The 144,179-nt window shown below is 40.3% G+C and overlaps 5 protein-coding genes across 7 annotated transcripts; 2 read left to right on the forward strand and 3 right to left on the reverse strand.

The window, feature by feature from the left end:
• Positions 1–17,205: 17,205 nt before the first annotated feature.
• On the reverse strand, positions 17,206–17,889 carry LOC135705105 (uncharacterized). The gene has a single exon (XM_065226678.1). It carries the CDS (start codon positions 17,887–17,889, stop codon positions 17,206–17,208), a length of 684 nt encoding a protein of 227 aa, XP_065082750.1.
• A 5,894-nt stretch (positions 17,890–23,783) lies between these two features.
• On the reverse strand, positions 23,784–25,361 carry LOC135705106 (uncharacterized). Its single transcript, XM_065226679.1, has 2 exons — positions 25,191–25,361; positions 23,784–24,516 (listed from the first exon to the last, which is right to left on the reverse strand). The coding sequence occupies exons 1-2, from the start codon at positions 25,235–25,237 to the stop codon at positions 23,784–23,786; spliced, it is 780 nt and encodes a 259-aa protein (XP_065082751.1). The 5' UTR covers positions 25,238–25,361.
• Positions 25,362–31,786: 6,425 nt separating this feature from the next.
• Positions 31,787–32,742, reverse strand: Vps29 (vacuolar protein sorting 29). 2 transcript variants are annotated; one of them, XM_065226624.1, is made up of 2 exons: positions 32,595–32,742; positions 31,787–32,531 (listed from the first exon to the last, which is right to left on the reverse strand). In XM_065226624.1, exon 2 carries the CDS (start codon positions 32,428–32,430, stop codon positions 31,882–31,884), a length of 549 nt encoding a protein of 182 aa, XP_065082696.1. In that variant the 5' UTR covers positions 32,431–32,531; positions 32,595–32,742; the 3' UTR covers positions 31,787–31,881. The 2 variants fall into 2 exon arrangements, with proteins under 2 accessions (XP_065082696.1, XP_065082697.1); XM_065226625.1 differs by having other exon boundaries at positions 32,591–32,742.
• Positions 32,743–39,926: 7,184 nt separating this feature from the next.
• On the forward strand, positions 39,927–116,609 carry fmt (phosphatase 6 regulatory subunit 1-like protein fmt). Of its 2 annotated transcripts, none has more exons than XM_065226619.1 (15): positions 39,927–40,186; positions 40,450–40,865; positions 60,116–60,553; positions 83,031–83,110; positions 83,171–83,615; positions 83,679–83,826; positions 99,564–99,708; positions 99,773–99,914; positions 99,982–100,100; positions 100,174–100,339; positions 100,416–100,742; positions 100,816–100,907; positions 101,901–102,617; positions 102,682–103,128; positions 114,934–116,609. In XM_065226619.1, the coding sequence occupies exons 3-15, from the start codon at positions 60,497–60,499 to the stop codon at positions 115,262–115,264; spliced, it is 3,216 nt and encodes a 1,071-aa protein (XP_065082691.1). In that variant the 5' UTR covers positions 39,927–40,186; positions 40,450–40,865; positions 60,116–60,496; the 3' UTR covers positions 115,265–116,609. The 2 variants fall into 2 exon arrangements, with proteins under 2 accessions (XP_065082691.1, XP_065082690.1); XM_065226618.1 differs by having other exon boundaries at positions 39,962–40,008; positions 40,518–40,865; positions 101,898–102,617.
• Positions 116,610–143,353: 26,744 nt separating this feature from the next.
• Positions 143,354–143,803, forward strand: LOC135705107 (uncharacterized). Its single transcript, XM_065226680.1, has one exon. The coding sequence runs from the start codon at positions 143,354–143,356 to the stop codon at positions 143,801–143,803; it is 450 nt and encodes a 149-aa protein (XP_065082752.1).
• Positions 143,804–144,179: the final 376 nt, after the last annotated feature.

A 144,179-nucleotide genomic window follows, 5' to 3' on the forward strand; every position in this document is an offset into this window, starting at 1 on the left:
GCACCGTTCTGGTGAACGGATGGGCAAGCTTTTCGGAAAATGTTTGGTCTCAAATTTGCATCCTTTTGCTCAATAGAGGAACAAACTTTAATAATTATTTCTTGTGTAAAATTTGCAACATTCTGATGATTGGAGGGAAGCTGCTTTACTGAAAATTTATGCTGAAAAATCTGAAAATAGGAGCAAGCTTAATTTGGTGGAAAACCTGCAACATTCTGATGATATGAGAAGCTAGCTATATTGAAAATGTCTGGTGGAAAATGGAAAAAGGATATCGGTACCAATCAGAAGATTGGAGAACAATTTTTATTGAACATTAACGGTGGAAAATTTGCATCGTTCTGGTCAATTGAAATTTTCTGGTGTGAAATTTTCTGGGGTAAGTTATATTGAAAATTTCTGGTGCAAGATTTGCAACAATCTGCTGCATGGAGGCAATAGCTGAATTGAAAATTACTGTTGTATACATTGCACAATTCTGGTGAATGGAGGGCTTTATTGAACATTTCTGGTAGAAAAAACTACAACGTTTTGGTGAATGGACGGACAACTTAAACTTGACTTCCGAGAAGAACCTCAGCGGTATTGAACTCTGAAGACAAGTTCCAAAAGAAACGATTTCTGGGGATGATTCCATGAAAGTTCTGCGAATAATTTCTAGTGAATAATGCAGATAGTTCCAAGATAATTTCGAAAAGAAGACCGAGAGAATCAAATTTTGAATGAAATTCCAAAGGGATGTTGGGGAAAATTTCAAGGAAATTTTGAGGATAATTTCAAGCTCAAAAAGGAAGGAAATTCTTCTGAAAATTTAGGGGAATTTCAGTTCCAAGGTGTTCTGAGGAAAAAAAGTTCTAAAATATTCCGAGAAGAACCTCAATGATATTGAATTCCTAGGATTTCCTGGAATTCCAAAATATTTCTGGAGAGAATTTCTAGTACATCCTGCAGATAGTTCCAAGATAATTTCGAAAAGAATACCGAGAAAATCAAATTTTGAGTGAAATTTCCAAATTAAGCAAAATTTCAAGCGAATTCCGAGGAAAATTTCTAGCGCATTCAGTTCCAAGGTGTTCTGAGAAAAAATCATAAAGAGTTCTAAATATAATTCCAGAGTTCTAAATACAATTCCAGATCCTCAAGGATATTGAATTCTGAGGACAGTTCCAAAGAATTTCTGGGGAGTATTCCAAGAAAATTCTGCGAATAATTTCTAGTGAATCCTGTTAGAGTTCCAAGATAATTCCGAAAAAAATTCCGAGAAAATTAAATTTTGAGTGAAATTCCAAAGGGATTTTGAGGAAAATTTCAAGGGAGTACCGATAATTTCTAGCTCATTCCGGGAATAATTGCTGGATAATACTGGGGAAATTCTTCTGAAACTCTAAGGGAATTTCAGTTCCAAGGTGTTCAGAGTAAAAGTCAAGGAGAGTTCTAAAAATAATTCCAGAGGACTTCTGAGAAGAATTTCAAAAGAGCTCATAGAGTTAAAAAAAAAGCTTTTGGATTCGTTTGCCATTGAACCTTGGTCGATTGTTGTCTTACTAAAAAATCGTAGAAGAATCTTCTCTGAAAATGTCAATGAACAGCTTTGAGTGTGTTGGTTTATTTCCTTTTAATTCCGTTATAATTGCTTATCTTTTGACAGATACGCGTATTTCGTCTACTACTTGCAGACTTCATCAGTGCCAAGCACTTAATATCACTGATCAAGATTGGATTGATCTAGAGCAATATACTGTTTGTTCACTGCTATGTGCACTGTTTGAACCTTGTACTTGTCGACGCAGTGTGCATCCGAAAGAAGAATGCGATTCTTATTGGTCATTCATCTCGGTTTGTCGATGCTATCACCACCATCTGACGTGACTTCAGCTGAATTCAACCACCAAGGCAACAACATTGCAGCAAATGTATGATTTCGGATAAAGCCACTATCGCAACCATTTGACGAACCGATCATCATTAACATCGTCGATGGGATCAAATTGCCAATTTCCATTGGCTGTCTGAAAGCAGTTTGCATTGAAGAAGATGAACCACCACCGGAGCAACAAATAAGTAAAATTAGCTAAATTGAACAGTAGGGAAAAAGTGGGAGACGGACAGCACCATCTACGACGTACTTTGGAGTACTCCCCATCTCCAGATTAAATGCACCAAAGAAAAAAAATTGCCCCTCCTTAACAAGTTTCCTGTGCACGCTAGTGGTTTGTCCGTTAGGCCTTTTATCCATTTCGAGCATTCGTCAACTAGGGTTAACTACCCCATTTCCGACCTATTAAGCACAACCCGCACTTAGTCTTTCTTAATCTAGCGCAGTCTAGCACCAAACGGAATGTTATTATTACTGATGGCTTCCAAATTTATTTACCTTTCCGTACGTACCGTAAGATTTGATAAAGAGAAACCAATCGTTGAGATATTGTCAAAAGTCTAACACTGTTTCTTGACGCCTAACTCGGCCTACGAATTCTAAACTCGGCCTAACTTAGCTCTGAAATCATGGATTTATTTGAAGTTTCCTGCTCGATAGGCCCAAAATGGGCGATTAGGCCGAAGTAGTTCTCTACCCTAATCCCTTTTTTCCAATCGACTTTTTGTCCTTCCAAGTTTTCCAAAATAGGACGAAACTTAATTTGTAACTGTTGGAATCGTGTACTTATGAATGTGTACTTTTATGCGCGATAAATCGGAGGTTGAAGTTAATATTTTTAAGAGCATTCTTTTTGAAATGTAGACAACGATATGGTTAATTAAAGTGAAATGACCATAGACAACCGGACATATCCAGATAAGACCAAAGTGGTTCTGGGTACTTATAATAGTTACCATTGAACTAGGTTTTGAATTCTCATGTAATTTGAGGCGTCACATGATAGGTTTTGGTGGAAGTAAGAAACTGACCTCTTCTCAGGGTTTACCCGGAACATGTCCGGATTTGGCCAAAATGGTCTTGAGTACTCGCAAAATGGTCTTGAGTACGGATTTGAGGTGTCACATGATGGGTCAGAAACTGATCGCTTTCCCCAGGCTATCCGGAACATGTTCGACTGTGACCAATGTGGTCTTGGGCACTTGATATAACTACGCTGCAGGAAAGATTGTGTTTTTCTGTGGATAGCTGCGCGGACGCTGAGTAGATAGAAAGAAGATTGGTGATGATTTTAAAGATTTCCTGCAAAAATATGATGCGCGATGCAAGTAGATGGGAGAAATGCTAAAGCTACAGTGCATCTATATGTGGTTGACAGGGGTAGATGGAAATTTTTGGCTGGCAGCACTTATTATATTGCTTCACTAGTGTAACTTACCGATGCCACTGTCTCGCGACTAACTATGAAACTCGTAATTATGAAACTATGATATACTATAATGATAATTTTTATTTGTCAGAAGCAAGAATAGGTGGTAAAGTTTGTGTTTGACATATAAAATTTGACAATGTTGCTTTTAGAAGGTCACAACTAGCGATTTTACGATCGCTGATTACTCGCTCCACGCGTTGCTCATCGTTACAGCTAATCGCTATTGTGATGCTCTGAAAGCTAAATTGACAGATCTTATGTGTCATTCACAGACTTCATCTTCTCTTCTCGCATCTAAGATAGATAAGAACTATCATTAAAATATTGCATAGTTCCGAAAAAAACAAAATATTAGCTGTAATGAGCATTTGCTAGCTTGTTTATAGGACACATATCGATATTGATTGCGGGACCATCCATACACTGAACGAAAAGATCCACAATACTTCGAATGATTATTGCATTACTCGTGCCCCTTAACAATATGCTTTCGAATTTCCGATGATTGCCTTATGGTTGAATTCGAAATCAGCTGATGAGTATCCATATGATATCCAAATAAAGGATGATACTCATTAGTAAATTGGCTGGAAAACATACAGCGCTCAGAGGACAATTAGATGAATAATTCGATTGCTTACACACTTAGTTTTTTTCACGAAATGCTCAGTAATTAATTTTACAGAGATTTCAGCTAACATGACGTTGTTTGCTGAGATTGAGCAAAGCATTTTCCGAGACTCAACAACCAAACGTCACTTTGCTGTGATCTCAGTCAAACAGATTGCCGAGCACTCGGCTGTGCAAACCTCGGCAAAAAAATGTGTACATTCCCATATTGAATAGCCAAGAACATCCATTCCATCATAGATATAAACATCGTTTGTTGGTAGAGAAAACTTCATCCACCACGGTCTCCACGTTTAACTAATGTTCGTACCACCTCTGATAGCGATGAACGTTTTTCCTCGTTTGTCAGCTCAGATAAGCAAATGGCGTTCGATAGAATTATTTACATCATCGATTTGGATGATTTTCGTTATGGGGCTGAACCAATACCATATGTATTTCAATTTGGGATGACAATCATTCTACACAGAGCATTACGTATTTCAACTGAGGTCCGCGCGATTCTCGTATCAATTTTCATCCTGTATTCGAGAGGAGCAACATCTGATTACAAAACAACCGTCATGCGGATGCCTCTATCATTCGAAAAAGCGATTTTGATGATTCGATTTGAATGGTTTGAGGTTTCATTCAAACAGAGGATGATGTTTTGGTACAGTGTACATGCCCACACAATAGTACCAATCCATACCTGTGGAAGTGCTCATAGAACACCAAGTAAAGAGCTAGTGTGAGCCCCAGTGGAGACGTAATAAAGCAAAAAAAAAGAAGAAGAAGTTATCGAATGCATTTTTGTTAATTCCATAATGAAAAGTGACGGTTTGCAGCAAATTTACCATCCTTAATCATCACAAATAGTTTGCTTTTTCGTTATAGTCTCTTTAACACTCTATGGTCATTCGTGACTTGTTCGGGGATGAGATATGAACTCGTGACTTTTGCGTGACCACTACTTCGGAGCCGTCCCCAAAATACCAAGCTTACTTATGACTACTTAACAGAAGATTCGACATTTATCCTCAGAAAAAAAGAAACTCTTCAACGAAAGAACTAAACCGACGCGTAAGAACGAAATAACAAAGCATCTTCAAATACGAGAAGCAGAGGAGAAACACAGAACATAAATGTACAAAGCAAAACATTTTACGATTAAGTGCGAGCGCAGCAACTGCAGCAGCTAAACAAGCATGAACACATTAAAAGGAAAAAGAAGAAAAGAAAACAACTCTACTAGAAGTAAAGCAAATATATATATATTTAAAGAAATTGCCTTCTTGTCATGTGGAAACACAACCTCCATAAGTGAAATTTTTATAGTCGAAAACAAAACGAAACAAACAAAAAACAAACAACATTTTTAGGCAAAAAAAAATTAAACAAAATTTTACCCGTTCGTGGAAAATACAACGTTTGGCCTAGATTGTATTTTTCCCTAAGGCAAAGCAAAGGAAATCCTATTATGTTAGCAAATGTTGGAGACTTTTTCGGATTGTTCCGTTTTCCTATTATTTCTGTTGAACAAGACCAGTTTATGTCCCTGAAGAACTGACGGAAGAGAATTGTGTAACATCCAGCAAACTCAACTGACACTCAAATGTAAACAAACCATTTCGGCACTCAAACGGCAAACGTGTGAGACAGACGGAAAAAAAGGGCTAAGAGACACTTATATTTTTCGATCCCGGTAAACAGGTAACGTTTCGGAACATTACAAAAAACAACTTTCGGCGAAAATGTAACACAAATTCAGTTCAAAATAATCAGTTTAGGCAAAAGAAACCTTTTAGACTAGCGAAAAAAAAAGATAAAATCATTGTAAACGTTTCGGCCAATGTGTTCAAAAAAATGAAAAGCAAAATTTAAAGAATACAAAAAGAGAGTAAAAGAAAATATATTTAAATTAAATTAAAAGGAAACAAAAAAATTTTAGAGAAAAAGTGCCTTCCACCCCTTTTTATGAGAAGAAATTTAATATATAAATTACTTTTAAAAACCAAATCGAACAGAGACAAACAGAGATAGTGAAAACAAACAAGAGAACAAAAGAAACCAAGGAGACATGCATAAACTGTTTTATATCTTTAAAAGAAATTTTTAACTTTGGAATTTAAGACAAAATTTAAACGTTTCGGAAAGTCGTTGAAGTTTTCTGTTTAGGTTGAGATCGAGACGCGGAAAGCCAATCGCAGAAGGCGTTGCGTGTCACGTGGCTCGTCTCGTCCGTTGTTTACTTTTCTTTACGTTGGAGGAGAGGTTATTTTCCAAGATGAGAGGTTGTGTCATTTCAAAACAATTTTTTTTTTCTACGTGTGCACTGTGTAATCAAATGACAGGAAAGAGTTGCTATCAACATAAACATTGAATGCTTTCACACCACACTCACACACCCACAAACGATACAAGCGATGCGGAAACTTGTACATGCACCTGCTAATCTACTCTATAAACCAACAAACAAACAAACAAACAACAGCAAGTCGAAATAACCCAGAGCAGCAAGACGGAGGACTTGAAACAAGAAGCTTAACTTTCTCTACCACCTTTCATCAACAACAAACGAAATAAACAGAATATCAGCAAAACAAAAAAACAAAACCGTTATATCGATGTACTATAGCGTAAAATACGAAACCAAAACTGAAATATTTGAAAAAAGCAAATAATCACCACTCAAAAGCAGAAACTCAAAATAGTGACCGCAAACCAGAGCAGCCGTGATTCATAGTATTATACATTCTTCAAGAAGCATTATTTAATACTAACTAATTGGACGCGAATGATCACTATTTTAAAAGCTATTCAACTGAGACTACGATTATGTAAGATACAATTACATGGAAAAGAAAGAAAAGGAAAAGAAAAAGAGAGAGTAAAACGTACTACATCCTACCGCAGTTAGACATTTTTATTAACAATGAATGCAATTTTTGTATGTAAATCGGAAACGTCCCATTTCAATCAAACGGAACCGAGAGCAGTCCACCCACTTTCCTTTGATCTCAATTCTCTTCAGTTACACTCAAAATCCCAATCCCAAAAATAGTAACTCGGTTCCATTCCCAAAATAAACAGAAAATCAAATCCGATAGCAGTTGTACTCTCTTAGTAAACTATTGAAACAAAACAAAAAATCACAGTAGACCGAGAATTGAAATCCAAATAAACAAATACAACCACAGATGAAAGTCTACTAGCTAAACTCTTATGTGTATGTGTAAAGTGGAATAAAGATACTTAAAAAAAAGAAGCAACATGTGAACATATAATTGCGCGATCGAAATCATTGAAAACAAACATAAAATAGCTCAAACAAAGAAAACAAAGAAGAAGAAAAATCGCATTCATGCATTTATGACACCTTGTTTGACACAACTGACATGCGCTCTGTCAGTTGTGCTTTCGGTTTTCAGTTCGTCTAGAAAGAGCATTCCAAGGCAGGCAGCAGCAGCATCAAAGCAAGCATTGTTTTGTTACCATTGCAAACAAAATAATAAGAATCAATTCAATGCACAAACATAAACACAAATCATGTTTCATGCTTAGGCTATATATACATATTATTTGTCACTTTCCTGTACAGATGCTAAACTTAATGATAATGAAAGATCAACCCAAGATGCAATAGGTTTTTGTTAAAGTTCAATCTGTACAATATTTTTTTTTTAAATTAATCATACTTACCGAACCGTGTAATTTATTAACCTTTAAACATAACCAGTACATTTAAGTAAGCTAAATAGAAACCTTATTAGAAAAAAAAGGAAATACAAAGGATGAAAAAACAATAGATGCAAGCAGAACCACGTTAGTGTAAACTCTGTACAACTTTCCACGCTCAGATCTACTGTTTTTTTGTTTTAATTTATTACACTTACTGCTAACAAATGTTTTAGGAAACCAAGCGCATAAGCAACCGTACATAGATGAACGATGTTTATTTTCCTGTTTTTAGTTTTTAGGAACTGCCTATAGCTCATTTATTAGTTGAAGAGACAGCGCAGCACTAGTTTCATCTCCGGAATAATATAAAAAAAAAGAAGAACAGGAAGAAGTAAAACCAGATCGTTTTCTTTCATTTCATGGAAGAAACTGCATAGCAAAAGAAAGAAAACATAAACACACACTCCCACAAACCGGTAGTGAAGCAAAAAGCTACATTAAAGAAGATAAAAAAAACTAAAGATAACATGAGATAAGATTAACAGAATAAATGAAAGAAAGAAAACCGGAAGAAAAAAACCGTGGGAAGAAGAGAAACACAAACAATTTATCAAATAATCATTAGTTGGCTATTTGTCACAGTGTACCAATTTATTCGATATGGAATATAGTTTAAAATAATGCAGCGCCGGGTTGTATTTGATCGGTGTAGAAGAGATATCACATTCCTGAAAGTGTCCCGAGCGAATCGGACCTCTTCAAATTTTGGATGGGAGTTGAAGGGGTAGTAGCAACAATCAATACGAAACTAGCTTTTAAATTGGCTCACTACTTGACTAGCCTATTGGTCCCAAGCAAACGATTAACGTACCCTATTCTAGTTGAAATTCTATTACTACACTATGTTTGTATTGATTCGCTATGAAAGTTTGACAGATAACATCAGGGGTGTGTGGATTCATGCAGAACATGCAGGGGTGAGTGAAATAGCTTGGGACTGCTTGGGACCGTTGTTCTGGTACTGAGTGAGCCAAAAATAATAATGATTTTCTTCGGGACCCAGTGGTCTTAGAGTTACCTCTATGGTAGTAGTGTATACTGCACTGAAATCATGAAAGTAGATCGTTGGGACTAGTGTTCATCTTCAATGAACAAATTCTGGTGACCTCATGCAGTTTGTGTAATACCGGCGCCTGCCACGTCCGAATGCAGGTCAATTAAGAAGAAGGAAGAATATTGATGGCGTATTTACCTTACCAATCAGGCTAAGGCCTTGTTGCCCTCTGCTGTCTGAAACATATCGTCTCCACTCTACTCGATCCATGGCCACACTTCGCCAGCCTCGTAGTCTGCTAAGGGTCCGCAGGTGGCCTTCTACACGATCCACTTTACCCACTGCGCAGCCCTTCTTCTTGTTGTTCCTGTTGGATCGCTTCTGAGAACCACTGGGTCGTCGTGCGGCATTCTTACGACGTACCCAGCCCACCGTAGTCACCCAATTTTTGCAACGTGGACTATGGATGGTTCTCCCGTCAGCTGGTCAGTCTGAACTCGGGGTGCGAGGCTAACATTGTCTTCCCTTGAACCTCTTCCTTTCATGTATTTTGTCTTTGATGCGTTAACGGCAAGTCCAATCCGCCTAGCTGCAGCCTTCAGTCTGATGTACGGTTCCGCGCCATCGTCTCAAAGTTCCGTACTATGATGTCGATGTTATCGGCGAAGCCAAGAAGCTTAATGGACTTCCTGAAGATCGTGCTCCAGCTCTTCTGATCACACCTTCTAACGCGATGTTAAATAGCAGACACGAAAGTCCATTACCTTGAAGTAACCCCCGTCGAGATTCAAAGGGACTCGAGAGTGTCCCCGATACTCGAACAACGCACATCACTCGACCCTTCGTCGCCTTGACTAGTCGCGTCAGTTTATCCGGAAATCCGTACTTGTGCATAATCTGTGGATAATTGTACATAATTCACATGGTGAAAAGTGAAAATTGAACATTTTTTTGGTTTGATGGCTCGAGGATCTGTGCCTCATATCCGCCAGTGGCTGCAAAATTTGAACATGGTGACGCTTACGTCATTTTTTTATTTCAGGTGGATACACTGTAACTGGAAAATGCCCATTAATGAGTACAATTTCACCCATTTTGAAGAATAGTAGGTTAACCCATTTAATGGGTAAAAAAGTTACCCATTAATGAGTAACTAGTACCCATTAATGGGTAAACGATACTCATTAATGGGTAATGTTTTACTTATTTAACCTTTAACCTACTTTACTTCAAAATGAGTGAAATTCTACTCATTAATGGGTACTATAAAGTCAGAGTATTGCCTACGTTTTTGAACCTACAAAAAAACCAATTTAAAAAATTGCTTGCAAACTGTACTGTAAACGTTGCAATAATATGGTATGGTCGATGCGGGTCAGATGAAGAACGTCACATGAAACCTGTGGAGGGTTACAGAACTTCTTTAATGTCGATGCAGCCCTCACTTATTCCTTTTTAACCTTCCTAGTGCATACCTGAAACTTTGTAACCTTAAATTTCCTCCCTTTTCCTAACTTTCGGAAACGAACATTTTGCTGCCAAAGGAAGCTTCCAGCGACCTCTAGGAGTGGGCCTACAGAATGAAACTCGCTCCCAAAAATTCATTTTTGAACCAATTTTTCCAATTTGGCCATTTAGGATACCTGGCACCGGTTCCGATAGGGCACAAATGGAACACTTCCAAAACCTCATGTACTGGTATCGTCCGATGGCTCAAAATTATGATGTTTCAACCGAAGTTTCAACCAAAAGCAAATATACATCATGCCACGAACAAATTGGTGGATCTGGCCACATCCGGTACCCAGACCCGATTCCGGAAGGGCCCCAAATAGGACACATCCTAAACCTCATGTACTGGTATCGTCCGACAGCTCAAAATTTATGATTTTTCGTTCAGAAGTAAATAGACATCATGTCATGGAGCGACATGTTGATCTGGCCACATCCATAATGTCATGGCCATGGCATAATATCTACACGAGGATTTTGGAAGTGGCCTTTTTGAATCCCTATTGGAACCAGTTCCGGGTTTCTAGAAGTGGACAGATCTATATGTTGACCGATGGCATGATGTCTAATTACTTCAGGATGAAATATCATTAAATTTTAGCCGTCGGAAGGTACCAGTACATGAGGATTTGGAAGTTTCCTTTTTGGCTCTCCCGGAACCGGTTCTGGGTATCCAGATGTGTGTGTTCTTCTGGATGAAAAATGATCAATTTTGAGCCGTCAGACAATACCAGTACATGATGTTTAGGAAATGTCGTTTTTGAGCCCTACCGAAACTGGTTCCGGCTATCCGGATGTGGCCATGCTTTAGGAACGTTAAGCAAGCAATAAGTGCACCAAAGATACCAAAACTGTTCGACGGAAATGTGCACTTTTATCACACTTGTTAGATTATTTTAGCAGTCCAGTTTCAGTTGCAATTAGCAATGCAAGGACCCGTTTTTCGATCAGCCGCTTGTAGAAATCCTTCCTTTAAAATATTTACTGAGCCGAGATAATATTTTCAACATTCGGCCACCATTTTTTTCTGCAATGACAAGAAACAAACACTGAATTAAAAACTCATCAGTCAGTCCGCATCGTACTCTCTTGCCGTGCGGATCTATTTGCTTTTTGCTGAAGGAAGTGTTACTACTACCTAAAGCTACAACAAATTTAAACAACACTTTTCAGTGCTCAACCTGTAAAATTTCTACCTTGTTCAACTCTTATTCCTCTTCGATCCTTGTTTGGACCCTACCCGAGGTAATCCTTCTTGGATATCGATTTGGAAAATTCCTCTTCGATCCTTCAGATTCTTATAGTAATCTGCTTGGAAGTCGATTTGGATAAAAATTTACTGCCGCCATGGCGCCTAAACGCAAAAGAAAGGGGCAAGCTCTTGACCCCCCTTCTGATGAAATTAATTTGAGTAATCAATTTGATTTGCTCACGGATGATGAGAATGATCCATCATCCAAGAAAAATTCTAGTAAACTTTCCCGGTTTAATGCCAAGAAGGAAAAGATTCCCCCTATTGTGATAACCACTTCCGATTTCCATGCTCTTCGCATGGAACTTTTGAATTTCGTGAAAGTTAAGTTTTCACTACAAATTGGACGTCGGGGTGAATGCCGTGTATTGGCTGAAACCTTGGACGGATTTAAATGTCTTCTCAAGTATCTAACTGAGAAGAAGCACAATTTTTTTACTTACGACACCAAAACTGAACGTGTGTTCAAGGTTGTCATGAAAGGACTGCCCAGTGGTGAATCCCTGGATCAGATCAAAGATGAACTGGCAAAATTACTTGGAGTTGTGCCACTCCAAGTAATCAAAATGAAAATGAAATCCCGTCCTGGCGATTCGCGCAACGGGATTTCTAATGATTTTTATTTAGTTCACTTCAAGTCTAGTGAACTAAACAATCTTAAGGCCTTAGAAAAAGCTAGCCTTATGCTCCATGTCCGAGTGAAGTGGGAACACTTCAGGAAGACTGGAGGAAATTTCCAAAACCTCACTCAGTACCGTAAGTGCCAGGGATGGGGTCACGGAACTAAAAATTGCTACATGCCAGCTAAATGCATGAATTGTGGTGATTCCTCTCACGCAAAGGACGACTGTCCTGTGAAGGAAGATCCTAAGAAATTTAAATGTTCAAATTGTGGTGAAAACCACAAATCCAATTTTTGGGAATGTAAGACTCGCAAAGCGATCCTACAATCTCGTTCTAACCGACAGGTAAGAAACGCTCCACGTTTCCGACCAGGTACAAATTCCTCTGCTGTTAACAACGGTCAGCGAGGAACAAATTCTACATTCGTACCTGTAGGTACAAATATCACCCCTGCTTCAAATTTTTCATCTGTACCTACTCCCCTCGCTGCTAACAATGTTCAGCGAGTTAATGGAGCTACCTATGCTGCTATTGCAGCGGGTAGAAATCAAAATACTAACCAAAGTAATTCTAACGGAAATTTTGACAATTTTGACTTAGGAAGCATTACTGCCCCTAAAATGGAATTTTAACAGAAATCATTAATTGACATGATTTCTGATATGCTTAAATCTAACTCCATGTTTGATGCTATTCAAACTGGAGTAAAATTTGCAAACCATATTGTCATGACTTTAAAATTCAGTAATGGATTTTAAAGCATTAAATATTGTAAATTGGAATGCTCGATCTCTTAAAGATAATGAAGACGAGCTATTTAACTTTTTGAGAGTTCATAACGTGCATATTGCCGTTATAACTGAAACGTTCCTTAAACCTGCCCATAAGGTTAAGAAGGACGCAAATTACTTGATTTATAGAAATGATCGTCTTGATGGACCCTGTGGTGGCGTTGCCATCATTATTCATAGACGAATCAAACATAACATTCTTTCTTCATTTGAAACCAAAGTTTTTGAAACTTTGGGGGTTTCTGTTGAAACAAAATTTGGACAACTTACGTTTATAGCTGCCTATTTGCCATTCCAATGCGTAGGCCAGAAAAAGAATTTTCTCAAGGGTGACCTCCAGAAACTTACCCGTCATAGGTCTAAATTCTTCATTATTGGTGATTTTAATGCAAAACACCGCTCATGGAATAATGCTCAAAGCAATTCCAATGGTAATATTCTGTTTGATGATTGTTCTGCAGGTTATTACACTATTCAATATCCAAACAGCCCAACATGCTTTTCTTCTGCAAGAAATCCCTCCACTATTGATTTGATCTTAACTGATTCATGTCAGCCGATTGGTTACCCATGCTGACTTCGGTTCTGATCACCTTCCAGTAACTTTTGAAATATCCCAAGAAATAATTTGTAATCCCAACAGCTCTACTTTCAATTACCATAGAGCTGATTGGGAGCAGTATCGAACATTTATGGAATATAACTTCGATCCAAACATTCCGTTGCAAACCAAAGATGAAATTAATTATGCTCTTGAATCTCTGACTACTTCTATAGTTGCAGCAAGAGCTGCCTCAGTACCAAAATGCGAGGTTAAATTCGATTCAATTATAATAGACGACGATCTTCAGCTCTTGATCCGTCTTAAAAATGTCCGTAGGAGACAATATCAAAGAACACGCGATCCTGCCATGAATGTTATCTGGCGGGATTTACAAAAACAAATTAAAATGTGATTCTCTGCCCTGAGGAACAAAACTTTTGAAAATAATATTTCTAAATTAGACCCGAGTTCCAAACCCTTTTGGAAACTCACAAAAATTTTGAAAAAACTTCAAAAGCCTATTCCAGCGCTTAAAGAAGGTGGTAAAATTTTGATCACAAATTTGGAAAAAGCTCAGAAACTTGCTAAGCAATTCGAGAGTTCCCATAATTTCAGTTTGGGTCTTACTAGTCCTATTGAGAATCAGGTTGCTCGGGATTTTCTGAATATTTTCTCTCGGGAAAATATTTTTGATGATTCCTGGGGGACTGATTTGGACGAAGTAAGGTCTATAACTAAAAAGTTTCAAAATATGAAAGCTCCAGGTGATTATGCAATTTTCTATATCCTCATCAAAAAACTCCCAGAGAGTACCTTGTCTTTCTTGGTCAAAATGGAAGATTTCTCCCAACGCTTCCAAAACTCAACTTATAATATTTCCACACAAGCCTAGAGCTTCGTTTTTGAAACCTAGTAGTAGTCACATAGTCACTATGAACGGAGTTCCAATTTCCTGGTCAAACCAAGTGAAATATCTTGGATTAATACTTGACCAAAAATTAACTTTTAAAAATCACATTGAAGGCATTCAAGCTAAATGTAACAAATATATTAAATGTTTGTATCCTCTTATAAACAGGAAATCCAAACTTTGCCTGACGAATAAACTTCTAATATTTAAACAAGTTTTTAGACCGGCCATGCTTTACGCTGTGCCAATATGGTCTAGTTGTTGCACTACCAGGAAAAAAGCACTTCAAAGGATTCAGAACAAAATTCTGAAAATGATTTTGAAGTTGCCTCCCTGGTACAGTACTACCGAGGTACATAGAATTTCGAATGTTGTGACTTTAGAACAAATGTTTAACAAAATAATGAATAATTTCAGGCAAAAATCGTTGCAATCCTCAATTGCAACGATTAATTCCATTTATACTTAGATAAGATTTAGTTTTAGTTTTTTAGTTTTAAGATATCAATTGTTATACTGACATGCAGGTATAAAAAACCTGTTTAAAATACTTAATTGCCAAGACATGAACAATGTAAAAACACTTAGATATATATCATAATAATTAAGGCTGGTACGTTACTGCAGTAACTGGAGCACCTAGGTTAAAAATGAAATGTAATTTATTTTGAATTTGGAACAAATAAAGAGAAAAAAAAACTCATCAGTATCTTGACAGCGGGGAAATATATAGCGAAATATCGCCAATATTTTTAAACCCGTCTAATCTTCTCAATATATGAAATATATATTACAATGTCTTCCCCCTTGCTCACTACGTAGCGCTAGTATACACATGAAATTCTCGCATGTGGTTTGTATCGAGATCCTGACCAGATAGAAAGTTACTGTCTCCGACAAAGTTGTTCAGGAGGTCAAAGCCTATTGCTTGGTGTACAATAGTTGAGAATTTCCTAAGCGTCTTGCGCAAAGTTTTTCAGAAATTCAATTTGTTTTCACATCATTGCGCTTGTATACACGTGCAATTCTCGCATTAGATATATTTCGAGACCTGCTAAACTGTCATGGGCAAAGTTATTATTATTATTATTATTATTATTATTATTATTATTATTACTACTTTGATATCTTCATCCGACAATTTGTTGTCTTAATGAATAATTCTTAGCATCAACATCAATTCATTCTTCTTAGCCTTGAGCGAAATTGAACAGAGTTTTCATTGAAGTCAAACAAATTATAAACATCGTTGAAATTGCGCATGACTGCACGTACTGGCTCGTTACCGTCGTAGTCCTGTCGCCAGCGTGGTAAGCGGAGCTTTCGCGTTCTTCCTCCTTCGTTCCAGCGTTTCCAATCCCAGTAGTTGGCATCTATTCTCGTAGGGTGGCAGATTAACCGGGTCATTCCACGGTAAGTTGCGAAGAGCGTATCGCACAAATTTGCGCTGAACGGCCTCTATGCGAACGATCACGGTGATATGAAACGGATCCCATATAATACAGCCTGTCTCGAGAATTGGACGAACAAGACTAACATACAGCAATTTCAATGTGTAAGGATCTTGAAACTCCTTTGTCACCTTTCCAATGAAACCAAGCTGCTGTCGTGCCTTCGCAATAACATCTTCGTGTTGGTTCCTGAACGTGAGACTTGAGTCCAATGTAATTCCAAGATCACGCACTGTCTGCACGCGTGATAGGGTGGTTCCGTCGATGACATATTCATATTGAAGAAAATTTTTCTTGGGGTGGAAGCTAATGACGTGGCATTTAGGTACGCTGAGGGTCATATTGTTGGCACGACACCACAATGCAAACTTGTCCAGTGCCTCCTGGAGTCGCAGACAGTCGTCTTCGTTTTCAACGATCACATAGATTTTTGTATCATCAGCATAAATAAAGTAACATCCATTTTCCAGAAGCACAGTTGCGTCATTGATGTACAGCGAAAATAGCAACGGTCCCAAGTTACTTCCTTGAGGTACACCGGAGGTATTGCAGAACCAGTCAGAATACGGCACCAACAATTATCTTGCAATTTTCTGCACAAACACTGACCCAGGCATGCTCCATTTGATGCTCATTTACCGGGAAAACCGACGACGGGATGTTTTTTCTAACCGCGCTGAGGGCTCCACCGGACCGTTTCTTGTTGCTAGTAAGTGCAGTGCGGTCACCTCGGTATACCACGAAGTTGTCACCAAACAGTATCCGGGACGGAATAACATCGTCGAGCCAAGTACTACTCGGTCAGAACTACAACGTCGTATGGAGAAGTAGAGACGGCAGTCAAGAAATCCTCGATTTTGCTACGCAGCCCTCGAACGTTCTGGTCACAAACGAAGTGACAGACGACTTACTGGCGAAGAAATCCATTAAAATAATGTGGTTCACTGTAATAGAATTTTCTTGGAAGCTTGTGCCATCATCCACCAGATGGGTTAGTTTTTTTGTTTTGATTTGAACAAAGTTGATTTTGTGTACAATGATTCTTTGACAGTGTGCAAGCGTATTATTTTGTCATTTTTTTATGCATTTCAGTTTTGAGTAGAGTGAAAGAGATAGAACCAGAACATTCTAGTACATTCGGTTAAAATGCTAGTTCAATCTAGTAGTAGTGTTGCCATGTGGTACACTGAAAAATTGCAATAGCAGGTTAGTCACCAAAGTTTTTGAGCCGCTCCGTCTGTCACTTCGTTTGTGGTTCTGGTAGTAGAACGTCAGCCCGGAACCTCGCTGGGTGTGGCTATTCTGAAACACCATTCCTTTAGTTTTTTGTGAAAAAGAACAATACATTAACTTAACTGGACTGGGGGCCCGGTGGCCCCCATTCTCCCCCGGTGGTCGTACGTCATGTAAGGTGGTTATTGAATGGATGATGATTGCCGGTTTTTTGAATAATCCTCGAACTCTCGAAATCAAATTCCTTTTGGCCAGGTTTCGGGTAGCAATGCAGTGTCTTTGAAATCGAGCGGTAATCCAATTTTGAAGGAGATAAACGTTACCCTAGAGAGGTCCTTATCCTTGGGCACCAATTTCACCGCTTTCACAGTGTCGCTCATATTCAAACAGCCTTCCACCACTTTGTGGATATCCTCAACGGACACTTGAGGGTGAAACCCAGAGAGATGCAGCCAGAACAGCGATGTGGATTCCTCGGGTAGTAAACGTGGAGCAGTCAGACCGTCGATATTGATATCCGCAGCCCCTTGCTCGGCGAACGTTGCTTCCCCGGTTCGATGTTTCTGATGTTGTTGATTTCTTTGGTGACTGGCTGCATCTTCCACAATTCCGGCTTTCTCCAAGAACATTTCAATTTTGTTGTTGGTATCTTCCAGTTGACGATCAAGCTTTTGAAATCCAGACTTCGAGTTGTTGACACAAGCGGACACGGTGTCGGACAATGACTGGACGTTTCCATTCAGCTCGTGCATCTGCTGTTTGAGGTCATCGATAGCCGTGATACCATCATCGTTGGAACAAATTTCCTTCAGCGAGCGGTTGTTGACGGTAGTTTTACACTCACTGCATATCCAAATGGTGTGTGCCAGAATAGTGTCGTGGGTTTGCCTTGTCAGTCCACAGCAAGCGTAGTGATACATATGCTCACAAAAGCCTACACACTTCGCAAACTCAATGCCACGAATAGACTTCGAGCACTTTCCGCAGTTTTTCGCCATGATGATTTTGGCAGAGAGGCACAATTATAATTTGATGAATTAGCTGGACTAATATACACAATTTAGTTTAAACTTGAGTTTTTTGTGACACGACGGATAATGGATAGTAGAACAAAAACTTAATATACACTTAATACGGAGATTTACAAACGAAAAACTTAAAAAATATTCAGACGGTAAAAGTTAAAAACAACAGTCCAGCAGTGTTGCCAGAATTCATATGTTGTTGTCCAGTTGTCCAGGAGATCAAAACTTTTTCGTTGGTCTACAGTCCAGAATTTTCTCACTCTTCGCATATATAATATCTCGAGATCCTGAACAGCTAGAAATTTACTGTTTTTGGCAAAGCTGTTAAGGAGATAAAGATCTTTTGGTTGATGAAAAGTAGTTCAGAAATTTTTCAAAACTTGGCGGGCAATTCTCGCATATCAAATATCATAAAATAAAAATACAATTTACATCATCCTAAGTGGGATAAGACGAATATATTCTGGATTTCTTCTACTGGTGAAGAATTTCATGCAGATTTGTGGATACATAAATTGGGGTGAGTCGTTCCACTTGTATACCTCTGATAAATTAGTGGTAACACGTATCTCAGATGGAAAACATTATCTTAAAAGATCAATATCGCTGAAACTTCCACCAAATGAATGTTTAGAGTCTCCCTTTAATTTTAGACTAATTTCAAAATGTCTAGAACCAAAAAAAAATCCCTGTACGTAGTTAGAAAATTCTGAACTACTGTCCACCAGCGATAATACTATGATCTCTTGAACAACTTTGTCAGAGACAGTAACTTTCTATCTGGTCAGAATCTCGATATATTCCATGTTGTAATCAATTAAGTCAAATCCCATGTAGTATGGTCACAGTTTACGCGGGTTCCATTTACATTTTCCCTATTATCCGCATTTTTTAGGTGTTTACTGTAATCAAAGTTTAGCTTGTTTAGATCAAAACAAGTTTTTTGATAAATACTCGTTTGTTTCAGGTGGTTCGCTGTGAGATCATTATTCTCGCTACCACTTCGAAACTTTAAGTGCACAAATATCAGCTTCCACGGCACGTACTACAATGAAACTGTTACTCCACGTTTACTGCGCTGCAGCATACATGCAGTAGCAATTTCAGGTGAAATGGAACTTTAATTTCCGAGATTTGTGCAATTGAAAATTCGAGGTGGAAGTGCATTTATAGCCTACGTGGTGACCATTTGTGGACTCTACGAGGAATCACCTTCAGATCGATTGGTAACTCAGCAACAAAATGGCAATGGAAAACTCATGTGCGTTGTACAAAGTACAACCAACAATCAATACGAAACTAACGATTTTAAATTGGCTCACCACTTTAGTAGCCTATTGGTCCCAAGCAAACGATTAACGTACCCTATTCTAGTCGAAATTCTAGTACTACGCAATGTTTGTTTTGATTCGCTATGAAAGTTTGACAGATAAAATGAGGGGTTATTGGTTTTTCCTATGTTTCGAGGGGTGATTCTACAAGCTTGGGACCGAAGATAGTACCAGAGGTGAGCCAAAAAGTTGAGCACGTTTCTTCGGGACCTACTTGTCTTAGAGTTATCTCTATGGTACAACAGTGCGAGTAACGGAGGGTTAAGATTAATTACTATAAAATACAGAACAAATGCTCGGATAAGCTTCCGGTTGACCAAATTCGAAATGCTAGGCCTTTTGTTTAACGCCTACCATCAAATTTTCAGAGATCCAGTTTGCCTTACACTACTTTTCGCTTCCAACCGTTTTTGGGTCTACTTCAGGTTCCACTTAACGATGGCCCAATATTTTTCGATTGAGTGGAGCTCCTGCCCGTATTTTTTATTCAGAGGAGCAGAGTGACAGGCAAGTTTCTAGAATAAACTTCTAAACGAAGAGGTTAAATTACGTTGCATTATACTTCTCATAAAAAAAAAAAAAAAAAAACAAAACAAAAATACAATGATTTTCATTGTCATTGTAACCTTGATATTTACTATCAAAACATTGGACATTATTGTTGATTACCATAAAATCACAACTAAATTTATGGTTTACAATAGGCGTTGGTCATGGTCATGGTCATGGTATATGAGAAATTTACAGTAAAAAGGGGGGTTGTTAAGCATCTTAACAATAAAAATACTGATTTTTCTCGAACAAATTTGATCTCATCACAATAATGTTCATTGTTTGAGCATTGTATCGTTTAAAATCGATATTTATTTTATCTCCCGTACAAAAATTTAACAATAAATTTTACTGTACTCGAAATTCAACACCAAAAATCATTGTAATTTCGTTGTTTTATAATTATAATTATTTTATTCATTGACAGAATCTCGGTTTTAAACGAAAAAACTGCTTTTGAATTTCCAACTCTGCAACTAGACGATATAGCTCGATCATCTAGGCGTACTTAATGCGCCTGCATGCAGAGTATCCTTTCACATCATCTCTCGACCGTTGAAACTGGCTCAAAATTTAGTAGGATTTCACATTTTTGTAAAAAGTGCGGCTACTTAGAACTGACTAAACGTAAGCGTTATTAAAAAATATATAATAATAGCGTTCGTGCGTTTCATTTCAATAACCGAAAGGTAACGGGAGTACGTGTCGACAATAGTCAAAAATTCACCTGACCCAAATCCCGGAATGGAAAGGAAATCAATTTGAATTACCTCCCAAGGACCTTCGGGTAGATCACGGGATGAAAGTGGTAGTGGTGGGTTTTTCCGTGATAACATACAGCAAGTTTGACAGTCCTTAACAAACCTCTCAGTATCCGATGCCATCCCTGGCCACCAGAAGAACTCTCGCATAATTCTTTTCATCGCAACCTCACCGACATGTCCACCATGTGCCGAAGACAAAGCCTTTATGCGTAAAGAATTGGGTAGAACAATCTTATCATCCTTGCAAATTAAAAACCCAAGATGATGAAGATTCTTCTTTTGCGCTTCGTACTTACGTAGCTCACGAGGCCATCTATCGTACGCTAAGGCCTTGCGTAATTCTACCAGTACATCATCCACTTCAGCTTCGATCTCTCCAAGAGAAATCTCCATGTTTCCTGTATCCAGCGCAAACAGAATATGACCCTCGTCGCTGCTGTCGTCAAACGGCTGTGCTTCTTGAGAAGACTGTATTAGTCGCGATAAAACATCGGCAATGTTTTCGTCCCCTGGAACTCGCTCCATTGTAAAGTCAAATGGCTGGAGACGCAGAGCCCAAGCCTCTGCTCGCGAAACTGCCCGCTTACCGATTTGATGATTGCATCCGAATATGAACTGGTTTGCTTCGGCGTCCGTCCTGACAGTAAATGTTCGGCTAGTTAAGTAGAAGGCAAACCTTTCGACTCCCCAAACAACAGCCAAGGCCTCCCTGTGAGTTTGTGGATATCGTTGTTCAGTGGTCGTTAGCGCTTTTGAGGCACATGCAATGATTCTAGGAACATCTTTATTGTTGAATTGGACCAAGACAGCTCCAAGTCCGATTGCAGACGCATCGACGAACAATTCCGTTCTGTCCGCAATATTGAAGTACCCAAGCGTTCGGACCAGATTTAACGCTTCATCCTTAAATGACAAGAACTCGGCATCCTCATCATTTGTCCAGTAGAAATTTTCTGCGTTGGCAAGTGCTCGTAGCTTCTCGGTCCTAGTAGCCCGATGTGGAACAAACTTGTCTACAAACGTCACTAACCCTAAGAAACTCTTCACTTCTGAAATCGTTTCCGGCCGGCGAAAGTCTCGTATGGCACTCAATTTATCGTCTTCTATTTGCCAGCCATTTGAGGTGAGCGTAAACCCCAGGAACTTGACGGATTGGGTACGGAAAGTGCACTTGTCAGTATTGATCCGAACATTGTGCTGATGAAGACGATCTAACACAGCCCTCAGATTTTGATCATGTTCTTCCAGGGTTCTTCCGAAGATCAAAATGTCGTCCAAATAGTTCTTTGTTCCCTTACAACCTCCAAGAATTGTCCTCTGAAGGACTTCCTGGAATATGTCCGGTACGTTGCACAACCCGAAGGGCAACCTAACGTACCGGAACATACCAAACTCTGTGCAGAAGTTCGTCAGGTGACGACTGTTCTCATACAGCTCAATATGGAAAAACGCATTAGACAAATCTATAGACGAAAACCATTGGGCTCCATCCAAATCAGCCAGGATTTGCTCCAAAGAAGGCATGGTAAATGGTGACCTTTGAACGTACCTGTTGGGCCCTCTTAGATCGATCACCAGCCTTATATCATCCTTTCCTTTAGGGATTGCTAACATTGATGAGCAGAATGAAACATCCATGCCATCCGTTACCCGTTCAATTATGTTTGCTGAAAGGAGTTGATTAAGTCGTTGTTCAACGATGGGCTTGACAGCAATCGGGATATTCATAAAGATGTTTCGACATGGTGGTCTTGTTTTGTCGTAGCATATCTCCACGGGTGGGATATTAAATCTTGGAAAGATTTCATCCATCGAAACCGTTGCGATTTCATTAGAGTCATACCAGGATCGTGGTGGTAGCTCCTCGTGATTCAAGGCCACTTTCAGTCCTAGTAATAAAACTCTGTATCGTGTGGCAGTCACTCGACCTAGAAGGGAGCGGAATTCCTTAACGACGTAGAATTTTTCCAGTAGAATGGGGCGATCATCTGTGATATGCAGGAAAGCTTCAAACGTAGCAAGGACTGGTATCTCACCTGCTAAGGCATATGCTTTTAGTGGCCGATCGGTGCAGTGCTGCATATTGAACACACCCTTACGATACGTTTCATTGCTACATAGTAAGCTGAATCGCTGCTCGGTTAGTGTATTGACCTGCGCTCCGGAGTCAATAAGGAACTCACAAGGTAGTCCTGCAACTTTTGCTACTATTGAACCATCGTTTTCAGGTTTCAAAGGAACCGACATTGTTGCAATATTCAGCTGTTGGAAGGTTAATTCGATTACTACATAAATAATTTTAAATTGAACATCATTAACATTCTATACAATGAAACACTGAATCATAATTAATTCTGGTTGCGCATGTTACGGTCTATATTCATTTTTGAAATAAGATAACAACTTATTTATTTCAAATGTTATTATAAAGAAAAAAAATAATTCGACATTTCAAAGGGCGGAAAACAATTTTCAATGCATAAAAGAATGATAATCAATGATAAATTATACAGAGTTTACGTCACCTACATTGTTATCTGCAGATTGTACTTCTTTCTTCGTTCCGATATCCACATCGATCGCAGCAACCTTGCCAGGTACGACATTCGGTTTCTCGCTATCCGTCAAACGTCGATTTTCCATCTGCATAGCAGTGCGACAAGCTCTCTGTATATGCCCTTTGTGGCCGCAGCTCAAGCAAACCTTATCAATTGCGAAGCAGGAATCAGGCGTGTGGTAAACACTGTTGCATCTGAAGCACCGATATGGCCCAGCTTCTTGTTGATTCGCCAATTCTTTCCTTTCGTAGGGTAGCCGAGATCGCAATGTACCACGAGCTGCATATGGATAGCCAAATTTACCACGAGGTACCGAGCTTCGGAAGGATCCCCGTCGAGATGGACCGGCTCTGCCATATTCGGCACTAACAGCAGCCACCGTCGCTTGATAGGGTTTATCGTGTTTCGAATGATAGAATTCTTCGTTCATGTTCACTGCCACGATTTCACGGACTTTGTCTACGAGGTCCGTAAACGTGCCCTGGCGGCTTAGCATTTTCAGTGCCACGGTACGTACTTCTTTGTTTTTCGCATGTTCGGCGACGGTGCTTACAATCTCCTCAAATTCCTTTCCCTCAGTGAAATCACATAGACGAGCAGTAGCCCCAACTCATGATGAATGACAAATCCGTTTCTTCCGGTCGCTGGCCCATCACCGCAAGCTTCCGACGCTGAAGCATGATATCCGACGCTGAACCAAAATACGCCTTCAGCCGGAACAAGGCATTCGAAAATGGATACAATTCAGCATTCGGAGCCTCCACGGACGACTTGGTGTTCTTGTAGATTTCTAAAAGCATTGATCCTGCCTTCACCTTGAACAGAACGAACTGAGTAGCCTCGTCGTTTACTCCAGCCAACTTGAGGGAATCAGTAAGCAGGTCTTTCCAGGCTTCGAAATCACGTCTTCCTATCTGCTCCCCCTCCACCGATGCTTTACACTCCGGTACGCTGATTGAAGAAATTGACATCTGATTCATTGAAGACATGAACCGTGATAATTCGTTTCCTGATTCATTCCCCGGTCGACTCGCCTGTCGATGGGTGCTCGAGGGACCAACATTCCCGTTAAATTCGACGCTTTCCACATCTCCACTCTCGCTACGCGGTGTTTGCAAACTGAGACCAACATTACCATTGAATTCGACGCTTTCCACATCCCAACTCTCACGTCGCGGTGTTCTCAAGCTGGCCTGAAGCGACATGATGGTTTCGTGTGCTTTTCCAAGTTGTTCGGTTAGCTTGGCATTTGACGATTTCACTTCAGCCAACTCTTTTACGATTTCATCCAGCTTCGAGTTCTTCTTCTTGATTTTTCTGTAAATCGAAGAAATACAAACGTTAAAAATCGTTTCTCTATAGGTATTTGAAAAGCTTTCACGGAAAATGTCATTTCCTACGAGAACTAATCAGTCTGTAGGCTTAATTTCTACTAGACCTTAACATAGTTCCTTTAACTAAATGAATGCTGACGCTATTTTTTTTTTTTTTTTTTTTTTTTACTTTTACTCCTGTTACACATTGAGTCCTCTCGCTCAATAAACAATTATTATTTTGAGAGTCCTCTCGCTCCTTTTATTTCGTGAGTCCTAATCGCTTCTTTTTTTTGCATAAGAAGTCCTCTCGCTTCCTTTTGAGCATGGGTCCTCTCGCCCATCTTTTTTTTTTTTTTTTTTTATTATTTTTTGTGACATGGGTCCTCTCGCCCAAATCTTTTTCTCTTCCTTTTTTTTTTACTACCCCGCCCCATTTTTTTTTTAGTAAGACCTCAGTGAAGACCGCGATTAACACTAATTTAAAAATCAAAATTAAAGGGAAAGGAAACTGAATTGTTTACTGATATTTATCACACAAATTTGAATTTCATTACACTTACAAAATCATTCACTGCACCTCGAGTTTAATATTATCTGCCATTTTATATTTTCAACCCGAACTTTGTATAAATAAAATTTAACACGTTCCATTCGGTAATATTTTAATATACTCACCTTTCGGGAGCGTCCACTGCGCCATTGTCGTGACGCTTTCCGGCCATTTTTAAAATTGCTGTTTGCAGTGAACGTACGACTAATCGCGGTAACTATCGCCAACAGAATGACGAACTCCAATGTTCGTCGGATTATCGGATCACACGAGAGAACCAACATTTATCTGATCGATAGGTCCTCTCTTTCTCACCTTTCTTTCACGACCCGTTCCTTTCACGACCCGAATCGTAGAGTGTCATACGCTCTCGCTTTCGCTACCTTGCTTGAGAAGCTCTCTCGTGAACCAAGTCCACTACCGCTGATTGTCATGATCGGGTTTCCGCATTTCCCTCTCAACCAACAAGCGCTGACAAATCCCGAATACTCGTTGCTCGTATTAAGCAATAACCATACCCGAGCTCTTTTCCCGACCATTCCCCTTCAATTATACGATCGGTAGCTTTCTTCCGGTAAGGGATAGCGATTCTATACTGACTGACAGCATGAAAGCAGTGCGTTCTTTATAGAGCGGGTTGGTAATAGCATACACTGAGAAATATTATTACATTATTTTAAATAATTATTTCATCCCTGGGCTTTGGCAAAACCTTGAGGTAGTTTAACTAGGCTACCAGGTCCCAGGGCTGATCTGGATCTTTACCACATTGGAAAGATGCACACTAGTGTTGCCAGATCAGTGTTGATGCTTACCAAAAGTGCATTTGAACCCGCTTATAAAAGCATATTAACAGATTAATCATCACCGTACATTGTTTATTGCTCTGTTTTAATAATAAATGATTAAGCACAGCATTTGATATTTTAGTAGGAATGCTGGATTTAGTCGCAGTGGAAATCAATCCTTTATTGAATTGGATTTATTTCTATGGATATGCACGTTTGGAAAGCATCATCACAAAGATTCTGCACTCGGTCTACAGCTTGTGGGCGGGAAGCGTTGTGTTTGTTTTTGTTTTTTTTTTTTTAATCTATTTATAGAGTCAATTCTTAGAAATACGAAGCGAAAGACAAATCAAGCATTAAGCACAAGACCTTCAAGAAAACTAACAACACGAAGTCTGAAAATGGCAACGTTTTATTCAAAATGTCAAGTATTTCAAGAATATCGGGTGAGACCAATCGGACCGGGCGCTCTTTCGGTCATCTGGAAGGGTTGTGCACGAGGAGCGATTTTAATCCCCCCAGTTTTGAAGATATTCCGGAGCGAGGATCCATTATCTTGTGTCAGAGAGATGATGGAAGTGGCATATCCAGAAACACAATACAACAAGAGAAGGAAGTAGGATTGAAGGTAAACAAGGAGTTCATAGGAACGTTGAAACTGTAAGTATACTCCGATCTATTCTATTACTCTTGTATAAAACCTATTGTAAACCGGCTAGATCGTAGTCGTCGCCACCGGGACGCATAGTCATGTGAAGATTGCCAGATCCGTGACCACTCATGATAAAGCACACAACATTAAATACATTGCACGGGTTGGGTCGCACAGAGGGTTGATAAGATGTAAATTGCTTAGAAACACCCGCATGAACGATAACCATAAGGAGTGCCTAACAACCTATTCGGGTTATCATCCCAACAATATGTGATACGGTGGCACGATTTGTGGTATCGTTCAGGTATGGTGTTCCCCCACTTTTTATTAGGGTCGTTGACGCTCATTGCACGCTCTTTCGTACTCCGGCTGATTGAATGGATGACGGAGTTTGACGTCACACTCCTTCAGACGTTTAGGCGGCGGGAGGGCGAGAGAGATGGCTGTTCAGTACATGGAGATAATTTTACAAATGTATTTCTATTAGGTAACAGTTTAAAACTCACTAATAATCTCTTTCAATATCTTTTAATTTATTTTTATTGACGGTGTGATGTAATCGAGTTCATTTTTCAACGATACGATAATAACTTATTCGCTTTTCATACAAAACCTACCCAATCCTTTCCTTTTCACAATCCCTGAGCAGCTGGTTTACCATAAGTATACCTCGCAGAACTTTTTTAACCCCCATGGGTAAAGATGCTGTGTTGCTCACTCCTCTCCCCTTCCCTGGTGTATTATGGATGGTGTGAATATTCACATCGGTGACATGGCCCCTGACCCCCTTGTACATCATAAAATGAAATGAAAATGAAATTATTTTAAATAATTATTTCATTATTTTATTTTCATCGCCCAAATCTACTACAATCATCATAACATGTTATTGTTTATTGTTTATTGAAAAATTCAACTGACAATTACTGTCTAAATGAATAAAACTTAAACTAAATAGTTACGGTCAACGGTACGGAAAAGGCCAAGTAGCCGATGACGAAACACGTCAGCTGATACATTGAAGTCGAACATATAAAAAAAGTTGTTGAATTGCCGGCTGATTGCTCGAATTGGCTCGTGTTGTGTATAATTCCGGCTCCGTGGTTCCAAAAACAGAAAGTTGCGTTAACGAAGAGACCTCTCAGGGGCATACATATTTAGCTGTGACAGCAGTGTTGGGCAGTCAATGTCACCTGTAAGCAGCTTTCCAGCGAACATAGCTTGAGCGACCGTCCGTCTCACCTCTAATGGCTCGATTCCCAGGAGACGGCAACGCTCCTCGTACGGTGGCAAGTTCGTTGGGTCACGCCAGTTGAGGAAACGAAGAGCATATCTCACAAGCTTGCGTTGAACGGATTCAATTCTAGTGATCCAGCTAGCATGGAAAGGGCACCAAACAACTGAACTTGACTCCAATAAGGATCGCACAAGCGAGCAGTAAAGTGACCTGTGACATAGCGGGTCACGAAACTCGTCGGCAATTTTGAAAATAAAGCCCAATTGTCGATTAGCTCTGGAGATGATGTCATTGTAGTGGATTCTGAAAATGAGTCTGCAGTCCAAGGTAACGCCGAGATCCTTTATGTGCTCTACACGAGCAAGACAGCGTCCGTAGAGAACATAGTCAAACGTGATTGGTTCGATTTTTCGGTGATAGGAAATAATGTTACATTTTTCTATGCTTAGACTCATCAAATTTCTTGAGCACCAGTCAGCAAAAATACCTAACATATTCTGGAGATCCCAGCAGTCCAAAAGGCTTTTAATAATTTTGTAGATTTTCGTATCGTCTACATAGAAAACGCGGCATCCTGATGGTATCAGCAAGGCGACATCGTTTAAAAAGATCGAAAATAGTAGCGGTCCTAGGTTACTGCCTTGCGGGACTCCCGAGTTGTTTGAGAAAACATCCGATTCCGACGCGCCAATCTTGACATGTACATAGCGATTCACCAAGTAAGATCTGAACCAATCCACAGCAGTTGACGAGATGCCAAGTATCTCCAGCTTGGCTAGCAAGATATTATGGTCCACCGTGTCAAATGCAGCTTTTAGATCCATATACGCAGTATCGACTTGCCATCCTGAATCCATGCATCGCAGACAGTTAGAAGTAAACTGCACCAGGTTCGTGGACACGGAGCGCTTCGGGTAGAAACCGTGTTGTTCTGTATCGATATAATTTTTGCAGCGTGCGAACAGAGCACCATTTATGATAATCTCGAACAGTTTTGAGCAGGCACACAGGGAGGTGATTCCACGATAATTTATGACATTCCGTTTATCTCCTTTTTTGTGCACTGGGAACAGATAAGAAAGTTTCCAGCGGCAGGGGAACTCACATTGCTGTGCCGAGAGATTGAATAGCCTCGCAAGTGGAAGGCAGAGATTGGCTACACAACGTTTTAGAACTGATGACGGAATGCCGTCAGGTCCGGAGGCGAACGAGAGCTTCAGTTTGCGTGTTGCGACTATCACCATATCTTCTGAAATGCGCGGAATAACGAAACTAAACACATCACGTGGCATCCCAACAGCAGCATCCAGCACTTGTGTTGGCGAAGCGGAGAAATCGTTGAACACTTGCTTGAAATGACGAGCAAACAAGTCGCATTTTTCTCTTTCACTATTAGCCGAGTCATTCCCGAGAAACATGGAACAAGGCAACCCGGATTCCTTCCGTTTAGAGTTGACAAACGACCAAAAACTTTTCGGATTCGTGCGAAGGTTCGCTTCCGTGCGTCTCACGTGTCGATTATAGAGAAAACGATTGTAATTTCGATAACTACGACTCGCAAAATTGAACAGTCGTTTGTAGTACGGCGAGCGAGAGTTACAATACTTTCGGAGGGCGGCAGAGCGTTGACGTTTTAGCACGCGTAGGCATGGGTTAGACCATGCAGGCTTTAGCGGAGGTCGTCGAGCTGGGACAATGCGGAAAATAGCATCTTCCAGTGCAGCACTGAAAAAATCCACTGCATCATTCACGCTAGCGGCAGTTTCGATAAATTGCCAATCAATTTCCGCAAGCGCATTGTTCAATGCAACATAATCGGCCCGGCGAAAGTCCAAAGAGTAGCACTCAGATGACGGCGTAAAAAGAATCGGCGCAGGTAAACTAAATGACACGACGAGAGCGGGATGATCGGCATCTAGATCAATCAGTGGCTCGACCGGCAAGGAAACAGAAGTGCCCGGTAGTGCGGAATCATTTGCCAGGACAAGATCTAGCAAACGTCCATTTCGGTTCGGAAAAGTATTCACTTGTGTGAACCCGTAAAAGTTAAAAACCGTCCAAAAGAGCACAGCAAGCAACCGGCATATGCGAAATCAGTGGATCAATTAATGGTGTGCCACTGTCTGTAAAGCGCCACTGCAGACCAGCTTGATTGTAGTCACCAAATACGAAAGCGGGAGAGCAGGGACTTAATTGTGACGAAATTGACCCTAACGATTCCACATGCTCACGGATGATCGTGCAGTCGTTTTTGCGGTCGGGAGGCAGGTAGATTGCGCCTACACTAAGCTTGCTTTGTGGAAGTTCTACGACAATCCACAGCTGTTCCAGTTGACTGGAAATGGGTGACGTACTTACGTAGCTGGCTAGTCTAGTAGATACTGCAATCAGGACTCCGCCACCGCGCGATTTTTGACTGTTTAGGGCAGACCGGTCAGTTCTGAAGACGGAATAGAGTGACCCGAAAAGTTGCGATGAGTAAATTCGGTCGTCCAGCCACGTTTCCGTCAGCACAATCAAATCATATTCGGCCTCCGCAACAGCCAGGAAAAACGAGTCGATTTTAGTCCTCAGCCCACGCACGTTTTGGTAGTAGATCCGGAGACCATTCGTTATAAGCGGTTTTCGTGATGAAATGTTGTTGTATCTCGAAAACCGCTTATATTACGTTACAACTCTCTAGTCTGAATATGGCAATAAATTGTACGTTGATATGTAACTTTTAATTTCTAAGATTTTGATGCTGTATGTTTTACGCATAATCGTCCTTTGTTAGTTTTTTTTTCATGCTTCAGTTGATCCTACACGTGATATGTTACTGTTGATTTCTTCACTAACTCTGAATAAAGTACTAATTTTCTATAGATACATGTTTCATTATGCAACAAACGAGCGTAAGGAGCAGTACCGTGAAGTGCCATATAATTTAGTACAGCGCTTAACTTCGCTCATTTTGCTAACGTTTTGTAGTATATTGTGATACCGCTAATCTGAATTTATGTTTTTCCCATGCGCTAGTGAGAAATACCTTAACACATTCACCCCTATTCTGTATTTCGTTTCAAACGAAATTCTCATACAAAATTGAGAATGAGAATGAGAATGAGAATTTCGTTCGAAACGAAATACAGAATAGGGGTGATTTTTAGCTCAATTCAAAATATTTATCTGTATTACACATAGTGTTATTCCTTACAGTCACTTTAACTCTTGAGTCATTCGTGACTTGTCCAAGGATCAGATTTGAACTAGTGACTTTGGTGTGAGAGGTATGGACGCAAAACCACTGCGCCGGAACAGTCCCTTACTTTACACATTATGGCACATTGCGGTACCCTTAATGTGATTCCTTGTAGAGTCCACAAATGGCCGCCATGTAGGCTATTCATGCACTTCCACTTTGAATTTACAATTACACAAATCTCGGAAATCGATGCCCCATTTCACCTGAAATTGCTACTTCATGTATGCTGCAGTGCAGCAAACGTGTAGTAACAATTGGAATGTTGCACGTGCCGTAGAAGCTGATATTTGTGCACTTAAAGTTTCGAAGTGGTTCCGAGAATAAGGATGTCACAGCGATTCACCTTAATCCCAATCATGCTTGGCATACACAGTTTTTGTTACGAACTACTCATTTGCTAATAACTTTGCACACAGTTGACGAAACATAGTTATTTTTGAAGCAGTAGATAGAATAGAGCTTAAGCTTTTTATAGATACGTATAAAAAGTAGATTTTAATTCGAGTAATAAACTGTATTTGTTTTTGCGTTGTAAACATTAAATGAGAAATGCTCGCTGCACATCTTGGACTTTAAGTATAAAAAATCATTCGTGTTGATTCAAATGATAAAATTTACCTACTCTTTGCATATAGGTATATAGTAAACTATGATCCTAATCTATCAATTACTTTAAAGAAAAACAAATTTCAACAACTGAGCGAAAAGTTATTAACAAATGAGCAGTTAGTGTGCTAAACTGTGCATGCCAAGTATGACCCCAATAGGAAAAAAAGAAACCAAATTTGTCCAACAGCTTGTTGAATGAGATATAATGCATTTTTATTCCTCGCATATTAGTCAAACACAGTAACATAGTTCATTAATATTATATACACAATCATTATAGGCTTCAATTTTTCTTATACTCAATTCGCTCCACCTTAACATCATCCCCGACGAGCTGGTAGACGTACGTCACGACGGTCGTACTCTGGATGTCCATCAGCACAAACGACGGAATGACGGACGAATCCAATGCCGAGTAAGATCCCGTTGCCGAGCCGGGATTGATATAGAACTTGTTCTCATGCTCGTACGCCTCGAACTTGTGGGTATGACCCGAGATCAGTATGTCCACGTCTAACTGTCGCTGGATCAGTGCCAGCGCTTCTGGATCACCCCACGGTACGACCTGATGACCGTGAGTCAAGCCCACTCGGAACTGGCCGACCGTAACGACCTTTTGCTCCGGATAGTTCATATTCTCGTCGAAATCGCCCCGAACGATGTGGACATCATTGGCCAGAGTTTTCAGATAGTCGAACGATTCCTTGCTGCACAGATTTCCCGTACACAAGATGTGATGGATCCGCCCAGGAACTAGCAGTTTCTTAAATTTGGCCGGCAGACTGCTACACCGCTGCGGAATGTGAAGATCGCCTAGCACTAGCACCAACATGATTTATGACAGTGGGGTCGAGGTATTCCTCCTAAGGATGGACAGTGATAGGAGGCTAGTTATGGATGAAATCTTCGAACGGGATGTGACTCAGCTTCAATCTGCAATTTTCCAGAACAACAAATCAACTTATATCTACTATGAACGATATTCCACACACTTGCTACTAATGAACATTAATTGAAGCGATGTTTATTGGCTTTAACTGTTCGGTATCGCCACTAGTCACTAGAAATGATAATGTTTTCGTGATAACAGGATGAAAATATTACTCCTCCGCTTCGAATCTTTTTGCATGCATAGATCAAAAACCGATGATGATGATGATGGATGACGGATTGCCATCGGCAAGCTGTCAACGAATTTGCATGCCCAGTGAACTTTTGTCGGTGTTTGAAATGTAAAATTATCTTGGTTTATGTCTCGGATTTCTCCAATAGTTTCTCATAGATGGCGTAGTGTATATATTGTACAGTAACCTACCGGTAATCCGACATTATCTATGCCGGTATATAGACCACAGAATTGAAACTTAATTTCGCTTTTTCTCAAAAATTTATCCAGTTTTCCACGCTTTCCGCATATACGCGAACCATTACTTGACCTTACCGAAAATGGGTAAAAATTGTTTATAATCCATGCTAAACTTTAACTGAAATGGTTATGGAACTTAACATGAACGTTTGTTTAATAACGTTTTAATCATATGTATAATGGTTCTTTGGGAGTGAACCTAGCAAATAATGAGAAGAACCATTACCATTCAAAATAGTTGTTTTCTCCAAGCCGTATCTCACGAACACTACACTATAATATAATTGTACACACACTAGCGTACACTCCCTAATAAAAATAACCAGAAAAGAGAACTTAACGACGTGTTTGGGGTATCATCCAAACCATTTGTGGGATAGTATACGCACCCAGCATACAGTTCGTTTATGGTATTATTTGTTAATTAGGACTGTCATGTACACGGTTAGCATCAAAAATCCATTTATGAATAAAAGTTAACTAAAGTGGCACTACTCATTAATGAAAAATACATTATACCAATTCAGTAGGAACTGTTATTAATTGTTAACATAATTTACTTGAGAATTTACTCCTTAATTAGTACACCCACTCCTATTAAAAATGAGTTAAATTTTACTCATAAATGGGTATTGGATTCTTACCGTGCATGCGTAGGGTTTGTTTTAGTTTTGTGATTTATTTTTATTTTCAAATGACAGTTCTAACAGCAAACAAAAAAGTAGAAGGGTCTGTGCCTAAAGGACGAACGGAAGCTTGACGTAGGACCACTAGTGGACTGAACAAATATGTTGATCATTTAGTTCTTAACTCTTTCCGTTTTTGAATTGGTGGCCCTGAAAAGGGCCGGTTGTTTTTCAAATTGTGACCACATCAGTGCAATAGTTAATGCCGACCGAATGACGGCGGCCTAATCATGCTGCCACCCTGATGGGCCAAATTATTTTTTTTCATTATCGGCAGCTTCTCAAAACTCTTATCGATAGTTATCGGTATGCCGTCTGAAGAAGGCTTTCCCGATACTTGAAATCTTTGTGAGCGGGGCGGGGGGACTGTCCTTCAGTTCTTCTGCTTTAAACGTGTCGAAATCAATATTTCTAATTCTGCCTACAAGGAAAACAACACATAGTTACTGAATATTTTTCAAGATTGCTAAAAATCTGTGATTCTCGGTAGGAAAAGTGAAAAATCAGAAGTTTTTAACCTTTCGTCTGTGAATCGGTAGGCATCACAAAAATCGGTAGGACTACCTCGAGGACTACTGATAAATCGGTACACGAAACGAAAATCAATTATTTTATTCATGTGTTTCACTTATACATTTTTGCCAAAGCATCAGCCTTATATATTCCATAAGACAAACCACATAGGTCCTACAAGAATGCATAAAAGGTATGTGTGACCACTTATACATTTCATTTGAAACATGAGCTTCATTAACTTTTTGCAAGGCGTCTGCTTATTAGTTGACTTATACATTTTATGAATAATCAGCAATAGAAATTTGCCAAAAGGTATAAGGAGATTTCTATCCGTGTAGGTCTGACCACCCTGCTGCCTATTGCGGGAAGTCTTTCCTCCGGTCAATGTGGGTGTTTTCGTCGTCGTCGTTGTCTTCGTATTGGTACACACTAAGATAATTTTACCGAAATCTGTGAAATTTTTCCCAAATCTCAACAGCTGAACGTTCGGTAAACAGTTCGGTGATTTTGCCCAGATTTTCTGTGATTTTTCACATATATTCGTTGAAAAATTAAAGGAAAACTGTGAAAAATCACCGAACTGTTTACCGAACTTCAGCTGTTGAGATTTCGGTAAAATTTCACATATTTCGGTAAAATTATCTTAGTGTGTGCGATGCGTGCTGTTCCACTCGGACGTCGTATCCGACGCTTATCCGTTCGTTGCTCAATGACGAAGAAAACGAAATGCCAAACGTTTTTATTACCACTGCTTTTCTCCTCCCTTCCATCATTGCTGAAATTGGGAGCGGTTAACCGAGCACTGAGCTCGCTCATGTGAGAAAGGGGAATGTGTCGTGCCAACCAAACTTTCTTGCCAAAAATGTTTTTTTTTTAATAAAAATAGACCGCTTTAATTTCAGATTGTCACACTTTTCGTTTGACAGCTGTACAACTCATTTTGAAAGTTTCAGCTTTTAATAGTAGGGAGCGGATAACTTTTGAATTGACAGTTAGCTCTCTTTTGTTTTGAATGCTAATTACTTTCTTCCAAAAAGAACCAATGCAAACTTTTAATTGTACCAATGGTTTTTTTTTTAATTAATGATAATTCTTTGTGTGTAGTCAAGTAGTGAGCCAATTTAAAATCGTTAGTTTCGTATTGATTGTTGGTTTTACTCCCTCCGAAATTTTGCTTGAAGCCAAAGTTGTTGGTTTTTTGGCTCGATTGTCTGCCAATCTAAGACAGCTGATGCAAACAGTGAGAATTATGCTCCGTCCGCATAGGTGTTTGATTTGTTGCGTGGCAAAATAATTGTGATAAATGTTCAACAAGCGCGTACATGTACATGGATACGAATTTTGTTCATTTAAAACAAAAATATAAATGTTTATACCCTAAACATATCAATTATTCAAAGTAAATTGAAAGCATGTTTAAAACTGAAATATTTATGTTTGAATTAAATTCACAAGCATGTTTATTTCAACAATATAGGATTTGGGTAAACGACGAGGCTCGGTAGCTCAGTGGTTACCGTTCCTGCTTACTGAGCAGAAGGTCGGGAGTTCAATCCCAGGCCCGTCCCCTTCCTTGCAATTTTTCACTTTGCCTTATTCTATACCCACTAGATTTTAATGAAAACAAATTCTTCTTTAACACCGATCGCATCACTTACCACAGTGTGGGCAAAGATGAATACTAAGATGAAACCGTCGGAGGAAAAACTTTCTATTTTAGTGTCCTCTTTCACGGTCCCTTTCATCCAATGAATACCCCCCGTTTTCAAGGTAATTTTGTGGTTTTGCTGCCCCCTCGGTAGAGATGAAATTTTGCGCTCATTTTTATCAAAACAAACACACCAAAATCAGAGATGTCCCATTTTTTAATTCTTCGATTAACAACTAATCGATTATTTTTTGTTCGCTGTGCTGCCATTTTTCCACCAATGAGAGTGCAGCACATGTTTGAAACGATCGGTGATGATTCTCTGGAGATGTTAATGCTTATATCAGCATGATATAACCGATTGCAAATATTTTACTTTTCGGTTCGTTAATCGATTAATCAATTATTCGAATGAAAATCGACCATCACTAGATGAATGTGAAACGTCTTTTCAAATATAAGCACCGTACATAAATAATGATACAATTTGAAAGGGACCGGGGCTAATCACAAAATACATCCCCACGGTAACTGAAATAAACACGAGTGTTCACCGGTTGGTGTGGGTCCTGATCTAAAAATAGAAATTGGATGAGTGCGCGCGCGCGTGTGTGTGTGTGTGTGTGTGTGTGTGTGTGTGTGTGTGTGTGTGTGTGTGTGTGTGTGTGTGTGTGTGTGTGTGTGTGTGTGTGTGTTGTGTATTATAATCGCTCTACCAAAAACGATCCCTGCGTGTGCGTGTGCAACCTTTTCACATCCAACATCCCAGTGATTTCTCGCCGCCGGCATCTCGGACCAGAACCCCAATACCATCAGATCACTATTAATCGCACCCGAAAAAGAGCAGGAATGTAGATGCCCTGCCCGAAGATCTTGTTGTTTTTCATTTCATTGCAATAAGTTTTATTTTTCTTTGCCCTGCACTCAACTACTTAAATAATTTAAAATTATGTATGTTTATTTTGAACATGAGAAGCATGTTTAAAATAAACATATTTATTTTTGTTCGCCTAGCTTTCAAACCAAACAAAAACAAATACGTTTATTTTTAACACGAATATTTTTAAAATAAACGTAATATTATTTTTATTTAAACATTGATTTCACATGGCTTCAAACATGGAATACGTTTGAAATCCATCTACACGATACGAAAATCAATTATTTAATTCATGTGTTTCACTTATACATTTTTGCCAAAGCATCAGCCTTATACATTCCATAAGACAAATCACATAGGTCCTATTAGAATGCATAAAAAGTATGTGTGACCGCTTATACATTTCATTTGACACATGATCTTTATTAACTTTTTGCAAGGCATCTGCTTATTAGTTGACTTATACATTTTATGAATAATCAGCAATGGAAATTTGCCAAAAGGTATAAGGAGATTTCTATCCGTGTAATTTATTTTTGTGGCCAGAACAAACTGAGTTTACGTTTAAATTTACCTCAAATATTTTTGTTTCGACGATAGTTTTTTCTGTGTGTAGTAATTAAATATTTATTTTATTAATTTTTAAATTAGGCAAGCTAATCATGAAAAATTCATGTTTCATTAATGATTATTAATATAAGATTTTTTAACGCGTACGTGTGGTTAATGCACATATAAACATAGCATAAAAACTGTAGGCTACAGTGCTGACACCACAAATCTACGTTACGGTCGGCCAGCAGATGGAAATGATGTGAAAATGATAATGACGTTTTGCTAGCTGTCAAATCGTATGGAATATTTTTTAGTACATCATCACTTTTGTGGTTTTGGATTTCAAACCTAGGAGTCGCATGCACTGGTGCAGTTTCACGTAGATTCATCAATTGGTTTTACTTTGTCCTCGACTTTGTCTGTGTTTTTCCAATAGAGTTAATATACTGAAGAGGAAGAATAGCGCTGGTGTTCCCTTTGTTTCAATGTTGAATAATACCGAGTACAGAACTGTCAAACTGCACAGTTTTTTTCTCGCTTGTACACTAATAAAATTCCACACATTTTTATTGACGAATTTCCATGTGAAATTCCACATGATTTTCATGTGACCACACATAAACAGAATCCACCCACAAGCACACATGAAATTTATGAGTCAAATGAATAGTATGTGTGGTTACCAGGGCGTCACAATATCAGCTTCAATCGACCAAATCGATGCGACGAAGAGACTGCTGGCTTTCTTTTTCTGTTAAAGTCGAACAGCTTCGCAGCATTCTAGAACCTCAGTCGTCGTGCACAAATAAAAATGTTCAATCGCTTGTCTCTCTTTCTCCCGTCGCTCCATTGGTCTTCCTTTCAAGCTTCGGTGAAACGGATGAGTAAAAGAGCGCTCGACTTTGATAGTTTTCTCTTTCATGAAACACATCAACAGAGGTTTCATGACGTATATGACGGAAAATTAAATAACACATTTAAAGCATTTCTCACGTGACAACACGTGAAGATTACACGTAATATTTTAAATTTATCTTCCATCCATATATTTATCTAAAAAAAATGATCAAAAATGGGACATAACGCATTTTAAACAAATTGAAAGATCGGTGATAAAGTGTTCGTGAAAGGGGATTGAAAGCCATAATGAGGTTCGTTTAACCAGAAAATCGACGTTAGTTACATTGAAAGCGATGAGCAAAGCAACGGCGAGAAGTTCCACAGCCAGCGTTTCCTTCTAAGCGTGCTTCTTTTTCACTATCATTTCTGATAGTCTAACTAGGCGTTAAAGAAATGAAGCGTCGAACACGTATGTATGAGAGAAAAAACACACGAGTTCATTTTAGAGCTTCGAAAATGTAGAGCCCTGGTGGTTACACATGGCTTTTATGTGTACACTTATTAAGTATTTAATTTCATGTGTGGGACACATAAAAACAATCTTTAAAATTTTATCAGTGTAAGGAAAAGATGTTTCGACAGCGACGGCAGCGCTATTCTTCCTCTATAGTTTATTGGCGTCTTGCAGTGAAACTTTTCCAAGTTTTCGCCACCTACATTTCGATGTGAGAATTACTAGAAGGAGGATAGTTTCCAAATTTTCCAAGTAAAACAGACGGTTTTTTGGGCAAATCGGTCCATAAAGAAAAACTAATAATTTCCCATGGAAAATTTTGCTTGAATCGTGTAAGAAAACGTGTTTGAAAACTATTTGTTATTATTTCGGTATGGATCGGAGAGGTTTTCATGGAAAATTATGCATAACAAGTTTGCACCCACAGGAAGGGGTTACCTCCTGCGCAGCTGCATTTTTCAGAAAATGGTAAATATGTGCGATTTTCACTAAGATGAAAGTGGAAATTAAGTGAATCTACTTAGGAAAGGTTGTATCATGCTGGTGGTAATGGAGAATTGGTTGTATAGGATGCCAATATTCAATAAATGTTCATTTTGGCCTTTTTTAAGCAAACATATTGATACTCACAATTTTCGACGGAAAACGCACGGAACTTGTTTTACTCAACACGCACCATGCTATAAAATGGTGCTAGATGGTCTTCAAAGTGATAACAAGATGACAAATCATCTTTATTTTGAGTAATTGAGCAATTTACTTCTTTTTGCCATCATATTTACGATGCAGCATTGATGGAGCCGTGAAATGAAATGAATATATCTTATGAAAGTTCAACTGGAAAAGTCAAAGATGCACATCAGTCTGATCGTAAAAACGTTTTCTTCTTCAATTTGAATGTTATATTGGAAGGATTTCACGCAGGCTTGATGAAAATTATGATTTAATGCTAATTTTCATGAATTTTATATGCAGTCTGTCAACATTATCATCATCATGCAGTGGCGACATCTGCGTTGAGCTTGTGCGGCAATCTTCCAATTAGCTCTATTGTTTTTCCCCATAATACGACTGCACTGTATTTAAAGTATTAATATATAAAAATTCCGCTAGATGTCACCCCGAAACAGGAGGATAAGCAGTTGTCAGTTTTGACAGCACATGTCACACACACCAACGCGAATCCCGCGTGTGTTGCGACGAGAGACTGTTGAAAGAAAGGCCATAAACGGACGATTGTGTTTGTGAGCGCGGAGGTCTTCGGACGGGCCTTGTGTCAGTTTTGCAGTCAGTCTGTCAGCTTTTAGCTCGCCATCATCATTCGTATTCGATAGTAGCTAAGCGAAAGTACAAGAGTCAAAAATATTAAAGACACACACGAAGGAACCACGACGACGGAGGAGCGGTGAGTGTGAAAACCTGAATCGTTTTGAGTGTTGCTAATATCCAAAGGTTTGCGGAACATCGCCATCGGTTTCGAGTTCGGAGTTTTCTTCCCCCGGAGAAGGAAGACCAAAGGGCCAGAACCAACTCGTGTTCCTTGATTCGCTGTTGCTCGCTCGCTGGCTGATCGATTTTGCGGTGTATGTGCTTGTGCGGGAAGAAAGAAGTCTAGGCTCGGTCGGTCGGACGGAAGGACGGACAGAGGAAGTGGTGTTTCAGTGAAAAAGTTTTTCGGATTTCGGGGCTGAAAATGTGCGTAATCTCGAACGAAAATCCGTGAGATCCGTGAAACACACTGATTACGACGAGCTGCCGCTTCTGCTGCTGGGTGTGAGAGTGAAACATTCTGTGATTACAAAGAATAAAAATTGCTAAAAAAAAAATTTCTCGCTCGCCAGATTAGTTGTAGATAGAGTCGCTTTTTTTCTAGCTCTGCAGCTTAGCTTAGCTGCTCGTACAAAAAAAAAACAGGGAAAAGAGTTTTGCATGTCGGGTGTCGTAGAAGAGTCATCACTTTGACGACGACGACGACGATCGAAAACGCCTTCTCGGGGGAAAAAGTTTGTGGGAGTTTCCGGGAACCGTGCGAGTGCGAGTGTGTCGCGTGCGTGTGTGAAAGGGATTCAGCGCTGGAGGACGAAGGAAGAAGGCTCCGAAGGGAGAAAGTACCTACATAGCCTGTTCTTCTTGGCCTGGGAGTTTCATCAGTGTTCAGTTGCAACAACGGAGAAGTAGAAGAAGGAAAGCCGAGCGGAGTTTGTTCGTACAGTAAAAGAATTAAGTTTTCCTTTTTTAGTGCTTATCTGTGATCCTTTAAAGGTAAGTTGGAGTGGTTATTAGGTGATTTGTCTGTTCGCTTAAAAGCACCGAGAATGATGACGAATGAACTGTGCGAAAATTCAACACTCGCTCGTCAAGGCCCTTTGCAGTTCGCCAGTCATTCGGTCGGTCGGGTCGGAGTTTTCTTCTTTTGTGTTGGCTGTCGTTTGGGGGAACTGTGTGCGCATTTACTGTCAATGGTCATCCCGAGTTGGGTTGTTTTGTGTTGGCTTTTGTGTTCGTTGCTAAATAACAGAAAATTCCGGTTGTTTTTTTTTGGCTTAGTCAACTAGAAGAACGTTTGTTATCCTGATGATTGAGGGCGACTTAGTGGAATACCTGTATAAAGAAAGAGAGAAGGATTTGTAATTTCCATTTAATTCCACTACCTTATTTGCTTATCCTTGACAGATACGCGTCTTTCGTCTAATAAACGTCTAATATTCGACGTTTGCTATGTTGTTTTTGTTCAGATTCAGACTGTAACTCTCGACCAACAATAGAGAAAGGCCTATCAGCTTTCGTAAACAAAACTTTGTAAGTCCTTTTCTTGCAAACCGATGGCCGCCCACGCAAATCAATGGCATCATCGTGTAGGGGAAAGTTTCTTATGCTACTGGTTTGCGTGGGCGATCTACGTTTTGCGAGGAAAGGGTTTTCAAAGTGTTACATTTTCCATTCGATTAGACGATATCCGGATCGGTATACTCGTTTCAGTGCATCTTGCCTTAATCAAAGTGCTAATTGCGTTTTATAAAATCGACTCAGATCCAGCAACAGCGCACTTGTTTTCAAAACAAAAGGGTCTTGCGTAGTTCAAATAGACAGATAACATTGACAGCTTGTTGACAATGCTGATCACATCAAAAGTAAAATTCGTTCTTTCAAAAACCGAAATGCTTGAGAAATTTAATTCTTGAAGAATCTGTGAATGTTGCAAGGATTTTTCAAACAATGCCGATGGCTTTAAATGTAAATTATTCGAGAATTAAAACAGCATCCAAGCAATCTAACACCGGCATCTGATAGAGCAAACTTCCTTTATCGAATGGCATTGTTAGTTATTTTTTCCTTAATTTGTTATCCGTCGATCTTGTTTTCCGAGGCAGCTCCTACACCTGAACCCTACCTATCAACCCATCAACTCATGAACCGGAGACCAACGGCTTTATTTCCTTTGATCAGAGATGTTATGCCTCAGAGCATCCCGGCGGTGCCGACTGGGATTGAACTCAGGCCTGCTGGGGTGAGAGGTAATCACGCTATCACTACACCACAGGCGCCGCTGGCATTGTTAGTTTGCGTGGGTGCGTTTTGATTAACGAGAAATTTGCATTCAAAGCCGTTGTTTGGTTTCCGCCTATTTAATTCTTTGGTCTTGCATATAGGGGAAATGCAGGCATAGGGAAATTCAGCAATCGACTAAATTTTCAATAGCAACCAAAAATATCCATTAGTAACGTCCCAATAACGCGTTCATCTAGATAAAATTGGCTTATATTGGCTAGAATCTAATAAAATTTTGTTATTGAGTTGGCTGACAATTCACATGTACTCAAATAGAAGCAATTAAAACAGACTCCAGTAAAAGATTAACAATACAGGCAGGTACATCAAAGTTATGTAGGGTTCTGAAAGAGATCGGAGCTCCACCGTAGGAGGGGTAATCCCCCGTCCGGCAGAGATGTCCCGTCAGCCAAAAGAAAATTAAAAGGACCTAAATGTTCTTGTGTAGCCCAGCGTCCTTGAGGAAATAAATAACTGTCGCTAAAGTGGAAGGTTCGTCGTCCAGAATGTCCCTAATGCTGTTGGGAAGTGCGTATTGTTGCCGTAGATGTTGGTATTGCGGACACAGGCATAGGATGTGTTCCACCGATGCAGTGGTTCCGCAAATATAGCACATTCTGTGGAACTGCGTCCCACCAAAACTATGTGAGATCCTTGTATGGCCTGTCCTAAGACGAGAAATCACCTTCTGTGTAAAGGGGGCCAGCTGGTCCAGACCCTGTCAGGCTGTCGGCTTCGCTATTTCCTGGGAAACCGCAGTGCTCAGGGATCCAGGAAAACACAGTGTTCGGGGAGGTGTGGCCTCCACGATACCCTGTATCCAGGGGTGAGTCGGGGTCTCAGATGTAGGGGCTTGTATCACGCTGTACGAATCGGATAGCACCAGTATGGGCCGGTTCGAGGGTGTTGTAACGGCAACAAAGATGGCTGCAGCTTCGGCGGAGAAAACCGAACATTGTAGCGGTAGGGTGCTATTCATCGGTGCTGAAATTCCGGCTACTCCATTTCCGACCCCGGCTCGGGAAAGAGATCCGTCCGTGTGTGGATATGGGTTGGGTAGTCCGAGCCTAGAAGTTCGGCTACTGTTCTCCTCAGCGCTGCAGAGTTATCTCCAGCCTTGAATCTGCTCTTTATCCGAGGTATGCACCATCTTTTGTCTCCATACCAGTGGATCTTGGCCACTGGGGGGAACTCCGAATTGGCAGTCATGCGGAGGAGTCTGTTCCCCTCATCGAGGAGAAAGATCCTTTCATTTCCGGAGGTCATTGCTGTAAAGGCAGCGGCTTTGGTTGCAATTGCTGCGGTTATACGATGGCGAAAGGGCAGAATACCCGCTTCGATGCATGCGGCATCGGTGGCAGTTGACGGAAGAAGACCGGAGACAATCCGAACGTAGGTGTTGAAAGTTGGTCCTAGTATCTGCACGAGCTTTCCGGTGGCGATGCACGTCAACTCAAGACCGTACAGTAGGCGACTATCGTTGACGGCACTTGCAACCCGGAAACGAGTGTCGCGATTGTTAGAAGTTGATCCTACTGCGGCAGTTGTACTTGATCGCCTTGAAGTGCTGCTCAACGTTGAGGGACCCGTCAACAAGTACCCCCTGAATACGAACCCTCTTCTTCAGTGGTATGGGCTGGCTTTGAACTTTGATAGGTGGCTGACACGGTGCCGGGATGAACACACGTGGCACCTGACGCTTTTGGTGGCCGACAGCTGGAAACCTACCGCGCTGGCCCACCTGGCTACAGTGGAGACTGCTGCTTGATCCTGTTACATGCTGCTGTTAGGCCGGTAGTTACGATAAGTACATCGTCAGCATACACGAGAATGTAAACATTTATCGGCAGTCCTGCGAAAACTCCGTTCATGGCCACAAGGAAAAGGTAAACGGCAATAACTGAACTTTGTGGGACGCCCGTCTCTTCTCTGGAAAGCTGGGACCTCGTGTTGCCAACTGCGACTCTGAAAGAACGATCGGTCAGGAGATTTTTGATGAAGTGGACCATGGGTCCACACAGCCCCCAGTTGACAAGCTGCTCTAAGACGAGGAGCGTCCACGTCCTGTTGAAGGCCTTCGATATATCCAGCGAGACGATCTCGGTGTGGAGACCGCTATCGTTGGCACTCTTGAGGACCTCCCCTAATGTTGCGAAATAAATTGACGTTCCGTACTCTTGACCGAAGGCGTGTTGTCGATGTTATAGCAGGTTTTCGGCTTCAAGGAAATGCCTTAGTCTACTGTTGACCATTCGCTCAAGACCTTGGCCATACAGCATGTCAAGGCTATTGGCCGGAACTTGCTAACTTTACGGGTTGTTTATTTGGCTTTTGGGATGGGAATGTCTAAGCTCTCCTTCCACGACGCTGGATACGAGTTAGTGAGCCAGAGCTTGTTGAAAAGCTCCAGCATCCGTTGATGGCCTGGCGTTGGTAACCTCTTGAGTAGAGGGTACCCGATTTCATCGGGACCCGCCGACTTTCCTTTTTTCTATAAAATGCATCGAACGCCTTATTCAATTTGAAATTGTTATTTTCAGGGTGGCCACAGAACCGGGAGAATCGGGAAAAGCCAGGAATTTGAAATGGACCGGAAAACCGGGAATTCCGAAACAAAACCGGGAAAAATCAAATTATATATTTTATTTTAATTTAATTGCATATGCACAAGTTCACACTCTTTCTCAGTCCAACTTGCTCAATATAATTCGAAAATGCTAATCAGTCCCACCGTGATGTTGACTGGCGATGGCAGCTTTTATTCTCTTACACCGATTCCGTTTTCGAGGTGTACCTAACACTAAGCGCCAACAATTGCGAGCTATTGACAGCTCAGCATCATTCGTTTATAAACAAACATGCACCAAACAGCTACACCCTGAAAAATTTGGGCGTACGGTAGTACAGATCTGCTGTTACTCCAGAACAAAAACGAACGACATTAAGCGGCTTAAAGCTTTTTTTTTCGACGGCGATCAAGCGTCTGAAAAAGATTCAGCAAAGTTGGACGATCGGGTTCGTTCGACATTCTCTTTTAAAAGCTTTTTCGTTCACCTCACGTTCGGCTCTTCGCATGTATTGGTATGTTCTGAAACGTACCGACCCGACGACGAGCTATCAACCTTCGTCAATGAAAAAGCTTCGTGTTTTTTTCATTCATTTCGCGAGCATTGGCCTGTTCAAAACCGCATTTGCATTGAAAAAAGTGAGACGCGTTTTCCATCTGTGTTTATAAGTGTAAAACTATCAAATAAGAGTAGTGAAATTTGAGAAAGTTGGAGCAAATAACCATGACTACAAAATATTCGACGAGGTATGAGAAGGATTATCCATGGAGCGCGCCGGATCCCAAAGTACCGACTGCTGCTCGATGCACCTGGTGCAATAAATCATTCAAAATTGATACGATGGGAAGGGTGGTCTTTGGGAGTCATGAAAAAAGCAAAGGCCATCAGCATCAGGCTGCAGCACGTCGCTCAAATTTGCCGATCAGCAGCTTATTTGGAACGAATGGTAAGCTCCGAAATAACACGCTTGATTATACCACAATGCACTGAAACTTGCAACGAAGCTTCGATTATTGTTTTGGTTGCTATCGAATCAAGTTCATCATGTGCTGAGACTTTAATACAAGAATTCTATGAATTGAATACTGATCTTCTATCTCAAATTTCAGATCGTTCAACAAATGATAAAATCATATCTTCAACTTCAAGTTTGACTGTCGATCCCAAGGTGAGTACTACTACCTTGGTCGATCCAATTCAGACAAATGCTTCAACATCATCTGAAGTGGCAGTAGGCACCAATCATGCTGTCATGAAAAAGTATTTTTTAAACGATTCGGTGACGTCCGCTGAAATTTTATGGGCACTTGAAACTGTGGCCACCCATGGTTCATACCGTAGTGCAGGTACCATTGTTGCTCTGTTCCAGAAGATGTTTCCTGACAGCCAAATTGCTTCGAAGATGGAGATGAGCCGCACCAAAGTTGGTTATTTCATCACACACGGTCTGGCACCTTACTTCAAGAAGATCTTACTGACCAAAGTTGAAAGTTGTTCCGAGGTCGTCCTTGGAGTCGACGAAACACTGAACAAAATTGCATAACGGCAGCAACTTGATGTAAGCATTCATTTTTGGGATGAAGACAAGCAGGAAGTACAGACAAGATATGTAGGCTCAGCTTTTCTATCATCGACACGAGCGATTGACTTGATGAGTGGGATCAAGAAGTGTTTCGAAGCATATCCCGGACTGTTGAAAAAAGTTATTCAGGTGTCTATGGATGGACCCAACGTGAACTGGCGACTCCTTAACGATCTGTCCTCCGAATTGCAAGAGATGCGTGAGAGCAGTTCCTTCAGTCTACTCAGCATTGGCAGTTGCGGTCTTCATGTAGTGCATAATTCGTTCAAGAGCGGTATGCAGAAAACGGACTGGAAGATCGATCAGTTTCTGATGTCGTTGTACTACCTGCTAAAAGATGTTCCCCTAAGACGTGCTGACTTTATAGCAGTTCCTGGTAGCACCATATTGCCGCTCAAATATTGCGGAGTCAGGTGGGTGGAAAACCAGCGAGTAGCAGAACGAGCTCTAGATATGCTTCCTCATCTGCGAACATATGTGAAGGCAGTAAAATTGCAACAAGAGTCAAAACGAAAAGAAAGTCATCCCAATTTCAGGAGAAGCTTTAAGGCGGTTTACAGCTCCAACGCGTTTTCAGTGGTGTCTCAAGCGGTATCGGATCAGCTCTTTGGACCTAAATTGAGCTTTTTTGTAGCTGCAGTGGCAAATGTGGAACCATTTTTGAAAGAATTTCAGGGTGATGCACCACTTGCTCCCTTTTTGTACGATGAACTAACAAGCCTAGTTCAAAATGCGATGCAGAGAGTGATGAAGCCAGACCGCCTTGAAAAGAAACCTAAAGCGCTAACGGAGATTGACTTTAATCAGGACAACCTTCTTACATCAGCTGAAGTAGACGTGCGATTTGCTGTAAAAGCGGCTATCAAAGCGGAAGGAATCCGTGGAAAAATGTCTGAACAACAACTCTTGGTGTTTCGCAACGACTGCAACGTTGCATTTTTGACGAAACTCCTCGATCGTTCGCCACTTCGATATGCTCTAACAAGGTATATTTCTTGTTTAAGTCCATCTGTTATTTCAAACTCCCCAGATGTAGCCAAGAAACGACTTGAGTTTTGTTTGGAACATATGGTGGAGAAAGATCATTTGGCTGGAGCTGTTGCGGACAAGGTGAAGGATGAATATTCGCAAATTTGCACGATGGCCTTCTTCAAGTTAATTGCTTCAGGATATCGCAGACAGGAGACGCGGGTCGATCATTTCTGGTTGAAGGCAATTGCTGATTCTGGAAAACAGCTTCCGAATTTGGCATCGTTTGTCAAGAAGATATAATATTTCACGGAAATGCAGCCCAGGAGCGCGGATTTTCCGTCAATAAGGAGGGCCTGGTGGTAAATCAATCCGATGAAAGCCTGGTAGCACAACGCACTGTACATGATGGGATTTTAGCGGCTGGTGGTGTGACCAACATTCAAGTGGACAAGCAGCTTATTCAGTACTGTCGAAACGCCCGAGGTCGGTACCAGGAATTTTTCGATGCAAAGCGAGCTGAGGGGATTGCAAGCAATAAAGAAGCTAGCAGAAAAAGGGAAGCGGACAAAGCAATAAAAGAGCTGGAAATGAAAAAGGCTAAACTTTTGGCAGACGCAGAGAAAGAGGCTGCTGCTTTGGACGTTAAACTATTAGAGCTGAGAAAGTAAAGTGTAATATTAAGGTTTCTTTTTAAATATAAACTGATTCGACCATTTTGTATGGAACATAAACATATTTTCCTATTATTTTTGTATCTTCATCTGGATTCAGCTATGAGTTTGGTTTTTTGTTTTTGTGGATGAAAATTGTCGAAAATTTGCTTAGTTATTTTCATTTTATTTTGTTTGAGGCAAAACGGGAAAATATTAATGTTTTAACCGGGAAAACCAGGAAAAAACCGGGAATTTCAAAATAAAAATTCTGTGGCCACCCTGTTTAGTGAAAAAATGTCCAGAAAGCACTTATAGATATCTGAGGTTTGTGTTGCCATTTCCGCTTTATTCAAGATTTTACATTCCTGTATTTCGTAACCAGTCCTCGTAAAATGTTGCTATGGCAAGTAAGTATTAAATGGTAAAACACAGTGGCGTTTCCTTAACATCAATCTACCTGTGCATTTTGTATTAGGGTGGGCATAGAGTATGCTTGTACTTGCCACACAATTATACTAATGCAAAAATTGTACAGGTATCGAAAGCTCTCCAGTAATAACTGTGAAAGTGCATCTAGAACACTAAGTTGAGAGCACGCAATAAGCTAATATGCGATAAGCAAAAAGCTTGAGATGCAAAGAAGAAGAAGAAGAAAAATGTTGACCTGGAAACTCAGGGAATCTTCTTTAAATTCAGGGAAATATTTCTCAATCCTTATTCTCGACTACATTAAAAACTATAATGGTATCACTCTATTCCTGTCAGCCACATATAGATGCACCATTGATCACATGATTTTGACATTGTTGGGCAAACTAACAGTGGTAAAATTGACGGAGGTATGACAGAATAAAACAGTTTACTCTTTCACACTTGCATTGCAATGCTGGATTCTAGAAAGAGTAATCTGTTGCAGCTATCCGAACCCCTATATTCATAATATTTATGTGAGTTACGACGAAATGCTTGCCCCGACGAAATGCTTGGTGGGTATCACCAATCATGTAGGAAAGTGAAACAATTATTTTTTTTAGAAGGCTTAGACTTGAATAATTTAAGTCCAGGGAAAAGCTCTATGACTCGAAACATTTAGCAAATATCCAAGACATGGACCATTTCTTCAAGGTCTGGTCATTTCCAGAGTGATTTTTAATTTGGGCCTAATTGCTTACGTCAACCGCCGATTTCTCGCGAATTAAATCTCAATCTCGTGAACAAACCATGCCAAGATAATAAAGGAATCATTTCTCACCTGATTGTGCAATTAGTTTTCGTGATTGAGCTTTTATTCGCATGAAATGACGTGTTTGTTTACAAAAACAATTACGCCCAAGGGGTTGATCACTCTACACAGTGTGCCAAAATCAAACTTGGGCACACCCGGGCACAGTCATTGGCGCTGTTTGGCACCAATGGTTACAATTTTTATGATCTTTAAAGCTACTGGCAACATTGAACTTTTTCTGCGCCTGCATGTTATTGATATTGTCACAATACAATCCAATTTTTACAAACCACAACCGTGAATCTCCATCAAGTCCTGCCAGTGATTCTCCAAAATCGAATTGAATTCCACAAAGTACAGTCAGCGTACATCCTATCACCGACAAACCGACATGACACTTAATTCTGGCTTATGTCCGAAAATCGTAAACGGCTAATTTAAACGTGCAGTGATCCGAACTGACAAAACCATAGAATTTTTTGATCTAGATAAAAATAATTGGTCCAGAATAGATCAAACACGAACCAATTCATATCTTTTGCATGCGGCTTAGCTAAATATTTCCCGTGAACACGGAGCCAGATTTCGGTAGTGTGCTTTGATCAGAAATTTTAGTATTTTTGCTATGGTCATTCATGTCGGTTTGTTGCCTGTCCAAAGAAGTAGGCACATGAAAAATCAGGGCAATCGCATGCATAGCAAACCCCATTCAATCAATCTCTACATTACCGGCTCCAGCTCAGGGGGTAAGTCACTCTGCCACCTGGTGTTAAACACATCTAGACAGAAAACCTTAGTTTCACGTACCCACTTGCAAATTGTAGATGTCTCCACCGTACGTAAACAATGGGGTCAGCCATCGTTGGTGGCACAACTTTTTTCACATCAGAAAACATGTTTTTGTTTCACTTCATGTGGACGTCGAAAGCAAACCAAGAATAAATTTTGAGTGAGACGTATTACTGGTGTTGTATTGTATCTTGGAATTCAATCGATTTAATTATATCAAAATTCATCATCATCGCGTTCAAAAACAACTCACCACCAAGTTGAAATGCGAGGATTGCCTGAAAGAGTTGACCGGAAACGCTCAGAGCCTTGAAGTACATGGTTGCATTCTTCTAATATGCAAAATTTCGGAAGTAGAGCTAAAGATACTCGTTAATAACAAGGATAACTTTAATGTCGGCAAATTCTATTGTTTGCTGGAAAATCGAATACTAATGAATATTTCCAACTATCATACTCAAATCTTTTATCGACTGGCAGAGCACATTTTAGATCATGATGCTGTCAACAACCATCGAAATATGTTGATCAAATTATGCATTGATTTCTATCTTAAATATCGACTGGAGCAGTACGCCAAAAACTTCGGTGGGATCAAGATTTCACTACGTAAAAAACTTACTAAACTGATACTGTTCCGTGGAGAATGAAGGAGAATTGATTACTGTATAGTTCAATAAACGTCACAATAAAAAAAACTTTATTAATCCACCAGTGGTGTGATCTGGCACTTCTTATTTCTGTAAATTCTGATATTCTTTTTAAAAATTACCCCGAAAGCACCACCCTAATAAAAATGTTCCATACACGAACCATAACCCAAATGGTTTAACCATATGACACATAGTTCGGAACCTGCACAGGTTTTTAAGCACTTTTTATGGTTATTTCCTATGTGAGCACTGGGCAGTAACCCGATTAAAGGGTTTCGTTTATTTCGGTTATGTGGTTGCCGACAAACATCACTTAGTTCCCGGATTTTAGGGTCTTGTTCCGTCCATATATTCGGAACCAGTTAATCGATTGAAAGTCTATTAATTAACATTCTATAGAATCATGGTAGCTTTCATTTGGTTGTTGTTGCGTTCAATTCGGTAGAGTGGTTGCCGAGAAATACATATAAGAAAATTGTCTTACGCGCTCTCTCACACACATAAATAGACAGACATTTTCCGATCCCGTCATGCTGAGTCGATTGGAAGACTATTAGAAAAAAATATCAATGTTTTTATGAAAAGTTAAAAACGGGAAAAAAAGTTGATAAAAAAATAAGACCAATTGTAAATTTACTCCACCATTATTCGATTTGACAGAACCAGAGTACCAGAATTTTCGGGGTACATTAGCATTACACTGGAGCTGTTTAGTTGCTCCCGGGGTGTGCCATATACACAATACCAAATCAGAGAGATCCATCCTACTAGCTGCGGCGTACCAAATAGTTCATATTTTTTGCGAAATTTAGATCCAGAGATTGCTTAGAAAGGGGCATGCTCGGCTGGGTTATCAGGGCTTGATTGCAACTGGAATTCGTTTGGAATGGATTCGAGAGGGCTTTACTGATTTGAGCCAAGATCTTGGCTTTTCTTGGCGAGAACATCATAATTCACATCCTTCAGAGATCGTTCATTGTCCGCATCTTTTACCGTCCTCAAAAACTTCCGGAAATCGCCCAACCAACGCTCAATATAATTTAACACCTTGAATTTTCTGGTGGCAATGGCAATGAACGGAATCTTTATGGGGCTCCCCAAGGAGATTTACATTCTCGTCTATGCGGACGACATTTTGCTACTGATCATAGGGAAGACCCTGAAGGCCATGAGGATAAAGCTCCAAGCTGCGGTCTCCGCTGTTGGCCGATGGGTCGCTAGGACCGGCTTTGAGATATCTGCTGAAAAGAGCTCAATCTCCCACGTCTGCCGCCTTGGCCACCGACCACTTCCGACACCAATCAAAATTAACAGCCACACTATCCCTAGAAAGAAGACCATATCCATCCTCGGGGTCACGATTGACCGGAACTTTCGGTTCGGCACCCACCTTAATGATGTTAGGATTAATTGTCGAATACGATTGAACATCCTCCGCTCCCTCTCCGGGCAGCATAAAACGAGCAACAGGGCCATCGTACTCAATACTGCCAGAGCCATTGTTCATAGCCGACTGACCTACGGAATTGAGCTCCTCTGTGCGTCCAGCGATTCGGTCGTCACCCGACTAGCACCGATATATAACCAGGCAACACGAATTGCGGCTGGACTTCTGCCCTCAACACCAGCCGATACCGCCTGTATTGAAATCGGAGTGCTCTCTTTCCGATATTACATTGCGGAAACAATCTGTACCAGAGCCGTGGGCATCGACGAAAAATTAAGCGGAGACGGAGAATTCTATCTCCTCACAGAAGGGAAACGAATCCTCCAAGAAATCGCTCACCCAGAGCTCCCCCCGGTGGCCCAGCTCCACTGGAACGGAGCCAGAGAGTGGGATTCTTCCCCCATCCGAGTGGACAAATCCATGGCCAAGCAGTTCCGAGCAGGAGACAACTCTACGGCAATGACATCCTGCCTCACCGAATTATTACAAACACGGTACCACAACTATGAACTCCGTTTCACCGACGGCTCCAAGGCAGGAGGCAGGGTCGGCTTTGGAGTAACTGATTGGTAGACCTCACACTTCTGGAGACTCCCCGATCAATGCTCGGTCTTCTCGGCCGAGACTGCAGCCCTCCATTACGCAGCTTCTCTACCATCCTCCTCTCCGCTATGTGTACTAACCGACTCTGCTAGCGTCCTCGCGGCACTGGAATCCGCCACCGCCCGCCACCCCTGGATTCAGGCCATACAAAACCACACCCCCCTGGCACCACTTTCATGTGGATACCGGGACACTGCGGAATTGCCGGAAACACAGAAGCAGACCACCTCGCAGCCATTGGACGAAATGGCCGACTCGCCAACACTTCGGTCCCCAGACAGGACCTAAAAAGTTGGATCAAGTCAACCCTCAGGACGGCATGGGACCGGGAATGGTTCGCCAGGAGAGACCTCTTCATCCGGAAGACCAAAGGGGTAACCCTTCCCTGGACGGATGTCCCAAGGTTTAACGACCAGAGATTCCTGTTCCGGTTAAGAACCGGCCACACCCGCATCATTCACAACATGGGGAGCAGCAGTTGCAGAAACTTCCGCCAAAGATGCGACACCTGCAGAACAATAATGACGGTCGAGCACATTCTAATAAACTGCCCTTGTTTCCACGGACCACGAGAACTTTACGGAATCCCGGGCAACATCCGAGACGCCCTTCAGAACGACCCGGTAGCAGAGGCACAACTGATATGTTTCGCGAAGGAGGCCGGAATCTACAAGAGGGTTTAACCCATATATATTATGACAGTAGGCCCGGCATTCCCTGCCGGTAGCGGGTGCCAGGTCTCTCCTGGCAGCTGCTACCGGTGGGGCTCTGCTGGGGACCTCAAAACAAAACAGAAAACACAAAAGATGACAGCAACATAAGACAGTAAGGCAAAATAAGTTCCCCTCTGGAACCGCAACCATCATTCAACTCCGCAAAACAAAAACTCTGTACCTTCTCTCCCTTTGGGATACCCCCTTCTGGGGTGTCCGGAGACGAACCAGCCCAGGGCTGAAAGTCTCCTTAATAAAGATATAAAAAAAAACCTTGAATTTCACCTTCACCTCGATTTGGAATCCCTTCCACCTGTAGCCGGAACAGATTCGAGTGGTAGAAATATTCCGTTTCCTTCAACCGATTGATTTCCTCTACCATCGGCGGCTTGTACAGCTGTTTCATGACTTTGATCTTCCGTTGGTGTTCTTCGTCTGTTCGTCGCTTGGAATGGATTTGCGCTTAGCGCCTTTCGATTCCGAAGATCCGACAGTCGTGACTAGCACAAACCGTCCACCACTTTCTTGGCCGCTGTCACTTTCCGGCCGCGGTCGACCAAAACTGTCGTCGTCAATTTAGTTCTCAGGTTTCGAAAAACAAAACAAAATTAAGAGTTGTCAAAATACCGGGTTGCCAAACAATTCATTGTTCACAAGCAAACAGAAGTCAGTTCAATTACTTCTCGGCACTGCCGTGCCAGCTGCGGCACACTGAGAAAAAAGTTGGCGCAAAACAAGTGTGTAGAGTGATGCAAAATTTGACTTTTTCGCTCCACAGTGATTAAATGGTTTCAAATTGCGAAACATTTCGATAGCTATTCTTATAGAAAAATTTCTCAGCTACAACTTTGCTAAAGATCGTTTCTTTGTAAAACGAGACATGAAAAAGTTATTAATTATTTAAGAGATTGGTAAACTTATGACATGATCAAGCAGCTGCTCTGTAGGCAACACTGTATTTTGCAGTGTGACATAGTAGCCATCCTATTCAACGCCCCAGAAACACTAATGTTGCCTGCTGAGCAGTTGATTGAGCATGATCATAAGACATCAGCGCATTGAACCATTGATAACTTTCGATCCTTCAGCAAAGTTGTAGCTGGGAAAATTTCCTACAAGTACAGTTGAAAGCTTTCAAAGCAGACAGATATAGGAATTATTAGATACACATGAACAAAAATCTTGGTTTTACCATAGTAATTTCCATACAAACTTCAAATGGTTTGTGCCATCTCAGTTTCTCACCAAATGGGTTCAAATTTTGAGAGGTTAGTCAGAATCCGATTTGGAATCGTTTAAGTACTGTGGAGCGAAAATTTTAAATTAAATTCAGATAAATTATTACTTTGCTAAGAAATATGCAATTTTGTTATATTTTGAAAATCAATAAAAATACAAGAAATTATAGAATTTTGTTGAAGCCAGTTAGCAGGTTACACTCTTATATTTTACTATGAATTTACAGCAAAAGGTATGCCACTCCGCACACCAATCTTGGGTCATCTTTTTTTTTGTCAGTGTGCCGATTGTGCCGGCCATAGAGCTAGCTGTGATTGTTTGTAAAATACCCATTCCGGCAACCCGGTATTTCTGACACCTTGAATGTTTTGCTTTGAAATCGCAAGTATAAATCGGATTGAGGATGACGTGCGTAGTGGCGGGTGTACGAAATTTTGATATTTTGTGTTCATAGGATAATAAAAGTCCTGTGTTTTAGGGTTTTATAATGCCCTCAAAGGCTAGAAACCTAGCCTTTCGTGATGTGAAAAGCAACGGACTATCAGCGCCCGGAAAGAGTTGTTACCAGTGGGAAACATTGTAGAAGACTGATTAGACTTATGTAGTTTGTTTTGTGTGAGTTGCAGCTTTATTTGAGTTAAGGGTACTAATGGGGTCTGATTAACTTCTGGTCTGAGTTCCTCTGGTATAGGAAGGTACAATTAGGAGATATTCCTGAATTTACAGTCAAACAGCACGTAATGCTGTGAACAACTTCAATGACAGTTGTCCAGCAGTGCTTCCATTTTATTTACAACAATCCAATGCCTAAGAGATTGTGCCTAAGGTGTGCCGATGGATGTGCACAAGCTGTGCCGAATCTAATTCCGGCACAATGTGCTTAGTGACTTACCCCTTGATTTACAGAGTTGAGCTTTCTGACGTTTATAAAAGGCACACATGCGTAATCCCATTTTCAAGTGCGTAGTTTGTTATCCTCACTTTCGCTCCTACATCTTTTTTCCAGATATCATTTTGATCAAATCAAACATTTTCATGTGATGATTTAAAAAAAAAATGATCTTTTTTTTTAATACACCTTTTTCAAAGGCTAATCTTGAGAAATAAATCATATTTAATCAAAAAAATGCAACCATTGGTAGCAGCGAACATGTGGGTAATGTTTCATTCCAATCGGACATACTCATGTCCAACCGGTTTGCGTTTTGGGCTGCGAATGCTCAATAATAAAAAGACAAAAAGATGTTCTGTCCAAGGCATTCAAGGCTACCCCGACCAGTGGTTATAAATGTCATGAAAATGTTATGAGGAAAAATGTCAAGACATTAAGTTTCTCCATACAATTTGTATGGTGACACCCCAGCAGTGAGGTGGGCTAAAACGCGTTCCGCGTTAGCATTTTTTCACGTACTATTTTAAGACTAATTGATATAAACAGCTTCCCAGATGATAGTTCAACAACTCTTCTAGTGATTGTGAATTTAAAACCTATTAAATTTATTTTGAAAAACTCGTAAATATGCGCTTTGTATCATATTAACTCATGACGCGTATTATTCCACCTTACCCTGTAACAATTTCATTATTCTGTAATAATTTGGATCAAAAAAATAATGGGAAAAAAATTTCCCGTTTTTTTTTTTTGTTTTAATTTATTTGTACAGGCTCAATCGAATAAACTTTACAGAGCCAAGTTATAATTTGCAGGGCTGTTACAACAGGCGTGGATTTCGCGAATTTCGCGGATTTCGCGATTTTCGCGGATTTGTCGCGGATTTGTCGCGGATTTGAACTTTCAGTCGCGAAAATCGCGGAAACATTAAATGATGTCGCGAAAATCGCGAAGGGACTGATGTGCTGTCACAAAAATTGTGGAAGAAATTCATTGTAACGTTTCCGCCCCGGATTATTTTGCTGGCATCCATTTTGTTGTTCATTTGGCTCTCAATTTTTAACCGGTTCAAGCCGGGCACCCTGCAGATAATCGAGAGGTGATCTCAATTCCATAAGTTACACCGGATTTACACGGGGATTCACTGGGGTCTGTCCAATGTGAGACATTTTCATGGTTGTTTATTTTCAAAATGAACATAACATTTTTCGTTATCAAATCATAAACGAATCGTATACATGCGAGTAATTGCCATCTATACCAGATATTCTAGGTTCTCTAAATCGTCCTGGAGTTCAGTTGATTTGTTTTACTATATCAACCAGGACTGCAATGATGTCTGTAGTATCGAAATGTGTCCAAACAGATTCAAAGTGCCTATGTGGATCGTGTCCGACCTATTGCTACGTATACAGGATGTTATAGGTTCTGAAATCATTCTGGAGAACAGATTATTTTTCTACTAGACCACAAAGACAAATTAAATACCTGTAGTATCGAAATATGCCCAAACAAATTTGCAGCGTCTATGTGGATCATGCCAACCTATTTCCGGGTATGCCATATGTTCTAGGATTTCCAAATCGATATTTCGATACTACCAATTTTATCGCAGTCTTTGTTGATCTAGTAAAAAAAAAATCATCTTAACTGCAGGACGATTTGGAGAACCTAGATCGTCTGGTATACGTGGAAATAATTTAACATTATCATAGTGTCTATTATGAATCTGTTTGGATAGATTTCGATACTACGGACTTTATCCAGTCATGGTTGATCTAGTAAAATAATGAACTTCAGAACGATTTGGAGAACTTAAAATATCTGGTATACATGGTAATAGTTCATGCATGATCCACATAGACACTGTGTATCTGTCTGGAGATATTTCGATACTAAAGACATTGTCCCAATCTCGGTTAATCTAGTAGATCAAATTATCTGAACTCCAGGACGATTTGAAGAATCTTGAACATCTGGATTACTCGGAAATAGCATTATTGCAGTCTTGGTTGATCTAGTAGAACAAATCAACTGATGTCCTGGACGATTTGGAAAACCTATAATTTCCGGTATACATACACTAATAGAATTCCACACATTTTTATTGACGAATTTCCATGTAAAATTCCACATGATTTTCATGTGACCACACATAAACAAAATCCACCCAGAAGCACACATGAAATGTATGAGTCAAATGAATAGTATGTGTAGTTACACATGGCTTTTATGTGTACACATATTAAGTATGTGTCCAACACATCGATATCATTTGTTGATAACATTGCAAAAATTCATGTATGGGACACATAAAAACAATATTTGCAATTTTATCAGTGTAGTAATAAGTCGTGCATGATACAATGTCACATATATACGATTCGGTTATGATTTGATAACGAAAAGGTGCTGGGTACATATTGGAATAAAAAAATTTCATGAAAATGTCTTACCATTTTAAAGACCCCAGGGAATATCCGTGTAAATACAGAAACGCGACGTGAACAACAACTGTGACTTATGAAACTCTGGTAATTTCTCGATTGTGTGCAGGCTGTTTGGTTTGAATCGGTAAAAAATTGAGAAAACAAGAGCCAAATTAACTACAACATTTAGGCCAGCAAAATACGTCAGAGACGCAAAGGTTAATTTTCAAGAAAATTTTCATTTCAAATGAAAATGCATTTTTTTTTGAAATAATGTTCCATCAAATCTAAGCCGGTAATATTCAATAGAATCTCATATTGTAAGTGTGTTTTATTATGTTCAGTAATTACTCAGAATTTATACTATACATAAATAACTGAAGATGATACATTGTTATTTTTTTAGGTTACAAACGATACTCCTTCAGCTCAGTCGGTAAAGGCGCAGCTACAAAGCAACTCCATGCTGGAGGCGACTGAGTTCGTTTCTCGTCAGGTCTATTAATTTTTCGAGTTGGAAAATGTCTCTACTTTTTTGGGCATAGGATGGTACAGGCATAGAAAGCTCTCAATTAAAATGTGAAAGTACTTCAAAGAACACTAAGTTGAGAGCAGATTAAAATCTAATATGCTATATATACACATAAGCTTAAAACGCCATGTAGTACCTACCTAGTATACACATGGTACTTTTAGGTAATGAAAACAGTTTTTTTTTGTCGCGGATTAGTATTTGAAGTCGCGGATTTCTTTTGAGAAATCGCGGATTTCGCGGATCAAATTTATAAAATCTTGTAACAGCCCTGCATTTGCGTTTAACATAATTAATGCCTTAAATCTAGAGTTAAGGAATTGAACAGATTACTCGCGGTTGTCTCGAGGTTAGTAGAAATTTACAGTTTTATGGATGGGGAGAGGGAGAAGGAGGAGTTTCCCGTTTTTGTCAGCCTAAAATTTGAGAAGCGGCTGACAAAATCGGGAAAGCATTGAATCAGAATTCACCCAAGCACGACATTAGCAGTTCTTATTATGAGACAAATTAAAATACATAAATACGTGACGGGCTTCGGTGACAGTGTCGTACGACATAGACTGTCATATGACATTTTAGTTTGGTACTGTGCTTTGATAGCTTGTTTTGCAAGTGTCGGAAGCAAATGTAACAAATGCCTTAGAGTACATGACAGGCTTCTCTTTTCCTAGAAGGCGGTCGTATCAATAACTCGTGCGACGCCTTCTTATCAGTTTTTAACTACAAATTTGTTCACCGATTGAAATGTAACACAGCTCCTAGCAGTTACGTACATCTATATCATCCACCAACCATCTGAACTGAATATTTCAAAAATTCGAACATTCATTACTTCCGAGCAGGTCGAGGTTTCTGCTGTTTGTTCATCAACGTTCACACTTGCTTCGTATCTTCTCACACCGCCCTCTTGTGCACACACAGATGGGATGCTAGTAGACTATACTCAAAACACCATACCTACCTACCCATTCACCCAACTCTTGGCTGGGGGCTTTCCACTCTGTCAAGAAGAGGAGCAGTCGGTAACGATAACGACAACGACAACGAATTGTGATTCGCGCTTGAATGATTGATAAATATGACGTCATTATGGGGAGAGTATCATCACAGTTGTGTGTAGCTCAGCTACCAAAGGGCTGTTCATATATCACGTAGACATTTTATAAATCCTCTCAAATATCGATCCAGATGTGGTTTATGAGCAACCCCTAACGAGCGGTCTCTTCTTCTCAATCACTGCACTCGCTGCCAGCCAGTGGCAATTTTCCTATTGTTGTGGTGGTGGTGCTCGTGACTCTGTATACCCAACTATAGTAGGTGGTATTTCTGTAATTTCATTCTTGACTCGTCGGGTTCGATTTTTGTGATGTTTTAAAAATAAGCCCAGAAGGCATTCCTTTCCGTCCGACTGACTGACATCTTCGCTTCCCTCCCCTCCCCCCTCCCTTCATCCTTCATTAACCAACCGTCAGTGCTATTCGATTCCCGTATTCTCTCTGTTAGCACTAGACTACTAATTCCGCGTGGTGTGGAGTTCGACGTCTACCTAAATCCACACTAAACCATGTCATGCGTGTACGTCGTCTGTCTCTGTTTTGAACTAAGACGTTTTGACCATCGAGCACTAATCAATTTCTGTTGTTTTCTTCTTCTTTCTCCCATTTCAGTGCTGTGTTATCACCATCAACGTGTTATATTGAATGAAATTAAAATTTAAACTAGTTATATCATCGCAAAGAAAGTGCGTGTGAGATAGTGTAAAAGCAAAGTAAAAGCAGTCGAATAAAAAATAAGTGTTTGTGTGTTCATAATAGTGTAGCCAAAGTGCGAGTAATATATAAAAAAATATATTGGAAACAGGATCCTCTCTCTCTTCCTCGGGTTTATTTTGGGCGGCGTACAGGCAAAGAGCGCAAGAACATCTGGACACCGTTAGTCACCGGCAGTAGTAGTAGCATTAGTAGACATCACTTCTACCAGCACCACCAGAAACCACCATCATCATCAACATCATCACTACCGCCGGCTAGCGGGGATTCACAGTCGTCATGTTTTGGGACTCTGCAAACTCGCTGTCGAATATAGACAGCCTGCTCAGTAAAGAGGTGAGTAATTGTCGGCGGCCATCCCGGACCGGTCAGTGATGCTAGGTTTAAGTTTGGTTCTCGAAAATCTACCTTTTTGATAAATAATGAAAATAAGTTGACTTTACAATAGGGTTTCTTGCGGCTTCAATCATTCCTTCACCTATTATTATCGTCAGGGAGGGGGTACGTAAAGTTCTTGAGTGCTGAGTTTTGGCTAAACCATCCAGCTTCATATTCTTTATGCAAAAAAGCGCCCACTTCACTTCCTGACCAAAATGTATTGACGAATTCAGCATACGACACATACAGTGTATCGCAAAATTGAGCGTACACCCTAGTGGAGCATTTTTTGGAACATTCTGAATAGATATTTTATTTAATATTGGTTGATTGATTTATGATGTTTTATCGTTTTAGTTTTGGACTTTATTGGAATAACCAGTATGAAATTAGATTTATTTTAGTAAAACGCACGATGAAGTAATGAAGTAATGAAATTGGGTTGTTAGCTGAATGTTTAAATAAAACAGCAAAAAAGGGTTATCTTCCATTTAATTCCACTCAATTAATTTTGGTATCCATAACAGATACGTATTTCGACTACAATGTGCAGTCTTCATCAGTGTCATTCCTACTAAAGAACTTATCACGATTTTCAACTTTTTAACTAGTGGACGAATTTCAGTAGAATTAATGGAATATGAATGATTTTTATTATGACTAAAAATGGGCAAAATTTCAAAAAGTTTAGTTCATTATATTTTAAGATATTAAGGTTGTTCAACAAAAAGGCGTTTTTCTCAAATAGCTCTTACTTTTAATAAACGCAACCAAATAAGCCCAACACTGTACCAATAATTGATAAATCTTAGATGATTCAGCAGTCATAAACTCAGAAACGTATCCTTTCAAATTGTGCTTTTAAAGTTGCTTTTTCTAAAATTTAAGGACATCTGTACGATCAATTTTGAGATACACTGTATGAGCAGGGGGATTTTGATAAATCTTTAACCTTACTAAACTAGCGAGATTTTCCTTTCTTCCTTCACATCATGATATCCTTTGGGAACGGTAGGATTTTCTTAAAATCTCTTCTGAAATTATTATATATTTTTGTGCTTAACCCTCTTCTTCACATGGTAGCACAGATGATCTACATCTTTTTGATTCGTCTTATGTTTGTCTATCTACCATTGAATAGTCAGTACTTACTTATTAAAAAAAGGCATTGCAGGAAAGTTCAAGATTCAGATTTACATCTGTTAGGTATATTAACTGTTTGGGAAAAATAGAGAGCAAATGGGAACACTAGTCGAAAGAGTATCAAGCATAAGAACTTTTCGAAGCAAGACTCAAAAACATAAACATATTCTTAAATAATAAACGTCTATCACAATAGTTTTGTCTGACATTCTGATTTTTTTTAAATCGTTATAAAATCTTAAATATCAGTATTCTGAGGAACCTTATCTGTATGTCGCTATTATGTTAGAAAATCGGTACAAATACCGATAAATCGATATATCTGGCAATGCTGAATCGGGTAGCGTTTAGCGTTGCCAGATTGTTTTTAAAAATTCCGGTGAATGTTAGAATTAGATTTTGAAAGAAACTGAAAAAACTTCCAGAAAATGAAACAAGAAGCTATTGTATAGGAAGTTTGAAGAAACTGCTAAGAAAAATCAGAAATATCCACAAATTCCTGGGAAACATTTCAATAGAAGTCGGTAAAATCCTCCGAAAGAAGCCCATAGGGAAACTTCAAGAGGAAAACGAAAGGAGCTGCTGCGAGAATTTTGTAGATACTTTCGGTAGAAGTTTAAAGGAATTTCTGGGAGAATCATCAGTGTCATTCCCACTAAAGACTTATGAAAAACCTAACCCCCTTAAGTACGCATCCCCTAGGTAAAAATTTCAAAATCACAGGTATAAAAATTAAACTACAATGTGTAGAATCGAAATCTACCTAACTAATAATAACCAAAAGTTTTAGTAAAGTAAAGGAGACAAATCTATTCAAATCTCTAATAAGGAAAAATCCCAAAGGCTTGGATCTTGACACTGATTAAGACTGCACATTGTATCGAAATACGTATCTGTCATGGATACCAAAATTATTTAAGTGGAATTAAATGGAAGATAGCCCTTTTTGCTGTTTTATTTAAGCATTCCGCTAACAACCCAATTTCATTACTTCAACTTCATTATGTTAAAAATTGATCTTTATTTATTTATTTTTATTTATTTAATTAAATCTTCAACATAATGTTGTACAGATATTTCTAGGCTAGGTGTCGAATTCTATGTCTGTAAGTAGACTTACTAATGTTAAAATCATATACATCAAACGTTTCATTAAACACACGACAGCACAGCGGTTCGTTGAATCCATAGTTGGTCCGATGGGTAGGTTTCCACAGAAGCGTGTAACTACGTAGAACTCTTTGAGGAGCATTGATGTAGATTTGGCTCACAAGAGAGTTGCAATCCACGTCACCGTTAAGCAATCCAGACACGAAGAGTCGCTGAAGTAGTTTCCTCCTTGCTGTCAACGTGTCCAGGTCAATCAGCCTGCACCGTTCTTCGTAAGGTGGCAAATTTACCGAATCGTTCCAGGGTAGAACACGTAAAGCGTATCTTACGAAGTTTCGCTGAATGGCTTCGATTCTGTTAGCTTGAATAGCGTGAAAGGGTGCCCACACAACAACAGCATACTCTAGAAGACTGCGGACGAGAGCACAGTATAGTGATTTCAGCGCGTAGATGTCCTGGAATACGGTTGTGTTTCGTTTCAAGAAACCTAATGTGGCGAATGCTTCAGCAGTTATTATGGAGATGTGCTCATTGAATCTGACCTTAGAGTCGATGATAACACCCAAATCCTTAACTGAAGAAACGAAGAGCAAACTACTGAGTCCTATCCTATAGTCATGTCGTAAGGGCTCGCGTGAACGGCTAAAAGATATTGCGCAGCATTTTGTGACATTAACCTGCATACCGTTCAATGTACACCAGCGCAAAAGGGAATCAATATCCTTCTGGAGTGCGCAACAGTCAAGTCTTGATAATTGTACGAAAGATCTTTAAGTCATCGGCGAACATAAGTTTCGAAGAACACAGTCGACTACACAGGTCGTTCACGAACAGGATGAAAATTAAAGGCCCCAAATAGCTACCTTGGGGAACACCAGAGGGTATCTCGAAACTAGGCGAATTAACACCGTTAATGCTCACATAGGCTGAGCGGTCAGTTAAGTAAGACTGTAGTCACTTCGTGGCCCAATTCGGTAATCCCATACACCTCATTTTGTCCACTGCAAGCACATGTGGAACCCTATCGAACGCCTTACTGAAGTCCACGTAGATCGCATCAACTTGTCGTCGTTTTTCAATGGAGTTGATCAGCGAGTTGACAAACACCATTAAGTTGGTTGTTGTAGAGCGTTTCCTCACGAAGCCGTGCTGATGTTCGGTAATTATTGGCCTAACCGCTTGAAATACGACCTCATATACGATCTTCTCCAGAGCTTTTGGGAGGCAGCTTAGAATCGAAATTCCGCGATAATTTTCAACGTTGTGGATGTTTCCAGCTTTGTGAATAGGTGTGATGGACGCAACCTTCCACATTGTGTGAAAAACACCACTAACTAGCGAACGATTGAAGATAATCGACACAGGTGAAGCGAGAGATGCAGAAAATTTCTTAATGAACGATGGCGGCAAACAGTCTGGACCAGGGCCTTTAGAAGGATCTACAGATGAAAGAACTTTCATCACCTCTTCAACAGACACATCCAACTGCGGCAAATGCAAGTTGTAATGAGCTATGCTGCTCATCCAGTCACGACGATCATCCGGAGAATGAGCGGGAGGGGTAGTCGAAAAAACATCCTTGAAGAATTTTGCGAAGAGATCAGAAGCTTCTTCCGCGGAGTCAGCACGAGCTTCTTTATAGGACACATCGAGTGGTATACCGCCATTCCGCCTAAGTTTCTTCACGTAGGTCCAAAAAGACGATGGATCCCGCTTTGCCTCCGACTCAATGCGCAATACATATTCATGGAAAACTGTGTTCAACCGGCTGGTGTAGTGCTCCTCCATGTCGTGAAGTAATCGCCTGTTTTCCTCAGTCCGTTTGAAAAGACGTTTCCTTGCTTCCCGTAACCTGTTTCGGAGGTTCCTAAGTTCCGTGGTCCACCATGGTTGATTGTAGTGAACACGGAGGCAATGTCGTCGAATAGGAGTATATTCGTGGATGATATCGAAAATGGCAGCATAAAACCGGAAAACAGCATCGTCAACGTCACAATCAGTCAAAACGTCGTCCATTCTATCGAGCCTATCCGGGCGTTGATAAGGGGTTCATTGCAGAAGTTGAAATCGTAATAACAGCGGTCCAGCCCAACGTCGTCAGTATTACGAAGGTAGTCAAATTTGATGATTAAAGATTTGTGATGAGCGTCGAGTTTTAAAATTCCACAGGGTGATTCGAAAAGTTCGATTCTGTCAGTATCACTAACGAAAGCCAGGTCAAGTAATCTCTCGTTTACGTTACGTACATCCTGAACCTGCTGTGATCTACATGCAAGGATCGACTGGGTCAAAGCGATTTCTTGTTCAGATGAAGCGTTGGTCGGGATGTAAGAATTCATGTCGGCATCAAATTGCCATGATAGTCTAGGCAGATTATAGTCTCCCAAAACTATGACTGTATCGGTAGTTTCAGCAAGCTCACACAATTCTTGAACACAAGATGCATGATTGCAGTCCAAGTTAGGCCTTAAGTAGACGCAACATATGTAGACCGACTGCATTGGCATATGGTCACATAAAAGATAAAAGTATTTCTCGATTCCTAGGAATTATCGGATTAGCTGTTTCTAGTTTCTTGGATAGCCAAAAAAGGTAAGGAAACGGAAACGCTCACAATTCTGACATTTAGTTATTATTTTGATTATTTTAAAATCGGCATAAAACCTAAAAAAAAATCGGTATTCTGAGGAGCCTCAAAGACTCATCATTAACTACGTAGACAGTTTAGGGGAGGTAGGTTGGTTGGCAATTATCCACGGCCCATACAACATTTAAAAATTGTGTCCGCGCAGTGGGGGTCGGCGGCAAGAATAAAAAAAACTGTCTACGTAGTTAATGAACAGCCCCTTATCTGTACATCGGTATCAAGTTCGAAAATCGGTACAAATTTCGTCTGGTAACGCTGGTAGGGATTTCAAGCCAATTTGATGTTAAGTCCGAGTCTGTTTCTGATTGTAGCATTCATTCATGGAATAAAAAGGACAAAGGGATCACACTAACCTGACTGGCAGTGATGCCGAAATCAATGTTGACGCCAATAATTGGACGTTTGTTTTATCTCGTGTTTATATGATAATTTATTAGCTATATATGTCTATAGAAAGTCTGTAATAAATCACTCTGGTTCTGGTATGGAGTTGACGAATTAACTGCGATTCCAGGAGTACACTAAGGCAAAAGCTTATACAAAATTCTGTCAAATCCGACATGCGATATTACAAGTGTGGATTTGGTGCAATTGCGGATCAATGACTCGAATTCCCTCCCCATGGCTAGTTTTTGCACCTTGGTGGGTGGGCTTAATTTCATGCTTTATAGTGGAGTGTTGAAGACGGTTGGTTTATGTCCGGCGTTGCTGGCTCATGCCGCGATAGAATGGCACCATGGGCAGGCGATGGGGATTACTAAGATTCCCCTCTTTGATTAACCACTGCATGAGAAAATCAAAGATCTAGTCCAGCAGTGATAGTATCACACTTGTTACTCCTTTGTTTGAGAGCCGCGTCGTAGTACGCTTACGTATAGGCATTGACGTTGGGTGCGATACTGGCGGGTTTTTCCGCAAATCACTTTTATTTATTTTTACGCAGATAGATTTATTTGGGTTTGCAGGAGAATTATACTATTGAAATATTTCAGAAAGTGCCCAACGTTGCTCCTTCTACCTGCGTGACAAGCTTTCGTTGTTGTTTTCATTGAGGTATTACTCAGGGAACAATGTTAAACACCATTTTTGTACATGGTATTGCAACTAATCTTATATGTGCTTCATTTTGATTTGGGATAAGTGTTTGAACTATGGCTCGGGATTTCCACTGTGGCGTGCTTCTATTGTGACATACCCATACGTATTTTTGTGGTGCGACATAGTGCGGGGGTCCGCTTAGGGAGGCAACTAACCTTTAAAGTTGTCTTCCTATTTAGTCTTGAACTTCAATAAAAAAAACGCAAGCAAACCAATAGCATTAAGCAGATTAACAAGGAGAGGAATAGTTTAGGAAATAAGTTAAATTAGAGGTATGTGACAATTAATAACTTTTATTTTTTGTAGGTACTGTTTTCCCAAGAGTTGATTGTACTCGATTACTATATTATTCTCTCAATACGCGAAATCTCTAATATATGCGCTTAAAGCAATTGAGTTAAGGTGATACTCTAAGGAAGCCTTAGTGTGAAACTTCAAAGACACAAATGTCAACTTCTACAAAACATACAAATTTGACATTGCTACTCTCTGTTTGTAGTAGCACAGCAAACAAGGAGTAGCAATTTCAAATTTGTATGTTTTGTGGAAGCTGACATTTGTGCCATTAAGTTTCACGCTAAGGCTTCCTTAGAGTATCACCTTAACTTTTTTTCTTTTTGTTCAAGTACTTACATTTGTAAACAGCAGTCGATGTTAATCTATGAACTAAACCCTACGTGACTGTAAAATCGATCCTTCCTTATGTGGTATTGATGCATATTTAACTTTTCGCGGCTGTCGGAATCAACGCGCCTACGTCTACGGAGCTTACGGAGAAGTGATTCGAAATTCGGTAGAGCTTGCAATTTTTTTTTAAATCTTATGTAGTTATGTAGGTATAAATTAAGTGCTCCGAGGCTGAAAAGTTCCTTACTCGACGAAAAAAACGTTTAATTGACTATTGACCTGATCTTATGCTTCATAGTGGAGCGTTGGAAACGGTTGGTTTAGGTCCGGCATCATTGGCTCATGCCGTGACAGAATAGCGTCATGAGCATTGCGATGAGGATTACTGCGCTTCCCCTCTCTGATGAACCATTGCATGAGAGAACCAAAGTTCTAGCCTGAAGTGATAGTATCACACTTGTTACTCCTTTGTTTGAAAGCCGCGTTGTAGTATGCTTACGTATAGGCACTGACGTTGGGTGCGATACTGGCGGGTTTTTCCGCAAATCACTCTTATTTTATTTATTTTTACGCAGATAGATTTATTTGGGCTTGCAAGGGAATTATACTATTGAAATATTTCAGAAAGTACCCACCAGTGCTCCTTATATTTGCGTGACAAATTTTCATTGTTGTTTTCTTTGAGGTATTACTCAGGGAACAATGTTAAACACCATTTTTGTAATGGTATTGTCACTAATCTTATATGTGCTTCATTTTGATTTGGGATAAGTGTTTGAACTATGGCTCGGGATTTCCACTGTGGCGTGCTTCTATTGTGACATATTCATACGTAATTTTGTTGGACGACATAGTGGAAACGTGGGAGTGTGTTGGAGCATATACCCTGTATAATTTAAAAATCAGCTAGGAAACTAATTTCAAAGTGAAGCATTTTATTCACTTGAAGGTGTCACCTGGGTCGATCTAAGATATAATAAATATAGATCAAAGTCAAAATTACTTGAATCACGTTAAATTTTAGATTACATACCGGTTTGGTACTTAATAAAGCATGAGTTATGATTGATTAGGTAAATTAGAGATTTCAATTATTTATTAAATTAGACTAATGAGATATCATAATCATCAAACGAACTTAAATAAGAAAATTTAGACAGCCTAATAACATTAAGTAGATTAACAAAAGAGTTAGGATGCGGGGGGTCCGCTCAGGGAGGCAACTAGCCTTTAAAGCAACTGGCAACTAGCCTTTTCAAATATTGTCTGTTTATTTTGATGGTTGCTTTAAAATATCAATTTGGTATATATGTGAAAGGATGAATCAGTGGGAGATAGATTTTCGGTTTTACATTTTGCATCACAAATCTAGTACTATGTGTCATTTTCTCAAAACCCCCCAATAACCGACCTCTTCAATCCCTTCCTTTTCCCATGGCGTTCAAGTGGTCCGCATAGACTATTCAGCCATTACCCTTCCTTTATCCTCGGCTTTGGATTGACTTGCGCTCCCATTGCCCCACCAAACGCTGCAAAATGAAAATGAAAATTATTAGCAATTTTTTTGCAATAAATTTTGTTTGAGCTCTGTGATGAAACTTTCGCACTAGGGTTGAAATTATCGCCAGAACACTCTTAGAACTCTCTCTCATCATAATTCTCTTGGAATTCTTCTTAAAATTCATCTGTCATTTTTATCACGATCCTCATACAAATCTCCTCAGAATCACGTAGGAAATTTCCTTAGGGTTTTTTTTTTCACAACTCCTTTTGAAATTACATAAGAATTTAATTTAGACGGACTTCGAGTCAGAATAATTCTGGAATTCTGTTCAAAACTTCTCCTTCGAAAATTGTGTGGGAATCTTCCTAAATATTACGAACGTAAATTTACGTTCTTATTATTTTTTCAACATCCCGGCTTCTCGCACAAACTACGGCGCTAATGAGCCGTTAACTAGCATGTGCAAGATTTTCAACAAATGTTATAACTGCTTTGATCTTAATATCTCCCGTGTTAGGCTTATAATGTACTTTTAACTTCCTTCTGTTTTCTGTATTTAAATTAAGTTAATTATGTTATCATTAATATCTTTTTATATGTTTAGGATTTAGTTCAATCAAATGTATCTGTAGGATTCCATGTTATCTGTTGGTACTGAAATGATGAGGTTTTGCGCCCAATCAACACTTCGAATACTTTTTAATTTTACAAAAAATTCCAAGATTCTATCGATTGTTCTGTAATTTGTTATAACCCTTAAAATGCTTCCTAGTCTCAGAGCCTTGACAATTATGACTCCATGACTCATAATTATGATTTTTTTTTTTAAATCTGTGTGATCTTGAAAAATTATCTTAATCTCAAATTTTAATTTTTTTTCTCCTAATCTTGCATCACGAAGATTGTTATTAATCACAAATTTTAAAGAACAGTTCTAGTTTCAGACTCTACACTCTAGTTTCAGGACCACCATAGATTATTGTTGTTTAAGAGTTAATTTGCTTTGAACGTTCTCTTGAAAGCTCTTTGATAATGTACCCAGTAGGCAAACGTTAGTGGTCAAATGCATAACAGCATTGAAGTGGTACATAAAAATTAAAGCAATGACCGAATACCACATGACCTTGTCAATTACCCACAAACACTTCAAATTAAGGTAAGGCTTTCTCTAGGACGCTAGAAAAAAGCAAACAAACTCGAATTTATATAGTTGATTGCGAATATCTCGCGAATGGAAAAAAATTAGCAAAGAAATTCCTAAAATCAATTTTCGCTTATTTTATTATCTATTGAATAAGCGCGTTTTGTGCACGAAAATGCGTAATTTTGTCATCCGAATACAAGGTGTTTCCGTGATGGGAAAAGTGGTTTCCCTTACACAGTCCTCGTTTATTGATACCGAGCACTAAATATGCCAGACGGTACCAATCTTTATGCATTTTGATGCAAATTTTAAGCCCCTCCTATTAAGAGAATTATATCAAAAAAAAATCTTGCCGGATTCTCTTAATAGAAGGGCTTAAAATTTGCATCAAAAAGCATAAACGTAGGTACCGTCCGGTATGCTCAGTTTCTGTGATTGATGTGTTTTCCCTAACACATATTTCATTTCCGCACCGCTACAATCTCCAAGAAAATCGAGGAAAAAATTCCACAGCATTGTTCTAAACTGGCTTCCAAGCCCATCGGTCCTTTTCAGGACCACAAATGACTGATAAAAAAGTTAACTAAAGAGCTTAAGTAAGAGCTTGTATCCAAGACATATCGTCCTTGAGAGCACCTCAAAAACAGAACTCTCAAATTGCTTCCGAATTTCAACGTATCGAACTTTTTAAATGATAACGAATTAAGAAATAAATTTAATATTTACTGTACTTTTGCTGTGACATTAAATCTATCTTTCGCAATCCTACGTCAAATCTACGGTCGTGTCTCTTACTTTTTTTGTCCTGATTACCAAACCTTAAACATTTTGAAGGTCTAATAATCTTCGTGGTTAATGTCAAATAATCTATTAATTCAAAAACATCGTTTAACGTAATTACACATGTTGTCCATATTCCCCACTTTGCGAAGCTTTTTAATTTATATTGTGTTATTCAATTTCCGGTTTCTTTTATCTCGTTTGCGTATTTACTCTCTAATAGTGATATCCTGTTGAATCTGTGAGCCGATAAGTGAGCTACAACACTATCTATTGTGTACTACCAATTAACCTTATCTAAATTACAACGTGAATCGTTAAAAAAAACACTCATGCATCCCTATATGATAAACATCAATTTAATTAATCAATCCCACCCATCATGCAAACGGCATGTACGATTCGTAATCAGTTGTAGGTGCATTTTTTGCTTTGATTTTCAAATCCAAACAAACTAACCACAACCACCACCACCTTTGTGGCTGATGGGTTCGAACTTGCTGGCATCTCTGCACGAATTGGCAGCGTGAACCTAAACCGCCCCGCGTCGGTAGAAGTTGAAGCTCGAGCTGCACTTTCACGATTCGAACGCGAAAACAAATCGCGGCTGGCTTGTCAATAATTTGTTCGCTGCCTTCCCATTAGCCATGAATCATCCATCCTATAACATGCCTTTGGCTTTGCTTGCTTGCCTGCCAACAACATCGCGGAGCTGCGGCGTGCCAACGTCGTTGAGGAATACCTCGCTTGAACTAAATATTCAATTCTCACTCGATGGCTGGCTGGCTGGCTGACTTGGTTCTGTGGGTGCGATAAGATACGTAAAATTAACCCGATAAAGAGTCCACCTGTAGCGGCCTGCAGCGTCAATATACCTACTGATTTTGTGGTTTCGTTGGATAGCTAGGGCTTACCTACGGTGTTTAAAAAAAAACAATCGTAAATAGAAGAAATTATTATTGAGCCAACAATACCTCCGTCGTCGTACTTTCCTGTTGATTTATAATTTTCGCACAGTAGAATGAGCTGTGTGCTAGAAGAAAGAGAAGCACATTATGGGTTCAGCGAGCTGAAACCGGCAATCACGAAGAAGAGTGCACCGCTCTTGTTGTGGCACTTTTTCCTGCCGTGATGGGTATAGTAAGTGTGTGCGCGCGTGGTGCAGTGTGGTCATGGTTCGATTGGTTCCTGACGACGACTACGACGACGACGATGACGGTTGGTTGGCCGAGTTCGATGTGCGGCAGAGCACACCGTATTGTCGTCATCTTAGTCAGCGAGTGTTGATAGTACGTGGTAGTAGTAGAGCTTTGGAGGCAGTGGCGTCTGCAGATTTTTAGATTTTTTAGGTTTTGGAATCTACATTTTAATTTTAATTCATACCTATCATATTTATTGACAAGTAACATTCCGGTCTGCTCTATTTTATTTCAGCCTTTCTAATGTCCTTTTCACACTTGTTCATCTCTTGCCGAGTGTATAAGTGTTACTGCTGGTTGGAAAATGTTGGATGGAACTCAGTGAGCAACTGTCATTTGAACAAGTAAAACTTGTTGCTTGAAACTCATATTTCTAGACTAACATTTGAAAAAGGCGTTATTCCAAAATGACCATATAGACCGAATTTTGATGACCTAAAATTAATCCTATTTTACGACTTTCAATTTTCTGGATGATTTTATAAGCTTGACATATATAGTTAATAGTGTAATCTATCATCATGCATCACTAAAAACTAAAAAAAAAAACTTTCTTTGTCGTGAAATTGAGAAGAAAACATCATCAGCCTTAGTTCTTCGTTCGCAAATTTTGTGAGAGTGGAATTACGCCCGGAGATTTTTTGGTCTTCTCTTTGGTTCGTTGTTTACATGTGAAATGTCAATCGGATGCATTTCAAATGAATCGGGCGTGACTAGATACTACAGAATCAGTACGTTTGGCATATTAAAACAATATAATTCGTAGTTTTGGTGCAAGGCGTAACAACCAGATGCATCATTGAGTTGAAAGTTGGAAATACGCCATGTAAGAAGAAACGATTTTGATGATTTGAAGTGATATTTTCTTCTACTTTTTCATGTTTATCGAGTAGTTTGTGAACTGTTCTCTCTATATGTGGAAAAATATGGTTTGTTTACATTTTGGCTCTTCCGCCCCTTTCAAATGTTAGTCTAGATTTGCCGACGATTGTTGACGACATTTCCAGGCTCTCTGCTCGTCTCTTATCCAGAAACCCGAACTCCTAGCGATAATAGGTGAAGGTATTCATGAAGCTGGCATTTACCCTATTTCAGGGCTGGTAGCGAGTCACTTTTTAGTGATTTGGTCACTTTTTCAAGTTAGTCACTAAAAAGTTTGCTTTTTTAAGGCCAAGTTACTAAAGTAACTTTTTCCTGTGATAAGTCACTATTTTCAACATTTTCAGTGTGAATTTATTTCAAGATTGATTATTCTTAGTGTTGTGACTCATTTTTCTAAATAAAATTACCTGAGTTTTCCAAGTAAGTAAGTCCAAGATCTACAAATATTCAATGTCTTGAAGTTTCGAATTCCATGTACAAGTTCAAGATATTGAAAATATTCAAAAGTGCCAGAATTAAGTAAAAAAAAATAATGATTTATTTCAAGTTCGTAATTAACTTTATGAAAGATAAGAGATCTTCAATGCAGTCCCATTAACTTTACAACAATTGTAGGAACTTTAACTAATTGTTTTATTTTACTTCTGCGTGAAGTCAACGATTTATATAGTTGAAGATGCTAATTTCAAATAACAGACTAGAGTGGAAATTTTTATACGATAGATGAGGAGATGAAAGTATAGAGTTGATAGTTCCGTTAGATTACGGCAGTGTGAAATTGTATATATATAGAGAGTAGAAAGCGAGCAAGGACAACTTTTGTGAAGGTACAAATCGGTTTGATCATCTCTCTTTACCAAACTCCCCCGTTGGAGAGGGATGGTGAGGGGTTTCCCCCCCAGTGGTGGCTCTATACTTTCATCTCCTCATCTATCGTATAAAAATTACCACTCTAGTCTGTTATTTGAAAATAGCATCTTCAACTATGTAAATTATAGGAACTTTGGAGAAGTTCTGAGGAATGAAAGGAAATGCTGTGAAGCTCCATAAACAAACTGCAGGGACATACTGCAAGCTGTAAGAACCTCAAAGCGGTTCTTTTAGCATCCAAGACTTTTCAGGAGCTTTTATGAAGTTCCTAGAATTTCAGAGAACTTCACAGGTGTCAAGCGAAGTTGAGAAATATAGAAAACTTGAGGGGTATTCTGCAAATTTTTAAAAAGTTCTCAGCACCTCAAAAAAGCTAGATCTAGAGATCTGTGGGGAATTTCAGATCTTAAGAGCAGTTCCCGTAACTTTAGTCCAGACTTTTGGAGCAGTTTAAAGATCCATAATCGTAAATTTAGATAAATTCAGGACAAATTGAAAATCTTTAAGATGTTCCGCGAATTTCAGGGAAGTACAGAGACCTTCACAGAATTTATGAAAACTTCAGAAATATTTCAGAACTTTCTCAGAAATCCAGATAATTTCAGGGAAATTTAAAGGTGTTTACGGGAATTCTGTTTATTTCCGAGCAGAACCGAGATCTTCAATAGAACTAAGAGCTTTATGGAAGCTTCGAGAACATCAAGACAGGTCAGAGAATCAAAGGGCAGTTCGAATAATAGAAACTTTACAGATGTTTCGAGAAACTCAGTGAATTTCCGGAATCTTCAGCAAAGCGGGAACGTGATACAAATTATATGAACATCCAGAAAACGTGAGAGTATGTTAAGGGTGTTATATCATGGAGATTTCAAGAACTTTAAAAAATGCGAAAATTTAGCTTAGTTGATTAGAGAACATTAGCAAAGTTCATTTAATAAAAAAAAAGCGAGAACTTTTAGCAAGCAGCGATATGTTAAAGAAATTCCAGAGAACTAAATAGAGATATTTTTAGATAGTTTCATGACATTTAGCGAAGTTCCGAGTACTTCCGAGGACGATCAGATAGCTTCAGAATAATCCCATTAACTCAAGCAAATTTGCAGTGACTTACAAGGTGTTCCGTGGAATTATGGGGTATTCCAAGAATTCTATGATTGATCAGAAACGTTAGAAGCGTCAAGGAGTTATGAATATATATTAAGACCAACAATTGTAATGGCCTTAACTCCATTTTGTAAGGCCATTTTCTCGCGAACCGAAACCTTCATTCGTGAACCTAAACCACAATCGGGTAGAGGAGAATTTTCCCTACCTGTTCATTATGATGGTTTGTCTTTGCGGACTTCGGTTCGCGAGAAAATGGCCTTACAAGGTTTGTTTACAAAATGGAGTTAAGGCCATTTCAATTGTTGGTCTTGATATCTGAAAATTTGCTGGATTATTAAGCAAATTTAGAAAACTTCAGGTAAGCATAGATAAGTTCAGGGAAAATTAGTCAGTGTTTATAATGGTTATAATACTTAAGGAAAATTTTCGAAACTTCAAGGCAAATTAATCAATTTCAGTAAAGTTGCGGGTTCTTAAAAAATGCTGATAAATTCAGGGCAGTGTAGAGAATGTTAAAGAAATTCAGTAATCGTTTAGGCACCAGGAAAGTCTAGTCTATTGAAGAAGTTTTAAATTAGTGTCGATAATTTAAGGGAAGTTCTATGAACTTCAGAAAAATCTTGAGAACTTCAGTGAACATCATAGAACTATATTAATTATTTCGTTCTAATTCCATGAAAATTTCGGGAGCATTTCAGCAAAATTTCCTGAAGTTCGCGGATCTCATCTTAAGCTCCATAGATTTCTATTAAGTAATGTTTCTGAAGACCACTGTCCTTCTGTGAAGTGTTCGAAGTTTTCTGGAACTTTTCCAATGAGATCCGCGAACTTCAGGAAATTTTAGCAAAATGCGGGACCATTTGAAAGAAGTTTAGTAAGCTCCAAAATTGGAGGGATTTCAGGGGGAGGTCAATTCCATCAGTTTCAGAGAATTAGTGGGGAATTTAAAGCAGTTCCCAGATTTTCAGATAACTTCAGATACGTCAAAAAGTTATTTGAGGTTTTCGCATAAGTTCAGAAGTTCACTGAAGCTTAAAATGTTTTAGGATCTTCCAATTAAATTCAGCGCAGTATAACAAGCTTCATGAGAACTGTCACTATTAGCGACTGCCAATCGGACGTTTTCAAGGCTGTGTCTGGAATTCCACAAGGTAGTCACCTCGGCCCGCTGTTATTTTTGCTGTACTTCAACGACGTGAACCTAGTGCTGAAAGGGCTTCGCCTATCATTTGCCGATGATCTAATGATTTTTTTTATCGGATCCGCTCAATTGGCGATGCTCTTTTCCAAGTAAATGCTCAGTGATTTCATTCTCACGAAAAAAGCAACCAATTAATTACAAATATACCTTCTCGGAAGCGGAAATCGAACGCGTCAGTCATGTTAAGGATCTTGGAGTTATACTGGATACCCAACTTACCTTCAAGCAACACGTATCGTACATCGTTGATAAAGCATCAAGAACAATGGGCTTCATCATACGCATAGCTAAGAACTTCACCGACGTTTACTGTTTAAAATCGCTGTACTGCTCTTTAGTGCGCCCAATTCTAGAGTTCAGTTCTGCAGTGTGGAATCCAGTAACCTCAAAGGCTCGGAAAGGATCGAATCTGTACAACGAAGGTTCGTAAGATTTGCTTTGCGTAGGCTACCTTGGCGTGATCCTTATCATCTGCCCAGTTACGAGAGCCGCTGCCAGCTTATCAATCTGAAGACCCTGCGGTCTACACGAAACGTATCCAGAGCCTTTTTCGTAGCAGACATTCTTCAGAACAGAATCGATTTCCCCGCCGTTCTGCAGGATATCGTCATAAATGTCCAGCCCAGAGCCCTACGGAACAATCATATGCTGCGCTTACCTGTACGCCGGACAAATTATGGAATGAATACCGCTATCGATGGCATTCAAAGGACCTTCAATAGAGTCGCTTCGGTATTCGACTACGATATCCCTCGCCTTACGCTACGCCGCCGATTTACTGAGGTCTTTTCTGAAGCGACGAACAATTGAGGAAAACTTTAAGATCTTCTTTTATTATAGAGTTCTGGCACTTCTCTGCAAAAATGCTGGAAAATTCCACCTACCCCGGGCTGTCTTTATTCCAAGGGGGTTAGGCTCTGTGGATCTCATTCGTCAGTTTACTTATATTCTAATTTGTTTGCTTCAGTCGGATCAGTTATGATGATTCAGGAACCGCCGGACAATACTACAGGTTCCAAGAATCACTGCTTTCTGAACGCTGTTCAGTTCTCTTCGTAGTTCCAACTCTTCAAGGGAACGTATAAGGGTACGGGGAACAATTCCGGTCGCCGAGATTAATATCGGAACTATACGCACATCCTCCAGGTGCCACAACTGCTTCAACTCCTCCGCCAAATCGTGGTACTTCAGTATCTTGGTCGAGAACGTTGGCTGAACATTGCGATTTAACGGTACAGCGATATCGATGAGGGTTACCCGCTTCATCCTTTTGTCGTAAACCATAATGTCATAGCGATTGGCACGAATGTGGACATCCGTAATGATCTCGCGATCCCAGTACAGTTTTATGCAACTACTTCTGGTGTATTTTCCAGTACCGGGTCTGGTACTTGTAGTAGGGTACGTACTGGTTCACCAAGTTGGGCTTCAGTGCAAGTTGTTGGTGCACAATCTTAGCGACATCGTTGTGACGACCGAGATACGCTACTTCTGGCAACGCTTGGCAACCAGCAACAACATGTTCGATCGTCTCCCCTACTGCATTGCACTTTCTACACCGGTCTTCTACTTCTTCGTGCAATATGTACCTACGGTAGTTCTTCGTCGCAATAACCCGATCCTGGATGGCTACCATGAAACCTTCAGTCTCTGAGAAGAGTTCACCTCGCAACAGCCACGTATTCGACGCCACTTTGTCGACATGCGCTTGTTCCAATTGATGGGGATGCGTCCCATGCAGCTCCTTCAGCTTCCACGATGCGACTTTATCTTCGACAGTTTTTAGGTCGCTATTCAACTGGTAGTCTTCCTGCGCCACAAACAGCACGGTAGACTTCGTGACGGTTCTGGCTTTCTACGAAGTAGCTTCTTAACTGCTGTATCTGGGAAACACATAGCGCTTGGATATCAGTGATGCCTCTTCCTCCTTCATTACGTGGCAAGGTGACCCTCTCGATGGCTGACTTTGGATGATGCATGCGATGCTTAGTGAACGCCACTCGTACTGCTCGTTCTATCGCCTCCAAGTCTGTTTTGGTCCACTTGATCACCCCAAAGCTGTAGGTCAACAGGGACACGGTAAACGTGTTTATTGCCTTTATCTTGTTGCCGGCCGACAGAAACGACCTCAGAACACGACACTTTTCCTGCAGCTCCTTCTTGATCGTTGTATGGCGAATCCCTTTCAGTTGCAGGAACCCCAGGTACTTGTAGGTTTCGCCTTCAACCATATTCCGAATCTCCTCCTGTTCGTTGATGCGGAAACTGCCAGTATCCACTACTTGATCCCGACGGATATTGACTGTTCGACATTTATCGACTCCAAACTCCATCCGGATGTCATTACTGAACACCGTTACAAGCTGTAAGAGACGGTGAAGCTTCTCCACTGTTTCCGCAAACAGCTTCAAGTCATCCATGTAGAAGGTGTGGGTAACATTTGTGCTTCTTCCTTCACTTTTCAAATGGTAGCCATAGTTGCATTGATTGAGTGCTCTGCTGAGGGGGTTCATCGCAAGGCAGAACCATAGTGGACTAAAGGTATCGCCTTGGAAAATCCTCCCTCTTATGCTGAGAGTTCTGGACCGTAACACCACTGCTCCGTCAGTAACGTGGAGAGATGTGCTCCACATTCCCATTGCGTCCACCTTGTACAACTGCAGTACCTTGAGAAGGTACGAATGCGGTACTGAGTCGTACGCCTTCTTGTAGTCGATGTAGGCAGCCCTTCTGTTTTTCGGCCATAACGTTGTTAACATTGCAATGGTTCTGTATCTTCCGATTTATTACTACTGGGGCACTTTGTACAGGCTCAAGAGACATGTTATTGGCCTGTACTTGGCTGGATTAGCCGTGTTTTGGTCCTTGGGCAGAAGATAGGCTACCCCTCTGGTAATGAATTCTGGTAGCTGTTGGGGGTTTTCTAGTACCATATTGAAGCATTCCGCCATCCGCCCATGGATTGAGGTGAACTTTTTATACCAGAAGTTATGCACAAAACCTGGTCCTGGTGCAGCCCAAATCCTGGTATACCGGGTAGCCTCCCGAATATCCTGAGCGGTTACAATGACCGTGGGAATACTTACAATTCCATTACTCCTACCTCTTCCTCTGCCAACCACATCCCATCACTGTTATGTTGAGCAGGATTCTCCCACAGATCGGCGCAAAACTGCGTTACATCGCCAATCTCCGGGAGTCCTTCACTATAGTCGGTTTTGTTGTTACGGATGTGGTTGTAGAACTCCCTTTCGTTAGTGCTGAACATTCGATTTTCTTTCTTCCGCTTCGAACTTTCTCCATAACGTCGCATCCGTTTAGCAAGAGCACTCAACCGCTGTACATGCGTGTCGAGCACCTCAGTAATATCGGCTTCAGTGAGGTCATGGAGCTCTGCAGGCTTGACAATTTCAGCAACGTGACGAACTAGCCTCGATGATCGGTTTCCCCTCTTGTACTGTGTCAACTGACCAATCCTAGTCCGAAGTGCGACGACTCGGCCCTCCAGGCGTCGCATCTATGCGGGTTTTTGTGCGTTACGACTTTCGATGTTTCCTTGCGGGTACGTCCGCAATCCCAACGTTTGTACCACGGCCATAGCTGCACAGTACACTATGAACTGCAGGTCGTCAAGGTTCTCAGCGGCTTCCAAGTGCTGTGGCAAAATATTCTCGTTGAGAATGCTTACTGCACTCGTTAGTCGGCTAAAAGCTAGCTCATCCCGTAGTTGCTGTCGTTGCTGGTCTACTACTTGTCCAGGAGCGGTTGGCTCCTCCGTTGACGTGTTTACCGCTGCAATCGACTCACGTCTCTCACTCGCAAGTGATGCATTCAGCCCAACAAAACTCCTTCTCGACGTATCGCTCGATCCATTCCCTTCCCTCCGCACTTCCAGCTTGATGCACTCTACCTCGGGCGGTGGGAGCAAGTTGTGTGACATGATTGCTCGTTGCCTAGTATACAAATTGTTCCGGTCAAGCTGGTCCGGAACCGACCATTCGAGGGAACCGCTCATTGAACATATCCAGCATCCTTGATCTGACGGACATATCCGTCTCCAACCTCGTGGAAACGTAGTAGCAGCGCATCACGTACTGGTTCATCTCCCTCGTCCATATGATCCGCTACCTTTGGCGGCCTGCTAAAGTGAGCGATTGACGCCGGTCAACCACAGCATCATTAGCAGGTGCTGCATTGCCTTGGTGTTGTCTATTCGCTGCCTGTTCGGTCTCGCGTGTGAGTTACGGGCTGAACCCGTTGACTGAAGGGCCGCTCTTGCACCTCATCTTCCTCCAGCCGCTGGCCGCTCGCTCTGTCCCCCGTCCCAGGACCAGCTCCAGTAGGGGCTCCCTCCTCGGGCGATCGCATTGGTCTTAATCTTCTTGATCTCAACTCCATGTTGGTGTTGCTTCTTTCCCGGAAGCTACGGGTTTGTAAATGGCATTTCCTCCATTACAGTGCTAAATAGCTAGGTTATCGCACCCTTCCTCGCCATATTATTATTATTATAATTATTATTATTATTAGTGTCCAGTGAGTGTTTAGTTTGTTTTATGTTTTTCTTTTACCACTTAACTTATGAATGTTAGCCTTAAGTAAAACATCATTAGGGCCAAAATGGTATGTTGATGTGAACATCCATCTGAACAAACAAACCCTAAATAAATAAATAAATAAGGAGTTGAAACTGCAAAAACTTTAGAGAAGTTTTGAGAATTTCAGAAAAGAACAGAGAAACTTAGAGCAGTTCCATCAACATTAGAGAAGTCACATACATTTTTAAGAAGTTTAGAGAACTTCAGTGAATTCGTTAGAAAAATTGAGGAAACTTTATGAAGTCCTATAAAGTTCATAATTTGAGAAGTATTTAAAGCATCAGGCTAGGTTTTCAAACTACAAAAGAACTTCAAGGCAATTTCATTAACTTCAGGGAAATTTTTAGAACTTTCAAATGGTTCTGAATACCTCAAAATAATCCATTCCATATTCAACGGAGATTTCCATTGAAGCTATCCTCAAAATTAAATGTTCTTTTAGTTTTCCTCGGAATTACCTTGAAATTCTCCACAATAACAAACCCTTTGGGAAGATTCTCCGAGTATTCATTGAATTCATTTCAGATTTCGATTTGAAATCTCGATTTTGTTGCAAAGTGACGTTCGTTGAATAAAATGTCAAACAATTAAATTGAAATTGTCCTGACATCTTCTTGTAAGGCCTGTACTCGAAAAAAAATGCACCAGACAAAAGTGTTCACCAAAAATTTATTTTAAGTCGGATTTTCTTGAAACTTTCAGGGAATGAACTAATACATATGGGTTGTGTTTCGGCATAATTACTTTATTCAATTTCCTTTCCATCGCTGAAAGCCCTCACCTTTCCCTTAAGACCCGTCATTACATTTTGTGCAATGGTGGAGCCGACCTTTTTGGTCACTTTCATCCATTCTTTCTTCAACTCGAGCTCGTTCTTAAACACCTTGGACGATTTTCGAACTTTGGCCTTCATTATGGCCCTAAATCTTTCCACCGGACGAATCTCTAATGAATTTGAGGGGTTGGCGTTATTGTCTCTGTACCAGTCCAACGTCGATCGCGCGTAATGGCATGATGCCAGGTCCGTCCAAAATAATGTCTCGTCTTCGTGGGACCGCAGGAAGGATAACAGACGCTTCTGGAGGCACTCGGTGCGGTAAATTTCGCTGTTGATGGTACCCATTGTGATGTACGGTTTACTCAGTTTACCGCATTGGCATATGGCCTGCCAGAGCCAGTGTTTTTTGGCGAATTTGTCCACTTTCTTCTTTCTTATGTCTTCCGGAACATCAAACCGTGATTTGGCAACGTAGAACTCCAGCCCCGGTATCTGATTTGCGTCTGCTTTGATGTAGGTTTCGTCACCCATAACCACACGCATCGGTTTCGTTAACCACTCTCGATACAGCTTCCTTGCGCGGGATTTGGCCGCCGTGTTTTGTTGATCACGCCGGTTCGGTGCCTTCCGGACCTTGAATACACGAAGCCCAGCTCGTTTCATGGTTTGCTGAACGAACCAGGCGGAACACTTTGCCTTCAGAGCCGCGTCGCGAATCGAAAGGTTCGGATTACGCTTGAAATAATCCAACACCTTTCGGGCCTTCACAGGGTCAGCTGTCTTCGATTTTCGTCCACTTCCAGCCCGCCACTCGGTCGTCTGGGACTCCTTAAACGATTTCACCACCCGAGACACAGTTGTATGGGTAATTCCCAGTTGTCTTCCGATCCATCTCATGGTCGCAGTCGGATTTTCCATTTCTTCTAGTTTCGATGACATCTCAATAACCACTGAACCGATTGTTATGAAATTTTGCACATGTAAACAATTCACTCCAAACTAGTTATACCCAGATTTTCATCAATTTTTACCCACGGATAAAAAAGTTACACACGGATAAAAATGGTGCATTTTTTTCGAGTACAAGCCTTATGAGGATGTCGAATAGGGTTATAACTATCGACCGAAGTCAAACCGGATAGTTCAACTTTTTATTAAGTTTATCCTGATGAATTTTGGTTCTGGCGTTTATGTCACAATGCTTTCAAGCGGTAGTTCTGTTTTGGTACGCTTGAAGGTAACAAATAGTTCGATTTTTCCTCTCCGATGGTACTCAGTTCAATATGGCTATCAACTCGACCCTGATCCCTTTCTCCCTTGTCTGGGTACGCCTACGACTAGCACCGTTATTAGCCTAGAAGGTATAATTGAAAATGAAACACACCAAAACGGCAGGGAAGATCTTGCTGCTCACACATGAAGTGTTTGTTTGTGCAATAAAGCGTGTCCTCCGAGTTGGGTTAGAGATATTTAGTAGCATCAGCAACAGCAGACAGACGACGAATGAGCGACTCTGTCTGGCTGGATGGGGGGGCTTTATGATGCGTGGTCGGTCTGCTGCCGGACTGCAGCAAAACGGGATAGAATAGAAACACACCTTCTTGGCATGATGCCCTACAGTCTGGGCCAACTTCAACATCTGTATGAGGAGGTTGATGATGATGATGATGATGATAAACAACGTGAATTAAGATGTAGGCAAATTATGACTAACCGCTGTTTGATTTGCGTTTTCTTTTGCCTTTTGCAGGGACTCACACTCAAAGATGTGCTGGACTACGAAGACGTGCTGCAGGAATGCAAATCTCAAAATACAAAATTACTTCAATAGTAAGATGAATTACGGTCTCTTGTGTGTGTGAAATTGTTTAACCACTTCCTCCATTGCAGCTTAAACCGCACAGAGGTGTTCGACGAGCTGATAGACTTGATCATCCAGGAACCGCCGGATGATCTCGAGGAGAATGTCCGCTTCATGCATTCCAACATGGCGTGCGAGATACTTACCAGTGATGTGCCGTCCTTCAAGAACCACCTGGTCGAGAACCAGAACTTTCTGAACAAGCTGTACAGTTTCCTGCACCGGGACCCGCCACTCAATCCGCTGCTGACGTCGTTCTTCTGCAAAACGTTCGGGATGCTCATATCAAAACGTAACGAACAAGATTATTTCTCTTATAAGTCAGTGTGCCTACAAGTATTAGAGTTTATCAAGTCTAAAAGAGGTTTCCTTAACACAATTCTGAAGCACTTTGGCAATCAGGTCATCACCGATCTGCTGCTGTGCTACATCACCGATATCGAAGACGCCGAGCTCAAATCGGAACTACTGGAGGTAAAAATAAATCGGTTCAAATCGATATAAAACGATACATACTAACCGATTTTCTCCTTTCAGTGGCTTAACGAGCAAAATTTGATTGCCGAAATCATCAATCTGCTAAAGTTACCAGGCGAACCGCAGAAACACTACAACGTCGCACAATTTTTAATTGAACTTATCAAAATAGGAAGATGCAAACGACAGAACGAGAGACAAGACAAAGGTAAGTGACTGTTGATAGCAGTCAGATTTGTCGTAGCTTCCTTCGTATGATTAGATGTTTTCGAAAAATCAATCAACAATTTCCTAGCTGTTGTATATTTGTGTGGCTATAATTGTTCGATATAACCATATCCAACTTCTGTGTTAGTAATGCCAAAAACGTTTCAAAGCGTAAGAAACATCGTACGTTTTGAATACTGCTTTCTAGGGAAAAGCAAACCAGAACAGCAAACAATTTAAGTAAAACAAATCGAAATTCAAAATTCCACAGTTTCAAAACGATACAACATTTCGGTTACCTTTTTTCTTATCTTCTTTTTCCCTGTGTGCGTGTGTGTGATAATGTACCTTCAATCATCTCCAATTACCGTTGTTCAACAAAACACTACATTTATCAAAAACGCTCTTCGGTCGCGACATTTGAAACAAAATCAATAAAAGGCAACTGCACACTTCATTCCACCTTCAAACGGATCGACAGTCTCAAGGCCAAGATCCTACCCACTGATCTGAAGAAGAACGCACTGTTCAACTTTAGCCTGAGCAAAGCGATTCCGTCCCTGCTCGGGAAGATCTCCTCCCACTTTCAAGGTAAATTCCAAATAACAAACACATTTCACGGCTTTGCTCCGTAACTGCTCGCTCAGTTCTCAGTTTATGCCCTTTCAGTATTGTAATACCCGTTGCATCATTGCTGTCATTTCCTTGTTATATTATTACACCTATTTTAATCTAACTAGTTCTAAATTCCAACGTCTGAACGTTCATTGTTAGACTGTAAGGTGCGAAGAAATTGGCTGTTTTCTATATTTTATTTGCTGTCGAATGTTTCCTTTGTTCTCACTGTATATTTTCGTTACTTCTGTCCAAAACACCGATTGGATTCGAATAGTCAGAAAGTGCTGCTGTGCGTTTGGTTGAGATTTCTAGGATTCTTAATACGAGGTGATTTTGATGCTGACACTTAAACAGCTTAGCACGATTTAGATTGGCGTACCGCCAGAACTGCTCTCAGACTCGGGAATAATTCCTTAGCAAAGTGTCGAAATGTTTCACCGTTTGAAGAGCTCCATTTTGAATATTCATAAGAGTGTTGTATAGCTACTAATTGATGCTGAAACAGACACTTCCTTTGTCCTCTGCTTAATCTCACTGTTCGATTACAAATCCGGCTTTCTTTAGAAGGCGTTGAATTGTCATCAGACAATTGTCGCATGCATTTACCTCAAAAGTGAACAGGGCTTGACTGAATAGTCCCCTGAACCTGTGCTTGAAAATCTTTGGATTGGACTTGAATCAGACCCTCTCCACTGCTCGCGAATTAAAGCTTAAAATATAAGCACCACTTGTAAACTTTGCGCCTGCACATTGATAATAATTATCTGTATTAAATAACAAATGTATATTTTTAAAAATGAATTTCTGTCTGTCTGTCTGACCCTTAAAGACTCGGAAACTACTGAACCGATCGGCGTGAAAATTTGTTGGGGTTTTTGGGGCTGGGAAAGGTTCGAGACCCCCCCCCCCTTGTAAGGGGGGGTGGGCTCCCATACAAATGAAACAGAAATTTCTGCATAACTATGCTATTAAAATTTCATTCATTTAGTAGTTGCAAAAAAAAAAAAACTCTCACTTCTGTAAGCGTTTGCATGTGTTTATAAATCACAAGCTTTTAAAATCGCCAACATGGCTTTGAACGATAAAACCACAGACCCGTAAATTGTTTTTTTTTTCTTAGTTGGTAGTACCACCGATTGTGGTGCGCATGGTCCATTCCCTTGCGTTTGACGTTTACACACTACGGCCATCCGTTGAGCGTACTGCCCGTCACAGTGTGCTCAATTGACAAATCCAAGTTTCAATCGGCCACCGTGGCGCTGCAATCGCAGCGGTGATAAGTCCGAAATAATGTGTCAAACTGAATACATTTTTGAAATTTCAACCAAAAAACTATTATTTTGTATTTATTCTAGCGAGTTTCTGTGGGAGTCAAAACATGATCCGAGCAAAAAAATAGTACTCGTAATAATGGTATATAATTCTGAATTTTATCGTGTTATCAAATAAACAAACATCATCCATATCACCCGATTCGTCCACCGACTAAATCTATTGCCACTTAAAAATTAATTTCAGTCGGTGTATTAATCAGCAGATTAAATCGTTTTCCGTCTGGTGCTACACCGAGCAATCGGCCTATTTAATAGTTTTTCGTCGATGGATTTAGTCGGCCAACTTTGTCTGCTGTTTAATCGGCAGATGACTTCAAACCTTAACATGTTTTGTGTAATTTAACTGTCTTGAAGTAGCTTTTTATTTAGGAACAATGCATTACAAAATAGTTTTATGTATTTTGTACAAGGTTCATCCATGCTGACAAGAAATTTGCATGAAATTACATTGAAATTAAACAATTTTGCAAACAATCAATGAAATTGTCAAGGGCTGTCACAGACTTATCACCGTCGGTTAGTGCATATTCCTGCCACCAGGCGCGCAGGAGTTTAAGTTGGATTTCTCAATAGATAACGGTAGTGTTTTAGCGACGATGTTTTACAATGAACAATATGCAATGTGTTATGTCTGTTTGTCTGTTGACTTTACTTTGCTAAACAAATTTGTCTCAGAAGTCATTCCGATCAGAAATTACGATTTCGTGCTGCAATTGATTGAAAAATGTCAAATCCAAAATGGCTGATTCTTTTCAAAATGTGAATGATAACCCATAGCAAATAATGTTTCAAAGCTTCAAGCAAATCGGAGAAGGTATTCCAAGGCATTTCCAAAGATAATTCAAAGAGAATTCGGACTAAAACTGCAAAATAATTTGGCTAAGACTTTCCTAAAGGATTTGTATGAAAAACTGAAGGTGAATTCTAAGAACAAATCCAAGGTAATTGTAAGCAGAATTCAAAAGGAATTCTGAACATAATTCAATTAAAATTCTGAGGATAATTCCAAAATTACGCTTAGTAGTATTTCAAAGAAATTTTTACGAAAGTTTCAAGGAAATTTGCTACGAAGTTTTTAGGTAAATTTCAAAGGAATACTATGGAGAGTTTCAAGGTTGTTCTTGTTATCATCTTTAGAGAACTCAAAGAAGAGTTCCTTGAATTCCAAGGGAAATATAGAGAACATAGGGTTAACTACCCCATTTCCGGCCTATTAAGCACAACCCGCACTTAGTCTTTCTTAATCTAGCGCAGTTTAGCACCAAACGGAATGTTATTATTACTCATGGCTTCCAAATGTATTTACCTTTCCGTATGTACCGTAAGATTTGATAAAGAGAAACCAATCGTTGAGATATTGTCAAAATTCTTGACGCCAAACTCGGCCTACGGATTCTAAACTCGGCCTAACGCATTGAAACGCCAATGAATTCACTTCGGCCTATCGGATGAAGATAAAAATTGATTCGGTCGAAGCGCTTTTTTTGTTTTTGGGAATAATGGATGCAAACCTTCATATCACGCGTTCTCATTGACTTCGTTTCGTAGCTTATTAACTAAAGTATCGTGCCAAATTGACTTGTTAACTCTGAAATCATGGATTTATTTGAAGTTTTCTGCTCGATAGGCCCAAAATGGGCGATTAGGCCGAAGTAGTTCTCAACCCTACTGAAAATTATTCCATGGGAATTTGGAAGAATACTTAGCTAATACTGAGGAGAGCTATTTTCAGGAGAATTCTTTGAGGGATTCCTAGGTAATACGGCGAGAAATTTAAAAACTTTTATGAGAATTTCTGGGTGAATCAAAGAGCGTTCTATAAAGAATTTCAGGATTAGGAAAAAATCATCAAGATCTGGAGAGTTGTTTGTTTTAATTTTCAGGACTTGTAAAATGTATCAACGACAGACGAATATTTCGGACATTGTGAAATATCTATGATTCTGATCAGTGCTGTTAATTTTCATATCATTCGATTGAAAATGAACCAATACAACCATTGAATCAATTCTGTGAAAACGAATTCTCACATGACCATAATTTGAAGAGCCCTTTTCTGTCACTGTCAATTGAGTCACTCACTATCATTTGATATACGACAGTGGAGTATGGAAGAAACCAAGACAAGTCTACCCAATGTCGGATTAATGTAAGGCAAATTTAAGGTCGATGTTGACCCAATGTCGTTTTGTTGTCGGGTCAATTTTGGGATTATGTCGAGTCAATGTCGGATCAAACTCGGGTTGGGGTTTGATAGAAGTCAGGTTGGTGTCGGGTTGGCTTAGATTTTTCGCCGGAATTTCGACCAGAGCTCCGTTTATATGTATCACTCAATTGAATGATAGCAAGCGTTTCTCAAATAAGAATGATCCATACCTTCGACAAATGACTAAGCAACTGATATCACCCATTCGAAGGAGGTCCCCTTTGATAGCGAATAGCTGCTTTTCACATTTTCATCGAAAATGCTCAATTGATTTTGAGAATTTACAGCACTGATTCTGACACATAAGCAGCTTTGATGATTCAAAAATAACTCATAGGGAAAATGGCTCTAATGTTGCCCTATGGATTTAAGATTGGGTCCATCACAAAAAAAAATCTAGTATTTATCAATTTTATCTAGATGAACGCGTACTAATGGATATTTTTGGTCGCTATTGAAAATTTAGTCGATTGCTGAATTTATGTATAGGCCCAAATTAGGGGCATTTAGGCCGACATTACATCTTTTTCCCTATATATGGGAAATTCCGTATTTCAAAATGTTTCTGGCACATTTAAAATTTCTTAGGTCATAATTTCTGAAATCCTGGACTTAGTAAAATCAGAATTGGACAAATTTTCAAGAATCTCGAACGGATATTGAATATTTTCGAAGAACCAAAATTAAATAAAATGACATTGCAAAACTTTTACAGCTTATGAATTATAATGAATGAATTTGATGAGAATTTCCAAGCAACTATAGGGATACTTGCAAGATAATTCAGAGAATAATTCAAAGGTAAGAATTATTACGAAAACTTGAAGTGAAATCTGACGATTCCTTCCAAGTTAGTTCTGTTGAACTCCAGATGAAACGTAAGGTGAAACGTTAGGATAATTTCAAGGTAGTTCTGAATATAATCCCAAGAGAATTCTGAGTAGCATTCAAAGGAAATTTTAAGGAGAACTCCAAGGTACTTGTGAGTAGAATTTCAGGAGAACAAGGAGAATCTTAAGCGAATTCTGAAAAGAATTGGGGATGATTCCAAAGAAATTCTAATGAAAGTTTCATGATAGTTTCCAACAAAATTCTTAGAAATTTCATGGCTATTCCTGTAATAGTTTTAAGTTAAATCAGGGTTCCTAGGGAATTCTGAGGAGCAGTTCATGAAATTTACAGTATTGTTCTTAGAAAATTCTGAGGAAAATTGAGAGGGAATTCCGAGAATAATTCCATGGGAATTTCTGGAGATAGGGTATACGTCCCTAACCTCGGTCTAATATGCAGCCATAGATTACGTTTTTAATCATAACTCATCAATTAATTTACCTGCAAACGATATTCTACTGCTAAATGGTATGCTTAGATATGCTTATCATGTCGTTTGCTATCAGGAACCGCAAAAAGTTGAAAAACTTACTTTTTTTAAGACAAAAACTCACCAGGGAAATGTATGTAATATCGGTCTATTGTCCCCAAATTGGGTCTATTTATGGATGCAACTTCGTCCTATCCTGTTTGATTCTCAAAAAAAACGCTCTTGGTAACGTTTTCTTATGTATTTTTTTTTATCACTATCACTGTTAACTTAATACTCTTCATTCCTCAAAACATTTCTTAGAGAAAATTTTACGAAAACTACATTAAATCACTCAAGTTAAAAATTAAAAATTAAAAATTTCGCTTATCGTCTTTCGACCGCAGAATATCTAAATCAAAACATTGTGATGTTCATTATACAGATTTGGCAGAAAAAATCTCCCTTCCTGTTCGTTCCTTATCATCCAAATGCAAACCACATTGTTGACGTTACTCTTATTGCTATATGCTGTCAAATGAATTTCATGGGCCAAAGTTAGGAACATAGAAAAGAAATGTGTCCCTAAAGTTGGGTCCATGATTTACTTGTGAAAACGTTGTTAAACAATTAAAATAAACATAAAATATTCAAACAGTAACTGTGAGTTTTACGTCTAGTGTGTATTATCAGGTAATTCCATTCAATAAATGCCATAATCAGGCCATTTGATGATCGTCAGTGCAACCTTCCCATCTTAACCTTAGAAGTCATGGCGGCTAAAAACTCCGAACAGAGTGATATTCTCAACCAGTTTTATTACTTACGAGAGCTGAAAATGTATTGAAATGTTGTGATATAAATTGATTTGTGTGTGGTACACATTTATCAATCATCAGTGATCAATATTTTCCTTATTTTTTGTGTAATATTCCTTAATTAATTATTTATTTGCGTGATAGGCCGAATGAAAGGACTAGACCCACATTACATACCGTAACCCTACTTAGTGAATACTGGGAAAAGTTTATTTCAAGAGAATATTTTGGGAATTCCTAGGTAATACAGCGAACCTAATAAGACTTTGAAGAGAAGTATGTAGAGTGAATCAAAGAGCGTTCTAGAAAATGATAATTTCTAGAGTATTGTGGAGCAAATTGAAAGAGGAAACCAGAAAGAGTTCTAAGACGAACTTTGAAGAAATTTTAAGATGATCCTAAGGAAATCCTTGAGAAAATTCTAAACATAGATTTTTTTTCGAAATCAAAGAAAAAATAAGAGTTTTTTTTTAGAGAGAGACATTCAGGGCGTATAAAGATTGATCGCGAAAAAATCCGGACAAATTGAAAACGCTGCCATTAAGGAATTTTTTGAGTAAACTTTTTAAAAATTTCACTGGATCAAGCTAAGAGTGTATAGACTCACAGAAGGCATTGGTTGTCAAGATAAGTTCGTTTGTGTACATCATGGCTTCACCGGAGCAAGCACGTCGCGATTCTATCCTGTACGCTTGAAACAAAAATCCCGGTTTATCAGTTTTCGATCAAATTTCCTGGGCAAGAATTTTATACCTCGGTTGACCGGAAGAGTGGTGAGCAATCTGCATGAGCTAGCAAATTTACCAGGAGGAGTGCCTACGAAAGAGACTTCTACCTTTTCTGAAGCAGCATGAAGTTAATTGCCTATTCTGGCCGGACTTGGCAAGCTGCCACTACTCAAATTCCACCAAACAGTGGTACAGCGAAAATGGCGCCACAGTGGCTCCCAACGGCAACGATCTTCGTAGGGTGAAAGGGTCGTTGAATCCAGTTGGCCAGTTGGAAGTAACAAACCGATTTTATTAATCAATAACGAGGATAGCAGCGGCCCCAAATTGCTGCCTTGACGAACGCCTGAGTTGTTTGAAAAATATTCTGATTGATCAGAGCCGATTTTCACACACAAAGCTCTCGATTGGTAAGATACGGTTCAAACCAACCTTGTCCAGTCCTTGAGAGGCACCGAGCTTCTCGGGTTTGACAAGTAAATTTGACATGATCAACCCGGTCGAAAGCAGCCTTGAGCTCCATGTAAATGACGTCTGCCTGTGCTCCTGTCTCTATTTTCCGTAGAATGGAGCAAGGTTTGTTGAGACCGAACTTTCTAGTGAAGTAATTCCTCGGTAATTCTCCACGTTTCGCTTGTCTCTTTTCTTTAAAATCGGGAACATGAACGAAGATTTGCAACGAGAAGGAAATACACCTTATTGTAATGATATATTGAATAGTTAGCTTTGAGAGCGGAGAGGAAAGCTGCCATCAGGCCCAAAAGCGTTCGAGAATTTCTGCTTCTGCGAGATCCAATGTGACCGTGAAAATATCAATGCTGAACGCGTCTCTGGGAGTATCTCTGATCCCTTCTGCAAATTGGCCTAACGATTCCGTTGAGTCATTGAAAACATGCCCCGCCAGGAGGTTCCATTTTTATACAGAAGTGTAGGCTTTTTTGTTGATCGCTTAGATGAATAACAACCGGTAGCCATCCTCTTTCCTTTTTGTCCTTTCCAAACGTCCAGAATAGCTTGGGATTACGCCGGAGATTGGTCTGCAATGCAGACTCTGCATACGTCTTGAGTACTTCTTGTATAGAAAACGGTTGTACATTCGATAATCATTACTTGCAAACGAAAATAATCGCTTGGTGAACTTATTACGGGACTGGCTCTATTTGCGCTTCAAGTGCCGTAATCGAGCATTAGACCATGCAGGTCAATGGACTAACACAAGTCAAGCGAGCGCCTATCTACCTGAGCCAGTTTGTGATTCAATGCAACGAAGTCAGTTCTTCGAAAGACCAGGCTTTGTACATCAACAAAGTCTTTATAAAGAACAGCTTCCAACGCTGGATGATCGGCGTCTAAATGTATCAGAGGCTCGGGTGCCTCGGCGACACTGCACTCTTATGCGGTGACTTCGTTCGCCAGCACAAGATCAGCCAGCCGAGAGTTTCTATTTGGTACAGAATTAATTTGCGTTAAACCATGCAGGCTGAAACCATCCAAAAGAGAACAACAGCAGGAAGCAGGTATGTACGACAGAAGAATGCCAATGGTTGGATGATCATTCGCAGAAGTATTCTAAACAAGCGCAGATTGGTTTTGGTCGTCAATAGCAGAGCTAGATCGGTGTGATATAATCGGGACAATACAGCAGCAATGGAACTGGTATGGTTCTCAACGCTGCTCAAATTAGATTTACAGTCAGGATGAAGGTACATAACGCCGATGCTTATAATGTTGTATGATGTGGTAATCTTCACCCATAACTGCTCAAGAGAACAGCTGACCGGAGCAGGATCGAGGCAACAGTTCAGTCGTTTGGAAGCCGCAATCAAGACGCCACCACCACGTGATTTGGCTCTGTTCGTCCGGTTACGGTAATTACGAAAAAACTGAGAACATACTGCCAAATAATCTCTCGGTCTCGGTAAGAACTATTGCAACAGTAGTCTAGGCAAAAATCTTAACGAACTTACTTTTGTTTCCTTCAAAGTCGGAATTGGTTTGCAGCTGCAGGAACAAGCCCTCTTTGGATCGACGTGGCAACAAGGAATAGTATTTCGTCCATTCGATTCCAAGCAATCATCGTCGGATCGGCCTATTTTTCGCTTCGGACCCACAACACAGTAGTTCACTGGGCGCCCTAGATATCGGTGCAGCCTCACAGATGATCAGCTGTTCAACTGATATGGCAACAACCACAACAACACAGTCCCGAAACACAACCACTCCTTTACATTCAGACTCCACTGATAGACAGCAGCAATTCACTAACAATATACATTGTACGTCCACGCTGTACTACCAGAATGTACGTGGGTTTCGCACCAAAACAAACCAAGTACTGCTAGCACTATCCCAATCTGACTACGATGTGATAGCTTTCACCGAAACCTGGCTCGGTGCTGATATTTCAAATTCTGAATTATCACACAACTATACAATCTATCGCTGTGATCGCAACGCCACAACAAGCCAATTTCGACGAGGTGGTGGTGTTTTGGTCGGCGTCCGTAATGCATTGAACAATGCCGCTGTTTCGATTGCTGGTACCGAGTGTCTGGAGCAAATAATCGTTCGGATCAAGCTGCCTACATTTGAACTCTTCGTCTGTTGTATTTATCTCCCTCCCAACAGCGACAATGCATTGTATGAACAGCACTGTTCATGTGTTCGAAGACTGATGGATCAAGCGGGTGATCGTGGTTTGGTTGTTGTTGTTGGTGACTACAATCTACCCTTCTTGAATTGGGACCATGATGATGAATTGCGAAGTTTGCTACCTACAAATACGTCTTCTGAGCAGGAGTTCACTGTGGTTGAATCGTTCATCGCTAATGGTCTGCATCAGTTAAATCATTATGGTAATGCGAATGGAAGGATACTAGATTTAGTTTTCTCTACTGATATCAATGTACTCGAGCTTGTGGAGCCCCCGTCACCGCTACTGCGTGTTGATGAACATCATAAACCCTTGGTGCTTGTGATTGAAACTGCAAGCGAATGTGAAATTTCCCGAGCAACTGATCCGTTAGATTTTGACTTCAAGCGATGTGATTTTGCAGTTTTGAGCTCAATGATTTCGGACGGCGGATGGGTGAATCTTCTAATTGGTTGCAGTGTCGGCGGTATCGATATTCTACGACAAGCTTTATGGAATCATCAGCGAAGTTGACGGATCGACACCCACAGGAAGAAACAACCATGGTGGAACAATGAACTGCAACGGCTGCGTCTACGCAGGGCAAGGAAGCGTTACTTTCGGTCTAGGAATGAACAGCATAAGGCTGAGCTGCGCTACTTAGAGAGCGAATATAACTCTTTGCATGCACAATGCTTTCGCTGCTACATTCATCGTACTGAAGCAAGTTTGAAACAGGACCCCCAACAATTCTGGCAATATGTGAAGACCCGTAAGTGATCCAACGGAATGCCTCGACATCTTCGTTACCAAGGTGAGGCAGCTGAATCTCCATCAGAATCTGCAAATCTGTTCTCAGCGTTCTTTCGAAGTGTGCAAAGTAATAACCGGCCACCTTTGACTGAATCGTACTTGAGCAATTTGCCGCACTACGACTTCTCTCGGCAAGATGTTTTTGCTAAGCTGGTTTCTATCGACACTTCGAAAGGAGCAGGTCCAGATCGTCTGTCACCTTTCTTCATCAATCGGTGTGCGGAGTCAATCGCGTTGCCTGTGAGTATATTCTTCAACAGATCTCTTTCGGAGGGCATATTTCCCAACAAATGGAAAACTGCAGCCATCACCCCCATGCATAAAAGTGGTAATGTTAATGACGTCGAAAATTATCGTGCAATTTCGATTTTGAGTTGCTTTCCTAAAGTCTTGGAGAGTCTTGTCCATGATTCTTTGTATCGTAACGTTCAACATGTGATATCAGAGAGTCAGCATGGATTTGTCCGGAAGCGGTCAACAACAACCAACCTGATGTGCTACGTTTCTTCTCTTGTGGACAGCCTTGAAAAGCGACAACAGGTCGATGCAGGTTATGTTGACTTTTCTAAAGCATTCGACAAAGTGCCGCATGCACTGGCAGTGGAACAACTCAAACGCATGGGATTCCCTCAGTGGCTTACTCAATGGATTGAATCGTACTTGTCTGAGCGTTGGACTTTTGTACGCCTCGGTGGAACCTCATCTGAAACGTTCTCAATTTGGGACCATTACTTTTCGTGCTGTTTGTTAACGATCTGTGCGGACTCATCAGATCACCGAAGTACATGTTCGCTGATGACCTGAAATTCTTCCGCCTGATAACCTCCATGGTCGATTGTTGCGCTCTTCAGATGGATATCGACTCGCTTCTTGAATGGTGCTCGTTAAACGGAATGGAAGTGAATATTCGTAAATGTAACATCATCTCGTTCAACCGATCTAGGACAACTTCCATTTTCGATTATAAGATGAACGCTTCAAGTGTCAACCATGTGTCATCAATCAAGGATCTTGGATTAATACTTGACAGTAAGCTGAAATTCACCGAGCACATTGCAACAACCACCGCCAAAGCATATGCGATACTAGGATTCATCAAGCGCAACACGCAGCAATTTGAGGATGTATACTGTCTAAAAACATTGTATTGTTCGCTAGTGCGTAGCATACTGGAATAGATTCAACGTAACTTTGTCCGCTACGCTCTACGACTGCTACCATGGAACGATCCGGTTGTTCTACCGCCGTACGAGGATCGCTGTGCTTTAATTCGTCTTTCAACATTGGCTGATAGAAGGATTCTTCTGCAACGGCTGTTCATATTCGACATTCTGGACAACAATGTAGATTATGCTGAACTTCTAGGGAAAATCCAGTTCAATGCACCGGCTAGGCAGACGCGACAAAATGACCTTCTCCGTATTCCTCAGCATCGTACTGTCTACGGTCAAAACAATCCACTGGATGTTTGCTGCCGTCGTTTCAACGAATCGCGTGAAGATTATGATTTTAATATTTCGAAAACCATGTTTAAAGATAGGATTAGTTCTTCAACTAGACATTAATAATTCTGTCTGTGCGTTTTTGTTATACGAAGACAAGTAAATAAATAAATAACATAAAATAAAAATAAAAGTCGTCAATCTTAGTTCGCAGGCCACGAACATTTTGATAATACATCACATGGCCATCGGAAAGGCGAGGTTCAGTCGGCGGTGAAGATGACGTTGCGCTGAAACGTAGAGGCTGATCAGACGAGGACGAAGTTTTAATAAACGCATACTTGCCTGAAATCGAAGGTTGAAAGACCCCTTCAGCGTTGTTCTCAACCACAGGGCCAGAATGATTACGGTGGCAGGTGTCAAACGCGACTGCGTTGCGAGGCTTAGGGGCTCTCATGAGGCGGTAGGTAATGTGTTTTGGGCTGACATTTTCCACAGCCTATGTGTTCAATTTTGGTTATTGCTGAATATCAAACACCGAGAACTTTTTGAGATTTGTACCGGTAAAATCGGGTACCGGGAATTTTGGAATTGAAATTCACTGGCCACCCTCTTTTACTTAGTAGTACTTAGCAGTACTTAGATCTATTGTGATATATTCCCCGTTTTAATATTGCTTTATCAGCATGTTGTAACACAATTTTATGAAGCGACCGACATAGACTGACCGTAAGCATTTTCCCAGTTAGGTATTACATTTCGAATGAATTGCACTACTTGGCTGGGAACTGAATTCCAAATATCAAAGGGTTCTGTCAGCCCCTTATCCAGAAAAATACGCCTCTTATTGAAGATTGCTGTACAAGAGCATAGCAGGTGTTCATAGTCTTCTTTTTCTATGCCACATAATCGACACATGTCATCTTGAAGTTTTCCTATTAGCTTCCAGTGATATTTATATGGACAGTGCCCTGTTAATAAACCAGTGTACTTACTGAGATCTTTCTTTGATAGTAAAAGAATTTTTCTAGTCATTGAAATGCTCGGATTAATAAACCGTTTCGACTGCCTAGTAATGAGAGTGTTGTTCCAATTGTTCTCCACTTTCATTTTTTCCAATTTCTTGAACTCCATTCTAAGAGAGCAAGCAGAAACTCCACAGAATGGTTCTGGTCCTATAAATTGTTGAGATGATCCAAGCCTAGCTAGTGTGTCGGCTTTCTCATTCCCTTGAATTCCACAGTGACCAGGAACCCAAAATAAGTTCACTTGGTTTTGGCAGGCCAATTTTTGGAGTGACATTGCACATTCCCATACAAGTTTAGAATTACATGTTGCTGATTTCAAAGCATTCAGTGCTGCTTGGCTATCAGACATAATGCAGATATTCGAATGTCTACAATTTCTACGCAAGCAAATTTTAGAACATTCAAGAATTGCTTGGACTTCTGCTTGGAACACGGTAGGCCAGTAGCCCATAGATATTGAGATATTTATACCTGTTACCTCTGCTCCTACACGATTATCCAATCTAGAGCCGTCTGTTTAAAAGACAACTGATCCTGGACGAATGTTTGGTCCCCCATTGTCCCACAAATCGCGATCCGCATCTGCTACATTGTGAAGACGATCGAAGTGATATTTTTTCTTCATCCAATCCTCATTTTGTAACACAATAGATTCAATATTGAACATTTTTAGGATGCTCATATGTCCTCAAAGATCACCTTCAAGGAAGTACTGTGACCGTCGGATCCTTAATGCACTCCTTTCGGATTCTAATTGAATAAATTGGTGCAACGGAAGCAGATAAAGTAGAGCATCTAGTGTCATACTTGGTGTGCTACTCATTGCACCAGTTATTGAGAGAGTAGCTAGTCTTTGCAGCGTCCCCAGCTTTTTCTGAGCTGATTTTTCATTGGTTTTAGGCCACCAAACCAATGATGCATAGGTTATTCTGGGTCTTACAATCGTCAAATAAATCCAGTGGATCATTTTAGGTTTTAGTCTCCATTTCCTACCAAAAGTTTTTTTACTTATCCAAAGAGCATTTGTTGCTTTACTAATGACTTGCTCTAGATGCGAATTCCAACTTATAGCCACCCTCATCCTGTACCGAAAATAAAAAGTAAGAGGTTGTATCCAAGACACGACCGTAGATTTGACGCAGGATTACGTGCTCAGTATCAATATTCGGCGACTGTGTTAGGGAAACCACAAAACAAAATTACGCATTTCCGTGTACAAAACGCACGAAATTTTCGGTTTATTCAATAGATAATAAAAATAGCGAAAATCGATTGGAGGAATGTCTTGCTAAAATTGTCCAATCGCGAGGATATTCGCGATTAATCATATAAATTCGAGATATTTTGTTTTTTTTTTTTTGTTTTTCTAGCTTTCTGGAGAAAATCCTACCTTAATTCTAAGTGTTTGTGGGTAATTGACAAGGTCATGTGGTATTCGGTCATTGCTTTAATTTTTATGCACCACAAACGTTTGCCTACTGGGTACATTATCTACATTACAGCTTTGTGGGTGATGTAATTAATTAATTTATCTTTATTAGGGAGGCTTTCAGCCTTGGGCTGGTTCGCCTCCATGTGGGTGATGTAGCAGCGAGGTGAGCGAACGTTCAATTAAAATTATCTCTTAAATAACAATAATTTATGGTGGTCCTGAAAAGAACCATTTTGTCGTGATGGTTGTGTAATGCTGAGCTATTATCGGCGAAGTGTATGTTGTTTGGAACAAGGCACGCTTGGCATAGATAGCCCACAGCGGATCACGACGAACAACTGAATCCGATCAGTAGCGGTGCGGCTTCTTCCTCCTTCTTCGGTGAATCCAGGGCTCTTCTGGACAGTCTTGATAGCTAGCTGCTTTCAGAGAGCCTTTCGTTGTATACTGGACAAACATGTACAACGCCACGCGCCGAAATGATGCTGATGATGACGACCGGACACCATGGACCACGGTCACGCGGTGATTTAATAAACATCGTTCGGCCAGACCGGATGGAATTCGATTTTGAAATCTGTATTTGGGAAAGCGCTTTTTGCAAGCAATCGGTGATAATTTTGATCACCATTGCAACAATTCGACATTTGTATAATTTTCAATAGTGACCTATTGAAAATCGATAATGTGTTCATTTTAGCAGATTCGTAGAAAAAAAATCCAAGCGATTGGCTTGTTTAGAATTAAAATCACAGAGCCATAAATGGTCAAAACCTAACCACTTTTCGTAACGCGGTCGATTTTGGTTTTTTGAAATTTTACACCCAATATGTTGCAGAAAGACGTTATCCAACGTCAAAACCGGGGATTTAAAAATGGAAATACGCTGGCCACTCTGCATTAGGCTAATTTGTTTTTCATCACTGAGTCGAGTACTTTCAATTAAAGGTACCTAAGCAAAGTAAACTCTCACTTATTCGATGTTTTCCTAACTAGCAAATTTGTTAAACTTGCTCAGCGGTCCTTTCAATATCGAGCTAGGGAAAGTTGACTGTTGCAGATACAGTATCTTTTACACGTTATTTTTTTCTTCCAAAACAAGATTTATTTTCGAATCGATGTGTACAGTTTAAGCGTGTGACACGGAGTTTGATTTATGTAGTGATTTGTTTGCAAAAAAAAGAACTGATTTAAAAACAATTATCTATCTTTACTTTTCTGAGGCATTACCAGTTTTGAGTTTATTTAGTTCATTCCGATTCATCATTCAATGTAATGTATGCAATAAGGTAGAATGTTAGTTTGGCACAATCGTAGTTGTCGTGCGTCGTTCATTTAGAGGAATGCCGGTTTTGAATTGTCTTAATTTCCTTCCCATCCGGAACAGTTACATCCGATCCCATCCTGGACACGTTGGAAAATGAAGCCACCACCCAAATGTTACTGGACATCATCCTGAAGGAGAACAGCGAAGAAAGCGCCATCATCGGTGGCATCCGAATTGTTCTGCGACTGCTGGAGAATACGATCATGTGCGTGTCCGTTTTGCGTTGGAACTGATTTGAATTTGTCATTTGAAAATTTTCTATTCCGCAGACAAGAGCCGGTCTCCGATACTGCTCTCCAGATGGTCATCGATGCCGAGAAAGAACACCATGACACCGTCGTGCTTCGCTTAGTCAAGGTCATACACCCGAGAATGCTTGAGTTTATTCACATTTTAACGAATCCGCCTCAGGTTGGTAGAAAAGCAAAGTTTGCGATGCTCTGGTCCATTACTAATGATTTGAAAATTCACCCGACAGAAAGCCGACATTATTACCACGGTCGGCGTACTTTCACCACCTCTAGGAAACGTGAGACTTCAGATTTGTAATTTATTTACAGTATTAATAGAAACCGAGAACAGTGATGTTATCAGGACGTTAGTATTTCCCCGTTTTTAAACCGTCAATAGGATTGATTATCAAGATTTTGTTCATGTCTTTTTTTTTCAGAATATGCGGATCAGATTTTTATAGTACATTGCTCAACCTTTTTAAGCAATATTGTTGGAACAATTTTTTGCATAATCAGGCCAAGGTGTGCGTCAACTACGCCATACAATCGTTCGACCAGCAGGAGGGTGAAACCAAGCTGCTTACCTCGGACCTGCAGCGACATGTGAGTTTGTACAATTTGCGTTGCTTGAATTACGCTTATCAATGGTGCTTAACGGTTGTTCATCCCGTACCCTCAGATTATCTGCGATTGCAAACTGGCCGCCCGGCTGGTGGACCTGTGGTACTACAACGAGGAGATGCAAACGCCACAGCAGCCACCATCGGAGGAGTCGGACGAGGAGCAGGAGCAACAATCGCCACGCAAGTGCCGCCGGCTCGGTTACATGGGCCACCTGATCGAGATGTTCGAGGCCCTGGTCACGAACATGAACGTATCGGAGGAGTTTTGTGCCTTAGTCGAATCGACCCTCGAAGGGGACTACATGAAAGACCGCTGGCGGCGTGTGATCGACACCGAGGATGGTGAGCTGAGTACAATACTTGAACTGCAGAAGCGGTTTTTGGTAAGTGGCAGCAAGGTCATGACTCTTTATTTTAATTGGGGTCTTTAATATTTTACTTTTAATTCGTCACCAGGCTGACCACGATCCATATCAGAAGAAAGACTATTCCTCCGATGTTACGATATTCCCGAAGGAGATTGACAACAACCTTAAGGATTACATTAAGTAAGTATTGTTGATCTCGCCAAAAAGGAGTGTATGATTGCATAATAATTTACGTGCAATTCTGGTAGCATTTCGTACACAAATTGATTGTTGTTCCTGATAATTACCACGATTAATGGGGTGTTTACACTTGTGCTGATTCACGCCTGCCGTTCGTAAACCAATCGTTATTAGCATGATGTTAACACAAACTTGATCAGATGACTCCAATTGTGGTTAATCAGCATTGTGAATCAGGCCATAAACGATAACTTAATCGCTGATTCGTTAATGTGAACGATATGAAACTCGTTAAGGATATAGCAGGTTTCCCGAGCAAAGCTGGTAATCAAATTAAAATCAAAATTTTCTGTTATGATGTAATTTATTTTGAATACTCCAGTTGATCTCATTTTGGTTGGTTCACACTGTTGAATAAAACGGGAAACTATTCCTGCTTTCAATTAAATCAATTTGATTCCTAAATGGTAAATGGTTAGTATTCGTGCTTATCACGCACGAAAGACTTGACTTTAAAGCTCACCCGGACAAGTCACGAATGAACTAAAATGTGTTAAACATAACAAATAAATAATAATCGTTAGTTCAACGACATAAGAACCTAAATTACATTTTTAACCAGCTGTTATTAGCAGAACTTGAAATTAAGCTGTTTTCAATTATGTGTCGCGGCAATCAAAATCAAAATAAGTTTTCAAAATGATAGAAACTTCAAACGATTTGCTTTCATTTTGTTAATCGACTTTGCTCGGGTTCTGGTTCCAGAGGCAGTGATGGCTTCTGGACTCCAGCATTGCGGATCAGAGTTCAAATCGAAAAATTAGTTTCAAATTTGGATTGGATTTGATAATCAACAAAACAAACCAAACCATACCAAAATCTTAAACGGAATGCAATTATCAGTGACTAGAGCTTGACTGGTGATCAATTTCCATACTCGGACTAACTATATATCCATTCTTCTCATCATCCCTTCTATACTTCCCCGAGCAGCAACGCCGTGATGGACCTGAGCAGCATGAACAACAGCTCCTCGTTCGAACTGTTGGGCTTTACCAACTCGGTAGAACAGTTAACCAAATTGTTCGATGAGGCTGTGGGCACTGCCAATGCATTTATCATGCCCGGCATGGACAGTGACATGTTCGGCGAGGAAGACGACGACGACGGCCACGAGGGGAGTGCTGAGGAGACTCGAAACTTTTACATGGGTCGCGGTAGAATACCAGCGCAGAGTGACGATTCCGACCCGGGAGATGGGGGTGGTGGCCATAGGCCTTACGATGATGATCTCAAGAATGCGATTGATTTGTTCATTAACAAGAGTGCCTGGCCGTCGGACGCCAACTCGGCGGAAAATGCTGACCCGTGGGGCTCCGGTGACGAACCCAGCGGAATGGACCAGAACCCGGACGGGATATCCGATGCATGGGCTAACTTCGGCTCGGACAGTTTCGCCGATTTCGATTCGCACTTTACGGATTTCCAAATGGCATCGAACACGACGACAGCGGCGGCGCCAACCAAGGCGAACAACGACGCCAATGATGCGTCGAAATCTTTCTTTGATAATAATGAAAACATCGCTCTCGATAGCTTTACGGACAAGAACAACGATGCATTCGCAACGGCCGATATGTTCGATGCTAGCGCGACGCAATCCTCACAGCCTTCGCTTAGTTCGACGGTTGATCCCGTCAGCAGCTCAAAGTAAGAAGATTCAAATCGTGCGAGCTTGAAAAAATATTGCATTAAATATATCTTTTATTCCCAGTATTACAACCAACGACAATGCCGTGGTAACAGAACCAAATCAACCCGAATCGACAACCACCACCAACAATGAAACTGATGATGCTAGGAATAGTAACGTAGCAGCAGTAGCAAACGATGTGCCATTATCCGTACCCGTAGTTGAGCAAGGTAGTAGTTGTGAAGAGCAACAGCAATCGACGAGTATTCCAACGACGACAGAAGAAGCAGCGGCAACCAATGGAACTGAACTAACAGATGATAGTACTACTACTAGCAGTAGGTGTGATGTGAAAGAGGAGAAAGAACAAGACCAACCATTGCTGCAGTCGAATGTGATTTCTACTACCGTGGAAGAGGCGGCAGCGGTGACAGTGGAAGCTGACACGAATGGTCCGGTTGAGAGCGATGATGGCGCCGAATTCGAAGATGCACAAGATACGGTCCCGGATGTGGTGGCTGATGATGGGTAAGTTGAAAGGTTCATGGATTCTTAGTATATTTTGATGGTTGTATTATGGAGAAAACAGACGTCACATTTTAATTGAGCGTCAAGAAGGAAAACAGACAACACACTTACAAACAAAACGATCTGCTTAGATTTAAGACAATACGTGAATTTCCCTATTGGAAAAATAGTTTAAGAATTTCAGAAAGTATTCCAAATTCAGGATCTTACTTTTTTCTGCATCCGAGATCTGGAAAAGTTTTCAATGTTACCTTACCTCGAATTACCTTGCATATTGCATTCTTCAACTTTCTTTGGAATGTTCTTATGAATGTGCTTAGAATCATTATGGATTCATTTAGCATAATGGCCGTTTGGCATAAACACGAACAAAGAACAGCTTATGTTCAAAAGAAGTGTTGAACCGAAAACTACAAATCAAGAAGACTGGCAACTCTTCAAAAAATCAAGTTATGATTGTCGTAAAAAGTGAAACTTTTCTTTCTTTGCTTTATGCTGATAACTAGTAAAATCCCAGCTGAAATTGAACAGATGGTAAGTAAATTTGTTTTCAAGATTAAAACTATGGCTATCATGGTGGGACCTTCCTCGAACATAAATTTGCTATCTCAGAATTATCCTCCACTTTTCCCTTTAGTGATGCATTTATGAGCATTTATGGTGCATTAGTAAAATGCATGCCCGTTCCGTACGGCCTTGGCACCTGACCACAGCGGGGGAGTTAAGTTGTGACGCTCGGCAACTCGGCACAGTACTCGCTGACCATTTGAATGTCACTGGCCAATCCGACACTGTTGTTATCATCCTCTGGAAGGGGTCGGTAGATTCCAAGAATTGTTAAAGCATACAGAAGATCACTATCCGGTGGTTTCATGTTCTGACAACATCTTAAATGGAAATATATTCTTTATCAATACGTACCGTTTGGGATTGTAGTTCTTCAACCTTTCATTTTCATTTTCTCTTACATTAGATACTGCTACGCCTTCTGTTGGATTGTGATGTAGGTATCGTTGTTTTGGCGCCGTTTTACAACAATGCCACGAATCGACTTGAGTCTATTCAGAGGATTGTTTGTTGATTTGTTCGCTATGCTCTTTGTTGGCTACCCTGGAGAGACCCTGTGAACCTCCCTAATTATGAAAGTCGATGTAACTTGCTGAGCCTACAACTTCTCAGTGTTCGCCGTGACGTCGCTAAGGCTGTCTTCATCGCCGATCTCCTGCGTTCGGACATTGACTGTAGTTCACTTTTGCAACAGCTTAACATTAATATAAGACGAGTCAATTTGCGAACCCACTCTTTCTTTACGATCTCGACTTCTCGCACAAACTATGGTGCAAACGAACCAATCACTAGCATGTGTAAACATTTTAATAAATGTTATAACTTTTTTTACTTCACTGCTTCCCGTGCTAGCCTTAAGTATTTATTCTATCATTTTTTTATCATCCTGATTAAGTAAAGATTAATGTTGCCAGATTTAGTTTAAATATATATGTATCTGTAGAATTTTATGTTATCTGTTGAAACGAAAAGAACAGGTTTTCCGCCCACTTGAGAAGGGGCAAGGTTGGTCCTTCTGAAGTGGGCCTTTCCTCTCAAAATAAATAAATAAAGAAATTCCGAGGGTATTTAATTGAGAGGATATTAGAAAAATAATTTCAAGCAAATTCTGAGGAAAGTTTCAAGGGAATCTGAAAGATCCCAAGGGATTCTAATTTTTAAGATATCATTCCAACGGAATTCTGAGAAAAGTTTTATGGGAATTCCAAGGATAGTTCCAAAGGTATCTTGAGAAGAATTTCTGGGGAATTCAAAGTAGAATTCCAGGTAATTTTAGAAGATCTATAGGATAATTCTGAGAAGAATTTCAAGAAAATTCTGATGCTGCATGGAAATTTAAAGAGAGTTCAAGTAAATTTTAAATATGTAGAATAATTGAAGGAGCCTGCAGTGAATTTTTTAACGAATCATTTCTTGTACTCGAGCTTGTACTTGTACGTAGATATATTCGTTCTTGTGCGATCGTACCGCATATGTTACGGTCAACTCGGCTCGATCCCGCACTATCAACATCACGTCTGGTGTACCCCAAGGAAGCGTTCTGGGACCACATTTTTATCAATGCCCTGTGTTTGCTGCTTTCCTCGTTCAAGCTTTCATTCGCTGATGACCTACAAATCTATCGTGTCATAGCTTCTCGTCTGGAATGTACTGCCCTACAAGAAGACATTGATACTATGCTGGTATGGTGTGGCAATAACGGCTTGCGGGTTAATAACAAGAAGTGTAAAATTAATACCTTCGGCCGCTGCAATAATCCCATTATTCATCAATGCAGGATGGAAACGGCATCATTGGAACGTGTGTCGTCCATCTGCGACCTCAACTCGAAGCTCAGATTTAACGAACACGTGAGCATTACGACTGCCAAAGCTTTTTCTCTGCTGGTATTCATACGTCGCCACGCTTCTGAGCTCACCGACATCCACGCTTTAAAAACACTCTACTGCTTGTTGGTTCGTAGCATTCTGGAGTACGCAGCTCCGATTTGATCCCCTTATTATGTAGCTCATGTTCTCGTGATAGAACGGGGACAGAAACGGTTGTTACGTTTTGAACTGAGTCAACTTCCCTGGAACGATCCGACCGATGCAAGCTCATAGGATTGGAGCCACTTTCTGTCAAAAGAGTAACGATGCAGCGGCTATTTCTCTTCGATGTCATTGGAGGATCTATCGACCGCCCTGAACTTCTCGCACAGATTCCACTTAACATTCCTCCCCGACAAAGCTTTAATAGCAGTCCCATACTGTGGGGTACACCCATAGAGGTAACTCTAAGACCAGAAGGTCCCGAAGAAACGTGCTCAACTTTTTGACTCAGCTCTGGTACTTTCTTTGAACCCAAGCTAATCGATTCACCCCTCAAAACATAGGAAAATCCACTAATCCCTAATTTTATCTGTCAAACTTTCATAGCGAATCAAAACAAACATAGTGTAGTACTGGAATTTATACTAGAATGGGGTACGTTAGTCGATTTGCTTGGGACCAATAGGCTAGTCAAGTAGTGAGCCAATTTAAAATCGCTAGTTTCGTATTGATTGTTGGTAGGATCGTGGTAGTAGATCGACCGGAGATGAAGCCATGTTGGTCTTCGCTTAAATACTGCTTGCAATGAGAGAGCAGAGACTTTATAATTCGAATAGCTTCGAAATTGCTCACAACGATGTAATTCCACGATAACTATCCACGTCCCGTTTACTACTCTTTTTATATACAGGGAACATATGTGCAAATTTCTTGGCAAATTTCCAGTTTGATGGAAAAATGGCACACGAGATGGACAATCGGAACAGATGTTGTAGCGGTGATAGTAAGTTAGCGATATCTATGCTTCTTCAGAAAAACTGAAGGACCACCATTCGGTATAGGGTTAAAAGAATGCTTTAGTTTTAGTCACTTCGGTGTTGACAACAATTCCACCCAGAGCTTGACTGGAAAGTGGAACGTTGCTTGTTGCTAGGGTCACGTATTCGTTGGTTAAGCTCTCGTCAGAGAAGATACTTGCAAACTTGTTGGAGAACAAAAGGCAAACCTCATGGATGATGGTAGACCGGACGCTCTGCGCTGCTCCTTCACGTACGTCCAGAAAGACCTCCTTTGAATCCCGCGCAGATTATGCTAGTAGCATCGACGGCTGACTCGCTTGAACTGTTAATTGAGCTTAACATAGTGACGTTTCAGCGGCATCGTGCGATATTTAGTGAATTTCTTTAAAGCGGCTCGCTTCATCGATTTCAGCTTCTTCAATTCGTTCGTCTGCCAAGGGAGATGCGATGCAATCTGGTTAACGCTCTTAGGGACGTGTCTGTCAATGACATAAGCTGAACATCTGAAAAAGTTTGAGTAGCGGTTATGTTTTCCCAATCAATGGTTGACACAATTGATTGGTCACTCCGCACAGTTTGCCAAAAATATAGTTGGGCACACTCATTGGCACTGTTTTGCATCCATGGATAGATTTTTTATAATCTTTAAAGTAACTGGCAACGCTGTACTACCACCTGTTAGAAACTAACGATTTAAAATTGGCTCACTACTTGACTAGCCTATTGGTCCCAAGCAAATCGATTAACGTACCCCATTCTAGTCGACATTCTAGTACTACACTATGTTTGTTTTGATTCGCTATTAAAGTTTGAAAGATAAAATGAGGGGTTCGTGGATTTTCCTAAGTTTCGAGGGGTGCATCGATTACCTTGGGACCAAAGATAGTACCAGAGCTGAGCCAAACAGTTGAGCACATTTATTCGGTACCTTCTGGTCTTAGAGTTACCTCTATGGTACTACTTCTGCGCCTGTGTCAGATCATTGTTGTTGACAATTGCAAATTTGCGTTGGATGCGGATAAACTCAACCGCGAGTTTTCGGTCAAGACATGCCATAGGTTCCCCAAAACCGAGTTGGATTTCCCAGCAGTGCATATCCTAATGCCTGTCCGAAGCAGTCGAAGCAGTACACGATCAGTTGCAGTAAATACATCAAAACCAGGGCAATCGCTACTGCGCTGGAAATGAGAGAACAGCTGTTCGGAAGGTCAAATCAAAAAAATCAAAACTTTTAAACTATCAAGATCAGGACGATCGGAGTGACTCGTGGTGAAACCGAGCAGTAATTTATCGCACGATTATGCAACGGCCATTTCATCGTAGAAAACTGCAGCAAAGATCATCCCGGTGTACCTACTATTATCGGGTTTCGACCAGCAAATCACGCGAGGTGCTTGTTGCTTGTTGTTTATATATTTAAAAAAAATGTTTCAATGGTTTTAACTTTGATGCTTTCTTCTAAAATATCTAATGTATCCCCAGGGCCATGTAAAGACATCTTAGAGTTACCTCTATGATGTTAGTTCCATACAACCAAGATCCAATGGATACAAGAAGTGTTTTTCCCCATCTTCTTCAAATTGGTCAGATTTCTGCGTTTCGGGTATTAGAGAAAAAGTACATCGGACACATTTTCATTTCCTGGGATATGCTGAATTTAGAAATCAAATGGGCAATCTCAAAGCCCAACCTTCTGCACGGGTAACAGTTCTTTCTTCCCAATCGATGATTACTGTTAAAGATAATTGGTTGGCCTCAGAATCGGTTCGAATGACAAATGATCTAGGGGAAACGCTCCTATAGTTGCGGTACGTTAGAAGCGTTAGGTTCCTATAGTTGTGCATGGAGACGCAATACACAACTATAGGAACCTAACGCTTCTAACGTACCGCAACTATAGGAGTGTTTACCCTAGTCAATAAATAATAGCTGAACAGCTAGTGCTTCTTTCTGCGTTTGAGGATAACGTTGATCAGAAGGCAATAGGACTTTCGAAGCGCAAGCTGTAATCCTGGGGCATCCCTTCTCATTGAATTGCGTTAGTACCACTCTAAGGCCCGTCGGTGAGGCATCAACAAACAATTCAATACGACCGGATTGACTGTAATATCCCAAACGCTTGATCGTAGTCAATGCTTCTTCCTTGAAATGATTCTTCGTCTTCAGTCTCAGTCCAATAAAATCTCTTCGATGTAGCGAGCGCCCGCAGATACTCAGTTTTAGTTGCTCGGTGAATGATGAATTTGTCAACAAATGTGATCAACCCGAGAAAACTTTTTACCTCATAGCAGTTAATGGGTATCCTGAATTATTTAATCGCTGATCAGTCAGTAGGCTTTGCTTGTGAACGGACGTCAAATTTAGTTTTCTCCTTGGATTTTTTTTCTATTATCCGGCCGGCGGACCGTGAGTGGTCAAACTAGTTTATAAATTTAGGGGATGGATGAAAGAGTCTGGAAGTTGCTAGCAAAGGATAGGGAAAAATTTAAGTAAAAAGTAGAGGAAATTTATAAGGAAAGTGGTAAGGGAGCATCCATAAATGACGTAGCATATTTTTGATCAATTTTAGACCCCTCCTCCTCCCCTCGTAGCGTATTTGGCTATATCCAATACATGGCCGGTCACAAATTCTGAAACCCCCACCTCCCCCCTCAAATGCTACGTCATTTATGCATGTTCCCTAATGAAATTTCGGATGGGGTAAGTCATCATCAAAAGGTTAGTTCGTTGGTACAGGAAAATTCATTGAAATAATTCGTTTTTGAATACATATGATAATACTTTAATAACTCTTTTTGTCAACCCCTCCTTGATATTCTTAAAAAAAAACAGGTAACAAGACCTTACAGCACCCAAACAAAACAATTAAAATTTATCTTATCAAAGAAGGAGAGTTAAAATAACAATTCTTATTATCTAAAATAATTAAAATTCGGATTCAGAGGTGTTGACAAAAGTGGATCATTACTGTAAATCATATATTTTAAAACATTATATTATATATTGGGTTGGGGAGGGGCAGTCTAAGGGAATCAAAGGATTTGTTGACTGGATGAGGGTTCGTGGATTTGCCAGTCCCTCCTCACGTGATTACAGATGGCTATCTGGTCGTTTTGTCTTCTAAAGGTCTTCAATGAAGCTGATTCACCTTGCTGCAACAAACCATGAGGCAGACATTTACAACCGGTAAAGTATCTGCAGACATTGGTAATCCTTGCACTAATGGTGGGTTCCATTCACATCACATCATCACATCATCACATCATCACCATGGCCATGTAAAGAAATTCCCAGGTATTTTCAGCACGCAGATCAGTAAAAGAAGTTTTTATCTAGCATCTAATACGACAAACACAACAAGAAAGGGTTATGTGCTCAAGTTATTAACGAAAGAGAAAGTCGACGAAGAGAATCGATCAATGTTACTTAGGTCCTAATGCAATGTTCAGCTTGAGATAGGTAATCTTCGTGTTCGAGATGACGCAAGAAAGAAAGAGAAACGGATGAAACCGTAACCTCTACTATTCCTCAACTATTACTACTACTGTGTGTTGTGTTTCGGTTAGAACGGTTAGAACATACCGAAATCGTCTAGTTTTAGTTGGCCTTTATTTTACTGTAGTTGCGGCATGGTAACTTTTGATGACTGTTGCTCAACCGGGGTTGTTCCGGTGGTGAAACTGGTTGTGATGGTAGCTGAAGACACCAGTGGCGGTGGTGGGTGTAGCAACATCGGCGAACATAACCGCACCGGGAATCGCTTTTGGTAGCACTTTTTGAAAGCATCTGCAACTACTCCTCGGTGACACCGTTGATGTAACCAGCATTTAGCAGCAGGAACACTTTCGTCGCATTGTGCAGTGTCTCCATTTTCAAATTCGCCTATGTATGCAACTTAAATGATTCGTCACGTTTCTTCTGTCCTTGGCCATCTCGAACCTGCTCGCTACCAGGTAGCTATCGTTGATCTCGGCAACCAATTAAATGTACCAGATCGATGACCAGCTTCACACTATCATCAATTTCACTACCAATAATCTTGCTTGCCATAATTATATAGAACCAAATCATACAAACGGCATCGATATCGTGAGTCCGTTCCAGCGATTGCAACATCCGTGGCAGTTGTCCCCAGCGGCTATTCTTGATCGCCTTATCGAGGCCCAGTTTGTCCAGTATTGGCTTATCCAGATGGGGTGTAACGAGGCTCGGTAGCTCAGTGGTTACCATTTCTGCTTACTGAGCAGAAGGTCGGGAGTTCAATCCCAGGCCCGTCCCCTTCCTTGCAATTTTTCACTTTGCCTTATTCTATACCCACTAGATTTTAATGAAAACAAATTCTTTTTTAACACCGATCGCATCACTTACCACAGAGTGGGTCCTGATCTAAAAATAGAAATTGGATGAGTGCGCGCGCGTGTGTGTGTGTGTGTGTGTGTGTGTGTGTGTGTGTGTGTGTGTGTGTGTGTGTGTGTGTGTGTGTTTGTGTATTATAATCGCTCTACCAAAAAACGATCCCTGCGTGTGCGTGCAACCTTTCCCCACATCCAACATCCCAGTGATTTCTCGTGGAAGCGCAGAGGATTTCTCGGTTTCCTTCACAGCGAGTACCACGTCAACACATTCCTTCCCATTCCCTAGTTGACCTGCATTCGGACACGGCCGGCGCTGGTATTGCTAAATATTAGATCTCCAGTTCTTACACATTGAGGATGAATGTTAGTCCCAAACATCATCTGTTGGTTCTCTGTGTAATTGCAGCTGATCTGGTAATAACAGAGCAGCAACCGTGGGCGGTCAATCTGATTAACTGATTTGATTATTGGCTTATCCAGATGGGGTGCTTCTGGACCATCGGCTTGGTTCTGGTCGGATTCCACTGCTTGTTGTCTTCCTTCAAATAAAACATTTGAACTGTCAATTAACCGGGTTGCCAAACATCCCATTTTTCATAAACAAACAAAGTTGACTGGCACTCTCGGCACTGCCGGCACAGCTGGCACACTGAGAAAAAGTTGGTACAAAATAAGTGTGTAGAGTGACCAGGGGCTCCCCCATGTTTTTAAATTGGCTCGCTACTTGACTAGCCTATTGGTCCCAAGCAAATCGATTAACGTACCCCATTCTAGTCAAAATTCTAGTAGTACACAATGTTTGTTTTGATTTGCTATGAAAGTTTGACAGATAAAATGAGGGGTTAGTGGATTATCCCATGTTTTGACGGGTGAATCGATTAGCTTGGGACCGGAGATAGTACCAGAGCTGAGCCAAAAACTTGAGCACGTTTCTTCGGGACCTACTAGTCTTAGAGTTACCTCTATGATGCTACGATGATCGGCATTCCAAAAATTGTAAGACACCGTGTCTTCTGAAGAGATTCGGTCTTTCTAGGAACTCCGAGAAACGACACAGGAGCGTAACGGGCAGGTACAGTTTTATTAAAGCAAAGAGAATACACGTCTGCACTTCTTTAGGGCTTGTTGATGAGTGTGCAAACAAGTTTTTAACGATCGCTTCTTGCTTGATCACATGCTTCTTCGATTACACCCTCTCTCGAGTGATCAAAGAAACATCTCAAGCAGCTTTCCAAAATTATTATAAGCTAAGCAGAATTCCATGGCATTTCTGAAGGGGTTTACCAAGGAACTTCTCAGGAGTTTTCAAAGGAAATTTTAAAAGGCGAATTTGCAAATTCTAAACGATGTGTAGAATACATATAAATAGTTTTAAGGACAGAACTTTTCGAGTGTTATTGATAAAATTATAGTGGGATAACTACACGGCGAATGAAAACGACCCAACTTTGAGTTTAGTTCACTCATAATCGCCAAAAGGGCAGTAACTCAGCGATGAGTAAATTTGCCTCACGGTTTCCTTTGGAAAACCTAAAAAATCTGCCGGAAAATGAAAAACATTGGCGAAATTAATCAGTCTAGGAGTAGTAGCAATAGACTGAGTGAATCTAATCTTTATTTTTCTGATATTCGCGGACAAATCAGGCAAATTTACTCATCGCTGAGTTCTTGCACCTGATTTATGAGTAAACTAAACTCAAATTTGGGTCGTTCTCATTCGCCGTGTACCAGAGAGAATCCCAAAATAATTCTAGGGGCAATTTGATAATAATTTTGAAAGTATTGTACTATCTTGTGAAGACTTCTAGCGAAGTTTTAAAATAGTTCAGTCTGATTGAAAACAGATCTAGAGGAAAAAAGTTAGTCACATCTATTTTCTCGTTTACGTTCCAGACATACCGTAAAACGGGGTAACATTGATAGTTTTTTTTAAATTATATTCTAAATAATTTTTACAGCAATGAATGTTTTTCCATGTTACAAGAGTCAATTCGTTATTAATATGTTTAACGGAAATTAAAGCATTTGCACTATTTTTTAGTTTTGTGAACGAACTTCAGTTTTTTTTTGATTTGAGGTTACTTTGATAATGCTCAATGAATGTAGAAAAAATGGGTGAAACTCAAACAATTTAGTTCTTTAAATATGAAACTTTGAATGAGTATATAATCAGAAAACATCATAAGGAATGAGAATACAACATTGAATTTGTGATGGCTATATCGGAAATACATTTCATAAGTGTTGGTTTGAGTGCTTTTTCAAACAGGTGAAAACACGAATATTGTTTTTTTTAATATGTTTGTTAAATATGTAATCCATACTATATAAAAACTATATACGATATCAACGGAAATACATTAAGCTACAATATGGAACCAATGTTTCTAATTTGGAAAAAGCGCAGCGAGTAAATTTAATCTTTACATTATACTATCAAAGTTACCCGCATTATCAAAGATAACCCGTTTTACGGTACCTATTCTTATATGAAACATACTTTTCAAATGTAAGCAAGAACATCGGTCCTTGAGGGTGGAATTTATGTAATTATTCTGTAAGTCTCGGTCATGTAAATGAGAGAATACGAACCACGGAAATGTGTAACGTGCCAGTGCGGTGTTACTCCCAGCACTGATGAGACCCCCGTCTCCAAGCCTCAGGGTCGGCACACGCTCGTGATAATTCCGCGAACCAAGAAAACACTTAAAGTTCACTTAAGACAAACTCCCACTTTATTCGTGTTGATGACACTCACTTCACGGACGGTCTCCCACTTCCTTAGATGTCTACTCCTACCTTGTGCAAGCACTACTCTTCTTTCGTCTTCTCTGGTACCGCATCACCTTCTTGGGCCAGGGGTGGACGCCTCTAGCTGTCCCGTACGCCCCTCGAGTATGGTGACGGACTCGAGGTTTCAACGAACCACAAGGGTAAGTTGACTTGCCTGGATTGGTGGCGCACACTGTAGCTGAGGGATCAGATTCTCGAACTGCGATTCGGACACACTACCGGCGATTGGCGTGGTCGACTCCGGAAAAATACGTGGATGTGATGTGATGTGATTAGAAGCCACCACCAGTGCAGGACTTGCCATAACGTACGGTTCCTCTTAATGGCAAGATCAGACTATGCAACCCTGCAATCTTTACTGTTCCGTTGTGTGAAGGGCCAAAAAAGGAGGTGTGGACCTGTAAGCTGATGCACTTACACGATATCCACTGTAGGGATAGAGAATCTCCTTCCAACGGAACGCTCTTATTACAGGACATACATAGAATGCAATACACATTAAGATTAACTCCGGAAAAATACGTGGAGTTCACAAATGTAACGGTAAAACCGCGAGGTCCTGGCTGTCCAATGATACGTGGCAACTTCCTCTACAACTTCTTCAAACTTCCAACTTAGCTCACTTTAGCACTTTAGCTTTAGTTTTCACCTTCAAACTATTAATTTTTAGCTTTGACTTTCGCTATGTGACCGTAGTCTATAATGATCACCAGGCTTATCTCTGTGCCTCTTGGTGGACGATGACCCCGAACCGTGACCGTTGAACCGTCGTACGTGCCACGAACTCTCCACGCCATGGCCCCGATTACGCCACCCCTATGGACGTCCATTCATGACTGCACACAGCGTGCTCTGGTGGTGGCTAGTGACATTGTTCTACAGTTTATAGGGAAGTGTCTCCTACTGGCTGCGTTAGTGGGGATTCTGGGACGTTTTATCTTTTACGAACAGTTAAACTTTTTCTTGGAATTTAATAACTAAATATACGAAAACTACACGCGATTAATCTCACCAATCTTGGACGCAACACTTACACTTGTTACAAATGAAACGACCCGACCAGGTACTTCGAACCATGATTCTTCGGCTCCGTTGCATTCGTGGCCATATGTTGATAATCATAGGAAAGGCTTCGAGATATCAACACACATTACAACTTTTGCTTGGTTCATTATGATAAATTGTTTCGTTGATATTCGGTGAAATTACTCAAATACGAAGAATCATCCTAATAATTACCCTCTTCCTTCAATTTCCCAGGACCAGCAACACTATCGTTACCGAATCCGTTCCTCAACCCGACAGTAGCTCAACCCAGGTCTGCCTTGAAATTAGCAACGAATCCACGGTGGCAGCACCAGCAGAAACGTCCACAGCGGCAACCAAGACTTCTGACCTCGTAGTAGCACCACCAGCAGCAGCAGTAGCAGCAGTAGTAGCTGTGGAAACGAGCTGCCTCAAAAGCAGTAGTGGTAGCGACAGTAGCACAGAGATCCTTACCTCGTCAATTGATCCATCGAAGGTCCCGGCTCAGCCTCAACCACCCCAACCACCACCACCAACTGTGCCATTAGAGAATGGGTCAGTCTAAAGCGGTAAACTAAACTAAACAAAAATTAGCATGCAAATAAATTGTTGTCTTGAAAAACGTAAAAAAAAAAACACAAACTGTGCAAAATCAGCAAAAGTTAAAATGCTTAAAAAGCGAATGTGAGGTTTGAGAGAGGATGTGTGAAACAAGTGAACCAATCGGGTTGGACTGGTTGTGTTTGTACTATTTAGGAAAAATGCGCTTACTCTTTAGCAGCAGGAAAAAGCCAAGGAACATATTTTTATCACTCAGTATATTTTTATCGACTTCGAAAGAGACGTATGTTTGTTACCCTCGCGCGTACATTGGCATTCTTAACCTGGCAGAAGACGACTAGATCTAAGTTTATTGGTCTCTCAAAACATAATCGCTTCAAATTATTATTCACAAAACGGTGGTGCTGATCAAGTCTTGTGTAGAACAATATTCTGTGAAGGCAAAAACAAAAAGGAACTGTAGGGCAAGGCAAGTAGCTTCGGGAGACAACCGTCCACAAATCTTGAATGTGTGTTTTGCGCTTGTCGAACTTGGAACTGAAATGTTATGCTTCGCGTTATACTTTGGGGGAAAACAAAAACCTCATCGGATTCGATTTCGAAGCTACTACTGCCCATTTGACGGGACAGGCGGAAAGGTGTATGACTAATGAAATTATAAGTTTTCAAGGCAGAGAAGCGTTCCGAAGATGGTGTTATCCTCGTCGAACAGAAGAATAATAGCAATTTAGTTACATACTATTATGAACCTTTTTAATTATTTCTGTTTTATACTATTATTCAATTTAGATAAAAAAAAGAGAGAAAAGCAACAAAAAACAACAACTCAATGTATTTTTATGCATGATTAAGCCAAAAAGCGCAGGAATAGTGCAGAGGATGAGAGGTGGCCCAGAGTGGAAGTGAAATTTGTGAATGTTATTAAGAAGAAAGCAATCAGTTTTGTTCGAATCGGAATGGGTAATGTGGAAAGAAAGTTTTGCGAGTAGAGAATGCGAGTAAACAAAATGGAGAAAAAAAAAAAAAATATACACACAAAGCTTCCGCCAAAACGAAACTAAAACATCTACAATGAAATTTTGTATTTAGGTAGCACTATTTTTTTCCCACTAAAATAAGTTCTGGTGTAGTGTAATTCGATGAGCCAGGATGAATGTAGGAGCAACGCAATTTGCAGTCTACGCTAGTGTTTTTCTTTTGTCACTGCACACATACACACACACACAAATTCGTGATCGTTTGTTTGATTAATCGTTTTTTGTAGAAATGTTTGTGTTAATGTTCTTTAGTACAGTAAGTGATTGAGAAGAAAATTATTAGTTTTAATATATCGTCAGTTCAAACTGCTACATCTTACTTTGCGTCATTATTTATATGCTAAGTTACCGCAGTAAGTTTTCTTTCTTTATTACGCTTAAATTAGGGGTTTTCGTTTTGTTTTCCTAACGCCTCACGCTTTGATACGTAAGTTGCCAAATAAAAAAAAAAACAATGTTTTCGTTCTCCGTCTAGCTGATTACGAAACTGTTGCTCAATACCGACGGTCGATTGTCTCCTTGTGCTGAGTGTGGAAACGTTCTTCACCAGAGTACCACGCAAAGAGCTAAACAACTAACAGTGTTTGATCATTTCCCAGGATTCAGTTTCCTTTGTTTCTATTGTTTGCTGTTTCAATTGTCAATTTTATTACATATACATTGTTGAAACCACGATGAAGGCAAATGAACGAGCGTAACTCGTGTCAGTGATAGCTTTAGAACCTTATAAAAGATTATACGACGACACTAAAATGCATTCACAACATAGAGACATACACACATTCAAACATGCATTATTAGAAGTATATACATCTTCAACACTCACTCACAAACAGAAATACACACACACACACGTACGCGCATCTCTCGCCTAGAAGAGAAATGATAAACAGATAAACAAACAAACAAAATGGTGCAATGTTCTGATACATATATTGAAAAAAATGAATCAAATGTAAGCTAGTGCCACTTTCTAAAGTACCATGGAATATAATTAAAAACAAAAACAAAATAAAGGAATGTGAACGTCCGGCAAAAATTGGTTGAGTTTTGTTTTATTTTGCTGCCGCTTTACAACTGCCCCCTCCAAGCTAGATTCGGTTTTGAAAGAAAGGAAAAAGCGCTCTTCAGTTTGTTCCTAAGTTTGCTCGCTCTTGGAATTTACCTTTTCAGTTAACTTTTTCTCGAAAACATTGCACCATTTTATGACCTCCAAACGAAACAACATTCGTCTCGTAGTTTCCTCCATCCGTTCATCGTTATTCGATATTTTGCCATCTCGGAAAAGTGATGTTATTGTGGATATTGGCATATTTTGACGGAAGGATATTCATAAAAAAAATACATAATCACCCCTATTCTGTATTTCGTTTCGAACGAAATTCTCATACAAAAAAATATTTTTTTGTATGAGAATTTCGTTCGAAACGAAATACAGAATAGGAGTGAATATATTATAACAAATACCAGAAGCAAGTGTGGAGCAGAATGATATGGGGAGGTTTCAGGCAACTGTGCAATGACAATGCTCTAGACTGTCGGTGGAGTTACATATTCATTTGGTAGATTTGCTGGAAGGGATCGTCGGTACACACGTATAGGGATGGTTATACCATCTACCAGAGCTGCGGCAATACACATGAGCTGGGTACAGCTTTCATCGTGATGGGCGAAATGCAGAAGCGCGTGATTGGGTGGTGGTCAATCGATAGCAGAATGTGCAAGTTGAGGATCAAATGCCGTTTCTTCAACGTCAGCATAATCAACGTGCACAGCCCTCACTTAGCAAGTGACGATGACGGTAAAGACGCTTTTTACGCGCAGCTGGAACGGGAATACGGGCCCAAGTAATGACGTCAAAATCGTCATCGGTGATCTTAACGCTCAGGTCGGCCAGGAGGAGGAATTCAGACCGGTTATAGGAAAGTTCAGCGCTCACCAGCTAACGAACGCCAACGGCCTTAGACGATTTCACCGCCTCTAAGAACTTGGCCATGGGTAGTACCTACTTCCAGCCCAGCATAGCCTCCCATATCGGGACACCTGGAGATCACCGCAGCAGACAGAATCGCAAATCGACCACGTTTTGATCGACGGAAGGCACTTCTCGGACATTATCGACGTCAGGACCTATCGCGGCGCAAATATCGATTCGGACCACTACCTTCTAATGGTCAAGGTGCGCCAAAAACTCTCCGTTGCCAACAACATTCGGTACCGACGCCCGCCACGGTACAATCAGGAGCGACTGAAGCTGCCCGAAGTCGCAACTGAGCACGTGCAATGCCTCGACGCAGCGTTGCCTGATGAGGGAGAGCACACCGAAACCCTTCTTGATGACTGCTGGAGCAACGTGAAAGCAGCCATTAACAGCGCTGCTGAAGGCGCCGTTGGGTTCGTGGAGCGGAATCGACGGAACGATTGGTTCGACGAAGAGTGTCAGACGGTTTTGGACGAGAAGAACGCAGCGCAGGCGGCGATGCTGCAGCAAGGAACCCGTCATAATGTGGAGCGATATAAACAGAAGCGAAGACAGCAAACCCATCTTTTATGGGATAAGAAGCGCAGCCTGGAAGAGCTGGAGTGCGAAGAAATGGAGCAGCTGCATCGTTCTCAAGAAAAACGCAAGTTCTACAAGAAACTCAACGCATCCCGCCAAGGCTTTGTGCCGCGAGCCGAAATGTGTCGGGATAAGGAAGAGGGTATCTTAACGGACGAACGTGACGTGATCGAAAGGTGGGAGCAGCACTACGATGAACATCTAAATAACGCAGAGGCGGAGGACCAAGGCGGCAGTAGGAATGGCTTCGTTGGTACAGCGGATGAGGGGAACATGCCAGCTCCCACGATAGGTGAAGTTAAGGATGCTATCCAAAAGCTTAAGAACAACAAAGCAGCTGGGAAAGATGATATCGGAACGGAACTTATCAAAATGGGCCCGGATAAGTTGGCCACTTGTCTGCACCGACTGATAGTCAGGATCTGGGATACAGAACAGCTACCGGAGAAGTGGAAAAAGGGAGTAATACACGGTAACTCGGAACAACTCAAAATTGAGTCGAACATGCTCATTTCATCGGGAAGTATGGCTACTCAAAAGTGAGTAGGCGCACTTTTACTCACTTTTGAGTAAACGACGTTCCCGCGCAGAGTGAGTCAAAACCACTCTGTAATATTTTCAGCCGGGAAGACCGTTTTTTTTATTTGTTTTGATAAAATATGGAAATTACCTGCTCCAGATTCATTAAACTGGAGCTGAAGACGACTGAAAACCGTCTCCGCATGCAATTTCTACTTACCTTAATACATTTTGGTCGATGTTTTACAATAATTTCACCGTTTCTTAGAGCCTTTTGCTCCGACACGGATGGAATCTTTATTCTAAGTCCCGGATTTGGCTGATTGAGTGACTATTACTCAGTTTGACATTTCTCGCTTACTCAAATTTTGACAACCTAATGCATCAGACGAAATTGAGTACGATCGACTCATCCGGTGAGTAAGCTGAAGTAAGCGTGTAGCGAATCAAAACAAACATTGTGTAGTACTAGAATTTTGACAAGAATGGGGTGCGTTAATCGTTTGCTTGGGACCAGTAGGCTAATCAAGTAGTGGGCCAATTTAAAATCGTTAGTTTCGTATTGATTGTTGGTAATATGCCCAGTATATAAAAAGGCGACAAATTAGAATGTAAGAACTATCGAGCGATCACTATTCTTAACGCGGCTTACAAAGTGCTTTCCCAGATCATCTTTCGCCGTTTATCGCCGTTTATCGCCGCTAGCAAGCAAAATTGTGGGAAGTTATAAATCCGGTTTTGTGGACGGGCGATCGACAACGGACCAAATCTTTACGTTGCGGCAGATCCTCCAAAAATGTCGTGAATATCAAGTCCCTACGCACCACGTATTCATCGATTTCAAGGCCGCTTATGATACTATTGACCGTGAAGAGCTATGGAACAAAATGGACGAGAACGGTTTTCCCGGGAAACTGACCAGACTGATCAGGGCTACGAAGGATGGTGTACAGTGCTGCGTGAAGATATCGGGTGCCTAATCGGACTTGTTTGAAACTCGCAAAGGACTTCGACAAGGCGATGGTCTTTCCTGCCTTCTGTTCAACTTTACGCTAGAAGGTCTTATGAAACGTGCGGACTTTAACATGCGGGGCACGATCTTCAATAAGTCCAGCCAGTTCATCTGCTTCGATGACGACGTGGAAATTGTCGGAAGAACGTTTCAGGCCGTGGCGGAGCAGTCATCAGGCTGAAACGTGAAGCAGAGAAGGTTTGATTAAAGATGAATACGTCGAAGACAAAGTATCTGTTAGTTGGAGGAACCGAGCGGGATAGGGCTCGCATAGGCAGAAGTGTGACAATCGATGGGGATGAGTTTGAGGTGGAGGATGAATTTGTGTACCTCGGATCATTGGTGACGTCGGACAACAACTGCAGCAGAGAAATTCGTCGGCGTATTATTGCCGGAAGTCGTGCTTACTACGGACTCCACAAGACCCTGAGGTCGGGTAAACTTCACCTCCGTGACGCTGATAAGACCGGTAGTTCTCTACGGACACGAGACGTGGACGATGCTCGAGGAGGACCTGCAAGCACTGGGTGTTTCCGAACGACGAGTGCTTAGGACCATCTTTTTTTTTGACTGCTCTACACGGACGTGAAAATTTTCCGGTTGCCAAATTGTTCGTCTATGTTTTTCCGTCGCGTTTTTTTCTAGAGAAGTTCGCGAGTGCAGACTTTTATGGCCGAGCTAAGGATAATTCCAGGTCGGTATCATCGATACTGCAGCCGGGGCGGTGTACTTTTACTTTTGAGCGTCTTCACTATTCTACGTGAAGCAGTGTTGTGAAATTCGGATTTTGTTTTTTCATTTTGGGAGTATTTCCCAAGCAATTAAGAAGTGACCGCAATGGGCCAGCACTTGTCCAGGACGGATTTCGAGTGGTGTTACACCGAGAAACCGCTCGCCAGTCGAAGGAAGATTATCCTGCAAAAGTATCCGCAGATCAAGATGTTTTTCGGTTATGATCCGCGGTTCAAGTTTGTGGGCTGGTGCCATGGTGCTAACGCAGTTTGCGATGTTGTTCATAATGAAGGACCAATCGTGGAAGATGATTTTCCTGGTGGCATATTTCTTTGGAGGGATGATTAATCATTCGCTAGAGCTCGCCTGTCACGAGATTGCTTTTGGACATGCAAGGTCGATGGCAAACCGGCTGTTTGGATTTTTCTGCAACCTCCCGATCGGAGGAGCGGATGCATCCAACGAAGCTTTTAAGCGCAAAAGAATCATTACCAACATAGGAGAAAATTCGGTAAGATCCTTCCGTGGCATAATTTTATGATTCTTTAATATTGTACAAATATTTACACATTACAAACAACTACACACAGTAACTCGGAGCGTTTGGTACGGTATGTCCACGCATCCTTTCACCCCTGTAGATTCAAAAAATGTTCACATTCATTTACAAGAATCATCTTTGCGGCAAATACAACGCAGTAGGCCTGGCCGTATTGACATAGAGGTAACTCTAAGACCACTGGGTCCCGAAGAAAATCATTATTATTTTTGGCTCACTCAGTACCAGAACAACGGTCCCAAGCAGTACCAAGCTATTTCACTCACCCCTGCATGTTCTGCATGAATCCACACACCCCTGATGTTATCTGTCAAACTTTCATAGCGAATCAAAACAAACATAGTGTAGTAATAGAATTTCAACTAGAATAGGGTACATTAATCGTTTGCTTGGGACCAATAGGCTACTAAAGTGGTGAGCCAATTTAAAATCGTTAGTTTCGTATTGATTGTTGGTATTGATGTTTATATCATATCTCAGATATGCTGTAAACATCAATTATTGCGTTTGTATTAGATTAGATTAGATTGGCTGCGTTTGTATTAGATTAGATTAGATTAGATTAGACGAGTGCTTAGGACCATCTATTGCGGGGTATGTGAGAACGGTGTATGGAGGCGAAGGATGAACCACGAGCTGGTGCAACTCTATGGCGAACCCTGTATCCAGAAAGTTGCGAAAGCTGGACGGGTACGATGGGCGGGACACGTTTTAAGAATGCCGGACAACAATCCCGCAAAAATGGTGTTTGCCTCGAATCCGGCCGATACAAGACGAAGAGGAGCACAGCGAGCAAGGTGGTTAGACCAAGTGGAGCAGGATCTTGGAAGTGTGGGACGGTCAAGACATTGGAGACAAGCAGCCTCGGACCGAGTGAATTGGCGTTACATTGTGATGCAGGTGCAATCCTGAGGGATGTCGGACCAGGATAAGTAAGTAAGTGGTAGCTTATATCAAAGATGAATACGTTATTCTAGAGGAGAAAGCCGACAGCGTTCTTCAAAACTCCGTGAATCAGTATAAAAGGGGTAGACTCAATTCCTCTCTTGCGACTTCTATCAAATAAGCCGCCGAGTGTTTCGTTCAATTCCGACAGATCGTTGATGTGAATCTCCTCATTTGTAACAGTTAAGTAGATTGCTCGGCAAATAATAGTGGAAAGCAACTGATAAATTTCCTTAATTAAAGTAATGTTTACGGCAGTGTTTTCAAACTATGCCCTGTGAAATCGGAAAACTCCTGAACGAACTACCCCTTCGAAAACCCTTTCGCTTAAGCACATCTGCGATAAATCGTGCAGCGAAAGAGCGTGTTCAATTTCCCGGCCCGGCTAATCCTTCTCAGGGCAGCTCAGGTAAGAATTACCTAAATTAACGGCAAAACCAAAAACGTGTAAAAGGTTCAAAAAATCCTGATATAAATTGGAATCTTCCAGTGGAGAAAGTCGAAAGTTTCCATTATCTTGGCAGCCAGATAGCGTCAGATGGCAGGACCAAGAGTGACATAGGTGCATGAATCAAAAAGGCTAGGGCTGCTTTTGCGAGTGCGTAAAATATATGGTAATCTAACCAGATAAGTCAACGTACCAAAATTCGAATTTTCAACTCAAACGTAAAATCTTTCCTGATGCATGTGGGCGTCTTAGTGGAATACCTGTATAATGAGAGAGAGAAGGATTAGTTTTTTTTTTTTTTTTTTTTTTTTTTTTAACTCTTTATTTGTTCCAAATTCAAAATAAATTACATTTCATTTTTAACCTAGGTGCTCCAGTTACTACAGTAACTTACCAGCCTTAATTGTTATGATATTTATCTAAGTGTTTTTACATTGTTCCTGTCTTGGCAATTCAGTATTTTAAACAGGTTTTTTAAACCTGCATGTCAGTATAACAATTGATAGCTTAAAACTAAATAACTAAAACTAAATCTTATCTAAGTATAAAGGGAATTAATCGTTGCAATTGAGGATTGTAACGATTTTTGCCGGAAATTATTAATTATTTTGTTGGACATTTGTGCTAAAGTCTCAACATTCGAAATTCTATGTACTTCGGTAGTACTGTACCAGGGAGGCAACTTCAAAATCATCTTCAGAACTTTGTTCTGAATCCTTTGAAGTGCTTTTTTCCTGGTAGTGCAACAACAAGACCATATTGGCACAGCGTAAAGCATGGCCGGTCTAAAAACTTGTTTAAATATTAGAAGTTTATTCGTCAGGCAAAGTTTGGATTTCCTGTTAATAAGAGGATACAAACATTTTATATATTTGTTACATTTGGCTTGAATGCCCTCAATGTGATCTTTAAAAGTTAATTTATGGTCAAGTATTAATCCAAGATATTTCACTTGGGTTGACCAGGAAATTGGAACTCCGTTCATAGTGACTATGTGACTACTACTAGGTTTCAAAAAGGAAGCCCTGGGCTTATGTGGAAATATTATAAGTTGAGTTTTGGAAGCGTTGGGAGAAATCTTCCATTTTTGTAAATAAGAAGAGAAAATATCTAAACTTTTCTGCAGTCTGCTGCAAATAACACGAAGACTTCTTTCTTTAGCGGAAATGTCTGTGTCATCAGCGAACAAAGATTTGTGGCAACCCTGAGGCAAATCAGGGAGGTCCGAAGTAAAAATGGTATACAATATAGGCCCAAGAATGCTACCCTGAGGAACTCCTGCTCTAACAGGTAGTCGATTAGATTTGGAATTTTGATAATTTACCTGCAGAGTTCTGTCAGTTAAATAATTTTGAACTAATTTCATAATGTAAAGTGGAAAATTAAACTTTTTCAATTTAGCAATCAAACCTTCATGCCAAACACTGTCGAATGCTTTTTCTATGTCTAGAAGAGCAACTCCAGTTGAGTGGCCTTCAGATTTGTTTGAACGAATTAAATTGGTAACTCTTAAGAGTTGATGAGTAGTTGAATGCCCATGGCGAAATCCAAACTGCTCATCTGCAAAAATTGAGTTCGTATTGATGTGAAGCATCATTCTATTCAAAATTATCTTTTCAAAAAGTTTACTTATTGAAGAAAGCAAACTTATTGGACGGTAGCTAGAAGCTTCAGCTGGATTTTTATCCGGCTTCAAAATTGGAACAACTTTTGCATTTTTCCATTTATCAGGAAAGTATGCCAAATGGAAACATCTGTTAAATAATTTTACCAAGAAAGACAAGGTACTCTCTGGGAGTTTTTTGATGAGGATATAGAAAATTCCATCATCACCTGGAGCTTTCATATTATGAAACTTTTTAGATATAGACCTTACTTCGTCCAAATCATTCCCCCAGGAATCAACAAAAATATTTTCCCGGGAGAAAATATTCAGATAATCCCGAGCAACCTGATTCTCAATAGGACTAGTCAGACCCAAACTGAAATTATGGGAACTCTCGAATTGCTTAGCAAGTTTCTGAGCTTTTTCCAAATTTGTGATCAAAATTTTACCACCTTCTTAAAGCGCTGGAATAGGCTTTTGAGGTTTTTTCAAAAATTTTGTGAGTTTCCAAAAGGGGTTTTGAACTCTGGTCTATATTAGAAACAGTATTTTCAAAAGTTTTGTTCCTCAGGGCAGAGAATCGCTTTTTAATTTGTTTTTTTCAAATCCTGCCAGATAACTTTCATGGCAGGATCGCGTGTTCTTTGAAATTGTCTCCTACGGACATTTTTAAGACGGATCAAGAGCTGAAGATCATCGTCTATTATAATTGAATCGAATTTAACCTCGCATTTTGGTACTGAGGCAGCTCTTGCTTCAACTATAGAAGTAGTCAGAGATTCAAGAGCATAATTAATTTCATCTTTGGTTTGCAAAGGAATGTTTGGATCGAAGTTATATTCCATAAATGTTCGATATTGCTCCCAATCAGCCCTATGGTAATTGAAAGTAAAGCTGTTGGGATTAGAAATTATTTCTTGGGATATTTCAAAAGTTACTGGAAGGTGATCAGAACCGAAGTCAGCATGGGTAACCAATTGGCTACAAAGATGACATGAATCAGTTAAGACCAAATCAATAGTTGAGGGATTTCTTGCAGAAGAAAAGCATGTTGGGCTGTTTGGATATTGAATAGTGTAATAACCTGCAGAACAATCATCAAACAGAATATTACCATTGGAATTGCTTTGAACATTATTCCATGAGCGGTGTTTTGCATTAAAATCACCAATAATGAAGAATTTAGACCTATGACGGGTAAGTTTCTGGAGGTCACCCTTGAGAAAATTCTTTTGCTGGCCTACGCATTGGAATGGCAAATAGGCAGCTATAAACGTAAGTTGTCCAAATTTTGTTTCAACAGAAACTCCCAAAGTTTCAAAAACTTTGGTTTCAAATGAAGAAAGAATTTTATGCTTGATTCGTCTATGAATAATGATGGCAACGCCACCACAGGGTCCATCAAGACGATCATTTCTATAAATCAAGTAATTTGCGTCCTTTTTAACCTTATGGTCAGGTTTAAGGAACGTTTCAGTTATAACGGCAATATGCACGTTATGAACTCTCAAAAAATTAAATAGCTCATCTTCATTATCTTTAAGAGATCGAGCATTCCAATTTAAAATGTTTAATGCTTTAAAATCCATTACTGAATTTTAAAGTCATGACAATATTATTAGCAAATTTTACTCCAGTTTGAATAGCATCAAACATGGTGTTAGATTTAAGCATATCAGAAATCATGTCAATTAATGAATTCTGTAAAAATTCCATTTTAGGGGCAGTAATGCTTCCTAAGTCAAAATTGTCAAAATTTCCGTTAGAACGTTGGTTAGTATTTTGATTTCTACCCGCTGCAATAGCAGCATAGGTAGCTCCATTAACTCGCTGAACATTGTTAGCAGCGAGGGGAGTAGGTACAGATGAAACATTTGAAGCAGGGGTGATATTTGTACCTACGGGTACGAATGTAGAATTTGTTCCTCGCTGACCGTTGTTAACAGCAGAGGAATTTGTACCTGGTCGGAAACGTGGAGCGTTTCCTACCTGTCGGTTAGAACGAGATTGTAGGATCGCTTTGCGAGTCTTACATTCCCAAAAATTGGATTTGTGGTTTTCACCACAATTTGAACATTTAAATTTCTTAGGATCTTCCTTCACAGGACAGTCGTCCTTTGCGTGAGAGGAATCACCACAATTCATGCATTTAGCTGGCATGTAGCAATTTTTAGTTCCGTGACCCCATCCCTGGCACTTACGGCACTGGGTGAGGTTTTGGAAATTTCCTCCAGTCTTCCTGAAGTGTTCCCACTTCACTCGGACATGGAGCATAAGGCTAGCTTTTTCTAAGGCCTTAAGGTTGTTTAGTTCACTAGACTTGAAGTGAACTAAATAAAAATCATTAGAAATCCCGTTGCGCGAATCGCCAGGACGGGATTTCATTTTCATTTTGATTACTTGGAGTGGCACAACTCCAAGTAATTTTGCCAGTTCATCTTTGATCTGATCCAGGGATTCACCACTGGGCAGTCCTTTCATGACAACCTTGAACACACGTTCAGTTTTGGTGTCGTAAGTAAAAAATTTGTGCTTCTTCTCAGTAAGATACTTGAGAAGACATTTAAATCCGTCCAAGGTTTCAGCCAATACACGGCATTCACCCCGACGTCCAATTTGTAGTGAAAACTTAACTTTCACGAAATTCAAAAGTTCCATGCGAAGAGCATGGAAATCGGTAGTGGTTATCACAATAGGGGGAATCTTTTCCTTCTTGGCATTAAGCCGGGAAAGTTTACTAGAATTTTTCTTGGATGATGGATCATTCTCATCATCCGTGAGCAAATCAAATTGATTACTCAAATTAATTTCTTCAGAAGGGGGGTCAAGAGTTTGCCCCTTTCTTTTGCGTTTAGGCGCCATGGCGGCAGTAAATTTTTTATCCAAATCGACTTCCAAGCAGATTACTATAAGAATCTGAAGGATCGAAGAGGAATTTTCCAAATCGATATCCAAGAAGGATTACCTCGGGTAGGGTCCAAACAAGGATCGAAGAGGAATAAGAGGAGTTGAACAAGGTAGAAAATTTTTACAGGTTGTGCACTGAAAAGTGCGATTATGCGATTATCCAAATCGACTTCCAAGCAGATTACTATAAGAATCTGAAGGATCGAAGAGGAATTTTCCAAATCGATATCCAAGAAGGATTACCTCGGGTAGGGTCCAAACAAGGATCGAAGAGGAATAAGAGGAGTTGAACAAGGTAGAAAAAATTTTACAGGTTGAGCACTGAAAAGTGCTGTTTAAATTTGTTGTAGCTTTAGGTAGTAGTAACACTTCCTTAAGCAAAAAGCAAATAGATCCGCACGGCAAGAGAGCACGATGCGGACTGAGAGAAGGATTAGTAATTTCCATTTAATTCCACTACCTTATTTGCTTATCCTTGACAGATACGCGTATTTCGTCTACAATGTGCAGAATTCTTCAGTGGCTTGTACTAATACTCGACTGATCGCATTTACCGAATATATATTAACACAGGTACATTTTCACTTAGCAACTAGGTAACCTTAAATTTAATTTCCTGTAGGAGCAAGTATTTAGTCCGCTGCTTACTCGTGGATGTGTCCTAGGTAGTTACTTGAAAAGCCATGTGTGTCCGTTTCCTTGATCCCTGTTGAGTAAAGTTGAATTCCGTTGTTTGTTGATCTCGAGGCTGCAACATCCAATTTCCATGGTGTATATATGGTCCGTAAAATCGTGATGTCCCCGGTCGATAGTTGGTGGTCCTCTGTGAAGAGGTGTTCTGCAACCTTTGATTTGAAATCATATGTTTGGCCTTATTAACCTCCGCTATATGTTCTTTAAATCTAGTTGCTAAAGTTCTCTTGGTTTGACTACAGCTTATTTTATATACACCTGTTTTACCTAAAACATTAACTGGGTCTTTAGTAGATCCTAACAATGATTTCAACTGGTTATGTCTACTGGTGAAAACTAAATCTAATCCGAATTGTTTTAACTGTGGTCTTAGGGACCATTCAATAATTACGTAAGCATTTAGGGGGGGAGGGGGGGTTTTCAAATTTCTTATGATCTCTTATGATGGGGGGAGGGGGGGTTCATAAAAATCTTACGTAAGAAAAGGATTGTTAGTGCAGCTTTCCAAATAACAATTCTAGTATTTCCTAGAATTGCGTTTAATGTTCAATTTGCTGGTCCGTACTTCTGACAGTAATTACCATTACCCGAGCAGGAGAAAATAACTAATGAATACCTAATTCTGATCTGGTACCAAAATTTGGTATTGACCAGCATGACATAAGAGGAAAAATACCAAAGAATAATACCAACAATGGTGGGGTTGTGTACAAGACACGACCGCAGGGTTGACGTAGACTACGTTAAGCTGTGTAGTGAAATTCTCGTGCATTTTTTCTAGATATTGATTTAAAATACAGTAGAAGTAACCTATGATTTCGGTCCTATGTACATATTTTGGATTTCCTACTCCAACTAAGTAAAACTTGGTTAAATTCAGGACCTCATAGAAATGCGAATACAAATTCTTTTTCATTTGGTTCCTAAATTACAATCAGATATGAGTAAGGTGATTCATTGAAGCGTCCAACAGTGACCGTCATGATGGCTGGCGGTTATTTCATGAAAACAGTGATAAAATTATCACTTTTTATTTGTCCATTTTTAAAACAGTTTTTTATGAAAAATTGAAAAAAAGTTTATTGCAACAGCTTACAAAAGGTAATTCCTTTCGATTGGTGTATTCGGATTTTAATTTCATCTATAAATGACAAAGCTTATAGCGTTCAAAAAATAGCACCTGTTTCGTGACGGTCGCAATTTTAGATTTTCGATTTACCCCCAGTACCTTCCCGTAAGACGTAGGCTACGTCAAAAAAAAAAAAACAAAATATGTTTATTTTCTCACCGCAAGAAGCAATATTTGAAGAGACATCGAAGATACCTATGTAAAATTTGAATATCCTCACTTTCGCCATCAGCTTAAGCGGAATTATGCTTACCGCGACCGCCGAAAAATTCACGTTTATATTTTTCTAAAAATATTGGAAAAAGATACCAAAAATCTGTAGAAACATCAGTTTTTCTCCGCAAAATTCAAAGGAAATTGGCGTATTACAAATTTTTTTCTGTATCTAAAAAAGTTGAATATAAAATATCGAAAACTCAGATTTTTTAATTTGTTTTATATCCAACTTTTTTAAATAATGAGATAAAAAAAATGTTTTATGCGTAAATTTTCTTTGAAATCTACGAAAAAAAACGGATGTTTTTGAATTTTTGATATCCTTTTGAAAGAATTTTAGAAAAAATAAAATGCGCGTCAAGGTCAATTTCTACGGATCCGGCGGTAATCTTCCCGTTAATGGATCGTTTATTAATAATGTCATCCACTCTTCCAGTTTACCAATGCTCTAAACAATACTTCAATACTGAATACCAATACGTCAAGGACTATTACTATTATAAATCGTTTTTTTCTACCTGGTATTTGATTTTCTAAAACCTTGCTCGAAACTGACTGATATCATAACAATATGGCGATTGTTTTGTTCGTTACGTCGAGAGTTGCAAGTTGTTTTGGTGTGATAGAAATTGATCGATTTAAGTACATAGTTTTGTAATTTCCGTAATTTTTAAAACGTTTTTGTCTTGTTATCGTTTTTTAAACGGTATGTCTAAACAAGGGGACCTACACATCAAGCTGCAGCGGGCTTTTAAGGAAGCTCATTCGGAATTTTCAGCAGCTGTTGCACAACAAAAAGCGAATGATGTTTGGCGAGAAATCAAAAAAGCCAATAAATCGTTTGACGACTTGCAAAATGCAGTCAGTATCAAAATTCAAAAATGTGAAGCAATGAAACTGAGAAAACGCAACAGTTATGCGTTATTTTTCAGTAAAGTAAGTAACAACACATACATTTTAACATATCCCATTTACCTTATATTGTACGTTTATTTTAAATCAGGCTGCTTCAACTGATCTGTGAAGTTCTTTTTGCCTTTTAAATGGTTGTTTAAATTAAAAAGTGTTGTTTTGATCACCAAAAAGCCGATTCTTTCGAAATACCGATTTAAGAAAAAAACAAAGTTGGTAAGATCTTACAGGGGGGGAGGGGTGGTATTGAAAAATCTTACTATGTCTTACAAGGGGGGGAGGGGGGTCTGAAATATTGGAAATCATGCTTACGTAATTATTGAATGGCCCCTTAGCTCACAAGTAATAGGTATCTTGAACAAATGAAACGGACACTCGTTTCAATGGTTCAGGTACTGCGGTGAGGGTTGTAAATAATCTCCTTTGTAGAATTCTCGCTTTTTTATCGATGATTGCCTGGATTGTGGTCTCCTTGTATCCGTTGAGTCTTGCTGTTTCGAAGATGTACTGTAATTCCTTAACCTTTCCTGTATCGCTGAGTGGAAGAGTCTGCATTCGATGAATCATGTGGTGAAAGGCGGCCATTTTCTGCCAGAACGAATGGTTGGAAGTATAAGGGATAACTATTTTGGTGCTTGTTGGTTTCCTGTAAATTTCGTATTCAAGCGAGAAAGATGATGACGATTCCCTGATGACTAAAAGATCGAGAAATGCGAGTTTCCCGTCTTTTTCTACCTTGTGAGTGAATTTGATATCCTTGTGAATTCCGTTGATCTCATCTAAAATTTGTGGAAGGGCTTCCCGTTAACTACGCTGAAGATATCGTCAACAAACCTCCACCAACGGTTTGGTAACAGTCCTTCCTCCTTCTGCTTTCGAAATATTTGTTGTTACACTCCAGCGATATGTGGTTTGTATCAGCGGTGAACACCGGCTTATAATTCGTGCCTGGCGGCCTCACAACTGGATCTCGAATACTGAGCTCCATCGTCGATGTCATCAGAAACCGATATCAACAGAAATTCGAGAATTGCGGAAACGAAGTCTGCAAGCAAGCGCTGGATTGGAACCCAGCAGGACATCGCAGCAGAGACAGACCCAGGGGCTGACGGCAGCGGAGCCTCAACAAGCAAATTAAGGAAATCGACAGGAATCTGACCTGGGCCCAGGTCAAGGCAAAAGCGAGCAGCCGCCCAGAACCAGCTTCGTTTATGGCTTCCTCCAAAAAAAGAATCACGGAAAGCCGGCTTAATCCGATCGGGTTTTTACCAACCGGTGGAAACTAACGATTTTAAATTGGCTCGTTCGTTTATTTGGAAGGCTCAATCGCGTTAGCTTGACAGAGCCAATAATTCATTGTTCTTTGTTTGAAACAAAATTCACTTTTTTCTATGTCTAGTAGGAGTGCGAATAATCACAGTTTAGCCGAGGTTAGAGGGGTATATTGTCAAAAGGATAGGGTCAGGGGAGGAGCTTATAGTGGACAGCAAACAAGTAAAGAGGAATGTACTTAAAACCATACTTCATGTCTTTGTTGGTGTAGTATTTGCATGTTACCCGGTTTGACTGATGCACAAATCCCCACAGAAGTTGAAATTGCAATACAACTTAATTCTAAAATTAATTAAATATAATCTTTGCACAATTTGATGCTATTTCGAAGATAGTTTCCAGGAATTTTTGACGGGATCAACATTATTTATAATAAATTCGGAGTTGTGCTCCAGGATAAAATTCGCAATGTTACTTAGGTGGTTAAACATTTGCTGTACCTATCAATTATTTCGGGTAAAGTCTTAAATATTATACCTACATAATGATAAAAGGTACTTAGCGTCTTGTACCTTCGCTATGAAAGTTTGACAGATAAAATGAGGGGTTAGTGGATTTTCCTATGTTTTGAGAGGTGAATCGATTAGCTTGGGACCGAAGATAGTACCAGAGCAGAGCCAACGTAGCTGAACGTATGAAAATATATTCAAAGAAAACGGTTCTTTTAGGGGCTTCTTAGTTCTTTGTTAACTGCAGCAGGAGTTTGTGTTTTGTGTACACCGAAAATAGTTTTCGTAGGTTTTCATGAAGCTTCCATTGGAAACGCAAATGATTTTCATCCATAAAAAAATAATGGAATTCATCTGAATTTCACATTACATTTATGCGATCACGTTAATTTTATATGATTTTTCATATGAATTTCAATGGCCTCATAATATTCATGTGATTTTGCGGTGGGATTTTTAGCTATGTGATCACATGAAAGCTATGTGAAATTCATATGGTTTTCATCCATTAGATATGTGACAAATTTTTTGAGTGTAGGAATAGGAATTTGAGGTTCTCTCTCTCTTTAGTATGACGCGCTTACCATAGATGGCCCACAGCGAATCACGAAGTGCTCTGATTCCGATCAATACCCACATACAGCGGGCGAGACGTAACTTTTTCGCCGGCAATTCGTGTGGGTAGCGGTGCAGCTTCTCCCTCCTTCTATGGATGCTCATGTTGTCTGCCTTTTGTTGTGTACTGGAGAACGCCACCATTCACCACGGGGTGATTCAATAAACACCGTTTGGTGAGACCGGATTAAATTTAACTTTGAAATCTGTGTTTGGGAAATCGCTTTTCGCTGGCAATCGGTGATAATTTTCATTATCATAGCAACAGTTGCACCATAGAGGTAACTCTAAGACAAGTAGGTCCCGAAGAAACGTGCTCAACTTTTTGGCTCACCTCTGGTACTATCTTCGGTCCCAAGCTTGTCGAATCACCCCTCGAAACATAGGAAAAAACAATAACTCCTCATTTTATCTGTCAAACTTTCATAGCGAATCAAAACAAACATTGCGTAGTACTAGAATTTCGACTAGAATAGGGTACGTTAATCGTTTGCTTGGGACCAATAGGCTACTAAAGTGGTGAGCCAATTTAAAATCGTTAGTTACGTATTGATTGTTGGTTGCACATTCGTGCAATTTTCAATAGTGACATGTTGAAAAATGATAGTCTTAATTTTATCAGATTCATAGAAATTCCTATCGATTGGCGTATTAAGAATTAAAATCCATCATCTCTGGATCAAAATCAGACCACTTTCATGCCACAACCGACTTTGGATTTTGACATTGCACCCGCAATGTTGCCTTCAAGAACATGGTATGTTAGATTTAAACATATCTAGATAGAGCTGAAATTAGGCGTAACAGCTTTTGTAAACAATTATTTCTCTCGATGATTTGTAGGAATTCAAGGCACGCCCACGCAAACCAACATTACCGTCGGGTAGGGGAAGTCTTATCCTACCTGATTTTGATGTTGATTTGCGTGGGTGGGCTTTGACTTTCAAGGCATCATCGAAAGAAGTCAAGGCTCCAGCTCTATCTTGATATGGGAACTGACATCCGGTTGATGACCTTAGCAAATGTCCAAAAAATACTCTTTTATAAATGTATGGTAGTCCTGAAAAGGACCGTTTTGTCGTGATGGTTGAGTAATGCTTAGCTTTTAGGGTGTTAAACACAGATGAGGCTGGTGAGTTGTATGTTGTTTGGAATGAGGGTGACGCGTTCGGCATAGATGACCCACAGCGACTCACGAAGAGCTACTAATTCCGATCAATAGCGGTGCGGCTTCTTCCTCCTATGGATGCCCATGTGGGCTGCAGCCAGGGCTACTTCCACTCACTTCGCTATAAAAAATGTTTTTCGGAATTATGGCATCATTGGATGCTAATATGAAAGTTTGTACTTGTCAGAAACAAGAAAAGGTTGGAAGGCATGTATTTGACACATAATTTCGCTTTCAGTGCGTCACAATCAGCGAATTTATGACTCGTGAGCGTTCACTCAGAGTGAGCGCTCACGAAAAGTAAAATCGCTGATTGTGACGCACTGAAAGCAATAATGACAGGTTTTATGTGTCAAACACCTAGTTTACAACCTTAGCTTGTGACTTACAACTACTAACTATCATTATAATATCTAATAATTTCATAATTCAGAAAAACAATTTTTTATAGCAAGTGAGTGGAAGCAAGCCTGGCTGCAGCTCGCTGCTTGGAAGCAGCCTTTCGTTGTGTACTGGAGAACAATGTTGCACTACTGCTGCTGCTGATGATGATGCCAACGACCGGAAACCACAACACACGGTGATTGGAACTGAATCCGATCAGCGGTTGAGGCCAGTCTTGATAGCTAGCTGCTTGCGGGGAGCCTTTCGTTGTGTACTGGAGACCGGCACTTTCCACGGGGTGATTGAATAAACACCTTTTGGTGAGACCAGATGGAATTCAACTTTGAAATACGTGTTAGGGAAATCGCTTTTCTCAGACAATCGGTGATAATTTTAATTTATTAGCAACGTGCAATTTTCAATAGTGACATTTTGAAAAATGATTAAGTCTTAAATATCAGAAATATTTCCGATCGAATGGTGATGAAATTATTGAAATTGGTCCAGGGGCAGCTGAGTTATCAACGTTCAAAATCTATCATAATTTTGTTACATGTTCGATTTTCGGTTTTCACAAAGTGTATCCCTAGGGTGGGGCTTATTTTGAGCGTTTTTTGTTAAGATTTATAGGTCATGATGATGGGCGTGTCTCGAATTCCTATACGCAAACCAAAAATCTATTACAATGAATGTTAGTTCCGTTTCCTATCATCCCTTGTTCATGAACAGCGCAACGAATGTTAGAAATTGACCATGCAGGCGATGTACTGGTTTTTTGTCTTTTTTTTTACGTAGATAGAACGCTTTTGACTATACCAGTAAGCTTGTAGAACGACGCACATTGTAGAACATTGTAGAACGACGCACACACTTGCCTCGAATCTCTCCAGCAGAAAAAGCATACGAAGTCGAGTGTGCGAGAAAATGAGCGCTTCATGTTTGCTTTTAGGCTATTTATATTCAGAAGCATGGAGAGAGCAGTGGAGAAAGCACAGGTCTGATAATCGCAACGTTCGTGATTCGAGTCCAGTCCGGCAGTCTGTTTCTAATTTGTTTCGACAGAACTAATTTCACTCACTAATACACTCTACATTTTTTGGTCACCAATTTGCTTGCATTGGACCGCAGCTAGGTATATCGCATCCTCGGTTCATGCTGTCTCCACTAACATCCTCTGATGATGAATCCCACATAATTGTAAGCGAATCTTACATCCCCCGGTTGGGTGTAAAAATCATCGAGAGAAGTCATTGTTAACAAGAGCTATTAGGTCCTATTTTGTTTATCACGTGGATTTTTTTTCACTTTCCAGCATCATGTAGATTAGAAAATTATACCGTGACATATACTATATTTCGTCACAACCATCCTAATTTGCTTTTCCACTAAATAATGATTTGCATTTTATTGAACCGTTGATATTAGCATTTTGAATGAGACTTATTCAATATCATTTGCTTTTTAATGTCAGATGTCTAAAACTAATTCCAACTGCTGATCCGTTCTCTTTGAGCTTCATGAATATTTTTGCATTCGCCATTTATGTTTTGCTATATTGTGCAGCAGTTTTTTCGTCTCTTGTGACATGGAGAAAAATAAGGTAAGTGTCGTGTCAAACATTTATGAAACGGTTTATACGTACGATTTCACTTCAAATACTTTCATAAGGATAAGCCAAGAATATTGACGAAGCTTTCGGTGCAACTGCCGACCACCGGCTGTATCCATAATGCATTCCTAATTAACCCAACCAAGTGAACCAGTTGGAACAATGAATGGACGTGCAATCAATCCAATTAGTATTCAATTCATTTTTTTACCCAAGCATCCCCGAGCAACAAGCGGTTTGTTTAGCATGGTGTGGTCAATCAAGGTCCATTTTTTTCTACACCGTCACACACGGTTCGGTTTTTTATTTCTTATGTTTTGCTTTTGTTTTTCTCTATAATTTACCTCACATTTGTATGTGTTCAGCACTTCTCTGGTCGTCCAGATCACCTCTAAATTTGAAGCATTGAGTTGTTTATTTTTGCTGCCTGTCTTCATCTACGCGTTGAGCGAATATCTAAACCATTGAGTTTAGCCAAGTGCCGAAGTGCTTAGCAGTTCATTCATGTTCACGCAAATCTGACTTTAATAAACATATAAGAAATCCTACAATCCTACTGTGAAGAAGATGAAAAAAAAAGAACCATAAAGAGTATCCTAAACCTACTCAAATCTAACCGTAAGATATCGAATAAACACAATGTAAATGAATTATTGTCTTATCAGATCTAATCAGAAACCCAGACAATGGTAGCAAACTATTTACATTTCATGGTTATGAGAGGAAATCTTGGACACAAAAGGGTCTTCCGTGAAACTTTCACTATGATAGAACTAATTTAGAACAAACAATGAAACTTACGACGGCAGTCAACATCATCCTAAATGTCTATTCTACCGCATTTATTGGTAAGAGAAATGAATGTTTTAACCATCTTAAGCTGATACCACTCATCATACCTTTATAGAGGAAACACTACTGGAACAATTCACGTAACGCAGCTTTTGTGATCCCTTTGATTAATGATTTTGTGCGCCGTAGCTTGATGAAAACAATAGAGAAGCAACATGTGAAAGACGAGAAACAGAAAAATCTATAGATCCATCAAAATGTGATAAGAAAATCTCAAAGAAGAACAGGATTTCATTTATTCACGAGCAATATTTGTAAATTGAACAATGAACAGGTTTTGAAGTAAGGTGAATAAAAGTATATATTCTTGTGAAGACTGTGATCGGTGGGTGTTTCGAATTTTTATTTACCACACCAACTACCCCCAGCAGCAGGTTCGTCGCCCGAAACGATGTCACTCGTTGTTGTATCCGGTCATCTGATTGTACGCATTGTTGGGCACCTTCCACTTCTGAGCTGAAAGCGAAAATCCTGTCGAGCAGCTTTTCCTTTGTTGCGGTCGGTGTCGATGGGTTGTGGGGATGGCACTCGCTGTACCAACCATACACCATCAGCAAAAGTTACGATCAGGAAGATAATTTCAACCGACTCGCAGTTCTTAATGACCCTGATCTGTGTACATGGTGTCGGTGGCGGAGATGGTGGTGGTTACGGTGGCAGCGGCATCTTACCATTCGTTCGCACGTGTACAAACCGAAGAGACCAAAATCAATTTCAGATGTCTGATGCCATTGTCGCTTAACGCATTTCAGAAGAGGAAGGGTCCAGCCTTGAGTGATGAGGTCATAAACAAGTTGGGGTTGTCTTGCGCGTCTCTTTGCACTCGTATAAGACTGTGACAGTGTGCGGTATATTGCGGTAATCGATGCGGAAGCCATTGTTTGCGTTGTTTGCGAGCTGTCCGTGGCCTTTAGATGGTGTTTTTCGACTTTTGTTTACTTTCGTGCTTCATCTAGGCACAACAAGTAGGACTACGTGTGGATATTGTGGCCGGTCGCATCAACCGGACATGAGAAAACTAATAATGTGCTTTTGTGAAATCAGAAAATTGGCCGGGTGATGTTTTCGCCGTAGAACTGGGGTAGCATAATAAAAAGATATGTTTCACGGGAAGCCATATTTCCTTGGGCATTTGGAAACCGATGTACACGCAAAACAAACGGGAAATACTCAAAATTAATTTCATAAACATCTGTGTATACACTAAGATTTTGATTTGTGTTCGGTAAATTTTACCGAAATCAGAACAACTGAACGTCCGGTAAAACTTTGATCTTCATTTTAAAGTCCATTGAATTAAAAAAAAAATATTTCAAAACATGTGCAACCTTGTTTAAATGATTAAATATAGTCATTTTAGTGTAGATTTAGTTTCAAAGTAACAGAAAAACAATTGAATTAAATTGCATAATTTTCATTTCATTTCAGCTGTTCAGATTTCGGTAAAAAAGGTGTGATGTTCCTTACAACACATGTAGAGCAGTTCCTCGCGAAATAGTTTTTACCATTAAAGAAAATCCAAAAGAAAAGCGATTCTCCACAATGTTAAACATAAGAATCTTATGGTCGGTTTGTATATCACCTGGTTTGGTACACTGCATTCTCTTCAGGAAAAGAAACGAGTATCGGTGGGTCAATATGTGATCAATCTGACTAGATCGATTCCCACATGACCAGGTCCGCTTGAAACTAGAATTGGCCTTAGTGCTTCTTACCACCAATGAGTACAGGTTCATGAAAAAACGCATTTGCTGTCCAATTTCGTTAAAATGCTCGAGTCCTACAAACTTGCCAATAAGAATTTGTTAATCAATGGTTAGGGTGTTTGAACCGAGCTGGCTGTTAAAATCTCCAGCGATTATCAAACGTCGTGGGTCTTTGAGTCCACCGACCAAAGAGCCCAGTCCAGCAAAAAATCTGGAGCTGTTCTGATTAGGTCCATGGACATTAACAATAAGCATCGGATGGACAACAGCACCAAACTGAAAGAATTCAACAATTTCAACAACAAAACACAGAAGTAAGTACGCTGGCAGTTATTACTTGATAAGAAATTTCAGTTAATTCAATATTGGAAACCCAACTCTTTCGACGATGGACGCTGATTTTGGCACCGATCCTTACGAGCAGTGCCAATCCTCGTTTTCTACTTCTTGATCGGTCGCCCAAGTACCACCTGTAATGCGATGTCATTGCTTCGGCTCCCTGAAGATTCACTTCCTGAAGCACAGCAATATGAACATCTTTGGACAACAAGAATGAATCGACCATATTCCTTTTCTCAATCCCTCTACATCCATTCACGTTTAGCGAAGCAAATCGTAACCCAATGCTTTGATCAAAGGGGACAGCCTGGACAGCGATTTCTGGAGTGGCACATATCTCTACACGAGCAACGTTTTCCGCAACCAGCAGAGGATCTTCTTGAAGATTTAGAGATGTGTCCAGTCGAATTCGTCTGATGTTCAGAACACTCGAATATCGATTGTAATTTTCCAACAAATTAATAGTGACGGTACTTCCATTGCGCACGGGAGCTAGCCGTACGGTTTGCTGACTAGTACTGTGCAGGTAGATATTTATATTCATCAAGGAAGATAAAAGTGTCAGGAAGCTTCTCCCAACGTTATGGCGTCCAGTTTTTAGGCGGAACAGATAGGTGTCAAAGTCAGCCCCTGACTCAGAAATTCCCAATGAGGTCAACACGGAAGTTAAGTTAAAGATAAGTTAAAGATAAGTTAAAGTTAAGTTAAAGTTAAGTTAAAGTTAAGTTAAAGTTGAGTTAAAGTTGAGTTAAAGTTAAGTTAAAGTTAAGTTAAAGTTAAGTTAAAGTTAAGTTAAATCATTTTATATTCTGATTATACTCACGAGTGCGTGTGTGTGCGTGTGTGTGTTTTTGTGTTTGTGTACCTATCATAAATCACTACAATCAGCATTAGTTTACCAAAAACGATCCCTGCTGCTGCAAACCTTTCCCCACATCCAACATCCCAGTGATTTCTCGTGGAAGCGCAGAGGATTTCTCGGTTTCCTTCACAGCGAGTATCACGTCAACACATTCCTTCCCATTCCTTATTGGACCTGCATTCGGACACGGCCGGCGCTGGTATTGCTAAATATTAGATCTTCAGTTTTTACACATTGAGGATGAATGTTAGTCCCAAACATCATCTGTTGGTTCTCTGTGTAATTGCAGCTGATCTGGCAATAACAGAGTAGCAACCGTGGGTGGTCAATAATGCTAATGCTAAATGCTAAGAAAATCCAAAAGAAAAGCTGTGGAAATTATCCTCTGTAAATTTATATGCTTTTTTCGGTGAAAATTTCATGATGGTATCTCATACCGTTTTTGAGATATGCCCGAAAAATTGATCCGGTCCGGTCTAGCGCTCTTCTTAAAAAAAAATCAAATTGTTTTTTTCCTTTCATTTGTTTTCCGTCGATCTTGTTTTCCGTGCTGAGCACCAATGCTACCGACTCCAGGGAGGCAGCTCCCACACCTGGACCCTACTTATCGACCCATCAACTCATGAAGTGGGGACCAACGGTTTCACTTCACTTCCGAAGGAAGGCGTGATCATAGATGTTATGCCTCAGAACATCCCGGCGGCGCCGACTGGGATTGAACCCAAAAATCAAATTGTTAATATAATTTGATTTAGAATTGTTTGTGCTCATGTTTCTTCCCTGTTGTTTAGGTGCCTGGTGTGCTCTCGCTTTGTTGTCGGTGTGACTCGACCGCACTGATCTATTATTAGGTTTTTTAGATCGGTCCGAGGGGGACGACTCTATCTACGATGCAGAAAAGATTGTGTTTTGCTGTGGCTAGCTGCACGCACGCTGAGTAGATAGAAGGAAGATTTATGTCGATTTTGAAGATTTCCTGCAAAAAGATAACGCGCGATGCAGGTAGATGTGAGAAATGAAAGATGATTTTTCGAAGATTGATTCGCTAGTGTGAGATTTTTGGAGCATCTAGAATTGAGATTTAGATGTGTCGCCCACCCTCGGATCAGTCGGGTGATCATCGTCACTATCCATATCTAATAACGCTGTTAAAACCCGTTATAGGTAAAGATAGATATGTGTTGAAGATATGATGTCTGATGAGAATAAAGAGAGTTGCTAAAAGCTTGTTGAAGTATCAGTCAGTAACCGTTGGTTATAGGAATTCATCATCAAATTCATCAAATAGTGTGTTAAAAATTGGACGCAAGTGTATTCACCTTGTTTTTTCTGCAGGAAGCCAAATTTAAGTAAGTTTTTAATGACTCAAAAATTTCAATTGATCACTTCCAAGACCTTTAACACTAACACAAATTTTATGCTTCAACAGGGCTAATCATGGATAAGGTAGCGTACTACAACCATAGAGGTAACTCTAAGACTAGAAGGTCCCGAAATAACGTGCTCAACTTTTTGGCTCAGCTCTGGTACTCTCTTCGGTCCCAAGCTAATCGATTCACCCCTCGAAACATAGGAAAAACCAATCACCCCTCATTTTATCTGTCAAACTTTCATAGCGAATCAAAACAAACATTGCGTAGTACTAGAATTTCGACTAGAATGGGATACGTTAATCGTTTGCTTGGGACCAATAGGCTAGTCAAGTAGTGAGCCAATTTAAAATCGTTAGTTTCGTATTGATTGTTGCTACAATGTTCAAGCATATTACTGTAATCCCTTCGAAATAGATGGCCACAAAGGAGTGAGGAAATCTTTGCGGTGTGTTACTCAGAACAATATGTTTAAGTCACATTCGAAAGGTATGCAATGGGTAACGGACAAAATGAAACTGTGTACATATTGTCGACCAAAGCTGTCACACAGCAACGAGCATGAGGATTTAGCATAGCAAATTATTGGCCAAACTGGAAGTACAGTTCCACTTGTCCTTTGCTGCTGTAAGCCTGGTGGAGTCATACCAACAATCAATACGAAACTAACGATTTAAAATTGGCTCACTACTTGACTAGCTGCTTGGGACCAAAGCAAACGATTAACGTACCCCATTCTAGTCGAAATTCTAGTACTACGCAATGTTTGTTTTGATTCGCTATGAAAGTTTTTCCTATGTTTCGAGGGGTGAATCGATTAGCTTGGGACCGCAGAGAGTACCAGAGCTGAGCCAAAAAGTTGAGCACGTTATTTCGGGACCTGCTAGTCTTAGAGTTACCCTATGCTACTAGTCTTAGAGTTACCTCTATGGTCATACCTTCGTGGAAGAAGACAGACGGTGAATGTCGTCGTTGAAATGTGTCGAGAGAAGGGCACTTGGAATGCCGTCAGCAGGGCAGTCACGCAGATCATGTCGGAGCTGCAGCGTAAATGGAGAAACGAGCAGTGATCTAGCGAAGCCAGCTAGCGCTGAGAGTATGACAAGTGCATGAGCACACCCAACAAACAATTTTAGCTGCAGACTAGCTTATACAGGCAAAAATTAGCTGTATAAGCCAATTTTTGGCTGTATAAGCTAATCTGCAGCTAAAATTGTTAGTTGGGCAGCCACCCCCCGAAGTAGTCGCTTCACAGTGGTCCCGGGGGGATCCAGACAGAGGAGAGAGTAAGAAATGGGTTGTAGTGTACTATAAACACACACAAAAATATGAAGGACGACGGCAGGACGCCAGACTGTTAAAACGGAGGAGCGAACGTGTTCGCAAGGAGCGGGATATTGCAGAGATCACCAGTGTCGAACCTGGGGGCCGCTGCGAGTTCCAACAGAGCAGCCAGGCATTGTACTAAGCCAGATATTCACATCAAGAACTGCAGCTTGGGAGAACCAAAATGACGGAGGTCAGGAAGAAGATCGTTGAACCCTATGTGTTCGTAAAGGATAAAAACAACGTACACTAAGAGATCAAGCAACATGTGACTGGAATCCGGCATAACAGCGGCAGATCGGAAATTCCAAGAGTGGAGAATAAGAGCCGAAAATGCCGAAAAGGCTCTCCTGGAGGCCAAGGAGAGCATAAGACTGGCTGAAGTACTTGAGACGCCGAAGGGACCCACAAATCCAGCGTCCTGAAAAGAGAAATAGGGACACTTCAGGAGATGATGAGGAGCCCAAAAAACGCAGGGATGACGAGGAAGGCATCAAAAGAGATGAGAGAAAATGGTGGGTGTAAAGTCCAGAATTAGAAGGACAGAAAGAAAAAAAAAACAGATGGAAGATGAAGTTAGGAAGAAGAAAGAGGAAGCGAGGAAGAAGGAAGAGAAGAAAAAGGATGACAGGAAGATCAAGGAGAAGCCTAGGCCTCATATGGAGAGAAGCAAAGGGGACGCTCTGGTTGTTGAGGCGAAGGACAAAACGTCCTACGCAGCACTCATCCGGAAAGTGAGGGAAGATCCGGAGTTTAAACAACTAGGCGAGAACGTGGTGCAAACCAGGTGAACCCAGAAAGGCGAGATGCTATTTGAGCTGGAAAGGGATCCTACGGTTAAGAGCGCAGCTTTTAAGGAGCTGAACGATATCACAACGGAACACGAGTTCAATAGTGCGCTGAAGGTGCAATGCAACCTGGGAGACGTACCAATTGGAATTCGGTTGAGGAAGGCGTATGGTGGCACGCAGACGGCATCGATACGAATTTCTTCGGACGCAGCTAACGAGCTGCTGAAGACAGGCCGAATCAAGGTTGGGTGGTCAGTATGCCCCCTGAAAGCTATCCCTCGGGCTACCAAGCAAATGGAGAGATGCTTTAACTGCATGAACTTTGGTCACCAGGCGAGAAACTGCAAAGGCCCTGACAGATCTGATCTGTGCAGGAAATGCGGAGAGAAGGGGCACGTTGCAAAAGACTGTACGAAGCAACCGATGTGCATGCTCTGCAAAAAGGAGGACGGAAACGGCGTGTGACGGGAAGCTTCAGGTGCCCAGAGTTCATGAAGGCGATTGTGGGCCAGCAATAATGGAGGTAACCCAAATAAATCTCAATCATTGCAACTGTTGTGGCAGTCAACAACGGAAAAAAGTGCGACGTTGCTATCATTGCAGAGCCATATCGAGTCCCTCTCGATAATGGTAATTGGGTGGCGGATAGAGCAGGAATGGCGGCCATACAAGTCATGGGCAGGTATCGCATTCAACAAGTGGTGGCGGGTGGTTACGAAGGTTTCGTGATCGCCAAAATCAATGGAATCTATGTATGTAGTATGTAGTTGCTACGCACCCCGAAATTGACAATTGAGCAGTTCCACCAGATGCTAGATGGGCTCACCGGAGAGCTCATTGG

The sequence above is a fragment of the Ochlerotatus camptorhynchus genome, unplaced genomic scaffold (assembly GCF_037179485.1).
Source record: "Ochlerotatus camptorhynchus isolate MF236.1 unplaced genomic scaffold, CSIRO-AGI_Acam_v1.1 ptg000257l, whole genome shotgun sequence".
Taxonomy (NCBI): Eukaryota; Metazoa; Arthropoda; class Insecta; order Diptera; family Culicidae; genus Ochlerotatus; species Ochlerotatus camptorhynchus.

Excerpts from the sequence above, each read along its gene's own strand:
- LOC135705107 (XM_065226680.1), top strand. The coding sequence starts at position 143,354 with ATGCTATTTGAGCTGGAAAGGGATCCTACGGTTAAGAGCGCAGCTTTT.
- LOC135705105 (XM_065226678.1), bottom strand. The coding sequence starts at position 17,889 with ATGTATCACTACGCTTGCTGTGGACTGACAAGGCAAACCCACGACACT.
- fmt (XM_065226618.1), top strand. The coding sequence starts at position 60,497 with ATGTTTTGGGACTCTGCAAACTCGCTGTCGAATATAGACAGCCTGCTC. Across the intron at positions 60,554-83,030 it reads ACAGCCTGCTCAGTAAAGAG|GGACTCACACTCAAAGATGT; the intron begins GTGAGTAATTGT and ends TGCCTTTTGCAG. Across the intron at positions 99,915-99,981 it reads TTTTAACGAATCCGCCTCAG|AAAGCCGACATTATTACCAC; the intron begins GTTGGTAGAAAA and ends TTCACCCGACAG.
- Vps29 (XM_065226624.1), bottom strand. The coding sequence starts at position 32,430 with ATGTTGGTGCTAGTGCTAGGCGATCTTCACATTCCGCAGCGGTGTAGC.
- LOC135705106 (XM_065226679.1), bottom strand. The coding sequence starts at position 25,237 with ATGGCCGGAAAGCGTCACGACAATGGCGCAGTGGACGCTCCCGAAAG. Across the intron at positions 24,517-25,190 it reads GCAGTGGACGCTCCCGAAAG|AAAAATCAAGAAGAAGAACT; the intron begins GTGAGTATATTA and ends TTCGATTTACAG.